Consider the following 121,896-nt stretch of genomic DNA (forward strand, 5'->3'; position numbering starts at 1 on the left):
GCCTCACCCATCCTCTCGCATTTAATCCTGGCTGGATGATAAGGATTTCGACTCATCTCTATCGTCAACATTTAGCCTTGTTCAGGGCACCTCGTTGGTGCCCAATAACTGTTCAGAGGTGAATGAATGAATTCAACAGGTGAAGAAACTGGCCTGAGGGTGATTTGCTTCCCAGACAAAGGCACTTAGCTTATTACTTTTTCGTCTTTTTGCACCAACCAGGAATAAAGACCAAAACCCAGATGAGTTTTGTTTTGTGGTTTGGTTTTATGTGACAGCAGGTCCTGGCCTTTCTATGGTGAATACTTACCTTGGCGTTCTTATCGTTAGTCATTCCTAATACTCTCTGGTGTGTACCAGGATGGAGCTCACCTTGTGCTCTGATTGGACAGGCCCATCCTCCCCCTACCCCACCCCTCCATTCCCTCACCTGACTCCACCTGGAGACTTGGCCAACGGGTCCCTCTGTCTGTCAACAAGCGAGCGTGGAGGACCCACTGTGGATTGTTCTCTACCGACCCATGTGAGGTGCGAACAGATGCTCCATGCACTGCCTGAGACCGGAATTCAGCCAAGGCTGACATACGATCAGAGGTCACAATACTCCTATCAAGCCCCATTTTCCCACGGCTCTAGAATTTCCGAGCTTCCGTACAAATCTCATCATGGCTACCATGAGGTCTGGGTGAATTTCTCATCTCCCAAAGTCACCTTCTGTTTTTCTTTAAGGAAGGTTAGATCTTTGTGAAAAGTGGGCTGTTTGGGGGGGGGGGGTCCAGGATTTCAACATATGCCCCCAAACCCTTTCCTTCCCTCTGAATTTTTGGAGGAGCTCCTCACCTTGTGAATTTGTAGCACTCTGAAGCCTGAACACATGCATTCAAACACATGTCGATATTAACAGCTATCCACCAGTGGGCCCCTCCCCTGTGCCAGTTACACAGACGGAAGAAGACGGAGAACTTTTGGTCTAAGCAGCTGGTGTGAGACGTCTGCCTTTGTCAGGCAAGCCCACGGTGGCAGACCCTGAGTCCCTGTGTTGACTGGCCCTGGGGCATCAGAGGAAGGGGAGTGAAAAGGCTGGACCTCGCTGCGTGTTTGGGTTGGGTGGGATTCAAGAGGGTAGAAGATGAGGAGGAGGGGATGGGAGAATGAGACAGTAGAATGTTCTGCAAGATGAAATCCCTCCTCTCAACCCAAAACCAGTGGTCAATTAGGCACAAGAAAAGACGTTTCACGTCACCTGTCCCAGGGAATTGTAAAGGCACACCACCAGGAGATACCACTTCATACCCGCTAGGTGACCAGGACGAAAAAGTCAGAGAGAAAAAGCATCAGTAAGAATGTGGAGAAATCGAAGCCCTCATACACTCCCGGTGGCCACATAAAGTGGTTCAGCTGCCTTGGGGAGCAGTCGGGCAGTTCCTCAAATGATTGAGCACAGAGTTATCAGGAGACCCAGCAATTCTGCTCCTGCATAGAGACCCAACAGAAACAAAAGCAGTAAGTCCGCACAGAAACTGTTATGCAAATAGTCGTAGCAGCTTTACTCATCATAGCCCAAAAGCAGAAGAGCCAAATGCCCATCAGCCAATCAATGGATAAACACACTGACCTAAAATACACGAGTATCCGCCGTAAAACGGAATGAAGTAGTGATACGTGGTACGAAGCGGATGAGCCGCGTAATTGTTACGATGCGTGAAAGTAATGAAGGATAGTCGGAGCGAAGGCAGGCAGGGACAAGAGGCCCCCCTCCCTAAGAGGACACCACCTGTTTTGTTTTTTTTTTTAAGACTTTTTTTTATGTATTTGAGAGAGAACACGAGCCGGGGGTAGGGGCAGAGGGAGAAGCAGGCTCCCCGCTGAGCAGGAAGCCCAACTCAGGACTCGATCCGGAGGCTCCAGGATCATGACTTGAGCCAAAGGCAGGCGCTTAACTGACTGAGCCACCCAGGCGCCCCAAGAGGAAACCATTCTTACGAGGATTTTACACCACCCTGGAAGGAACCCTCCACCCTTTCCCATGTGGTAGGTAGCTCACCTGATTGGGGGACAGGCACGTGGAGGGTTAATCAGGTTAAAACAGCCCACCCACAAGCCCTTGAAACCCCTAGATCTAAATGTCAAATTGGCAACCCTCCTGGGTCCCCTCCGTCTTCGGGAGCTTCAGACTATCACTCAATAAGCTTTGCTTTGCTGCCCACCGCTCTTCGTCGGGTCTACCTCTTCGTTCTTCAAAGGGGCGTGAGGAAGCACCGTGGGCGCTAAAAGGAAAAGAAATCCTATAACAAAAACAGCCAGTCACGCAAGATCCCATGGTAGAGGATTCCATTCCCAGGAGAGCCCAGGGTGCGGTAATGTAGAGAAACAAGGTAGATTCCTGGTTGCTGAAGGCTGGGCTGGGGGTGGGGGTGGGGGAAGGATGGGGAACCCGAGGCATAACTGCTAATGGGTTTGGTGTTTCTTGGTGAGGTGGTGACAGTGCTCTCGGATGGATGGCGGTGCTGGCGGCACACGTCCATGAATACACCCAACCGCTGAGCTGCGCACCAAGTGGGTGAATTACATGTGATTGTACGTCGGACATCAGGGACGGAGGCACACTCTGTGGCCCGGGCGATGTGGCCGCAAGAGTGGCCGAGGCTGGTGCGGAAAGTGTAATCAGGCATCTCGGGAGGGAGGCTTGGGCTTCCCCGAGCTGCGGAATTTCCCCAGCGCTGAGAGACCCGGGCAGAAGCCTTTAACATTCGGGTTGCACACAAGTTTCTCCCAGCCGTAGCACAGTCCCTGGGTGCTGGGAGTGTGCCTGTCTCCCTGTTCTTGCTCTGACCACGTGTCCCGAGTGTCACCGAGCTATCACCATGTGCATTGCTCCATCCCCCCCTTCATCTGCGAAAAGCGCAGCCGAGGGAGTGCCAACACTCTCACTGGCTACTCCAGCTCCAGGGAGCTCAGCCTAGGTCCCAGGAAAGGATCTGGCTTGGCGTGTCCGAGAATGTCACTGCCGCCTCTCGGGACACACAGTCACTACCTCCAAGTTGCCGGAAATTCCCCTGGATGGAGCTGCTTTGTGAGACAGGACAGAGGATTCTGAAAAGAAAAAAAGGGCGTCTGGGTGGCACATCGGTGAAGCATCTGCCTTCAGCTCAGGTCATGATCCTGGGGTCCTGGGATCGAGTCCCGTGCTGGGCTCCCTGCTCAGTGGGGAGTCTGCTTCTCCCTTGGCCCCTCATCCCACTCATGCTCTCTCTTGATCTCTCTCTCAAATAAATAAATAATCTTAAAAAAGAAAAAATTTCTTAACTACAGTATTTTTAGCAATGATTTCAACATACGCTCTTTGTTGGTTGAGTTGTGTAAGCACTCGGATATCAGATGCCTTACATGAGGGGATTGTTTTGTTCTCGGGCCCTCTAGGAAATTTCTCAGGAATGAATTGTTACTGCGCACTCAGAACCAAGCGGCTGTACTCTTCCATATTGTAGGTCAAGGTCAGTGCCTCAGGAATGTCCTCTCTGCCTCAGCTCTTCAGCCGGGCCCTACAGATCCCGAAGGGACAACTTTTCAGAAAACCGTGCGGTGTCCAGACTCAACTCATCGTGTCTTTGAAATGTTTTCCCATCACTCAGTGATGGTTTCTTGTTTCGGCTAACTCCACTGGCCGTGGAGACGGGGCAGATGTGGACACAGCCAGGGGGCGTGGAGATGAGAACCAGCTCCTCCTGGAAGCACCTGGGGGAAAGCCAGGCCTACGTTTCCACGTTGGATGCATTGTCCCCACTGAGAAAACACCGCCTGTGAAATATTTTTGTCACCTATTTTGCCCAAGTTTCCACCACCCACCCACACAGACTCCGCCCGCTCAGTAGTGTTGGGGGAGGCTCTGTACCTTTATGGAGCTGAAGAAAAAGGAATCAAGTAGGGTTGGAAGCAATTCATTTTTTAAATAAATAAATATTTATTGAATGACTACTTCATTCCAAGCATTCTGCAGGGTGCTGAGAAATCAGACACAGAAATTGAAATAATTGGCAAGCTGCTCAGGGATGGAAGGAAAGCCAACCCCACGGTCTAGTCCAGGGTGGTTGGACCTGTGCTGGGGACACAATGGCTTTGTGGGAGCCCAGGGCAGGGACACTCAGCTCTCCGGAGGGGGACTTGCGGGCTTCAGACAAGTCTTCCCAAAGAGCGTGATGCTTGAGAAGTGTCCTGGAGAATGGTGAGAAGCTGGAAAGTCAGAGAAAGGCATTGTGGGTGAAGACACGGGGCGGGGGGGCATGGCCTGAGCAGTGCAGATGCCCCATGGGGTCTTCGGTCTCTGCGGAGGCGAGAAAGAATTCCCAGGGTGGACGGATGTGCGTCAGGAGACTGAGTTTGGACTGAGTATGACGGTGAGGGGAAGTATGAGGATCAGATGTGCGTGTTAGAAAGCTTGCTCCGGCAGGAGTGTGAGCGTGGATGGGGAGGCTTAGCTGATCGTGAAGGGAGACATGAGGAAGGCCTGAGTGAGTGAAGGGGAGACAAGGAGACAGGACGCCTCCCACCGCCCTCCCTTCAGTCACCAGGAACAGGGTTCCCCGTCACTGAGACGTGGAAACATGGAGGACACCCAGTTGTGGAGCCCTTGGGAGTGGGCTGGGTGGCAGTCTTGTGGAGAACAAGGGTCTGGGCCCCCAGGAGTGTTTCAAGACTTCCTTCTGACAGCAGAGAAACTCGTCTCTAATGGCGACAAACACGCATCTGTGTGTCAGCCTTGAATATCTTTCTTGGAGATTAAAGGAAGGCCTAGGGGTGGTTTATCCCAGGACCTACCTTGCCCCAGAGAAGATCTAAGTCAGTGACGATGAGGAAGCTTTGAGCAGGCCATAATCCCCCTAACGCAACGCCCACCTCAAAACCCTACTGCATCATGAGCCCCGTGAGAGGCGGGAGGGCCACGGGTGACACAGCAGCCTAGGCATGCATTGAAAAATTGGAAAGACACCCACTCTGGCTTTTAGAGTATCGGTCACCACTACCTGGAGTTACACGCCATCTTTCTTTGGAGTCGGACGAACAGCCCAAGACATTACCTCATGTCAAAGTTAGCTCATCTATGTAACTCGTGCTTTCAGTGTTTCTGGAAGAATGTCTGTGAAGGAACTCTCTCGAAAGCCTTCAGAATGACCAAGCGTTGTGACAGAATATGTTTTTCAAAACACAGAAATTGACAAAGAGTGAGGAGGCAGCCATTAGACAACTTTATAAAAAAATCCATGGATGGGGGCGCCTGGGTGGTACAGTCGTTAAGCGTCTGCCTTCGGCTCAGGGCGTGATCCCGGCGTTCTCGGATCGAGCCCCACATCAGGCTCCTCCGCTGGGAGCCTGCTTCTTCCTCTCCCACTTCCCCTGCTTGTGTTCCCTCTCTCGCTGGCTGTCTCTCTCTCTGTCAAATAAATAAATAAAATCTTAAAAAAAAATCCATGCGTGGGACTAGAAATGATAAAAAATGCAATATAACTAGAGGTCTTTCTTCATCCCTTTTTATTAACCTGTAAGTATATTTATGCAAGTGTTCTCATACATAGAGAGAGTTGGGTCATTTTCTTTTTTCTTTTTTTTTAAAGATTTTATGCATTTATTTGAAAGAGTGAGAGAGAGCACAAGCAGGCGGAGCAGGAGAGGGAGAAGCAGGCTCCCCACTGACCAGGGAGCCCAATGTGGGGCTCAATCCCAGGACCCTGAGACCATGACCTGAGGTGAAGGCAGATGTTCAACTGACTGAGCCACCCAGGCGCCCCGGTAAGAAAAGATTTAAATCAGAGTTTTAGTCATCTGTTGGAGTGACAAATCACCCGGCAGCAGTGGCTTTCAACAACCACGATTGCATTCTCTCACCGTACGCCGTGGATCGACTGGTTTCAGCTGCCAGTTTCTCTGCTCCGTGAGCTGGGCTGGGGCTGCAGTGTCTGGGGGCTCTATTTTGCTAGAACATTCCATGGTGGCTTCTTTGCCTACATGGCCGATAACTTGGTGCTCCTTCCCGTGGCCTCTCCCTCCGTGGAAGGGTCTCATGCCCTGGTACCTCTTCCTCTTCCCTTCAACAGGAAGTAGCTGGACTCCTTCCGTGGTAGCTGGCTGCCAAGGCGACAGAAGCAGAAGCTTCCAGGCCTTCTTATGCCTCAGAACAAGTATGGTGTCCTTTTGACCATGTTCTATTGGTTAAATTGAATCTTAGGGCCAACCCAGACTCAATGTGGGAGGACATGTTGCCAGGGCACACGTGTGGGCCGATGTGGCTCCTTGGGGGCCATCTTCACACACTGGCTGTCACAACCCACGGCACGGCAGAGACTGTGCGGTGTGGCGGCTAGAGCAACAGCTCCAGATTCAGACAAATAGGGGCTGACATTGTGTCTCGCCCACTTCCATCTGTAGTAGGAAGTAGGACGATGTGGTGCAGGACATCACATAAGACTCCATATTATGTGTGCCTTGATATCTGGAGGAATCGGAGGGCTGTAAAGGGTCTTCCCCTCCCCCATGCCGCTCCTGTGGGGAAGTCCCCCAGCCAAGCACCCCTTCTTATCACACAGAAGCTCAGTGCCTGCTGACCCTGGAGTAGTGGGTTCCAGTTCCCTCCCAGCTCGTGGAATTATTCAGACAAGCCCATCACACCCTCTCGTGGGAACTGGGGCACCTCACCCTCTTGGTACTACGAAGCCTGCCTCTCACAGCCCTGCCTGTTCACTCTGTTCCCGAGTGTGACCCTGGGTGGCCCTGCGTGGCGGTTGGTGCCCCCCTCCCTCTGGCTGTGACTACGTGAGACTAAAAACCTGCCATTGGCCTCACTGGCCAGCATTGGGTGTGGCGTCTTCACGGTCCCAGTAACCCTGGGGCGGGAATCCCCCCCTTACCGCTGGGGTGAAGAGGAGGTGATGAAGAGAGATGATGAAGCCAGGGTTGGAGAGCTTCCAGGAAGGGGACCTAAAAATGCAAGGAAACGGGTTCTCCCCAGGCCTCCAGAAGGAATATGGCAGACACCTTGATTTTAGACCTTGGCGTCCAGAACTGTGAGAGAATCCATCTGCACTGTTTCAGGCACTAAGTTGGTGGTAACTGGTTAGCAGCGGCAATAGAAAACGAACACATCTTGATCTTTTTCCCAGCATTGCTCTCCTGAAATTATTTGTTTATATTTTACTATCTAGTTCCTCGGACTAAGCTCTGTGAGGCTGGGCTCCATGTTTGTCCTTCTCATCCCCTCTTCAGTGCCTGGCACACCTGGACTCTCAGTCGATACCTTCTGAATGAGCACTGAAGGCAATGTTGTGATATCGCAACGGCCTGTGGATGGTGTCATCGGCACAGTACTTCAAATAAGCACAGAAAGCCTGATTTCTTAAATCGTAGTAACTTTATTTTGCGTATCTTACAAAAATGCTTTATACCAAGAGTATCGTACCCTTTCAATAAAAATAAAAATGAAACCCACCCCAGTTCATAACTATATCTTTTTGCAAAATTGCGTAGGAAAGAGCTTACTAAAATATTGTCATAAATGTATTCATTAAAAAGGAGGCAAGAGATCAGTGCTTAAATGGACATGGTCCGTGGCATGCAGGACAGGGACACTTTGAGGACAGCTCGGGTCCATTTGGGGTTGATGGCTCCCGGGGCACACAGCCTGGCCCCGAGCTGCTGGCCTTGGGCTGACTTTATGGCCATGAGCGACGCCCTGATGAAGAGGTCACACGCCCCCTCTGAGGTGGCACGTTGCACCTTGATTGCTGCACTAATTACCAATAACATAGAAGTTTAACATACACACATTTATCACCTTGCAGTTTCTGTGGGTCATGAGTCCAGGTACGTGTTGGCTGGGTCCTCTGCTTAGGGTCTCTCCCCAGGCGAGACCACCTTGGCATCAAGGTGTTAGGCAGACCTGGGGTCTTACCTGAGCTCAGGGTCCTCTTCCAAACTCATTCAGTCATTAGCAGAATTCATTTCCCTGCAGTTTTTTCCTTTTTCTTCCTGGCTGTTGGCCGGGGACTGCTCTCAGCTTCTAGAAGTTGCTGCAGGTCCTTGTCACACGGCCCTCCTCTCATCACCTGGCAGCTCACGCCTTCCTGCCATCAGGAGAGCCTTGCTGCAGCTTCTTGTCCACTTTAAGGGCTCTGCTGATTAGGTCAGGCCCACCCAGGATAAATTTCCCTTTGATTAACTCAAAGTCCCGGAGTAGGGCACTGAGTTCTATCTGCAAAATCCCTTTTGCCACCTAAGGTAATATAATCATGGGGGGGGGGCTAATATCCCATCGTAGCCACAGATCCGGTTCACCTGGAGCAGGGCTGGGAATCTTGGGGCCGTCTTGACCATGCTGCCTACCACCACCCTCCAACCCAAACACAACTTCATTCCCACTAGCCCCATCCTCTCCAACCCTGGGACACAGCCTCGGGAACTCTCTAGTGACTGGGGATGTGGCAACTGCCTCTTCAGATCGGGGACACCCAGCTACAGAGCCCCCTTACGTTCTCCACCCAGCCCTGCGGGACCTGCCCAGGTGACCTCTCTCTGCCTCCCTTCCCAACACCCCCCTCCAACTTCCCCTTTTGTGCCCGCCTCCTGCTTATTTCTCCCACCAGTGCTGAGTGTGTGCAGCTCAGTTTGGGCAGCAGGGGGCGCTGCTGGCCTGACTGGTCGGCTGGCCCAGGAGGCAGCACTCAGCCACATATCCCAGACCATTCACTCCAGGCTTCCTAGATCCCCAGCGGTTCTCCCCATTGTCAGCACCCTGGCCCTGGGAGCGGACGGGCCGTGCTTATGCCTGACGCCTCCTCTCTCCCAGTCGGTCCCTCTGCCAGGAATCTGTCCGTACAGCCTTGTGTAGCTCCCCAACCCACCTACCCAAACCCTTGCTCCCAGCGACTTGGGTTCTTGGCTGCGATCACCCAAGATACAGCACTGGGAGTGGGACTGCCCCCCAAACCTGAGCCCTTATGGTGTTGGAAAGAACGTTGGGGTTCGAAGCCAATAGCCAAGAAAGAATTCTCGAGGCGTCTTTGGTACAAAAAGGTGGTTTTATTAAGGCACAGGGACAGGACCCGTGGGCAGAAAGAGCTGCACTGGGGTCATGAGAAGTGGTTCATTATATACTTTCGAGCTGGGAGGGGGTTAGGGAAAGCATAAATCTCTAAGGAATTTTGGAAGCAAGGTTTCCAGGACCTTGAGAGGGGCTAACTATTGTTGGGAAAAGGTCATTTATGACCGTCTGATAAAACCTGAGTCATGAGACCTTTCAGATGTGTATTGGTGGGCCATGTGCTTGGGGCGGGGGAGGGGGTGTGATTGCCAACACGTATCTTGGGGGTTTAGAGATAAAGGAAATTTCTAAAGGAATTTTTATATGGTAAAGTAGACTTACAGGACCCTGGGGTGGGGTTGCCTTTTGCCCTTAGCAAAGTATTAACACCCAGACAGTTGAGTCCCTGAGGAATGTCACTCTGCCTGTTTCAAGGACGTGTCAATGGGCTGTAGGTAGTAAGGAAATTTAATGATTTTTCTTCTGCCTTGTTTCCCACATCATTTAGGACCATCTGTCAGTCCCTTGCTTCTGCTTCCCTGAGAACCCCTGTCCTCGGAGCATCCCAGGAGTGTATCCCAGGCAAGATTCAAATTCCTTGCTCCCTGGGGAGGAAAGCTGCTTTCCAGAAAGTACTCTGAAATTTTTTGTGGTAATTCATGATTTCCAAAGCTGGCTTAGTGCCCGCCTGCTGCCTAGACCCTGTGGCATAACCAAGATGAGGCAATAGGGGTTCACTTCATGCCCTGGGTAGCTGGTACCATCTGTCTATGGTGTAATTTCCTCCCCACAAAGAAATTTAGTCATTTCCAGGATTTGGGGCCCCAGGCAAAGGCCTGGAATCACCACCCATGCCTCCGTCAGTATTTTCCTGGGAATGGCACAGAATTTGGCAAATTCTGTGCAAGGGAGTGTGTGCGGCACGTCGGTGTGACTGGACAGGGCCGAGCCAGAGACTGTACGTGCATGAAGAGGTTGGTGACGAAGGACAAAGGGCAGGACAGAGGGGGGCCTCAGGGCCCGCTAAGGATTTTAAATTCCATTCTAGATTGAAGGATGTATTAGCTTCCTGCTGCTGCTATAACCGTTCACCACACACTTGGGGGTTTAATATACATTTCTTTTCTTTCCGTTCCAGAGGCCAGAGGGAGAGGAGTTTCACGGGCTGAAGTCAAGGTGTCCGCAAAGCCCTCCTCCCTCTGGAGGCTCGAGGGGAGACTCATTTTCCTTGCCTGTTCCAGCTTCACGAGCCATGTTCCTTGCATCCCTGAGCTCAGGGCCCCTCCCGCCATCTTCAAAGCCAGGAGTGCAGTGTCTCAGTCTTTCCTGTGGTCAAATCTCTCTAGCTTCCTTCTTCTAAGGACCCTTGTGATTGGTAGGGCCGGCCCAGATAACCCAGGAGAATCTCACTGCAACATGGGGAGTGAGAAAGAGGACAGTCGGGGTGACCTCAGGGTTCCTAGGTTGAGCTGGGTGAATGCTCTCATGAGCCATGGGGGCAAGATATTAAAAAAAAAAAAAAGAATTTGTATTTGGGCCCATTTTGCCTGAATGAATGAAAAGGAACAAACTGAACCAGGATGAAATGAAGTCTGGCTCAGGAACCCATCATCTGAGATGGGCAGGCAGCTCAGTCCACCTTGACTCTCTCTTCCCAGGTGAGCTCCAGTTTTCCCAAAGGTAGATGGTCCCTTGAGCTTCCTAGGAAATCAGCTTCCTTAGTTCCCGGTGCCGGCAGAGGGGCCGTAAACCCAGGTGGGGGCGTTTCCCCGATCACATCTGCTTCCTTGGTAGCATTTCCCAGTGATGCATCGGAGGAAGTGCCATATGTTTATAAAAACAAGGTATATTGGGCCAAATGCAATTTAATCTATGTGATGTCCTCCATACTTGATTATTTGATATGAGTGTGGTTTCTTGTTTGTTTTTAAATTTATTTATTTATTTGAGAGAGAGAGCGCGTGTGCGAAAAGGGCAGGGTACAGGGGCAGAGACAAGCAGACTCCCCATTGAGCATGGAGCCCAATGCGAGGCTTCATCTCACGACCCTGAGATCAGGACCTGAGCCAAACTCGGGAGTTGGATACTTAACCTACTGAGCCACCCAGACGCCCTGCGATAGGAGTTTTAAGAAAATTCCCATGCTCGCCCATTAGCACCTCTACAAAGTGAATTTTTTGTTGTTTCACAAAAGACTTGCTACAAAGACCAAAAACTGGAACTATTTTTACTGTATAAAAGTTGTGAATTTAACTCAATTAAAAGAGGATATTTGGCAATTGAGTCTATGATACAACCACATGAAAAATACTAGAATTTGGAAGGCGCAAAGACGTGAATGTGGTCACAAGCCATTATTTATAATGGTTATTGATGATCCTATATGATTTCTCCAACATTCATGGTTCTTAAATTTCTTTTATTTCTAGGAGAAAAAGAATGATGCACATTTTGCATAACTTGCAAGAAAAGTGTGTTTTAGAAGCTTCAAAAATAAAACTGACCTTGCAGTAAAGTGGGGTTTTTATTGCTTTCTTTTTCCAATGCTTTTTTTAATGCTTTTTTTTTAATGCTTTCTTTTTCATTCATTCCAAATGCAGCACTGCAAATGCATTTTCTAGTCCAACACGTTGCTGCTGCCTGAGGTCTCATGAGAGTATGCGTTGACATTAAAGTACACAAAAGTCAATGCCATTTACCACTGATTAATGTGGGTCTATGTGATTCTCGAATTAGCAATGTGTTGATTCTGAACATATAAAAACATTAGTCCTATACATTAAACTTTAAGGAAGTAAATAGGACCTAAGTTGATTTCTCCAATTAACAAATTGCCACGGACACCCCGAGTTCTTCTGGAAAGTGTTCACACTCTAATTTGGGATGCTGCTTTGCCTTGCTGTATAATATTGTTTAAAGAATGTTATTAAATCATTATACACTCGGAAAATATTTTTATGAGGGCTATGGAGAATGGGGGCCTTCCCCAACTGTTGGCCATTGAACAAGATCTGAACATTTTTTCCCCTTTATCCTGATTTTTAAAAATTAAGCCGACTTTACTGAGGCACACTTTACACATAACAAAGTGCACCCAGCGTAAGTATGCGGTTGGATGAGTTTTGGGCAAAGGCACGCTTGCCGCTGCCACTGTGTTGCTCAGTTAAGGCACAGAGCATTTCCATCATCTGGAAAGTTCTTTCCTGCCCTTCCCAGTCACTCACGCTTTAGTTGATCGCTCTGTTTGAGAAGAGAAATGTAAAAGCAAATTTTTCTTCTTTTCTCGTCTATTGCCTTACCCCAACACGATTAGGTCTCCTCTTCTCCCTCTTTTGTTCTCGTTGTTCCAGAAGCCCGGCAATTTGTTGGATTAAAGCACCGAGCTGCTTATTGGCTCTATTGACTAGGAGAGGAGAACATGCCTCATTCTTTTCCTATTCTTTCTCAGGGACCTCTCACTCCTCTGCGTCTGAAATCCCCATCCATCCATCCATCCATCCATCCATCCATCCATCCATCCATCCAACTTGTGTTCAACGTCAGTTTTGAGGCACAGGGTCCCAGACATCCTGCCTCCACTAGACTTAGGTTCAAACAGGGAAGACAAACAATCTCACAATTATGCTAAAAAGTCAATGCATACGACAAAGGGAAAGTATGGCGCACAATGGGAGACTCAGCAGGAGCGCTGGGAATGATTCTCAGGAGGAAGAGACATCAGCGCTGCAGAACCGTAGGGTAAGTGTCAGTGAGTCAGTTAATTCTGTCAGCAATATTTATCACTCGCTGCGGGCTGGGCTGCTGGTAGCTGCCAGGGATTCAGACAGACATGGGCCTGCTCTCACAGGGTGCCTAGCATTATGGAGTTAGCCCGAGCAGGGCTGGGACACCGGGATCATGGTCTAGGCACAGGGTGACGGGTGTGATGGTGCACAGGAAAGAGACAATACGGTGAGTTAGAAACCCTGTAAATGCCACGTGATCAGAGCTTGAATGTTAGCCAAGACGGGGGCTCGCCTGACGGTACTCAGGGCCAGAGCTGTGGGCTTGGGTTAGAGCAATGGGTTGGCTCTCATTGGCCTTGTAGAATGGTCACTGAATCCCGAATCGGCATCTTGAAAAACAAAGAAATGTTGAATGTAGACACCACAGTTCAATCACTTTCAAAGGGTTTCCTCCTGCCTTTCAGAACCATAGCCATGATTACAATGACCTTTCAGGAGCAGCAGAGAGGCAGTGCTGAGGAAGGTAAGGCACGGGAGGATGCAATCCATCTACCGATTGCATGAACTCCGCGGAGTCACAGGGGTGGGAATTTCAGATGCGAATTAAAGACGGCCAAGCGCGGTGGCATCCTCGAAAAGAAAAATCCCTACGTGTCTTTAGAAGACCAGAGAATTGAGGAAGAAAGAATGCATTGCTTCTGTGTGTTCTAACTTCTTCCTAAATAATTTTTAGGTTAGAGTCTCCCTCTGACTTGTGGACCTTTAGATGACTGCCACGTGACAGGCCCTTCATATGTTGAGGGGAATATTCCACAGGGTTCTGCAACCCCATGACATACATTTAGAGTACGACATACCCCAGCTGCTGATTCCTTTTGGGCCATAGCATGTCCGTACGGTGTATTGAATCTGTTGCAATTTAATATTTGAGAAAATCTGTTTACTTTGTAGTGAGTTCTGTACATGTCACAGAAAACGAAGGCTCTCTGAAAACCCACATCTCCCATGGGCACTCATTCACGCTGCATTCTGGAAATACAAAATCCTAAATGCTTGCTGACTGCACATCAATCTTCCTAACCCAAATATTAATAGCTGCATGAAACGTTAGTACTCCCCATCGATCACCACCCTTCCCTTGGGTTTAGCGTCCTCTGTTGCGGGGGGGCGTGTTTATTTTCTTGGATGACTCCATGTTGGTTTCACCAGATCAGAAATGGATTCTATCAAAATCTATTTAAGGAACACATTCAATCAATGGCAAAAGGGTGTGTTCTGCCTCATGTCACCTGGTCTGTTGCTTCGCACTTCACAGAGCTCTTCGATGAGCAGGGCCGGACCAAGGGACGGGTGAGTCCTGAGCGCACATGGTTTGGGGCCCTTGGTATCCCCAGCCTGGTCAGCAGCGAGTGCATGCATCACTGGTGTCAGGATTCCAGCTGAGGCTGCCACAGGACTCATCAGCCATCATCCTCCCGAGTGAAGATGTTTAGTGACTTGTGATTTCTTCTCGAGGCTTTGTCGTCTTCATGGGCTGTGGGACCGTCGCTCCTATTTTCCCAGGTGTGCGAGGGAACCAACTGGAAATCTGAGTGAACGGACAGCACATTCTTTTTTTATTTTAAAGATTTTATTTATTTATTTGACAGAGAGAGAGAGCCAGCGAGAGAGAGAAGCAGGGGGAGTGGGAGAGGAAAAAGCAAGCTCCTAGCGGAGGAGCCTGATGTGGGGCTCCATTTCAGGACTCTGGGATCACGCCCTGAGCCGAAGGCAGACGCTTAACGACTGAGCCACCCAGGCGCCCCCGGACAGCACATTTTTATCCCAGGGTTATTGATGAGAAAGGATCCTGGGCCGGCACACCGTGTAATTCACCTGTGCTCCCCAGTGGGCTCCTCGCTTCTCAACGTGATGATCGAGGACAGCCCCCTCCCTCGCCAGGTGCTCAATTAGTGAATCTGCTCGATAATCAGACTTGGCCACCGGATCGAAAAGCGGAATCTCCCACGTTTAACCCTCAAACACGTACGGGTTTAAGATACGGAAATTCTCCTGGACGTGACAGGATGAGGCTCTTCGTAAGAGAAAAAAAAGAAGAGCATGTGAATTTTCACGGAAAAATGCCTCATGTTAATCTTGATCGAGATTAATGTCCTTTGCAAGAAGAAACCCTGGTTTGTTTCGGCTTTCGCGGGCTGGCCCAGGCAGGACGCTCGCCACCACGTGCCAGCAGGGCTCCAGGGAAAAGGCTGCTTGAGATTCAAACAGAAGCCTCAGAGACACACTTTCCAACGTAACCGGCCTTTGTAATTCAGTATCTTCATGGACATCTTTTCTAACAGGAAAGACAACTCTTCAAATTAACAGTCAAAACGTTGTTGTGTAGTGGAGCTGCTGGTTTTTTTGGTGAGTAGGCTTCTTGCCAGAGTATCACCTCCCTCCACAAAGCAAATACTCAGACCCCTCGATCTCAGTTTTGGCTATTTTCCCCTTTACTAAGTGGTGTCCAGTTCGTGTGGTCAATCCCTCTGTGAACCAGAGCAAAGAACAAGGAGTTTCTACACAGACACTGAGGAAGGAATGTGTCCTTTTGAGACTGCAGGGTTCAAAGACTGATCGTCAGAAAGAAAAGGGCACAAAGATGAACCTTTCCATATTGTGCTGATTTATTAGAGACTGCAGTTAAAAAAAAATATTTTGAGGTTAGCCTCTCCAGTTTAAAAGCACTTAACCAGGAACATTGGAACAGCTATGCAATGGTCTCTCCCTCACCTGCCCCCCACCTCACCACGTACTGTAAACAGGGGTCTGAGAACATTCAGTTTCTTGATGGGAACAATCAAATGTATTTGCTTCTTAAAGGAAACCACCTTCCAAATTTCCAAAGCATATGCACTGTTACTTGGCATTAGGTATTTCAAAACGACCAATTTTGCTATGGTATTGTAAGGCCAAAATAGAATACCTCTTTACCAGACACACACATTACAGCTAGGAGAAAAAAAAATTACAGACTAAGCGAGTGTAACGACTCCATCAGGAATTAATGGGGAAAGGCACTGTATCTCTTCCGTTCCGCCACACACGTACTAACCACGTCACATGCTAGGAGTTCAAGTCCCGTCCAACATTTACCAGCGTTTTCTACAACATACAAGTCACGGGTAGGGTAATATTCTGACACTAATCCTTCACTGCCGTATTTTTCACCCCAGTGTACAACAGGTATGAATATATGCTATCAGCTTTATTTACAGGTTTATATTGACGTTTCAGTGGGGTAAAAAAAAAAAATCAACTATCTCAACCAACCGCTCCCCCAAAAGGTTTTTTTGGGGGGGGGGCTATGATTCATGTGTATAAACCACGATGTAAAGAAAGAAATGGAACCAATGTCTGACCCAAAAGTCCTAAACTAAAATTTCTCACCCACTAAAAGTTGGCAGTGAAACTGCTGTTCTCTGAATTTTATAAAGTGAAACTTGACACAGGAATTTCAGATCGACTTCTTTTGCCAAAGCACAAGGTAGATGTGGCATTGGACAGGACGCGGGCTGGATGTGTTCCAGGTGGGATGCCCCGTGTGAGTGCTGTTGCAAAGACAGTCAGGAATCTGGAAAGGTGACATTTTTTCCAAACGCTTTCCCGTCTTCCCAAAAGATGCAAAACAACAATGGCGTAACTCTATACACGAACAAAGGTTAGTTCTGAAAATCAGTAATATACATGCACAAACGTTAGAACATGAGGGGGTAAAAAATGAAACACTACAAATCCCACATTGCGTTGTTCTCGTTCTCAGGACGTTTCTGCACCACTTGGTGGCTCCAGCAGAGAGAGCCGACCCCGCAGGCTGGTCAGAAACAGAAGGCTCTCCCCACACCCGGGGACGAAGCTGCCCTTGACAAACACAGAAACTACCAGAAAAGAACAAGTACTAAACACTATCGTTATCAGTTTTCATGGAGACGGGCCCAAATGTCCTTGTGCGATCACCTCGAGCTCAGTGCCTGGCCCAGGACATTCCCGGGAGCCCAGGACACTGGAGGAGGCGGAGCGTCAGAACCAGGGGGCGGAGCCTGGATTCTCTTCTGAGCAACGTGAACTGGCATTCCTGCCACGCCGGTCACGGCTGCCACCTCCCAGGTCGTGAGCGGCCACTTCCACAGTACAAGATTCTCCCCGCGAGTGTGATTCGGAATACTTCTGCCCCCCGGCCGCCTGTTCAGCTTAAGTGCAGAGGCGTGTACTCCGGCCTTCGGGTCTGGATGATTTTTGGTTTGGGTCTCTTCATTCGTTCCATCTCGTCGTCTTCTTCGTTCTCCTGATCGCTCTCACAGACGTGCACCACCACGCTCGGTGTGGTGTCGGTCGCCGCGTGCAATTCATACTTTTCCCCTAGGGAAGGAAGAGAGATGCAGGTCACTCAGGCAAGGGTGGGAGGGCCAAAAAGCAAGAGCGCATGGAAAAGCATGGAGGGGAAGGCGCAGCCAGGCTTCTCTGGACGTTCAGTGGGGATGGAGGGACACAGCCAGCTATGCTCTGGATTGGTACTCCTTTGGTGGCTCTAGCAGAAAAAAATTTATATCTAGAAATATAATATCGAAATTTAAATGTAAATGTAATAAGCTATATATACACACACACATATATATAAAATCACCATTATATATTATTCTGCTTTCAAACACTGAATCGAGGTATATAGAAGGAGTTTATTTAATTAATTTATTTATCTATGTATTTACTCATTTATTTATTTAAATGGGAGGTAGGGGCAGAGGGAGAGGGAGAGAGAGAATCCCAAGCAGGCTCCATGCCCAGCATGGAGCCCAACGCGGGGCTCAATCTCAGATCCTGAGACTTGGGCCAAAGTCAGGAGTCAGACACCTAACCGACTGAGCCACGCAGGTGCCCCAAGGAGTGTATTTTTAATCACACTTAGCATGTTCACCAGGCCTCCTAAAATTCCCAGACGACTCCTTGCACAGTGCGCATTCAGGAGAAGACAATGCATGAATAAAACACGTTAGGAAGGGACATGGCGAGCCTCCCTCTCGAGGCTCCCCAGGAGGCAGCACGCACCTGAGACAGGAGGCACCAGGGGGGCCCCGCGTGAGGATGTAACTATGGCTGGTTTGAACCGGGTGCTCCCAAAACACGTGTGACCACAGCAGCCCTTTCACAGGACAACCTGCAGCCCCGGGAGGCAGGAGTGTCGCCCTGCATGTCTAGGTCTGCCTGAGTATGACCAAGTTCAGCCCAGCTCAGGTCCCTCTGGCGAGGCAGGGGTGGGATGATGTGTCTTCCGTAACTGCAAAGCCATCTGTGGCGCTGCTCTGGCTGCCTCTTCAGCGCTGAGGGAGAGGTGGCCACATGTGGGCTGGGGGCCCCACCGCTCAGTACTCGGAGCCCGCGGGCGCACTCCTTCCCATCCCTGTGAACTGCCATTTCCTCCTCTGTAAAATGGGGTAACGAAGGCCCTGACCTCGCTGAGCCGATTACCTCGGTGCAAGCCTAGTTCTTAGGTCCTGGCGCCCGGGTCACAGGCCTGGTAAGTGTCAGCTAGTTTTACTCGTTTACACACAGAGCACGGATCATTACTGGTGGGAAGCTGGGTGCAGCAGAATGCTAGGATTTAAACAGGTGGGGGGATGGTTTGCTTCTTACTCCACCCCTCCCAGGGGTACAAGGGTGGGTTTTTCTCCAAGTTCTGGGTGCTCTTCTTCAGCCCGGAGTCCAGACCTTCCAGCCTCACGCTACTCTGGGGACTCTGAACCCAGAAGGCACTTTTTCTCATAAAAAAGATAGTTGTTGTTTCTCTACCAGGAATGTCAGTGCAATCGCTTTTGGAAAGGTGAGCGAGTCTCAGCTCTCTCTCCCGGAGGAAATGCAGGTGGAGGGTCACAAGATCACGTGGGTCAGGATCCTTATCTACCAATTGGCCACGATCCATCGTAGGACCATCTTTGCAAAATCTTTGCAATCTTGTTGGCTGCAACGCACGGCCAAATAGGAAATGCTGGTCCAGCTCCCTGTGCAGTAAACTGGGGGTGAATGGATTTTATTATGTCTAGTTTCTGCAAAGGCTTCTCAAATCAGCCTTCTCTGAAGGCGTGGTAGATTCTGGAGTGTGAAGACTTGCCTTTAGCTGCACTTCTTGCATCTGGAGCAGTTGGTCACCTCTTCCAGATGAAGGCCCCATTTCTTCTCTTCTCCAGCATCCCCGCGGACTCCACTCCTCAGCTCTGCTGACGCGCCCGCGCCAGGAGCTTCGGGGAGGAGGCCCGCTTCCTCAGACTGGCCATCTTGACCTTCACGCCACCATTCCCAGGAAGTAATGTGATTCTTGCTCGCTCCCTCAGGGAGAACTTCCACTGGGGCGGTGCGTTCAGAAATGTGATCTTTTCAACATGAAACTGCTGATGGTCCAAGAAATAAAACCCTCCGTCGAAAGGAACATCACCAGATTGCCGGTCAAGGAGAAATGAGGAGCTGGCGGTCTCAGCGTTTGCGATGTTTGTTCTATGGTTAGGGCAGGAGGGTGGCCTTGAACCACTTCATGTCCCTCACCCAAACCCTAGCAGGTAGGACAGGAACCACCCACATTTTATGGTTTCCAGAAATCATGTATTGGGCACTGCCTGTGGGCCAGGCACCTTCGAGGTGCTTTCTACACAGCCTCATCTAGGGCTCGTTAACTCTACCGGGTAATACCCATTGTAGGGAGAAGGAGGCTGAGACCAGAGTATCTGTTATCACTCTGAATACTCACACCTTCCAAGCCATCAGGACTGGAACCTCTTCTTTCTCTGCATTTGAAAAGATGTGAGCACCCCAATGGGGCCAAGAGGGGGCACGCACGATGGGGGCTCTTTCTTCACTATGCTCTGTGGTTCTCTTGAACATTCACAAGGGCAGGTCAGAAAGAGATCAATGGACGAAACCACCTTGACTAAAAATGAAATTTCTGGGGCGCCTGGGTGGCACAGCGGTTAAGCGTCTGCCTTCGGCTCAGGGCGTGATCCCGGCGTTATGGGATCGAGCCCCACATCAGGCTCTTCTGCTGTGAGCCTGCTTCTTCCTCTCCCACTCCCCCTGCTTGTGTTCCCTCTCTCGCTGGCTGTCTCTATCTCTGTCAAATAAATAAAATCTTTAAAAAAAAATATGAAATTTCTAAAGAGTGGCATGGTCCGTTTTCCCTTTCCAAGTCCAATCGCTCGTTCTGGGGTGACAGGCCTGGGGCCCGGGTCTGGATCTGCCCACACAGGCTGTGCTCAGTGGGTGACAGGAAGGGTTCATGTGATGCCGGCCGTGAGGGGTCACAGTGCTTGGTCCCCACGACTGGCTAAGGCCAGAGGCAGGCACGCAGGCTCCCAACAACCTGAGTTATGGACACAGACGAACGCAAATAGAAAAAGTTCCCAAACACGCTCGCATCCATCGAAGGACAGTTGAAAGGGGCCACCAGGCTCTGGCTGCTCCCTGAGGGCAGGTGCGCGTCTCAGTCTTGGCCCTCGAGCACCAGTTCTCCCCATCTCTTTCCCTGCCCCCACCCCAGAGCACAGCTTACCTGGCCCCAGCTTGGAGATAGCGTATAACAGATCGTAATTTATGACGGGAGTGGCATCTTCCACTTGTTTCCAGCCAACTGGCGGCGAGGCGGGAGGAGAGATCAGAAACTGCTTGTCTGGATTTGGGGGAGCCAGGTGGGAGCTTCCTATGTGTAAAGTCTGAGGAGAGAGAGAAACACGGTGGATGTTTCGGGAGGAAAGAAGCCACGTGATGCAACAGCACTTAGTGACAGCTTGCGGAGGACTGGGGACAAAGGAAGAGCCCACGTCCGGGCAGTGGAACGCCTGCCGTTCAAGGACGGCTCGTGACAAGGTCTCGGCGGAAAAGGTGACAGGTTATGGTGCCCACCTGACTGCAGCCCCCTCCCAGGACAGGGACCCACAGGCACACAAGTAATTCCCACTGACCCAGACCGATGGCAAATTAGTACCGTTTTACTAGAAATGGAAAAAAATAAAGTACTATTGCTGAGGCCAGAAGCATCTCAGAATCCATTTCTTCCAGCTCTCCTATCACAGGGCATAACGGGAGCTCCAGAAGGCTAAACAACAGCTCGAAGATGATAGAGTTTCTCAGGGGCCAATGCGGGGACGGGGACCCAGGACTCCCGCCCACCCAGTGGTACCCTGCAATTCCCTCCCTCTGGGCTTCCAAAGCAGATGCCAGAAGCAAGGAAGGGAAAAAAGGTCCACCTTCCAGGAAGTTTAAAAAAAAGTAATAATATGAAACAATAACCCATGACGCTAGTTTGGGCTTCGAAGTCCTAGCGTGGCTACCGGGCCGTCCAGAAAGGTGTCACATCAAAGTCTTACCAGTTTGGGTTTTCTTTGTATTTTAGTTTTCACAAGGAGCATCCATTTACTTTCGTAATCAGAAGAAAGTTGTGGAAGGCCTAAGTAATGGTCCGGAGCGTGATCAAATGCAGAAAGGAGTGTGTTCACAACTCTGGGTCCAAGGCCAAGACCTGTGCCTCCCACACGCCACCAGGGGGCAGGGCATCCCAGCTCTAATTTACACTGAGGGGCCAGCAAGCCGTCCTTCTTCCCATGAGGAGTCTGCTCCTTTGCCGGCCTGGGGAGCTCAGAGCCCCAGTGGGGCCCCCCTCTAACCAGGAAGCAGCATCGGAGAAGTTCCTTCCCCTTCCACTGCTAACCTGGCAGATCCCTGTTACATCATCATACAGAACTTGGTGAGCTGCCTTGATGGGTCACCTATCACTGAAGGCTGGAGGGAGGGGGAAGGGGGGAGAGCTGGAAGGATGGCGAGCCAGAGAAAAAGCAAACCCGATGCACAGCCCTTCGTGAGTGTCCGGGGCTGGGACTCCTGCTACCGGGAGGATTTCTTAGGGTTAGCTACCTGTCTGGTCAACTCATTTTCCCCTTTCAAGCCAGGCCTGGCAGCCCTGTGCCCAAGGGCATGTCCACACTTGCAGACTGCCGGAGCTCGGTGCAGCCGAGAACGTGAATGGAGTGGGGACCCTCTCAGGTCTGCTCTCCATCTGGAAGATGTCATTAGCCCTAAACCCCGGAGCAAATTCCTGGAAACCCGCTGCACAAACCTTAGAGTGCTAGAGTAGTCATGCCCACAACCTTGCACTTGACTGACCACCTTTCTGAAGGAGCCGGAAAGGTTCTCCCAGTGTTACTCAAACCAAGGTCAGGGGCCATTTCTGAGATCGCTTGCTTTCAAGTACACGCTGCCAGTTAAGATAGGCGAGGCACTGCAAATGCAGAGTATGAACTTTGCCTTTCTCAAAATGAATTCTTAGAGCTTTAAATCAACACATAAGGTTCATACTGACTGGGGAGATTGTCCATCACACCCTGCTAAGTAAAGGAGAAGGCGGTAGTAACTCCATTGTTCTGTGCAAGAAAATGACCTACACTGTGTTCGTGTCTTTGTACGTGTGAAGGAGACCGTGTGTAAGGATTCACACTAGATTTTCAAAGGTGGTTACATCAGGGGGAAGGCTTTGGAAGGAGAGTGGAGAAATTATCTATTTAACTTTAGGGACTTTTGTGTTGTACTTGGATTGCGTGAGTCAACTTGTATCGCTTTTATCGTTGAAATGACAAAATAAACACACTTTAAAAAGGGTGTAGACCCATGACTGTGGCAGCGTCACCTATGACAGTGAAAACTGGGGAACAATACACATGTCTGACAGTACAGACCGGCTAAGTATGTCTGAAATACCTGTATGGCACAATATTATGTGCCTATTATAATGATCTTTTTTAAAAATTTAAATTCAATTAGCCAACATACAGTACATCACTAGTTTCAGGGGTAGAGTTCAGTAATTTATCAGTTGCATGTAACACCCAGCGCTCATCACATCACGTGCCCTCCTTAATCCCTATCACCCAGTTACCCCATACCCCCACCCTCCTCCCCTCCAGAAACCCTCGGTTTGTTTCCTAGAGTTAAGAGTCTCTCATGGTTTGTCTCCCTCTCTGCTGACTTCCCATGCACTCTTCCCTCCCTTCCCCTGTGATCCTCTGTGCTGTTTCTTATATTCCACGTATGAGTGAAACTGTGTAACTGTCTTTCTCTGATTGACTGATTTCGCTCAGCATAATCCCCTCCAGTTCCATCCATGTTGATGTAAATGGTAAGTATACATCCTTTCTGATGAATGAGTAATATTTCATACAATGATCTTTTTAAACATTTTCATGTGGCAGTAAAATGATCACGAATAATGATGCATGAAGGGAGGGTATGGAACAGGATATACTTTGTAATTCCAATATTGCGGTCCACATATATATGCAGAAAATAAGTCAATGTACAGCATAATCAATGTATAAGCTACTTTTAAAAAGGGGGAGAGGGAGAAGCATGCGTGTCAGTGGATTCAACTCACCTGGGCAAAATATAATTTCATTTCCTTTCCGAGAAATTCAGTCTTATGCAGATGGAGCCTGGCATCTGCTGCAGATAAGGGGTTGCTGAAGTTTATTCGGACTCGTTTGAAGCTCTTAAAATACTGAAAGGTGATATCCTTGTCGTATGTCCTAAAGAGGGATTCAAATTTGGCCTGAAAAGTAACAACAAAAATAAAAGGAGTTAGAACATACCTGTGTAGGAGTCTCGACGACTCCGTTACATTCCCTCTTAAGGAAGTGAACTAGTCTCATTTCGAGAACACCCAACCTCTTTCTTAAAGGAGGCAGAGAGCCAGCCTTTCCTCTCTGAGGAAGATTTGCTCCTTCTGCCCTTTTAATTCTAAGACAGGTGATTTTAGAAGAAAGTAAGAATGTATGATTTATTACATTCATTTAATCAGCAGAACAAGTACCAATACTTAAGCACCTCTTACAGCCACAGAAAGTCTTCTTCAAGTAGAAAAGGACAGTTCCTAACACCCAACGACCTTCCCCAGCCTCGTGAACTCTGATCCCACTGCTCAGTTTGGGAAGTTGCTGTGGGCATGAGCTATTTCTTTAGGGCTTAAGAACACTGGAGCTCATTTGAAAAAAGTAATTTTTTTTTTTTACAGATTTTATCTATTTATTTGAAAGAGAGATATAGAGCATGAGTAGGCAGAGTGGCAGGCAGAGGGAGAGGGAGAAGCAGGCTCCCTGCTGAGCAGGGAGCCAAAGGATGTGGGGCTCAATTCCAGGACACTGGGATCATGACCTGAGCCGAAGGCAGACAATTAACCAACTGAGCCACCCAGGCGCCCCAGAAAAAAAAAATCTATTGCACTGGGAAACAACAAAGTTAATAAGAAACCTTGCATTTCTTAGGGTAAAGGAAGAGGTCTAAGAAGAAATCCTTCTATTGTTTTCCCACGTGGTCTGTTACTTTTTAACTGTCTAAAAGAATACTGGTTTAAAAATTAATGTACTGCAAATGGAGCCATTTCTGCATGCTGCCTTTAATACATGTACGTTTCTAGCTCTCGTGAAGAGCACTATAAAGGCTACTGACATTATGAAACAGCATGAGCTCTTAGAATGGAAATGCCCAAGTTCAAGGGTGTTAGGCTTCCATTCAGGAGGGAGCTCATCAGCCTTCTGGGAAAAGCTCTTTTGGAGAGCCCCCTCCTGGGCTGGGTCCAGGAGGGGGAGAGGGCATCAGCAGGAGGGCGTGAGGGGAGCTGGGAGGCCATGCAGGGCCCCAGGGCTCCAACCAGAGAGGAACTTGACAGCCAGTCGAAACTTCCAGAAAGATTATATGGATTTTGAGTGGTCATGCTTTCTGAGTCTTTTTTTCCAGACTGAACACGGAGGACAGGTTGTGGGAACTCTGTGAAAAGCAGAAAGGGCTGGCTGAGGGTCCAGTGGGGGCAGAAAGGGGATCCATGCAGAAGGGGAGGTGGGTACCTCAGAAACCTATGGAAAGCACAGTTTCTGTAGAGGGGTGACGAGAGAGTGGCGTGTTAAGAGAGGAGAGCATTTTCAAGAATATTCGGCGCTAGGGAGGTGAGGGAATGGGATGTCCGGGTACAAGCCACCCCACAGGCAGGACAGGACGTGTGTTCGAGCCTGTGGGGCCAGTGGTCAGCCTGACTCCCCTGAGCAGGTTGGTGGGGGTGGGGGTGGGTGGGTGGGAAGAGCTCACGCACTTGTGAGTGAATTCCATGGCTTTAGTTCTTGAACATTTCTGAGGGGTTTTGCAGAGGCAAAGAATGAGAACAATGCATGGCTGATGCTTGGCGGAGGAGTTCGTCTGGGCACGTGACTCTCTCCCCACCTCTCCGGAGCATGAGGACCGGCAAGTTTCTGGCACAGCGTACGGGCATAAATTTGGAATTCTGCATGACCTCATCAATAGGCATTGTGACCAACTGCTTAGTTTTGAAGTTATGATTCAGAATTTAGGGAGAGAGGACTTTCAGGAATATTTTTAGAATACAAGTCGAGGCTCAGGAGCAGAACGCAAGAGAAGACACGGTATCTGTTGAATCCATATTACTGCGACACCATTCTCCTATAAAATAATCTTATTTGTTTTCATAACCGGTATCTGGTTATTACAGTTGTTGGATAGCATCTCTCTGTAATTAATTACATAAATATTGATTTTGACTCACATAAGGCTAATACGAAATACATAGATTTTGTAGTGCTTTCATACATAGAATGTGCTCTGATATCTAGTTCAAAGAGCCCAGTCCTGGCTCACAAGCATCGTATGCAATTATGGAGTTAAATTTGATTAAACGACAATAACAACAACACGAAACCTTCACAGGCTCCAATGTAGCATTGAGTATAAAGCACATCACATGAAATACCATCCCCAAACAGAACACACAGAATTCATTCATATCCAGTACTGCTCCAGATCAATGAGACAGCTGGGTAGCTACTGATGGAAACCCTACATCTTAATCAAATGAAGAAGAAAAGCATACTAATTAAAATTACTAATTATACTAATTACCACCAATGAGAGCTGCTTCCCGGGAGGTACACTTACCCCCACTTAAGTTATTTATCCAGTTTTACCACTTGCTACAGCCTCATTTTCCCTAGCTGAAGAAATCCGAAAACTTGAAGACAGGCCTTCATAATTACTACAAACATACACACATCTTTATGATATTTACTTCCTAAGATAAAATGAAATTATTCTGATCTCTAGATGTCAAAGTGAAACGCTCCATTCACTGTCAGAAAAAGCTTCCCTCCAGAAGTTGACTTACAACCTATACAGAATGAAAAACACCCTGTTAAAACTAGTTGCATTACTAGTTGGTCAAGGGACCTGGATGTTTTCCAATATTGACAGCTTTAAAAATTCTTTCGCAGTTCATTCCTCAGGCAACAGCTTTCGACTGATAAAGCTCCAAGTATTCTGGATTTATTTCAAAACCCCCAAACCCACAAGACAGCCACATAACACCCCTGCAAATATCTCAAGTTAACAGCCCCAATGAACACAATGCTTTGAAAACTCTCAAAAATCACATTATATTAGAAGCCTTACCCTGGTTTCACTTTCGCTGAAGATATCACTGTTTGCCACACAGGCAATCAGGGAGCTAAAACTGTAGTTAAAGTTTCTAAAGTGCATCTCGCTTTCTTAACAGTGAGAGGACTAGCAGCTCAGGCAGTCAAGCCCCAAGTGAGGTTCCCTTCCGAGAGGCTGGAGGTCGTTTCTCTGGGCGGCCCTTATAAAGCACCGAAGTCCAGCCCCCTGGGAAAAAAAAAGGCCAGCTTCCAGAGCATCCTGTTTGGACAGCAAATTCCTGAGTCAAGTCCTGCATGCTTTCAGGCAGACAGAGACAGAGTGTAAGTTTCTACTGGAAAGAGGTGACGTCAACACCTTAGTCATTTTCCCTATGCTAATTAACTTTGCTTGGGGAGGATGGAAAAAACAGCCAAGGTTTGCCTTGCAGCTGCTTTATCAACCCCTCTTGCAGCATAGTTTCCACTGGTAGTAATTCCATTCAGCCACTCAGACACCATGCTCCTCAGCTGAATGGGACGACCCTTCTTAAGATGGAAAATGTTACAGAAGAAAAATGAGGAAGGTCTCAGCAGTAAACAGTAATTAGCCTCCAGGGGAGTTTCGAGCCCTTCGGAAACCTGGAAACCCAAGTCTCGACTAGTCGTTTGATCCCTGTAATTCCCTGAAAACCTCAAAGTTTCGTGTTGGGGTATTAGAGAAGACATTTTGAAATCTTTCTTGGTCAATGAACTCTGTTTTTAAAGAAAAAAGTGGAATTCATTTTGAAATATGGCTTTTTTCCCCCCTAATTGAACTTTACTGGATGAATGTCCCAATTCCCGCTTGTATTCCACAGTGGGAACGTGGGAGGAGATCCTCAAGCAATCCTGGGATTTTTCATTGGAAAACTTTATTATTTGTAATTTGGGAACTAGGAATATGCAACCCTTTGATCATTTTCTAACAGCTACTGGATTCAGAAAAAGATACAAAAACATTTTAGAGAATCTCTGCTCTGAAGTTGAGAAAAGAAACATTGCGTGCAGTTGTCTTGCCTTGAGACATGTAGACAAAGTTGTTGTTGTTGTTGTTGTTGTTTTAATAGGAAAGGAAAAGAAATGGAAAGAATGTACGCTACGTTGAAAAGCTAGTCCAGCTGGCCCCTTTTCCAGGTACAATGTTTTGGTGTAGAGAAGCTACTGGGATGACAGGGTGCTAGTTCTTTCCATAGGCTGCAACTCTGAAATTCTAAGCACTTTACCAGTGTAGATCCCTAGGGCAGCCTGGGTCCCAGGTCCTTCCCAATCTCCCCAATTTCATTATCACCTAAAAGCACCTCAGTTACTTATAAAAGCATTCTCTAGGCTAGAGGCACACAGAGACACCTCCTCTGGAAGTTTCCAAGAGTTAAACAGACCGTTGCCATTCACACATAAAAATTAACTTCAAAGAATCATTAAAGCCAGCCAATAATAAAACGAATATATGCAATGGAGAAAAAACAAACCAGAGCATTTATCCCTCCAAAAGGGGAAAAGCAAAGTCTTCTTGGATGAATGAGCGTTGCTTCATTTCAGCGCTCGCTGCCTTGCTGCCAACCGTAGGATTATGTAAGTCACCAGTTATGGTGTTTGCTTTGCCAAATTACCCATCACCCCCAGCCCGGAAAGATCTCAATGCATATATTCTAACAAGTTTGGAACACCGTGAATAGTACGGGTTTGCATCAAACATCAAGGGGAAATGGTCGCGTGAGCCGGTGCTTGGCATTGGGGAGTGTCTGCTTGAGTGAGCTGCATTTTCAGCGCGGTCTGCGGGGGTCCGTGACACACAGGCTCCGGTGGCAGTAGTGCGGCTATGGGAGGTGTTGGTGGAGGAACGAAAGGGAGGGAGGAGACACACAACTGCCTCCCCCTCCTCCAGAGAGGCTGGGGAGGGCTCTGAGGTGCCCCCCCACCTCCTGCCAGCTCCAACCCCTTTTCTTTCTCCTGGGGTCCACCTTAGCAAGTAGAGTTAAAAGGAGATCGGAGGAGGAAGAGGCTAATTTCACTGTCTTTTTCTTCTTTTTTTAAAATTTATTTATTATTTTTTTAAGATTTTATTTATTTGACAGACAGCACAAGCAGGGGGAGCTGTAGAGAGAGAGGGAGAAGCAGGCTTCCTCCTGAGCAAGGAGCCGGATACGGGACTCGATCCCAGAACTCCGAGATCATGACCTGAGCCGAAGGCAGACGCTTCACCGACTGAGCCACCCAGGAATCCCCCCCCCCTTTTTTTTTTAATCATGACATGAAGTTCCAGATCAGTTGTGTGGGCCGATCTGAAACATTTTTGTTCGTCCTCAGATGAACAAGAGTACTGCTGCTCACCCAAATTTATAGTTTTTGTTTCCTTGTACAGATGAAAACAACAAAAAAGGAATAGTGAGGTATCCGAAGATTGTTCATCTGTCTTTGCTCATAGAAATAGATGACAAATGACTGATCTTTCACCACGATGCCCAAAACGCCTAAAAAAAAAGTGTAATTCTGTACCTGCCTTTGAATTGATTTCGAGCTCATTCGAATCCACTTCTGAACTGAGTGCTCCCATTTTTACATCAGGAAGACGAGCTCAAAATGGTGGCCAACTGTAGGGAGGCTGAAAAGAATGCTCTCTGGCAAAACTCACTGGGTCACAGAGCGACCAGGGCCTTGGACCGGGAGAGGGGCACCTCGGGGCCACAGCACAGGCTTCCTTGGCTACTGTGTGAGTGTGGCTGGCCAAGGGGACAGACACCTGTCCTTGTACCCAGAGCAACACTGCTGCAAACTCATCTCGGTTCCCCTTCCTCTGCTAATCTGACAGCTCTCCTTAGGAATGTCTGTTTTTTGACTGCATGTCTATTATACGTGAACTGGGATTTCTAAACATCCTGTGCAAAAGAATTACACTGTAAATAGTGATTTTCCCCACGGAGGATAAAAATTGTTCCAGAACAAGTATTTAGCGAGTGGACTTTCCTACATTATATCGCTTGTCATTTGGGAGACAAGTACAAGTGTTTGCTAGTCGGATATAAGTGATTTGAAGACAGCAGTGCCTAATGTCTCATTAGAGCTCTTGAAAAGCATGCTAAGACTTGCACTTAAAATAGTAACACTGACACCAGAAGTTAAAGAAGAAATGAAATGCTTTAGCCACCTGAAAGCTTTAGCTGTTTTGCATTTCTTCCATTCATACCATAAAAATTCTAAATGAGTCTCTTTACCTTACACTTGCCTCCTCTGGCTCCATATGCAGTTAGAACATATTTCACCAAGAAATTTTCTATTTTCAGTGAGGAAAAATTGAGGTTTCTGTTGAATTTCCCCAATCCCATTACAGCATTCCTCAGGCAAAGTTAGGATGACCTCAGCAAGTCCTTAAAAACCCCAAGGAGTTTACGACTATGCCAAGAATGTGCCCCTGGGGAAACTTGCTACAAAACCACCAGAAAGGGAAACTGAGTTTGGGCTTGGATGCGCAAACCACAGCAGGGCAAAGAATGAGGCAATCTGCAAAAGCCGGAGGGGTGGGGAAGGGTGGTGTGGAGGGAATGACACACCTGCCTCGGATAAAAGGTGTCATTTTAAAGAGCACTTATCTTGAATGCTAATGGCACTTGTGGTTTAGGCGAGTTTTTAGCTTCTGAGATAATGGAACTGTCCCACTGTTACTTTATATTTGTAGCATTTCTAGCACGGGGAGCTTTGTTCTTCCAGCCCAAGTTACTCTACAATAGAAAAACCCAGGGGCTCACTCTGACACTCCATATCATTTCCCAGTCTAAAAGATGTTATTAACTAAGGACGTGTCCTTGTCCTCAGCTTGTAAACCGGGTTAATATCGAATTCAGAGCTGTGGTGGGATCAAACAATGTGATGTCGGCAGAGTGCCTGGCACAGAGCCTGAAACACAACTGGTGGCTGTGGCGTTTCTATTTCCTCTTTCACCTCTAAGGATGCTGAGGTCCAGAAGGGCACACTTTGTTAAGGAGAGTCAGGACTCACCCTGGTCTTTGGATCGCAGATTGCAGGCTTGCTCCATGGAACTACAGAACCACGCCCACCTAGCGCAGTGCCTTCTGGTGTCCTAGCTCATTTCCCCATCTCTGTTCTCTCAGCCCCTCTGGTTGGACCGTCTAGGGCATCTTGGATGTCTTCCTCTTCTAAGTGCCCCACCTGGAGGTCCATGGAGAGTTCTGTGGATTCTCTGTACCACCCTCCACTTTGCACTCTCAGCACACCATGTCAGGCAGCTTCTGCCATTGCAATACCTATTAACTGGCTTCGCTGTGGCCAATTTCTCATGTTTCCAATATCGTACAGAATTCCACAACATAAAACTTCCTGAAGCCGGCCTTGATCACATTCCTCTCCCACTGGAAAAAATTCCATGACTTCCCATTGTTCCTTAGGTTAAAGATGAAGACTTTCACTTAGCATTCATCCATGTACCCATCCATGCATCCATCTGTTCAACCATCCAACCATGCATGCATGCATCCATCCACCCGACCACGCATCCATGCATCCATCTGTCCATCCAAACATCCATCCAACCATGCATGCATCCATCCACCCGACCACGCATCCATCTGTCCATCCAAACATCCATCCAACCATGCATGCATCCATCCATCCACCCATCCATCCATCTGTCCATCCAAACATCCATCCAACCATGCATGCATCCATGCATCTATCCATCCATCTGCCCATCCATCCATCCATCCATCCATCCATCTGTTCTTTCACCCATCCATCCATCCATCTGTTCTTTAACCCAAACAGTGTTGGGTGTTCAAGAGTGAACAAAACAGACAAAACTCCCTGCCTTCATGGAGCTTACATTCTAGACAGGAAGAAAAGAAAAAGAAGAGAAACAAGATAAATGGGTAAAATACACAGTGTGTTTAGACAGTGCTATGTGCTGGGGAAAAGGCACAGAGGAGGGATAGGAAGACCTGCGAAAAGGAGTGTTGAGTGAGAGACTAGCCAGAGAAGGCATCTCTGAGAAGATGACATGTGAATGCATTATATCTGAAGTAAGTAGGGGAGTGAACTGTGGGATGTTGGGGAACTGCATTCCAGTTCTGGGAACAGAATACACAAAGGCACCAAAGCAGGAGAACTGGGCACATTAAAGGCCCAGCAGGAGGCTCCGGATGGCTGCAGGGGAGAGACATGGAGAAAGTGGTTGGGAACAACGCCATGTGAGCCTTTTAGCCCTGAAAGAACTCTGGCTTCTATTCTGACCAAGATGGCAGCCACTGGAGGGATTGGAGCATGACCTGACCTCCATACCACAGAACCAGAATAAACAGCGAGGTGGAAACAAGATGCCCAGTGAGGCCTGAGCCTTCCCCAGCCACGGAGCCCACAGCACTTTGCAGCACACCTGCAGCTGTGCCTGCTTTCCTCAGTTCCCTCAGCCAGCTACTTATCTCTTCTCTGCCCATCAGACTCCTATTCATCCTTTAAAGCCCACCACAAACACCGTGTTTCCAGGAGATGCCCCTCCCGACTAAATGTCCTCTCCCTCCTTTAGCCCCGTTGACCCCCCTGGGCTCTCACCATAGTCTGCCTCACACCCTAGTTCTGTTCTTATCTGGCACCTTCCCGAATGCAGTGAAAGCCACGTGGGGGCAACACCACTCACTCTGTGCTTCCTGGAGTTGCGGATAAGTGTTTGTGACATTCAGACTGCCCCAGGGAGGACCCCTCTGAGGCACGTAAAGAGCCTGAATTCACCGGGCATCCAAGGGCCATGGTCCTTGGTGGTCCTGACTGAAGGGTGTCCCGAGTCTTTGATTTGAGCAACGGCCATGCCCTTCCTTTCCATCCTAGAAGGTGCTGTAGCGTCAGCAAAGGCGTGCGTGTGTGTTTGGAGTGCGCCAGGCCCGTTCCCCGGGCGTACGTTCTCTGTCCTTGCTGTGCGGGAGCCCGAGGGTCGCTGGGGCATGGCGGACTGAGCCATCAGCTACAGACTCAGAGGCCCCAGCCACAGGATGCTATCAGAGGACTCTGATTCCTACGGCCACGGCAGCGGTCTCAGCAACCCTCTGCACGTGGGAAAACATATTCAACTGAACATAATATTTTCACCTCTTTCAATGTCTTTTTATGTCTTTTTTAAATGCCTATTTTTAGGGTATGTTTTATAAGGTGCCCAGTGTAGAGCTGAGATTGTGTAGAATTTATGAACACAAACGCTTCTACTGGCAGATGTACTGAAAATTCTCTTAAAAGTGAGGTTCACGATCAAAACCCACAGAGACCACTTGTCCAAGCAGGAATCTTCTTTGAGCTTTGTCCTAACGATCAAGAAAGAGAGGAGGAAAAAATGTGCTTTTTGATCTCCAAAGGAGGTTCCATTCTTGTTCTCTTTCAGGAGTAATCAGGGAGCTGGGCTCTGAGAGGCCAGATTTGGGCGCAGGAATTTACTGCTTTTAGCTTTGCTTTATCACTGGTAACATCGGCTCGGTCACAGGGAAGGGCCTCCGGTTTCAAAGACAATGTCACACAAAGCTGGTAACCTTTCTGCTGATGGGCTTCAAGGTTCTAAAGGAACCTTGAACAAACAGGCCAGTGGTACTTCTCCCAGGACGGGGGGATGATGCCTAAAATAAGAATTCCACATCTAAGAAAACCACCTTAAATGAAGATCATGTTTATGTTTCATAAGCAGTCGTCTTCTGCATCTGTAGGATAACCGAGAAGAAACGACATGAATACCAAGCTTCAGCCTGGCACATTTGTGATAATTTGAAAAGTAGAAGAGCCTGAGGGATCCGATACTTTGCACGGATTCATACAAGACAGTGCGCACATAATCTGTGTTTCTGGGATAATCCAGAACTTTCAAGGACTTAAATAAATAATATGGGTGGCTTACTGATGCCAGTGCCAAAAAGGACTGATGCAGTGGTGAAGCTGCTAGGGGCACCCGGGTGGCTCAGTTGGTTAAGTGTCTGCCTTCAGCTCAGGCCATGATCTCAGGGTCCTGGGATCTAGCCCTCTATCGGGCTCCCTGCTCAGCGGGGAGCCTGCTTCTCCCTCTCCCTCTGCCCCTCCCCCCTGCTTGTGTTCTCTCTGTCTCAAATAAATAAAATCTTTAAAAAAAACAACAATGGTGAAGCTGCGGGCCATGTATTTTAGCAAAAGGGCACGCATGCTCTGTCAAAGCTTACGGTGAAATTTAAAAAAATTGCAATCGTCAAAAAAAGAAAAAGAAAAAAGAAAGAAAAGAGAAGAAATAAAATGAAATAATCAGTGGATTAGGAAAAAGTAGGGAGGAAGAGCATGTTCAAATTTATCCCTTAAAGAGGTCAGAGTTCATACAAGATTTCATCTTGGTTGTTAAATTCCACAGGCGCTCAAAATCCCATTAACTTTTGTTTCCTTATTACCTCACTCTTTCCTTAGTACATAAAGGTTACCCACCCCTCTGTAACTTCTTGGAAACCGACTGCTTACAGGGCTTACGAAGGAGAAACAGCCATAGGCAAATCAGAACGACACTTAATGAATGACCTGCAGACCAGCAGACAGGGGATTAAGGGAGGTAACGTTTATTTAGAGATGACTGGGGCCCAAGCCACCCTAATTAATCATCCCTTATTTGCTCTCTTTCTCTCTTCCTTTCTAGACCCACCTTGGTTTAATTATTGATTTTAACTTCTGCCTTGGTGTCAGCAGGGGAGCGATCCCGTGGTGACAAAGCCCCAGGGGCGGGGGCAGGAAATGGAGGGGAGCAGGGTAGCCACAGTTGGCCCCTGCTCTCCTTACTCGCCAGGACCTGGTTCTCTCTCGGTCCAGCTTGCAGCCTGCCCTCATTCATTCCCATCAAGGAAATCCCTTTCCCTCCAGAGCACGGGCTCTCCTTTCTCGTGTGAATGCCAACGGAAGGACCCTGAGCCTTTCAGTGCCATATTCTACACTCATCTGGACAGAACTGATGCAGCTGAACCCTGGCCAGGATGTGTGCTGCCTGGAGGTGGAGGCCAGGGGTCTTTCTAGTAGGTTCTCCCAGGGAACCTGGCCCAGGGCTAGGGCCCTGCAATAGCCTATAGATTCCAGGGGAAGCATCTGGCTGCATAAGGAGAGAGCGTGGAGCAAAATCACAATCTCTAAGTCTATAAAACCACCAAGTAGAAAACACAGTTTTCGAGAACTTTGCTGGGCGGAGTTTGTATCCACACCCACTTTAAAAACTCAGGAGTCGGCTCAGAAATCATTTTCTGCCAAACCCGGGAGCAGAGAAAAGTGTGTCCTGTGTGTTTTTCCTGCTCTTTGCATCCCCACCCCGGGCCCTGTTTCCACATCTGTAGCTGAGAGCATATGCTGTCTTTTTGTACTCACGCTGCCTTCTTCGCTGATTATTTGCAAGTCTGATAATAAGCTGCATGAGAAAGTCTATCCTGTCTTCATGAGGATGGCACAATGACTTCAAATATATTTAGACAAGAAATAAACCATTCACACAGAACAGACAACTTTGGATACTAACACTCGCCATCAGAAAAGGGAACAACTGGGCCGACTTTGTTCGTTGGGGACATCTGGGTGTTGCTGTCAAGGGACGAGAACTTGGCCACAGGCCTCTGCACCATGGCGTCTGGGACGGAAGGCCCGTCCTCTTGGGTCTAGAACTGTTGTGAGCTGGCAGCACCCCAACATTTAAGAAGTTAGCTATCAATATTGAAACACTAGGAGGTTTCACATAGAAACAGAACATCTGGCTTCTTGGGAGGTAAAGAAGGGAAGATGAAGCCATTGGGGGCCCAGAGGGCCACATGGCTATGGCTGACCTGGAAGCTAAACCCTGTGCTCTCCAGATGGAATTGTCGCCATCGCTCCCGACCCCAGAGGCATTTGAGCTCTTGGCCTCTGGCTTAATTAAGTAGTCAGCAAAAAGAGATTAGTCCCTTGCTGTGAGCCAGACACGGAGGGGTAGGGGTACGCGTGAAGCTGCTCTCCCACCCACCCCGGCGCTCACAATGTTCTCTGTCACATGATGCACTTCGAATAATACACTCAGAGAGCATGTCTGTCACTCCTCCCATGGCAATTCTTTATTTTTTTCTGGCCCGTTCACTGACACAACACATTTTCATAAGTGACTCCCTGGACATTTGCCAAATGTTCTCTTCCACCCCTGAAATTATACGGTAACGCAAGCGAACAGTGGAGACATGAGGAGAGGGGTGACACAGATTCTGCTCAAACGTCTACAAACCACAGTTGGTTCTTTAGAAATCGTTAGTAAGACGTGATTGGGTCATACCAGGGAGGCAGACAGCACGACTAAGAATCAGAATCTTAACACACTTACTGACTTCCACAGAACGAGCCTGTGATCGGTGGAGACAGAAAGGTTTTGTCATGAGTGGCCTTAGAAGACGGGGTTAGAGCTGATCGGAAAGAAAGACAGAGAGGCAGGTGTTTTCAGGGTGAGGCTTTTAAGGTAGTTCTTTTCTTTGCTTTTTCTAAAGATTTGTTTATTTATTTGTCAGAGAGAGAGAGCGTGCACAAGCAGGGGAAGCGGCAGGCAGAGGGAGAAGCAGGCTCCCCGCTAAGTGTAAGGAGCCCAACGCGGGACTCGATCTCAGGAGCCTGGGATCATGACCTGAGCTGAAGGCAGATGCCCAAATGACTGAGCCACCTAGGCACCCCAAGATAGTTCTATAAAAGCCCATTTAAAGGGGGCCTGGGTGGCTCAGTCGGCTAAGCGTCTACATTCAGTTCAGGTCGTGACCTCAGGTTCCTGGGATGGAGGCCCACCTCTGGCTCCCTGCACAGTGAGGAGTCTGCTTCTCCCTCTCCCTCTGCCCCTTCCCCAGCTCATGCTCTCTCTCAAATAAATAAATTAAAAATCTTAAAAAAAAAAAAAGACCATTTAAGCTGCCTTTGCAAAAACCTAGGACACAGTTTGATCAATCTTCTTGTGATTGAAGTAACTCTTAGGAAGATTGTGCCCGACTTCATCCTTTAAAGGAACCCTCCCCAAGAGTCTAAGCTGGCCTGGCTCTTCCATCCTGAAGGAGGACACGGTGGTATTACAACCCTCTGTAGAGGTGAATTACGTGGCATGTACGGTAATCAACCACGGGGGTCTGCTGAGCCGCCACCCCCTGCAACCCCTCAACCAACCAATAAATTCAACAGGCACTGGCTGCTTCCAGCCCCAGAGACAGATGTTCTTGTGCAGGAGATTTATTTGGGGGGTGCTCCTGGGCTCAATACCCAAGGAAAGGAGGGTGGGGGGATAGTAAGGGGAGGAAGGGAGACTGGGCAGAGGAAAACTAAAACTACGATGTTCTAATGGAAGCTTTGCTGGTCCTGTGGGGAGTTCTGAAGATGGCCCGACCCCCGAAGGGCTGGGTGTTGATACCCCCACGTGGGTCAGCTCTGGGATAGCAGCTACCTGGAGAAGGGGGGGGAGTTAGGGAGGTGGCTCTCAGCTGAAGTAAAGGGGGCAATCGCCAAGGGCACCTGGGGGGCAACTCCTTTATTACTGAAGGGTGCTGGAGTGTTACTGTGTCCACCAACCAACCAAATAACCAACCAACCGACCACCAAATCACTCCCAAGATCAAGAAACCAATAAGTTCTGAGGTCAAAGAGTTGTACACTAAGTTAATCATTTGAAATCTCTCACAAACAGGACAGACTTTAAGCTGGGCACCATGAGAATACTGATTCCACTCCAGATCATTTGATCATCTACGCATGTTAAGGAACTTTCAAAAAAATATGGTTAAAAAAAAAAGGCAATAAACTCAACAGTTTTAGACTCTCAGCATTAACCATGTCAACTGAAAACCCAACAATTTTACTCCTAGGAACTTATTCTAAAGGAAATCCACACAGCTGTGGGCAAAGATTTAGACGCAAACATATTCCCCCACAATGCTGCTTATGCAAATCACATGCCTAAAGCAACCTCAACATCCAATCAGTGGCCAGCTAATTAATACGCTGAATCCATGCCATTGATTACAGAGCTTCTCACAGTAAGGTGAAAACTATCTCATGACACAATAAAGATGTTCACAACTTGCTGTTAAGAGAAAAAAGCAGGTTACAAAGCAATGTTTATTGCTGTGATCCATTTTGGTGAAAAGAAAAAATAAGCACATTAGTATGAGATTGCAATGTTTTCCTTTTTTGCCTATTTGGACTTCGCTAGTATTTCCGCAATTTATGACGTTCCTAATAACCAAAAGGCTTCTCTCTTTCCCCTCCCCCCACTATCTCTTGTACATCAGTGGTCACAGAAACCTTGGTTAACAGATAAGTTATTCAAGGTTAAACGTTAGGGAGAGGAAATCCACCTCCTCTTTTTTTGCATAATGCTGTGGTATGTGTCTCTAATTTCTTTGTACTGCAAGGATTTGATACACACAATTCCCAAACCTGGTGTTTTTTAACCCATGAATATTTTGGGGTGCCCACTGTTGAAAGAACCCCATCTCTTACCTAAATACTTTTAAAAATAGGGATTTCACCAGAAAATATTTTGTTTTTCTTTGATAACCTCTTTGGTCAACCATTTTTATCTGGTGAAGAGGCCAAATATCAGCTGTGTTGACTGGGCCATTCTCGCTAGAGTCAAGGCCACGGCCTGCCCGGAGACCGGCACAAGGCTGTCCTGCTCCGCAGTGCTGAGTTCCACAGAAACGTGAACAACTCTCACACGGCACATTCTACGGGCTCCATGGTGTGGCCGGCAGAACATATCTGATTCTGGAAAATCTCCTATCCAGGCCTTGCCGATGACCCCCGGCATGTTGCCTTCTCTGAGCAGAACTCTCAAATTCCGTCACTGCCATGTCCTCACCCCTCCTCCTTCCTCATCTGTGCTTTCTCTACTCTTCTTGCTGTCCCAGAGTCACATTCCAGATCTCTTCCTTTCTCCTTGGGATGGCCCTGCCCTCTGCATCCCCCTTCTAACAAGACTGGAATGTTACCTAATGAACTTGTTTTCCCATTACAGCGTTAATGATGACAGCTGTTCGAGTGCAAGAAGGCCTCCCGGAGAAGATGGATTTAATCAGCAAATTATGGAGATCAAAGTCTCACCCCCGAAGGAGTGAATGCATGGCTAAGAGGAAAATTCCAGGCAGCAAATGAGTTACAGGGGAAAACTCCCTCAGACAGGTGGGCTTTTCTGGGGCTGGGTTCTACCTACCTGGAGATGAAATGTGTATGTTTTGAGCACCTTTATTGAGCAGATTCTTATATGGGCCGTTTGGGATTAAGAACAGACTTTCAAGTGCAAAGAATAACCATTCCTTTGTGCATTTCATTCAACTATCATCTATGAATCCCCATCCTCCTAGGACCTTGAGCAGAGAACCCAGGAACGCCATGCCCAGGCTTCTGACAACAGACCTGTCAGCTAATAGCTGGGTGTTCTGTTAAGCCTCTAAATCTGTGGTAATTGATCATACAGTTACAGAACAGATTTCCTGAATCAGAAGCTCTGTTTTATTTTTTTTTTTAATTTTTATTTATTAGAGAAAGCACACAAGTAGGGGAGTGGCAGGCAGAAGGAGAGGGAGAAGCAGGCTCCCCTGCTGAGCAGGGAACCCGACTTGGGACTAATCCCAGAACCCTGAGATCATGACCTGAGCCAAAGGCAGACGTTAACCCACTGAGCCACCCAGGTGCCCAGCAGCTCTATGTTTTAGTAAGTCCTCTAAGTGATGGGATGCACACTCAAGTTTGAGCACCTCTGGTGTACAGAAAGGGCCCACATAGCACAGCTCAGCGCAAGCAAGTCTGGGGTGAACGGCAGCCGCTGTACTATCATTATACATTCTGAGGATCTTCTGGCTCCTTTGTCGCATTTGAAACCATTTCTAAAAGTACAAAAGAAAAAAAATCTTGTGACCTGCCCTTCAGGTGTGAGATCAGACTGACCACGGGACATTCTGCAAATGCCACACAAGGGGGCCATGCAAAATTCCCTTTTCCCCCTTCAACCTAAGGGTCAAGGGCAGCCAGAGCTAATTCTGATAAAGCAGCTGCAGAAGAAAAGTTCTAACAGAAGCGGGGCAGGAAAGGCGGACTGAGTCCCCTATTCCGAAAGGCTACACCAGGGGATGGTGGACCTGAGTCTCCAAAACTATAAAGGTAGGACCTACTTCTGCGGGCCGTGGTGCGCCGTGGAGAACCCCGCCTGGGGCTCGGCACGGGGCCTGGCTCGTAGTGGATACCCAGAGTGAACCGTGACCGCACTCCCCCCCCCCCCCCCCCCGCACCCTCCATTCCACCCTTCTGCATTCCACTCGCTTCTTCCAGCTTTTTCTGACCCTTTTCTGATTAGTGTTAGCACGGGTTATCTTTCTCCGCCCACTTACTTTTAATCTACACATGTCTTTGTGTTTACAGTGGGTTTCTCGTTGACGACATCCGGTGGGATCGCGTTTTTTGATCGCCTCTGACAATCTTGGTCTTTAATTGGTGCATCTTGACCACTGAACGTTCAAAGTGATCTCATGAAGTTGGATTCACAGCTACCGTACTGCTTACAGTTTCTGACTCTTTATCCCTGTTTCCTCACCCCATCCTTCTTCCCATCTCTCTGGTTCCTTCCTCCACCGCCCTTCTCTCCTCCTAGGAGGGCGCCTTCACCAGGGGCTGCCAAGGGGGTGACAGGAAGGATACCATCTTGCAGGTGGTCACGGGTGCCTTAGGTAGGCTTAGGGAGGCCTGTTTGTAGGAACAGATGGCTGGAAGCCTTCACCCAGTTCTCTGCATGCTACCTGACGGCACACAGGGAGGAAGAGCATTCTAGAAGGTGAGCTTTGGAAAACCCACCACCACGGCCTCTTCGTTGAGACATTAGGAAACACCCTGTCCCTCTCTTCCTGTCAGCCCTGCTTTGGCCTCCACTTGCTCTCAGGAGAATATCCAGCCTCTAGACCACGAGTGGCTCCTGTGACCTCTCCGTGCAGGTCCCGCCACACTGTCCTGGTTCATCAGGGCTCCCCAGGCTTTTAGCACTCAGAGGCTCTCATCCAAGCTGCTTCCTCTGCATAGAGCACCTCCTGCGTCTTCTCCTGGCCGAGTCCCACTTTTATAATAATTTAAATATCATCTCCGGGGGCACAGAAATTGCCCCAGGACCCACGGATGTGGTTACCTTTTCTGTTAAGCACTCCTATTCCTTCCTGACCCCGATAATGACTGCAAATGTTCTGGGTTGATCTCTTTAACATCCATTTTCCCTTCTGTGCCTCCTCAGAAGCTGGAGAACGACAGTCCAACCCTGCTTTCAATGACTTGAAAACCTGACATAGACCATCAAGTTAGCGATGTACATGTGACGTCTGGTGCGCCAGAATAGGACCCGCGGGGCTTAATTCTGCAGTAGATTTATTGTGATGATCTGCACCAAGTTGTTCCTCTTGCTGTAACAACTTATATGGATGGTGTGATCTAAGCATAGTGTGTCAAGGCCAAGGTTTAGAATTTGCTACGGGAGTAGAACATGTATTGAATTTTGTATGAAGAGCTATTTGTTTAAATTACACAGCTAGGCTATCTTGCCACTTTTAAAATGAATTCAGAAGAGGTCCTAAAACACTAAAATCAAGAATATAGGTGGAAATATGTTTAGATGTTTAAGGTACATTTGCATAGTGTGATGAGAACATAAGTAAAAGGCACAGTGGCTGTCAAAGGATTAAAGTACAGGGCTGACCCTGACTCACCGAAGCAATCTTGAGAAAGAAGAACAAAGCTGGAGGTCCCATGCTCTCTGATTACAAAACTCAGTATTCAAAACAGTGTGGCACTGGCACAAAAACAGGCACACAGAGTAATGGAACAGAACAGAGGAGCCCAGAAATAAAGCCATGCTGTATAGTCAAGTAATCTTTGACAAAGGAGGCAAGGATATCCAACGGGGAAAAGACAGTCTCGTCAATAAATGGTGCTGGGAAACGACAGCTACATGCAAAAGAATTAAACTGGGGGCACCTGGGTGGCTCAGTTGGTTAAGCATCTGCCTTTGTCTCAGGTCATGATTCCAGGGTCCTGGGATCAAGCCCTGCGTAAGGTTCCCAGCTCAGCATGGAACCTGCTTGAGATTCTTTCTCCCCCTCTATCCCTCCTCCCACTTGTGCTCCCTCTCTCTCAAATAAAGAAATACAATCTTTGGGGTGCCTGGGTGGCTCAGTTGTTAAGCGTCTGCCTTCGGCTCAGGGCGTGATCCCAGCGTTCTGGGATCGAGCCCCACATCAGGCTCCTCTGCTATGAGCCTGCTTCTTCCTCTCCCACTCCCCCTGCTTGTGTTCCCTCTCTCGCTGGCTGTCTCTATGGCTGTCAAATAAATAAATAAAATCTTTAAAACAAACAAAAAACAAAAAAAAGAAATACAATCTTTTTTAAAAAGAAGAATGAAATGGACCACTTTCTTATGTAAAAAAATAATTCAAAATGGATTAAACACTTCCATGTAAGACCTGAAACCATAAAACTTCTAGAAGGAAACATAGGCAGTAAGCTCCTGGATATCAACCTTAGCAATATTTTCTGAAGCCAGTCTCCTCAGGCAAGGGCAACCCAAACTAAAATAAACAAACGGAACTATATCAAATGAAAAAGCTCTGCACAGTGAAGGAAAGAAAGCATCAACAAAATGAAAAGACAACCTACTGAATGGGAGAAGGTACTTGTAAATCATATATTTGATAAGGGGTTAGTACCCAAAATATATCAAAACGTACACAATTTAATATAAAAGAACCTGATTAAAAAATGGGACAGAGGAGTTGAATCGATATTTTTCCAAAGGAGAAATACAGATGGCCAATAGGCACAGGAAAAGATGTTCTACGTCACTCATCACTGGGGAAAATGCAAATCAAACCACAAGGAGATACCACTTTACACCTGTGAGATTGCCTAGTATCCAAAACACAAAAAATAACAAGTGTTGGTAAGAATATGGAGAAAAGACAAGCTTCATCCGCTGTTGGTGGGACATAATTGATATAGCCACAGGGGAACCCCAGTAAGGAGGTTCCTCAAAAAAATTAAAAATAGAACTACCATAAAATCCAATAATTTCACTTCTGGGTATTTATCCAAAGAAAACGAAAACACCAATTCGAAGAGATGTGTGCACCCCTACGTTCATTGCAGCCTTATTTACAATAGCCAAGATGCAGAAGCAACCTAAGTGTCCATCGATGGATGAGTGGGTAAGGAGAAGACGTGTGTAAATGTATATGTACATATCTACAGTGGGATACTGCTCAGCTATAAGAAAAAGCATGAAATCTTCCCATTTGGGACAACATGGATGGGTCTAGAGGGTATTACGCTAAGTGAAATAAATCAGAGAGAAAGACAAATACTGTATGATCTCACTTATGTAGGGAATCTAAAAACCAAACCAAAACAAATAAAACCAAATAAAGCAAAATCAAATCCAGACTCATAGTTACAGGAAACAAACTGTTGGTTTGTTGCAGAGAGGGGTTGGGGACCGAACAAAATAGTGAAGGGGATAAAGAGGTACAGACTTCCAGTTATAAAATAAATGAGTTGTGGGGATGTAATGGCTAGTGGAGTGAATACGGTCCTTGGTGTGGTGACAGGTGGTAACTAGACTTACCATGGGGATCATTCCATAAATATCAAATCGCTATGATTTATACCTGAAACTAACAGGATATTATATGTCAATTATGGTTCAATAAAAAAAAGTAGGTCTAACATATGCCAGTTACACTTTATTTTTGTAGTTGAAGAATATATGCAGCATTCCCCTATGTATTCTCTGTGCACTGAAACCTTGACTTGGTGCAACTATGTTATAGGAAAGTAGCGACTGTACTCTTTATTGTCCAGCTTCCTTCTCTGTTATCCTTCAAAGCTGATGCTTGAGCATCGAGCTGATTTCACCGTCACGGGCGCTTGGGAAAAAGTGGATGTGGTCTGCAAGGAATGATTCTCTCCGTGAAGCATTTTCAGATGGCATTCAGTGCTCAGGTAAGCAGTAAGCACTGTAATCCCATGGGGACAAATGTGTGGACCTTTTTTTTTTTTTTTTGAGGTGGGGCGGGGCAGAGAGAGAATCTTAAGCAGGCTCCACGCTCAGTGCGGAGCCCGACACGGGGCTCTATCTCAAGACCCTGAGATCATGACCTGAGCCAAAATCAAGAGTTGGACACTTAACCGACTGAGCCCCCCAGGTGCCCCCATGTGTGGATATTTTGAAATGTTTTGCCATAATTGCACAGACTGGGGGCATTTTTACCTGACGGCATTGTTTCTTATAATAAAACCCACTGTATTTCCACAGCTAGCCCAGTTCTGGGGGCCTAGGAGCTGGCTCAGTCACTATCAGTTAGCCAAGTGACTGAATGAATTAATGATCATGCACCCTGTAAACTCCACAATATTGAGCTAGACAGAAGAATTTAGAAAAAAAAAAAGTAATCAGAACCTTTTAAAACCTGTAAATGAGGGGTGCCTGGGTGGCTCGGTCGGTTAAGCATCTGACTCTTGATTTTGGCTCAGGTCATGCTCTCAGGGTCATGAGATCGAGCCCCATTTTGGGCTCCGCACTCACTGTGGAGTCTGCTTGAGATTCTCTCTCTCCCTCTCCCTCTGGCCCTTGTCATGCCCCACCCCACCCCCTGCTCCTGCTCTTGTGCTCTCTCTCTCTCTTTTTAAATAATAAATAAAATCTTTAAAAAAAACCCACTTGTAAATGAGTGGGGGTTGATCTTTTGATCGTCTAGCACTCCTTTCCCTATTCACTCAACAAGCATTATCTGAGCATCCTCAGTGTCTGAGGGGCCACGCTGGCCCCTGTGAGATCCGGGGATTGAGACACAGCCCTGCTCTCAGGAAGCACCCACCCAGGTCGGAGGAAAAGGCCCAGACATGGACCTAGCCTTCATGTCTTAGCAAGCAGTGGCATGAGCCCTGAACAGAGGCAGTAAGTCCTCCAAGGTCAGGAAGCAGATAGATGGAGGTAATTTATATGTGACTTTATGTTGACAAAGCTGAACGGAATTCTCCAGCCCACTGTCACTGGTGTGACAGCAGCAGGGACAGCCCCTCCTGAGCCCCGTGCCTACAGCTGGGGGCAGGCTGGACTGGCCTTCTCGGTTCAGCAGCCCCGAATACTTCTCAGTGGGACGTGATGCCTCAGAGAAACCAAATCAGAAAACTAAAGCAAAGCAAAGTCACAAAAGCAGCAACCCCCACGCACCCCCCCAGCCTTGTTTCAAGGTCATGACCTCAAGTTTGCCCCTTGCTCACATGGGAGCTAAGAGCATGGCACCTGCTGGTCAGCACGTGTTACCCACGCTTCCAGAACCCAGCCAGAGGACAATCTCAACCCCGCCTGGCATTTCCTCACAGAAGCCTGTGTTGGTGGCATCCTTGGGCGCTGCTTGCCCACAGAAAACTGATGCGAGCCGTGACCAAGAAAGTCGTTTTAGAAATGAGGAAGTAGACCTCGGGCTCCTTGTGGTTTCTGATGCAAACTGCAGCAATGTGGGGCAGGGGTAAAAGGAAACCCTGAGAAAAGCAGATGTGTGCACTCCGTTTGCTCTTGTGGAGAATGAGGGAGAGGAGCCTGTGTCCCACTCTCTAGTGTTTATCACCACGCAGGTCCCCCACCTCCCCCCTCCCCCCCCAAGTGCCAGCAGCTCTCCCGCCATTGCTGTGACCCCCATGTCTCCCCTGGCTTTTCAAGCGCCCCTCAGGGGACAACTCTGGGATTTAAGATGAAGCAGGCTTGTTCTAACATGCCAAGAATAGTCCCAGCACGCAACACATGTGTACGTTCATCTACTTTATTGGTCAAAAGCGAAGGAGGGCCTCTTTTCATACAGGGCTCCTTTAAAACGTGTCATTTCAAAGGAGTCCAAAGAAGATAAACGTCTGATTCTCAACTGCTTGGTTGGAAACACATGCAGGAATGCTGAACGATTTCAGCCGATCCTGAATGAACTGAAATTCCTCAGAGATAGAGCATGCTCTCTGAACATCTGAAGGACGGCAAAGGAAAGTGATTTGCAGAAATATCATGGCTGAGAGCAAACGTCTCAGTGACTCAGAAAATGGTTAGCAATCACATGAGGCGAAAGTTCATCTTTTTCCACAAAAAAAAAACACAAAAATGAAAATTCCGCCTATTAGCAAGGTCCCGCTCCAGACATTCACCAGCAGACTTACTCAACTTGGCTCTAAGAACGTTTACAATTTACTTAATGTTGGTTCTAAGAAGTGACATAAAAATACAGACTCTATGTACTTGTTTGCTCTTTCTTCCTTATCATTAATGTTTTTTAATGTAGAAACCATTTTCTCTGTTTCAAACGAAAGAGCTTTTAACTTAAAGTCATACCAGTCATTGACTGGTATAACTGAGTATTAAGTTATTTGAAAAACCCCAATAATGCTGCTTATATGTTGTTGTCGGCAGGTGTGTTAACTACTAGCTATTCTCGAAGCTGATGCAAAGATTACATAACTGTAAGGCAAAACCATCGCAGCTGAAGAGCAAAACTGTCTTTACAGTTTGCAGATAAACACGGCATCTCAAATACTAATTAAGCAAATAAGTCACGATAGCTGTCCAGATCAGAAAGTAGAAGTCACAAGACCTGGCAACATTGACCGTACCAGGAACTGAAGAATAGGAGGAAGCAAGCTGAGAATAGCGACGGGTTTTCCCCGGAGATGTATATTTCACAAGAAATGTTCAATTCCATTCGAGATATGGAAAGACAGTATGTTTTTCCCATGAAAAGGGGAAACAGGAAAGGTATAAGTAGCTTGACCCGTTACTATGTCGTGTTTGGAAAATGGAAAAGGTTGAGAAAATGATTAGTCATCAGTGCATGACTTTTAAAAAATGACTTTCTGATAACAGGGACATAAAATGAATGAATGACCACTTCCCAAAAGCTCTATTTTGGCATCCACACTTTTGAAAGTTCTCACAGGTAACAAGACAGTGCATTTTAGGGGGCGCCTGGGTGGCACAGCGGTTAAGCGTCTGCCTTCGGCTCAGGGCGTGATCCCGGCATTATGGGTTCGAGCCCTGCATCAGGCTCTTCTGCTATGAGCCTGCTTCTTCCTCTCCCACTCCCCCTGCTTGTGTTCCCTCTCTCGCTGGCTGTCTCTATCTCTGTCAAATAAATAAATAAAATCTTTAAAAAAAAAAAAAAAGATAGTGCATTTTAGGGGGTGGTGTTTTCTTTGGAACCCAAAGGGTCACAGAAAGATTCTCACCATGCTGCAGCCATGTTGCCTCCAGAATCAAGAGGCATTGGTGTCAGGGAATGGCTTGGGCCTCCAGCACCCAGGAGAGTCAGGAGCCTGAGCCCAGGCACAGGGGACCCCCTCGCTCCCAGCACGCTCAAAAGAGAGGGGCATTTCCAGTGGAGCCAAGAGGAGAGCTTTCATGGGCAAGCAGGTCACCGGTCACTCAGGCCTACTGCTCTCAATCCGCCACACATCCCCTTCTCTGCTCCCCCTCACCTACTCCTGCCATGTAGGCAGAGAGCTCCTAGGAGATAGAGAATTCGGAAAATATAGTCCCAACAGAAAAAGGAAAAAGGCCAAGAAAATGGGATAAATTAAGTATCTTGGCCACTGCTATGGATTAAATTGTCTTCCCCAAATTCAAAAGTTGACGTTCACGTTCCCACTGTGGTGGCCTTAAGCGGTGGGACCTTTGGGAGGTAATTAGGTTTAGATGAGGTCATGAGGGTGGGACCCCCATGATGGGATTAGTGTCCTTACAGGGAGAGAAGGAGAGGCCGGGGCTCTCTCTCGCGCGCGCTCTCTCTCTCATGAGTACACAGCAGGAAAGCAGCCATCGTCAAGCTTCCCTAGAGAGGCTCAGAGGCCTCTCACCAGAACCAACCATGCCAGCGCCCTGATCTCCAACTTCCCGAAATCTAGACTTTGAGAAGCCATGGAGTCTATACGGTATTTTGTGAGAGCACCTGAGCTAATACACCCCCTGCCACTCGGCTTTACAGACAGCAGTTTGAACCAAAGCCTGTGGATCCTGAGCCCATGTTCTCAACAACTGTGCTTTACCACTTAAGGAGAAGCCCTACATCAACACATTCAGTGTACCTTCTGCTTTCAAAGTTACATACGGAGTTTGTTTTATAGGGTTAGGGGTGTACTGAATGAATAAGAACGTGGAAATCAGCATATCGGTGTTTAAGGGGTTAAGTTATAACATAAATAAGGCACAGGGATGAAAAGTACAGCGTAGAGGTACAGTCAGAAATGTGGTAATAACTTTGGACGGCGATACACGGTAACTACGGTAACTACACTTACTGTGAGCATCTGTGATGCGTATAAACATGGAATCACTATGTTGTGCACCTGAAACTAATGATGACTGTATGCCAACTATACTTCAATTAAACTAAATCCTAAATAATCACATTAGTTCACTTAATAAAACGACATACCTTTGATATCTGCGAAAGCTCCCTGATGACCTCTTAAGCCGGAAAAGCTGGGTTTTCAGATTTAAACAGGGAAAGCAGGGGTGCCTGGGTGGCTCAGGCAGTTTAAGTGTCTGACTCTTGATTTCGGCTCAGGTCATGATCTCAGGGTTGTGACATCAAGCCCTGCGTCGGGCTCTGTGCTGGGCATGGAGCCTGCTTTAGGTTCTCTCTCTCCCTCAGCCCCTGCTCCGCAACCCACCCTGCCCCCCCAGCCTCCTGCCTGTCTCTCTAAAAGAAAAAGAAAAAAAAAAGATTAAAATAAAAAAAAATAAACAGGGAAAGCAGAGTTTTCAAAAGGGTAAAAATGATAAAAAATATCAAGTCAGTACATGCTCAGGATTTAAATTCTCTGCAATATCAAAATTTTCCCGATATGAGTATGGTACTTTTTAAACAGCCTTATTTGAGAGATAATTTAAATATCATTATAATATCTTGAAAATCTGTCTTTAAATTGTGATAAACTGATAATTTCCTTAACATCATAAGAAATATTGTGATGACTGAAAAACATCGTTCATGATCATTTCAAAAGCTATTATTAACTTCTATATCCACCAGTAAATCTAAGGTCTGGTACAGATGTGCTGGCAGAAGACTGTTGAATTCTGTCTTCACGCCATTAAACAAAATGCTATTTCTTCTAGGTTATATTGTAAATCCGAGCGAAGGACGATACCAGAGCATAAAGCAATTACAAAGACACGCATGCTGTTCCTGTCTGCGTTTCTCTTGCGTGTGTGTTTCTTACTTTGTTTAGTTTGTATGATTTTGCTAAATTGCACTGTTAACACACTGGCCGTCAACCACCCAGGAGGAATGGTGAGGTTTGCTGGATGCTGAGATCTGACGAGTCATGTCTGAAGTCCTCCTTCATTTGCCTTCTGTTACTCCTGCCCTCTGCTGTCTCCATCCCGTGAGGATGGGCCGCTGCCTGTCCCTGGCATGACTGAGGCGCTGTGCCAAGCACGCGCTGTCTGGGTCCCAGCACGCCCTGACCCATGCTGGCAGCTGCCCTCAAAGGCACTGGGCTGAAGAAGAGAGTCAGACAGCCAGTAGCCACACTTGTGGCAGCCTGTGTGCAAAAAGGTGAAATCTGCCACAAAGGCACTTTCTAGGACTGCCTCTGACTTTCTAGAATTATTATTTTCAATTCTTTATAGCAGTGTTCATTTTCTAACCTGGTGCTGGTTTAGGTGATGTTCTCATCTGCTTCTGAGTTTGCATATCCAAATATCCATCTTCTAGATGATTCGCTGTGATGGATCGAAATCGGTATTAGTGGTTGGGTGCCCGAGACACCAGAATGACAATTTCTGGAGGTCAGCTTGGAGAACGAATGCAGTCTCACAGCCAGGGTTGTGCTGCTGTCCCTCGAGTCCAGGTTACACTGGGACTGCACCAACCTGCCTTTATTTCCCCCAACATAAAGCAAAACCGGGTTTAACTCCACCGGGGGCATCAACCCCAGCAGTCCCTCCCTAAAGGACCGCACAGGGAGAACGATGATGGGGGACTTGGCAGGAGGGCCATAGCCTCCACGGCTGAGCCGCGCGCAGCTGGGTGTGAACTGGTTTGCCATTGACATCAACTCATTCATTCGATCATTCATCCACTGATTAAGTATCTATGGCAGGCCCAGGTGCTAGGGCCCAGAAAAGACTCCACCAGAGTTCCCTGAGGAGCCAATGGGCCCACAGAACACACCTGGCCACCCAAACTGAACCCAGGAGCTCCCGAACCCAGAATCCAGGTGTAATCCTGAGGCTCCTCCCCCAGGGGCACTTGGAGGGTAAGGAGGAGCAAGTCAGAATTGAGGAAGCACAACAGAGACTCTTAAGTGGCCAAGGTCCACCCTGTTCTCTGCAGAATCCCCTGGCTGTACTTCTCCAGAAGTCTTCTCGCAGAGCAGAACCATCTCCAGTGGCCCAAACTATCATGTAGAGATTCATGTGGCTGTTGTTGTAATTCTTACCTTGTTTTTTTAAGTAGGTTCCACGCCCAGCATGGAGCCCAAATGTGGGGCTCGAACTCATGACCCTGAGATCAAGACCTGAGCTGAGATCAAGAGTAGGATGCTTAACCGACTGAGCCACCTGGGCTGCCCAGCCAGGCAATTTTTTCTTCTGTGCTCTAATTCCAGACCTGCACACACACAGGAAAGACCACACGAGGACGCAGCTAGAACGAAGAGAAAGCAGGGAGAGAAGGGCCTCAGGAGACACCACGCTGCACACACCTTGATCTGGGACATCCAGCTTCCAGAACTGTGAGAGCATAAATGTCCCGACGGGAAACTTATACAGGCTGTACTGTAAGAGTGTGTGACAATATAAAATGCATGCATCTCGAACTACCAGTCCTCCGTCAACGTCTTTACAGGGGATCTGCAGAGCCCAAGTTCCTGCTGTTCGCCTTCAGGTTTCCAAGGAAAACTCTCTGGAAGAAAAGGATTGGATAGGACTGTAAGGAGGGCTCCAGGCCACCACGGGAACCACGTGGGGCTGCCTCCAGACAGGTTTGGTGGTGTGCGCATCCCTTCATCACGCATCTGATGGGATTTGCACCCTGCACCAGACCCTCTGATGCCACGCGGCTGTCAGTCAGTCACACGTGCAAAACCACAACTCAAATGTTGATCAAGACAAGCCATTCTAGGACAATGATTAAACTCACCTTTTCAAATGCCACATTCTTGGCAATCATTTGGAATGGGACTTTTTTTTTTTTTTTCCCCTAAACAAAACAGTGGAAAGGCTTTCAGGGGTGCCCAGTACACTCCGGGAAGCCATCAAGGATGCCTGTGTGCCAGTGGGAACTATTTTTACTCCTACATTCTGAACACTGTTTCTTTTCAACTAAAGTTTACGAAAGGTCGGCCGGCTGGCTTCTAAGTGGAAAAGGCACAGAAATTTACCCTCGCAGAAAATATCTATACCAGTTTCTTCCTTGGAAAAACGAATGACGAATCCTGAATCATATTTCCTAGGATCTTAAAATAATGATGTCGATTTGCTGGTTTACTTGAAAATTCCATGGTAATAAAATAACCAGTTAAAGATTGAACCTACTTCCATTGGGCAGTTGGGGAAAAAAGGCGCCGGAAATCAGTTCTGTCACTTTGGCTTCCCGAATCTTCAGCGAGTCCAAACCCACGTTCTGACCATGGGTGGCTCTGAAATCCAGCATCGGCTCAAATTTCTGGACTGGGATACTCCCCTCGTAACTTTCTTTCTTGACTCTTTCTTTAAATCAGCCTTAAGGAATTTGTAAATCTCGGAGGCCTCCTTCACAGATGTCTAGCATTGCCTCCTTGGTCAGTGAAGGTGAAATCCCCGTCTTTCTGAACTTTCTGAGCCCTTTCTCTCAATGGCAGAGAACAAAGGCAAGAGGGGCGTGTAAAACATTTTTAGAATAAATGCCTAAGAGTAGGTGTTGTGGGGGCGCCTGGGTAGCGCAGTCGTTAAGCGTCTGCCTTCAGCTCAGGATGTGATCCCGGCGTTCGGGATCGAGTCCCACATCGGGCTCCTCTGCTGGGAGCCTGCTTCTTCCTCTCCCACTCCCCTGCTGTGTTCCCTCTCTCGCTGGCTGTCTCTCTGTCACATAAATAAATAAAATCTTAAAAAAAAAAAAAAAAAGAGTAGGTGTTGTGGGTCCCATGGGGAGACGTGAATAATAACCAAGAGTCGTAGAAATCATCCTCATACTAAGAAAGGGTCTGGCCAATGGAGAAACGGAGGGAATTTCCAGAACTTTCCAAGGCTTTGGGGCAGAGTTAGGGGCACACGGCCCTGTGCTCAGAGGATGAAATGATGTTTGAGATGCTGGGTGGGAAGGCTGGCAGGGGACTCATGCCCTGGGCCCATGAGGGCTGCTCCAGACCGGAGAGATGCCTGCTAGGGGTGGCGTGAATGTGATGTAGAGACTTGGGGTCGCCAACACACAAGGGCTCTGTACGTATTAGCCTCAGGCAGCAAGTGACACCCTTTAGGGTTTGGCTTCTTGCTGACTCTGCAGACATAGCTCATTTATACAACCCTGGCCGGGACAGCCTGGATTTTCACAGGGTGGCCCTGAGCCAGCAGCACTGTGAGCTTGCGAGAAAGGCAGAGCGTTGGCCCCACCCAAGATCTACTGAAGTACAGTCAGCATTTTAACAAGATTCCCAGGTCACCTATGCACAGTCTCTGGAAGCTTCTAAACAACATTTATTTTGCACGGCTCTGGAGGCTGGGAAGCCCAAGATCAAGGCTCTAGCAGATCTGGTGTCTGGTGGGGGGCGCACTTCCTGTCTTCTCACTGCGTCTTCACACTGGTGGAAAGGGAGCGGGAACTCTCTGGGGTCTCCTATATAGGTCACTTATTTCATTCATGAGGTCTCTGCCCTCATAACTTAATCACCTCCCAAAGGCCCCGCCTCCTAGTACCATCACACTGGGGGCTGGGATTTCAACATGTGAATTTCAGGGGGACATAAACATTCCATCCAGGGCACACTGTAAGGTTTGAGGAGGTTTCTACCCTAGACTAGGTAGGGGAGAGAATTGTGCTGACTACCATCTGATTGCCAAGTGATACCACGTGACAAGAACATCACCCCATCCTTGGGCAACTTGTAGACCAATAATAATCCATAGGAATCTTGCCAGAGTGCCACAAATGGCAAACAAGGCAAACCTGGTTTACAGGATTCTTCCAGAGAAAATGTTTACTGGGTTGCCAAGGACATCAGAGTCACCTAGAATGTCATCAATGCTGAACGGGGAGCGTGAATGGTCACGGAGAGGCTCCACTCTGAACTGAATTATCCCATTAGATATGCTGGTTAAAAATACATAAATAGGGGGCGCCTGGGTGGCGCAGTCATTAAGTGTCTGCCTTTGGCTCAGGGTGTGATCCCAGCATTATGGGATCAAGCCCCACATCAGGCTCCTCTGCTATGAGCCTGCTTCTTCCTCTCCCACTCCCCCTGCTTGTGTTCCCTCTCTTGCTGGCTGTCTCTCTCTGTCAAATAAATAAATAAAATCTTAAAAAAATAAAATAAAATAAAAAAATATATATATATTGTGTGTGTGTGTGTGTGTATAAAATATGATATCTCTCTCCCCAGCCATCATGATCGAATGGTCTGTGTACCTATCAAGCAATCAAGCATAACAGAGGAGGAAGAGATGACTTGCTTAGCTGACTTGTGCTGCCAATAAAACAACACACTTCCCTCCCTGTGCAGTTTTAATGGGTAACTATATATTTTCAGCATGTTCCTCTAGCGATGTAGTTTTACAGACCTCACGTGATTCAGACTTTTAATCCACCGCATTTCCACAGGTGTTTCTTTTCTCTTTAACAGGACGACGGGACACGGGAACACGCTGCGTTATTCTGAATTTCAGAGTGCCTTTTCTGAAGGCACGCGCAACACAGGGCCAGACAACTCTGCTGCAGGCCATAAATGGCATGGCTGGATAAGGCGCAAGACCTGGGGTTTGCGAGAAAGTATTACAAACGAAAGAGACAGATTCCTCGCTTTGTCATGGGACTCTGTCAAGGCCAATCGACTTTCGGACTTGACCCAGCAACCCCAAAGGGCCATGGGGTGAATGTCCTTGTCCCCATTGGAGTGGGAATGGGTGGAAATCCATTTGAGCAGACAGCAGGGATAGCCAACGACTGAAAGGAATGTAGCGCTCCCTAATACTTTCCTATTTTATCTCAAAAATTATGATTGGAAAAAAAAAAGACTCCAGGTGTCTGGAGCATTATGCCACATGATTTACAGTACATAAAATCATGGAAAGTCACGCCACTTCCTGATAGCACACAGCTCATGCTGGCCACCGAAACCCTTCTTCTGACTAATTCATTCCATGCTGTAGCTTTCCAGGTCTGACTCATGACCGTATCCTACTTTTCTCATTTCCTGAAATGATTCCGATGAAGGTTATTCCATATAAAAAGTGGAATGATATATAAAACCCAGAAACCTAGGTATAATTTTCAAGTCTTGACTGTGGGTCCCAAATAAACTGTTGGCCATAAATTCGTAAGATGGACCCATGTTTCTGGATCCTAAAGGACATCATATATTCCAGTAGATGAGCTTGGAGCACAGCGCTGGGAGGATCAAAACTTCGTAAATTCAGCTCCAGAATCAGATCTACTTGTAACACAACAAATAAGCTATAAGGCGAAAATCTTTGCAGACCCAACGGAAGTCTGAAATCAGGAAGTATGATTAGGATACAAAGGGGATTAGAAGCAGCAAAGTGTACCTGGCCTGTGAGATGGCGCACCAGTATGCTTTACTTAAAGGGGCATTTCAATATTTAATCACATTTTTTTTTTAACATTATTACCAAAAGGAATGTGGAGCACTTTAAGTTGCCTTGAGGTGCTCGTGTTTTATGGGAGAGAAATGCTTTAAAATCACTGTGTTCTCTTAAAAAAAATTCTTGGAAACAATGCACATTTCCAATCTTCCGTTGGGATTTATGAGAAGAGAGTAAACAAGCCAACCCTTGACTAATTTTTCCTCATACTTACCTTGTTTCTTTGGGAGTTAGAACTATCTTTATTTTTCTAGTTAGAATCCTGAAAAGTACATGTGTCTATATAAAAACATGAAAACGTTTTGAATCATGCTATCGCTTGAATGAATGAATCCCCTGAATATTCACCTGAAATTCATTATTTTATTAGAAATCACTGAGTATTTCTAAGACCCTCTTGGGAATTTTGGAAAAATCTTTCAAAATGAGTTATGCATTGGATGCTGAAACCATCAGATGAAAAGCTGCTGGGGAATTTTATGAACTGGATAATACACTGTAATCCCGGGAACAATCAACCTGACACACTAAAGGGGAGCCAGCCCATCACTATGCACCCCCAACGCACAGCAGTATCAAGAACAAGACATCTCAGATAAATACGAATGAAATAAACAAAACACTCTGATTCCGACCAAGTTCCCCAACCTATGAGTTTCCAGTAAACCCGGGGCTAAAGAGATATGCTAAACAATGTTAAGGGAAGGCAGTCGCTGCTCCTGGATTGTGGGACTTTCTACCAGACAAGTCACCCAGTATCTTCAAATACGAAAGACTGGGAAACCGGATACTAAGAGACGTAAGAAATAGATCAACCAAATGTGACAGATGCATTATACTGGATTCTGGTTCAAACAAGCTATTTATAAAAACAGATTCATGAGGCAATTGGGGAATCTGAACACAGAATGAATATTTGATATTAAGAAAGTACTTTTATCTTTTTTTTTTTTTTTTTAAAGATTTTATTTATTTATGTGACAGAGAGACAGCCAGCGAGAGAGGGAACACAGCAGGGGGAGTGGGAGAGGAAGAAGCAGGCTCCCAGCGGAGGAGCCTGATGTGGGACTCGATCCCGAATCGCCAGGACCACGCCCTGAGCCGAAGGCAGACGCTTTAACGACTGCGCTACCCAGGCGCCCCCTTATCTTTTTTTTTTTTAAGAAGAGTCCTTATCTCTTTGAGGTGGCATGCAATTGAAATGATACCATACGTGGGAGTATGTTTAAAATTACCCCATGCTGTGAGGATGGGAGGGGGGATTCCATGTGTCCATCATTGTTGAAACTGGGTGATGAGTTGAGTATGGGGTTTGTTCGGTCGTCTTCTCTGCTTTTATACCTCTCTGGAAAACTCCAGAAATAAAAAGTTTTTTTTTTTTTTTAAAGAGTTAGAAGGCATAAAAAAAAAAGTGGTAAAGAATTGGAAAGGAATTTAAAATAAAGTCACCACTCTCTGTATGAATTCTATTTTTTTTTTTAAGATTTTATTTATTTGTCAGAGAGTCGAGAGAGAGAGACATAGAGACAGAGAGAGTGCGCACACAAGCCAGGGGAATGGCAGGCAGAGGGAGAAGCAGGCTCCCCACTGACCAGGGAGCCTGATGTGGGACTCGATCCCAGGACCCTGGGATCATGACCTGAGCCAAAGGCAGACGCTTAACCAACTGAGCCACCTAGGCACCCCTCTCTGTATGAATTCTAAATAGACACGCGTAAGATGAGCTTCATAATAAAATGTATAATTCGCACAAGATGAAAACACATAATTTAATTTTTAACAATATTTCAAGCGAGTAAGGTCTCTGATAAAAAGTTTCATACTGACACTAAATGTATACAACAGAGGGATGCCTGGGTGGCTCAGCCAGTTAAGCATCTGCCTTCAGTTCAGGTCATGATCCCCGGGTCCTGGGATCAAGTCCCGCACTGAGCTCCTTGCTCAGATTGGAGCCTGCTTCTCCCTCTGCCTGCCACTCCTCCTGCTTAAGCTCACGCACTCTCTCTCTCTGATTAAAAAAAAAAATTGTACAACAGAATTCTCTTGGACTTGGTTTCTTTTCACCATTATTGGCAATAGTCAGTAGGGAAAATACAGAGACTGCTTTTCAAAGTGCTTTTCAAAATGCCGGAAAACAGGAGCAGGGACACCTCTCAGCGCACCTTGCAGGGGAGGACCAAGTAGTCTTGCCCTGTGACGGACCTGCCGCAGGTCAAGCGCGTGACCTGATGGGTCTCAGGGCCTGGCTCACAGGATGCTCTTACTGTGCTGTTGATAAAACGCCGGATATTTCATCTGATTTGAACGGAAACCTGCGCTGTTGAAAGCCAATGCCCGTTGGGCCAGACGCTCCGTGAGCAGGGGGCGGGGGGCGGGTGTCTTTCTCACCACCTGTTGCAGAAGCAGCGGGTCCTGACCCACAACAAATCCACCCGGGGGGAGGGGGCGACCTGGATGTTTTCATTTCAGCTATGAAAAGCCTGGCGCAGGTCGCATGAAGGTTGGAGGCAGGGACAGGTTCAAGAGGAAGGCCAGAAATAAAACCCAACCCAGCGAGATCCCACTGTGCCCTTTCAGCCGTCACGGCGTACTCCTCCCAGGCCTGGGGGGAGACGCGAGCCTCAATGCCATATTCAGGTGCATGCTAGCGAGGACACGCGGTGGGTTTTAAAATTTCCAGATCATTCGAAAAAATAACGAACACTGAAACAACTTTCACAGTTAGCTGTACTTAAAGGACGAGAAAGGTGGTACCCATTTTTCACAGAAGGGGACGTGCAAAGACTGAGCTGCAAATCCCGACTAGGACAGTGATGCGGATGAGGGCACGGGCAGCTATCACGTGACAGCTCCCTGTCTCCCAGGCTCTAAGGCCAGTGCTCTGCCTACACTCTCTTCATCCTCAACCTTGTCGGTGAGATAGATGGACACCGTTTCTCTTCTACGATGAGGAACTCAGGCTCCGCGTCATGCTGAGTTCTCTCGGATGTTTGACTCAGAATCAGAATCTGAAACAAGGTGGCAATGAAATTGTACCCAGCCTAACACAAATTCTTAAAATAGTGAAGAATGATCCATCATACCCAGCGGCAAACTATGTTGACAAGTTCAAGCTGTCAAGGAGGTGCCTGTGGTCCCGTGTACGACTGATGGAAAAAGCACAGTTCTCTTAATGCTGCTGACAATTTGTGAGACGTTTGGCCACTCCATCAAAGATGTGGCCAAACTAACAAAGTAATGCAGTGGAGAAAGGCAAAGAACGAAAGGTTTGCAAGGCCAGCTGCCCTTTCCAAGAAAGAAGGGCCTCAGGCCCAGGCCATTTTTCACCCTATACACCACACCACCACTGCCTCTAGCAAAACACAGACGAACTCTCAGGATGATTGAGGACCTGGAATGATCTAGAAAAGGCACTCTCAAAAATTACCAAGAAAGGAGGTTATCAAGAAAAAGCCTTTCACCCCTATCTGAGAAGGCAGGTTTGAACTGTCCATTTTAGACACTGATCTTGAAATGGTCAGACATTAAACTTCTAACAATCAAACTGTTATGAATACTTCTCTCCAGAAAACCTGGCTATCTAAGGATTTTTGAATAGCAGAGGTTCTCCTCTGGCTTTCCAAGGATCCAGGGCATCTTAGAAAGGACCCTGGTCCAGGACCAGGTCCGGTTTCTAGCCCCGGCTTTTTAGCAAAAATAAGCCAACTGTGCTGGGCGGAACATTCCACCTCCCTGGAGCGCTCCTGTCTGTTGCAAAGTCCATGGTGTAAAGGGTCCTTCAGCTCTAATGCTCTGAATCCAGAGCCTCCAAATGGACAACAGCAGAGATAGGAAAGGTTATAATCCCAAATAATATGATTTATGTAACAGAACGAAGTGCGGGAAAGCAGGCAGAGATAGTAACAGTCAAGTGTCTCACTATCTATGCTAATGGAGCACTGTAAAAGCATTTCACCTGAACACTAAAAACAGGCTTCCAAGTAATCATAATAATAAAATAAAAATCATAAATCACTGTCAACCCAGCTGCGTGAAAGTCCCCTACGAGTCACTGGAAACTGTGAGAAGCCTAAGATGGATACAACGTAGCCTACTTATTCCAGGAATCGTTGGAAAATTCAGAACAAGGCCAGGACTGGGAAAAAAATAAAAGAAACTTGTCTGACAAATTAAGTAGTGTCAGGAAGTTTAATACTGACTGTGTTTGATTCACAGCACAGGATTCTTTCTGTAAGAACTTTCATTAAACCCTGTTTGTTCTGGATAAAGACCGACATGCTTATAAATGAGTTCAGACAAGCACAAGCTCCATGATGAATCCTATTATGTAGGTGTTTCTTTAAGTTTCACAGGCAAGCAAGAAGATAAAGGGCTTGTTTGTAAGGTGCACAAATGTCCTGCTGGTAATGGTCTAATCAGCCTAATGCTTTAAATGCCATGCTCTCAAATATCCCCTTGTTCCAGTGGATTAAGTCCTTTGAAATATACGGAACTGGGTCCCATAGAAGGTCCTGATGTTCCTCTGAGACTGTGGCTCACGTTTTCCAGTTTATTATGCAGGCTCTGACTGATGATTCTAAGTTACATTCAACCTACGCCTTGAGATCTACAAGGTCTTTTCAAATGTATTAACTCACTGGAGTTTCCTGAAACCCTTGAGAGGACAAAGGGAAGGCATTCTTATCTTTACCTTAGCAGAAATGAGGCTCAGCGAGCTCAGATTACTTGTCCAAGGTCATGTAGCTCATAACTGGCAGCATCTCCAAGCACGTGGGTGCCTTCTCTCCATGATCCAGGACGGCTGCACCCAAATTTGCCTTCCTGTAAATGCCCTAGAGAGTACTGAAAAAGAGACAGTTTGGGTACATGGACATGCCCTCAAGATTATGGTGGTGAGTCAGTCAACACTACTTAAAGGGAACACTAGTGAGCTCTTTCAGGTCTCGGGCTCTGAACTGAGATGGGGTTAAGATCACTGAAAAAAACTTTTCCCCCAGATTTATCTTTTAATATAAGAAGTCAGATTCTAGGTATTTTTAAAAAATTTTTATTTAAATTCAATTTAGCTAACATAGAGTGTATTATTAGTTTCAAGGGTGGAATTTAGTAATTTATCAGTGGCATGTAACACCCAGTGCTCATTACATCAAGTGTTCTCCTTAATGCCCATTACCCACTTACCCCATTCCCCCCACTCACCTCCCCTCCAGCAACCCTCACTTTGTTCCCTATAGTTAAGAGTCTCTTATTGTTTGCCTCCTTCTCTGTTTTATTTTTCCTTCCTTTCCCCTATGTTCATCTGTTTTGTTTCTTAAATTCCACATATGAGTGAAATCATATGGTTTCTCTGACTTATTTCACTTAGCATAATAAGCTCTAGTTTCATCCATTTTGTTGCAAATGGCAAGATTTCATTCTTTTTGATGGCTGAGTAACATTCCAGTGTATATATATACCACCTCTTCTTTACCCATTCATCTGTCGATGGACATCTCAGCTCTTTCCACAGTTTGGATATTGTGGACATTGCTGCTATAAACATTGGGATTTAGGTGCCCCTTCGAATCACTGTGTTTGTATCCTTTGGATAAATACCCAGTAGTGCAATTGCTGGGTCACAGGATAGCGCTATTTTTAACTTTTTGAGGAATCTCCATATTGTTTTCCAGAGTGGCTGCAACAGTTTGCATTCCCACCAACAGTGTAGGAGGATTCCCCTTCTTCCACATCCTCGCCAACATCTGTTGTTTCCTGACTTGTTAATTTAGCCATTCTTTTTTTTTTTTAAGATTTTTTTTATTTATTTGACAGAGAGAGAGACAGCCAGCGAGAGAGGGAACACAAGCAGGGGGAGTGGGAGAGGAAGAAGCAGACTCCCAGCATAGGAGCCTGATGTGGGGCTCGATCCCAGGACTCCGGGATCACGCCCTGAGCCGAAGGCAGACGCTTAACGACTGAGCCACCCAGGCACCCCTAATTTAGCCATTCTGACCCGTGTGAGGTGGTAGCTCATTGTGGTTTTGATTTGTATTTCCCTGATGCCAGGTGATGTGGAGCATTTTTTCATGTGTCTGTTGGCCATTTGTACATCTTCTTGGGAGAAATGTCTGTTCATGTCTTCTGCCCATTTCTTGACCGGATTATTTGGTTTTTGGGTGTTGAGTTTGGTAAGTTCTTTATAGACCTTGGATACCACCCTTTATATGATATGTCATTTGTGAATATCTTCTCCCATTCCGTGGGTTGCCTTTTAGTTTTGTTGACTGTTTCCCTTGCTGTGCAAAAGCTTTTTATCCTGATGAAATGCCAACAGTTCATTTTTGCCTTTGAGTCCCTTGCCTTTGGAGACATGTCTAGCCAGAAGTTGCTGTGGCCGAGGTCACAGAGGTTGTTGCTTGTGTTCTCTAGAATTTTGATGGATTCCTGTCTCACATTTAGGTCTTTCATCCATTTTGAGTTTATCTTTGTGTATGGTGTAAGAAAGTGGTCCGGTTTCATTCTTCTGCATGTGGCTGTCCAATTTTCCCAATGCCATTTGTTGAAGAGACTGTCTTTTTTCCATTGGATAGTCTTTCCTGCTTTGCTGAACACTCTGATACAAATCTGGGATCTGTTTGAGTGAGTAACAGAGGTTGCATGATTTATGACTCTAACAAGCTTGCTCTAGTCTACGTTGGCACAGACGCAGGTGACCCATGAAGGTGCCAGTGAGGAAGAACCCACACTGGAAATGGCTGCAAGTTTTTGTGAGAAGGCAAATTTTAAAATTCCTCCTGTGAACTGCTCCATCTGAGGACACCGACCTTGACTTCCGTATAAATTTAAAAGCGGGATCTTCCTATATCATTTCTCTATATTCTACGCTTAGAACAAACAGGTAATAGAGAATAAGAATGAGAATTGAGGAAAAAGAACAGAAGCAAATGAAGAATATCTGGACTGATATTCATCTCAAGGCTGTTGATGTCTGTGGGACGTCTGGTTACTGGAAAACATTGTTACGAGAGGATTGTTGTAAAGTTTTAAGTGATGAAAATAGGGTTTTATAATGGAAACTATTTTGCAATTCTTTAATAATTTTAATACTTAATATAATAATTTGAAACGTACCAGAAGACCATTGGGTTGAAATGGCAACAAAAAGAAAATAATGTGTTAAAAATCAGAGTTTCACAAAGACATCAGAAGAATGATCCATCTGTTTGGGAATTGCAGTGAGCGCCTGGGGGAAGCTAAATGGAGAATTAGTGGTGAAATAAAGACATGAAGGACAGTAAAGTTGGGCAAAGCAGTTCTGATGATACAGGTATACCTCACTTTTTGAAAGTTCTCATTATGGCCCTTGGCTTTTACCAGAGGCCTGTATTAGTAGCCGGTTTCTCGCAACTGAAAGAAATCCATAGGGGACTTTTGCTTCTACGAAAAAAGGGCAAAAAGCGAAAGGAGCATTCAGTGCTGGTTTTGTAGTGAGCCATAGTGAGAGCGTGCACAGCCAGCAGCAAGCGTGGCGTCCCCAGCGCCTTCCCCAGGAACTACATCCAGCATCTCTGAAGTCAGCCCCGCTTTGAACTGCGTCTTCCAGCACTTGGGCTCCACCTTGATCCATTTTGTGCATTCTTTAGAAAGATGCATCTGAAGAAAAGCCAAAGGGGTGATTTTGGGGGGTCTGGAAACACTCAAAAAACTTTTCCATATAAATTAATGATAACTGCTTCTTTACACCATTTCGGCTGACACAAGTTTTCGTGGGAACACACTACTTTCAGACAGTGCGGGAAACCTGTCTTTACAAACTAATGCTGCGTCGAAATCATGATCCATGTAAATACGGGATAAAAGTTCCCAATCTATGCCCTTTTCTCCAGCACCAAGAAACTCTTTTTGGCAAGTGGCTATTTTAAAACTTTTATTTTTAGTACAAAGAAAAATAATCCCCAGAGTATATTTGTAAGCCTGGTTGGACTCTGCACTGTCAGAAATAGTGATCTGCCTGCCTACCCTGTTTATTTTAAATACTGTCCTAATGCTCTGTATGAGAACAAAAATACATTTGAACAGTTTTATCTTCCTCCAAGAGTTAAAAATATTGTTGTTAGTTTTACTTGGCTGGTTTGAATACTTGAAGGCAGAGTTGCAAGAGCTCGCACTTTCTGGAAAATATTTACCTCTTTCTGGATTACTTTACATAGAAGTTCGTTACCTGAGTAATCTGCTTATGAAAGGAAGAGAAGCTAATACACGGTGTCAAGGCCAATAAAATCTGAATCTTAACACGGAAATAGTGTCAATACTGGCCCCATGTCAGGGGACCACAATAGTCCTACTGTTCAAAAGAGCTGAAGCATAGAGTCCGCTCCTGCTTGACTGCATTTTCCACGGGGACATAGGATTCAGGGATTTGGCTCCTTAAAAGGCCCAAGATCCTATCTCTTCCAATTCAGGAATCCTCCCAGAAAATTCCAGGCTGTTTATCACTCCGGTGCATTAGTGCTGCGCTTAGTTACATTTTCTTTAATGCGAGTGCGTTAACTGAAGTGGGGCACTCCCAGCTCAGCCTCATATTTTCTGTGAGGTCATGCAGAACAAGTCCTTCAAGGAAATCTGACCGAACGCTTTGTGAATTCCATTATGAAAGCACATAACACAATCATCTTGCTCCATGTCGCTCAGGGGTAATCTCTCCAGGTCACATTTTGGCGAAAAATCAATCAAGACTCCACGGAGCACTAATTTCCTCTGTAGTGACAACAGCTGGGTACATTCTTATGGTCCCAGAAAATCAAATTCCTCTATAGTCCCTAATTTCCCCTAAGTATTCTGCTTCACGCGGTGATCACGGATGGCACACCTACTATGTGCCAGGCATTCCTACGGAAGTGTCTTTCTGGGAGGCGGGGGGCGGACCCACAGTGGCACATGAAGTCACGTGACAATGCCCTGGGGAGGCACCTGCAAAGGGCCCACGGGGTCCCACCAGGGGGAGGGCAGGAGGGAGGGAGGGAGGGGTGGCGATGCCAGCGGAGCCCCCCACGCTGTTCTCGCCTACCTGAAGTGTCTAGGACACTCACCCAAGCACACTCTCATGCAACAACTTACACTATTGACTTGTCCATTTAGAAATGGGTACGATGGTAAATTTTATGTCATATGTATTTTGCCACAATTAAAAAAAAAAAGATGCACAATCTCAGTCTAATCATGGGGAGACATCATGCAAAACCCAGACGGAAGGACATTCTACCAAATGACGGGCTTGTAGCTCTCACAGGTGTCCAGGTCAGGAGAATGCAGGAAAGACGGGTGTTGTTCTAGGCTCAAGGACACTCGAGAGGTAAGACACCTATTGCCACATGCAAACCTCGACTGCATCCCTTCCCTACACAGGACGCTCCTGAGACAAGTGGGGAACTGTAAATGGAACCTCAGGGTTACACGGCAGCAACGTATCCGTGTCAACGTCTGGATCCTCAGTTTCACTGAGATCATCTAGAAGCATGTCCTCGTTTGGGGAGATATTCTACTGTATTTGGGCATCACGTTGGTAATTACTTTCAAATGGCTCGGAAAAAAAGTGACTTGTACTGAACTTGCCACTTCTCTATCGTCATGACAACCATCACAGTCACAACTGCCAAAGAAGTAGCCCATCAAAAACCCGGCATTGTCACGGGGTGGTGTGAGGCTCTCGGCTTCCCGGGATCGCAACCCGGCCTCACTCTGTGCGCTGCGCCCTTACCGCCTTGGGCCAGGCATCCAATGCCTATGTGCTGTAGTTTTTCATGTGTAGAGAGGGTGACAGCACCCCGCTACTGGCTCACTTTGTGAGGATTCAAAGGGCTAAGTGTTCATAAGCACCCACGTTCACTAGGCTATTCTCACCGCACGTCGTTAAACACCCTGCTGATGCTGTAGCGATGTCCGCCCCTGCCCCCAACATGCCTGGATGGATCGTCTGCTATGAGCTGGCTCTCTGGGCTCCTCATCGCCCCCTTTGCTGGGCACAAAGGAGGGACAGCTGGCAAAGACAAACCTTTTACCTTCCTTTCCGCTCGCCTCAGCATCAAACTTGACATCACCACCATCGCTGTGATCACGTACCAATTATGTGTCCATTGTTTCCAGGGTAAAAGAATGTTGGAAGACAGGCCCCTTTGCTTTTGCAGAACTAACATACAGCAGGAAGCCAATCCGTCTGACATTAGCTATTACAAACCTAAGAACACACCACACACTCTATCTTAAACCTTATCTTGGCGCCAATGTTGGCACAATATTTCTGAATTAAAAGTCAGGATTTCCTAATGTTGACGCTGAAAAGTGGCTCAACCTTTCTATAAGACAAGTCGGCAGTGTGCAACAATGTTTATAAAGGGTCCATCATCTTGGACTCTCTAACTGCGCTTGGGGGAATGAATTCCTATGTCTAAAAAAGATTGTATGAAAGTGTTTTAAGCGGGCGCTGTTTGTGATAGAAAACTTTCTGGAGAAATACGGCAAAATGTAAGTTCTCTGTAGGAACAAACAGCTTCTGTTCACTAAGTGCGGGTGCAGAGGGTGGTTTATTGATACCCCAGGCAGGGAGGCATGGAAAGGCAAGAACCTTCCAGAACGTCGTGGAGCTCAGTGGCTGACGCACACGGATGGGGTGGGAAGGGTCACAGCAGAGGAAATAAATAAGAAATGAAGCCAGAGAGGCAAGTGGGGGCCAGATCAGGCCATGGAGGAACAGAGGCATTGTCCTGTAAGGTGTAGGATGCTGGAAAGGATTCTGGAAGACACTCGGGCACCTCGGAGGGCTGGCCTTGAAACGGGGAACAGAGGTGAGAGGAAAGAACAGTGTGCCAGACGGGACAGCCACCAGGTGACCAGGTGGCAGGTGAGGAGGCTCAGACCCAGGAAGGGGCTCTAGGGATGTAAGTGTGAGAAAAGCGCCAGTGAGTAAAAACAGAATAGAAACTTGGTTAAAGACTATAGCCATACAAAATGTGTGCTTGTTAACCAAAAAAGATATAAAAATAGATGAAAAGTAATGCAAATTGAATATGATGTGCATTGATTTTTTTTCCTGAAAATGTTATCAAAACCTCATCGTCATAAATATACATATTTATAATTTTAAATCCAGACTTTGACCTCTACTTATCATTTAGGTTAGTGCTGCCCAAGTATGGTCTGTGACGGGGGCCAGTCTGCAATGAGGTCAGCAGAGAAACAGGGAGGAAGGCATTTAGAAACTTTTAAAGCAATTTATCAGAAAAAAATGCATGTCTGTTCCATCTAATAATAAGAAGTTAAGGCTTGTGTATTGTAGGTCTTTCTGTTCTACTTCATTCTTCTCATAATTTATTTTTATTATGTTGTATTTATTCGTTGGCAAGAGGCTGGAAATTGAAACAAAGCAGGTCATCCTCACAGACGGTTTGGGAGGCAGTGATTGAAAACCCCGCATAGTTGCTGGGCTCCGGCTGGCGCGGTCCACGCAGAGCCACCTGCGCCTCGAGGCTGAGCAGCAGGCCCGCTCAGCCCACCCCCTGCCCCCAAATCTGGGCCGCGGATGCATGTGTGCTTAGCACCAAGCAGGGACACACCACGAGCGCTACCCCCTCAGGTTTGAATGGCACGTGACTGTTTAAGGCCGTTTCCCGCCTATTGTCTGGGGGAGCCGCACCCTGTCTCCTGCCCCCACCCCCGCTCCCCGAAAAGAAAGGCGGGTTGCTCGGCTCGCTCAGGAACACTTTCTAGGCTCCCTGCCTCAACTGCCGCCTTTCTGGATTGTACTAGTCGATGCCCAGTGGAATGGGCTGGAATGGATGGCTAGTGGAAATGGGGGTACTTCTGGCTGCAGAGAAGAAGGAAGTATGGAAGGATGGAATGGGCTGCCTGGGCCCAGAGGAGGGTGTCCCTTCCCGAGGCTGAGGCTGGGTGAGCCTGTGGCATGGACCTGGATGCGTATGCACAGACGGCTTCCAGATGTGAAAAGTCTTTTTTCCCAGCCCCGGCTCTCCAAGTCCCGTGTGGACACTCCTCTCCTGCTCAGTCTCCCAGCGCTGGGGTTTAGAGCAGGCTGCCTTTCCTGAACAAATGTAGGCCCGCATACCATGGCCCTCAACGGTGATAGGCTGCTGATGGGTAGTAAGGAGGGCACGTATTGCATGGTGCACTGGGTGTTACACACAACTAATGAATCATCGAACTTCACATCAAAAACCAGGGATGTACTGTATGGTGACTAACATAATATAATAAAAAAACATTAAAAAAAGTATACATCAATGATAAATTTTAAATAAAATATGTTCTATCTTCCTACCTTAAAAAAAAAAAGTTATTGTAATGGTACCTGGAGGTGGGGCCTTAAGGAGGTAACGAGGTCATGAGGATGGAACCTTCAGGAATGGGTTGGTGTTTTTAAAAGAAGAGGGCCTAGAGCTAGCTCGCTCTTTCTGCCATGTGGGGAGACAAGGAGAGATGGGCTGTGTGCAGGCCAGAGGAGGTCTCTCTCCAAACCCCAAGCACGCTGGCACCCCAGTCTCAGACTTCCAGCCTCTGGAACTGGGGGAAACACATTTCTGTTGTTTAGAAGCTACCCAGTCTGTGGTACTTTGTAAAAGCCGCTCACACTGACAGATGGTCCCAGTGACCTGCAAGGCCAGGCACAAATTTAGGGTTCTCAGACTCCCCGGGGCCCCTAATTGGAATGTGACAATAGAGAACTAACCCCTTTTCTTCCTACCAGTGCCTGCACCCCATCCCCTGGAGTCACACTCCGAGGGGCCTTGCCCACTCCAGGTGGGCACTCAAGTTGACATGTTAAAGCTCTGTCCACGGCGCACCTGGGTGGCTGGGTTGGTTAAGTGACAGACTCTTGGTTTTGGCTCAGGTCATGATCTCAGGGTCATAAGATCAAACCCCACATCGGGCTCCACACTCAGCGGGGAGTGCTTGGGACTCTCTTTCCCTTCCCCTCTGCCACCATCCTCCCCAGCTCTCTCTCTCTCAAATGAATACATAAATATTAAAAAAAAATAAATAAATAAAGCTCTGTCCATAACCCCACCCTGTGGCCTAGAAGAGCTTGGTCCACGGACCTGGGGAAGAGACCCACACAGACCTTGGAAGAGGATTTGGACCATCTGGGGAGGGAGTTGCAGTGTCCTGGGTACTAGAGTGTGGCATAAACAGAGAGGTGTAGGGTCTGGGTGGTGGGTCCCTTTGGGGACTGGGGGTGTGGCCAGAGGAGGGCTACAGCGGGGAAGCCCATTGCCCGGGTCTACAGGAGATCCTGATAACAAAACAAGCACCGCCATGCTCCCCACTCCACCCCTCAAAAAACATGGTTCCTTTGTCCTCTAGCTTCTCAGTGGCAACAACTAAACGCTCCTTACTTTTTGTTCCCCCTCCCTTTTTCCTTCTCCCTTCTCAGTGCACGCACACACGCACAGGCAAACACCTGCACAGGTGCACATCCGGGCACGCACGCACGGGAGCGTCCGCACGCAGGTGGGTACAGAACGTAGGTGCGGCCCAATCACTTGCTCCCCGGGTCAGAAAGAAGGTGGCTGACCCCGAAGACACACACGACCTGTAAGACTCAAACCTCACCTGCAGAGGGGCCAAGGGGAGGTCAGAATTGTGCTTAGCACCCTCCCTTCAGAGTTGTTTGACCTGACGGCTCTCAACTAAATATCTGATAAATGGTATTGCTTTGCCTTCCACCCACCCCCATGGCCCCAAACCCCATTAGGGTTCTGAGTGCTTCTGCAGTTTGAGGCCATGTGGGCACAGCCCAAATGCTTTCGAGTAAGATAGGTACAGATCATTTCCACTGAAAAGGAATTTGGAATACTTCAAAGATTGAGAACACAAGCTCTAAGAGGCATCGCTCTGTTAGCAAGAGGTAACCAGCCATTCAGAATCTCAAATCAACTTCGAAACGGAAAACGTCAGCCTCCTTACTGAGAGGAAAAATGCCTGGGTAAGCCTTTGTAAGGGCTAACCTACAACCAAAGAAGTCTCTAGCAAGTCGGGGCTTCATTAGAATTTCCTACTTGTGGCTGCTGGTGTTTCAGCAGCCTAAGAGGAAGAAGGCGGGAGGGACCATGTGCTTCTCTTTTTCCCTTTATACTCCGGAGTTCCCGTCTGCTCCGTGGACAGAAGATAATCAGAATGAAAGAGATACTGTCTTGTGTCTCTCATGCATTTGGTTGGTTGTTCTCACCATCAGGACCAAATGCCACTTGATGGATAACTGCATAGAAGGGCTGAGCTCTGAGAACAGGGGAGGCATTGGCAGATCCGTGTGGCAATGCACTTACAGCAGCTTCCAGGGGGGACGTGAGCCTTGCACTCATGACCTGAGCTCCAGCTTTGAAAGCCCACCACGGTCCCATTAAGAGGAAGTTCAACACACCCACAGAAAGCCGACCTCCTGCTTCGGGACGACAGCTGGCTACTGACTGGCTAATGCCTCCTCGGGTCCTTCAAGTCGGAATTCCACCTGCGAGTCTAGACACTTTTTTGCACTCACACTGGGCAGGAGAAAGGGCAAAGTGAAGACACTCTTTATTTGATGCAATTCTTCCCCCACCAAACCCATCAAAAGACCTTGCTAATATAATTAGATTGGCTAAGAGTTTGACCTCAAATGTGTGTGTTGTTTTTTTAAAAGATTTCATTTATTTGAGAGAGAGTGTGAGCGGATGAGCAGGGGGAGGGGCAGAGGGAGAAGCAGACTCCCCACTGAGCAGGGAGCCCAACGTGGGGCTCGTGGGGCTCGATCCCAGGACCCTGGGATCATGACCTGAGCCGAAGGCAGACACTTAGCTGACTGAGCCACCCAGGAGACCGTCAAATGTGTTTTAACCTTTTGGTTAACTTTGAGAATTCAGGTTTCCAGCTTCGCGATAATGTGAAGCTGTAACTGAGTCTAAAAAGTGTATGTGCTTGTGAGAGAGGGCAGAGATGTCAGGGAGCAAAGGTGTGTTGGGGCCACCCTGGTCCCCTGACATTTGCAGTAGACCGGCTCCTTAGAAGGGTCTCCTTACATCCTGGGGTCTCCCCTGTGGATCCTATGTTAAGAGCCAGGGGCTCTAAGTGGAAGAGAGCTTTGTTTCTCTAAGTCTCTGTGCTCAGGGAGGACTGGGGCAGAACCAGCTGAACAGGATTCATTCAGACCTGCCTTTTCACGGGCAGGTGGGAAAGTGCTCAATGGCAGACTCACAGGGAGATTTTACTTGGAATAAATCTTATTTTTGAAGTTGGGGAAACTGCTGTGTAAGAATGGCCATAAATCCTAAAAGATTGAGCCATTTTCCTTTTAGGTATTTAAAAGAATTTAATACAAATAATAATGAATGAATGTTACCTTTATTCTGTGGTGATTCTTGACACGTTAGCATGTCTTAGAATAGAGCCCCATTTTTGACTGTTATCCGAGGGGAAAGACTATCCAGGGCTGCAGACAGAAGGCCTCTCCCTCCCGGAAAGCAACATGCAACACGGGCGGCTGCAGGTGGAGAAGACACGGCGGAGATTCCAGAACGGGGCGTGTGAGGGGTGGGGATGGAGGGATTACTGGACAGAAAAGGAAAAGAAAGGAGAAAGCAAGGAATAATTTCAGCACATCGTATGTGCCAGCAACTGCGTGTAGGTGCTCATGTATACTAGCCTTTAAAATCTGTCCTCTTTGAGAAATGTATAAAATTGTTGAAGTATTATAATGAATTATTATAATAATTGAAATATCATAATGTTGAATTATTATAATGTATAATATGATGTTGAATAATTATAATGTACATAATGAAACAACAGAACACCGTATGTTAGTGATACTTGAATTAAGAATAGTATAAAAAAAGCTCTCCTCTTGGTGAGGAGGTATAACATTATCTCTCTTTACAGAGGAGGAAACAGTCTCAAAGAGGTTAGAGACCTTGTCTGAGGTCACCTGTTAATTCCCTTCTGGAGCCAAAGATTTAAGGAGTCTTGGGTGGAGGCCTGCAGGGCTGGACCAGGCAGGAAGCGGTGGGGGTGAACACGGGGATATTCCCAGTGCTTCTCCTGGAAGCCTGCAGCTTCGTCCAAACGCAGACTGAAGTTGAGGGACAGGAGACAGGGAAGGGAAGGACCAAAGCCCATGGCCGCCAGGACCCTGTATGAGGACCCTGTCTGAGTTGAGTTTTCAATAGTGTGGTGCCTGTAGAGATTTTAAAGAAAACCAGTCAATGCAGAAGATCCCAAACAATGAAAAAGGCCCCTTTTCAAACTTCAGAGTAAAAAAAAAAAAAAAAAAGTTTCAGTTGAAATATGCTCTGAAGAAAATAAAAAGAGAACAAATCAAGTAAGGAAATAATTTTAAAAAGAAAAAAAAGACGAGGGGCACCTGAATGGCTCAGTCGGTTAAGCATCCAACTCTTGATTTCAGTTCAGGTCATGATCTCAGGGTCATGAGATCGAGTCCCTGAGTAGGGCTCCATGCTAAGCGTGGAGCCTGCTTGAGATTCTCTCTCTCCCTCTCCCCCTCCCCCTGCACATGCACAGGCTCTCTCTAAAAATAAATAAATACATAAGTAGTAAAATCTTTACTTCTCAAAAAGATGTATTATGTCAAAACATGAACATACTTTAAAGTAATTAAATTTCCCTAATAATTCCAATCAATTCATTTAAAATTAAAATGACACTGACAATACAGATAAAAAATTTAAATGACTTAATCATTAATCATTAAGACTAATTTGGAAAATTACAACAGACCACTTTTAGTTGCTTGCCTATCAAAGACCAAATTTAATTATCACTAACATAATAGGTGGCCAAGAAAAGGCAGGGAATGGTCATCCCGGGGTAGGAAGAAGAGCCCTGTTTATTGCTAGGGAAACACAGCGCCCAGCGATTCCAAGGATGCAGGCTGGGGAATTTGCAGAATTCACCTGCAGACCGTGTAGTCCCACAGACGCTCACTGTATCCATGGGGCTAAAACATGAGCCATTAGCTCCCTTATGAGATCCTGAGGGATTTCATAAGAGCTAAGGTAAAAAAAAAAAAAAAAAAAAAAAAAAAAAAAAAAGCAGCAGCCTTGGATTAAAAATCTCCTGAGACAGCTCCTTTCATCCCCGTGAGGAGCTAGAATCAAAATCTGGCTTCATAAAAAGCCCTTTCCTGTCCAGGATCCACTGCCTTGTGGTGGAAGCAAGAAGAGCACAGTGAACAGAACGCAAGAGTACGGTTCTGACCCTGCCTGCCCTTGTCTGGACTCCGTGTCAGTGATTATGAAGCAAGGGGAAGTCCTAGGAGTCCATGGATGTGAAGGGGAACTCGGTGTGCGGCCCCACAGCAGACCGCTACTCCACGCGGGGGAGTTCCTCTTTGCTCCGCTTACGTTTTGGGTTCAGTGGAAGAGTTCATTTTAGAACAATATTTATTTCATTAAAAACTACAACAAAACCCAAAAATGAGACCATTTCAAAACCACTTGGCTTGATCTCCGAGGTTCCTTCCAGTTGCAACATTCTAAAGTCAATGAAAGTGAGTGAATCTGGCTTATCGGGTCTCTGCTCCTAGATCCAAGCCAATGTCAGTTGGAAATTCTGGTACATTGGAAATTCTGGTACAAGATGAAATTACTCGCCTGGGTGAGATTTTGCTTTTATGATGGCGATCCAAGGATAATGTCTGAAACCAGACTTAATGTATACGGAAAGACTTCAGCAGAGACCCTCGAATTTGGGGGACCAAAAGCTTCCAACTTCCTTTTTGTCTCAGTTCTTCCTGGGACAGACACTGGCATGGTGATGGTGACTGAGGGAGCAGGGAGGGACACAGAGAGAACATCAAGTCATGGACTTGGATAAAGTCAAGATTACATAGCTAATCTCTCATACGAACATCACTGATGAAAATATTTTGCCTTGGGGCGCCTGGGTGGCACAGCGGTTAAGCATCTGCCTTCAGCTCAGGGTGTGATCCCGGCGTTGTGGGATCGAGCCCCACATCAGGTTCCTCCGCTATGAGCCTGCTTCTTCCTCTCCCACTCCCCCTGCTTGTGTTCCCTCTCTTGCTGGCTGTCTCTATCCTGTCAAATAAATAAATAAAATCTTTAAAAAAAAAAAAGAAAAAGAAAATATTTTGCCTTGGTTGAGTTCCCTCATCAATGTCCTGTTACCACACTTGCCTTGCTCAATTTCTAACCCACTCCAGCTCACAGGTCCCAATGATTGGACATAAAGCCACACCAGCTGGTCCCCCTAAAAATACATCCTACAAAACTTCAGCATATCTTTGTGGCTTCTGGGTCAAACTTCCATTCACCCCACTTGCTGCTTCCGCAGGGATTTCGTACCTTCTTATACCCGTGAGTCTTTGGCCTGAGTCAATGACCTCAACTGCTACTTTTTTAAGACTACCAAAGCCAAGAAACTTGAATTAACATTTCCCATTGTACTATAACATTTTTCTGTATTTTGACTATTCTTGGCTCCTTCTCTATCTTGTTAATAAGAACCCCTCTCACCTCCTCCAAGACCCTCTCATTTTTCATAATCACTCCTACTTGTAATGTCTGTTATTTCTGTTACAACAGACACTATTGCTTCTCGAGTTGGTAGAACATTGCCAAAATGACCTGCGTCAAAAAAACACATAAAGATAGAAAATATAAGAGAGTACCAGTTTAGGAGACCCAACATTCAATCAAGCACTAGGGTTCCAGAAAGAAAAGAAATAAATGAAAGGGAAGAGATTAGGAATGCAAATATATATATATAGCAAACATATATATATATTTTTCAGGTTTAAAGGAGATGAGTCTTAAGATGGAAATAACCACCAAATGAAGACTATATTGAATAAAGACTCACACATTAACATATCTGCAAGGCATATCAGAATACAAAAGATGAAGAAAAATGTTTTAAGAGAAAAAATCCCCACAAGTTACCTACAAAAGTGTGTGAGTGAGACTGCCGTCAGCCTTCACATCAGCCAAACTGGACCCTAGAGGACAATGAGGCTTCCCTAAAAAGTTCTGGGAGAGAACAGTATTCACTAGAGAGTTCTACATGCAGAGAAAAACCAGCAATCAAGTGGGACGGTGAATACATATGTTTTAAGATATTTCAAGAAATCAGAAAATTTACTTTTCATTCTCTCTTGGCGATGAGGAGGGAGTTAAAGTGAATGTAGTCAGCAAGAAGAAGGCATGAACCACAAGAGATGAAGACAAGGGATCTTGGAAACGCTGGATCTGGCCCGGGGGGAGGAGTGAAGAGAAGTGTCCAGGGGGCCGGGAAACCACAGATCTTGAGAAAAGCCAGTCCAGAATGCAAAAATGTGAATAACAGAAAGTTTCCCATCATTGAGAAGATGCAAAAACTTCAGACCATGATAAAGCACATCACACACACACACACACACACACACACACACACACACACAGAGAAACTCAAAGCAAAATAAGAACGCTATTCAGTTAAGTCAGGTCCAAATACGAAGTAACGCATAACGTGACATGATTTTAAACTGGCAGATCTTTGAGGGTATAAAAGGAGTAACCATTTGCCTTTGATTTTGATACATCCTCTTCAACTGCCTCCTGGGTCTTGAAGTTGGACCTACTTTGAAGGAAACGTAATCCTAACCAGTTGGCTGGCCCAGTGCTCAAGAATGGTTTCACAGCTCTAAGAGCATAAACTCTCCTTACTGATGCTCAGGTTTTAGAATCAACTTATGAATAAAACATGGATAAAGGTCACAGCATAGAATATAAATATTAACCACCTGAATGCAAAAGTGTGGCCACTGGAAGGTGAAACTGGACAGATGGAAGGGAATCGAGAGGAAATGAGTGGCAAAGAAAGGTGGGCACGCTCAACTGAAAAATTTGAGGGCATCTGCCGAAACCAGTCCCTTTCCATCAAGTGAGTGTTTGAGCAGCATCACAGGTCCCTCTTTACCAAAACCGGTCCTGGGGCTTTGCAGAGATATGGTCAGGATGAGCCTCTCCCTGCAACGGCTACCTGGCCGCTCACTGCCATCCGCACTGGGAGGTCCCACGTGGCCCAGGCCCACCCTCAGCAGGGGCAGCAACACGCCATAGGAAAACACGCAGTTCTTCCCCCTGTCCCTGCCTGGAACTACCACACTCAACTTACTGATGGTATCGTTTCCTTCTTCCAGCTTTTCCTCCCCCTCCTGCTCCCCCTCTCTCCCCTCTGCTGATCATGGAGCTTCCTGTGTATGCCCAGCATGATGGCTGAGGGGGTTCTGCTCTTGAGGGGAGCCTATCTTAAAGGAAATGAAGCCTAGGGCCTGGGGACTCTGTGCCTGGAGGTGACATGGCAGAAGGTGTAGAGTAAAAGTGTTTACTCAAAGGCATTTCACACAGAAAGGTCAGTGGTTAGGACTTCCTGAGCGGGATTCCACAAACTGGGAGGACACACGCAAAAAATCTGCCCGCGGAAGCGAAGGAGAGCAGATGAGGCAGCAGTCTGCTGGGGGACCCATGTGTGACCCTCAAACACATCATTTCATTTCGTCCCCAGGACAGCTCTTTGAGGTAGATGTCATTTGACTGATGAGGAAACAAACTAAAAAAAACTGAGTAGGTCCAACCCAGGCCTATGCAGAGCCAGAGCTTGGGGTTCCTTCCATCACACTGTCCAGGACGGTTCATTCTCGGCCACTCTGAGTGAGTGAGTGAGCCAGGGTCCAACGAAGTCTCCAGGATGCTGCACCCCAGATGTGATGGCTGGAGAAGAAGTACAGCATAGAGGGAGCTTGGGGAGGATTCTGGTTTGAGTCCAAGAGCTCAACAATGTCGCTTACTGGAGATGGTCCCTAGCTCCCACCCAACGGTAAAATTCCACGATTCCATAATTAGCCTCCTAGTTCTTCCTTGTTTCCCAACACAAGGACAGGGGTTTGCACTTTGTCAGATCAGCACAAATAACCCAGGCCATGAGCTCGACAGGCTCACACCCCTGCACCATCCCAGCCCAGGGGCCATGCCCTCTCCCTGACCTGTTCTTTCCAGCAGGGAGAACTGAGGCCTCTCCCAGGACAGGGCTCTGGACAGCTTCCAGAGGAGCCTATGACAAGGAGAAGAGAGCCCCTGGGATACCATCCAACTCAGACACAGCGAGCTGCGGGGTGGGCGGCTGTTAGGAGCTCCAGGCTTGGTGGAGTTCTCCTCTTAACTTGAATAAAGCAACCTATGAGAGCCTTGCATGCTTTCAAACCCAACTTTTCTTTTTCAGGAAGGATGATGAATTTGATTAAAAATAAAACCAAAACCAGCCAGGAAGTATAGTCTTTAGGAGAAAGAAGTTATAGCAGGTTGAGAAAAAGGTACCGCAGAAGTCCACATATTTTGGTCAACAGATATAATATTTTAAACTTGAAACTGGGCAGATTTTCCAAGGGGTCTAATTGCTGCTTGGCAGGAAATCTATTGTAGTCAAATGAACTTTATAATACAAATAAACAGCTGGGAGAAGACCCAAAGATATCTAATGAATCATGCTTTCCCCTTTGGTTCAATCATAACTTTTTTTTTTCTCCATTCATTCATTCATTCATTCATTCATGCACTCACTCCTTCATCGCACTTATTAACAACATATTACATGGCAAGCATGTAGCCTGTGCTAGGAACCGGCAGAACAGTACTAAGACAGTTTCTTCATCGGAGAGGAGCAGAGGTTAGCTGGGAAGAGATAGCCTCTACTGCGAAAAGACGATCTGGGATCAACAGGGAGTACTCAGAGGATTTTGAAGGCAGTGAAAATACTCCATCTGATACTGTAATGGTGGACACATGTCATAATACATTTGTCCAGACCCCCAGGCTGCACGACACTGCACCAGGAGTGAGCCCTCATGTACACTGTGGACTCTCGGTGACAATGACGCATCCATGCAGGATCATCAATGGTAGCAAATGTGCCCTCTGGTGCAGGATGTGGATAATGATGGGGGGACCGGGCATGTGTGGGGGGGCAGGCCCATATGGGAAATCTCTGCATCGTCCCACAGTTTTGCTCTGAACATAAAACTACTCTAAAACATGAAGTCTCTTTAAAAAACAATTTTAAGAGTAGGTAAAAAACAATTTTAAGAGTAGGGTGCCTGGGTGGCTCAGTCGGTTAAGTGTCTGCCTTCGGCTCAGGGCATGATCTCAGGGTCCTGGGATCGAGTCCCATGTCAGGCTCCCTGCTCAGCGGGAAGTCTGCTTCTCGCTCTCTCTCTGCCCCTCCCCTACTCGTTCTCTCTCTCTTTCTCAAATAAATAATATTTTTAAAATAAAACCAAAAAACCCCCAAAAAACAAGTTTAACAGGCTACCAGAAGGACCAGTGGGGGCCAACTGGATGCAGGAGTGGGGTGAGGCATCCCAGGCAGAGCCACCACCAGCTTTACCACCCAGCAGCCTGTATCCTGGGGACCCCAGTGGGTCCCCACCCTTGCATTAATGAGCCATACTAGAGAAAGGCAGGGGAGGAGCAGAGACATAAGCGGGAGCCAAACAAAAGCCCTTATTTGCCAAGTAAGTTTTGAACTTTATCTTACAGACAGTGGATAAGCGTGAAAGAGTTGTTTAAAGCAGGACGGGGAGATGACGGACTAGATCTTCGGAAAGACCCCTGAGGGAGCAGGCCAGAGGTGGATCAGAGGTTGCTGGGGTGGACAGCAAGGCTAAGCAGGAGGTCGCTGCAGTCACCAAGGCAAGGGATAGTCTCAGAGACTGCACTGAGGCAGGTCTAATGAGGACAGGAAAGTGGAAACAGAGAGAAAGCATGGTTAGATGGGAAATCTACGAAACTTCTGGCTGAATCAATGAGGACGAGGGAGAAGGTGTCAGCAACACCTCCCCTGTTTCTGGCCCCAAACAACTTGGTGGATGAGAGGGGTGGCAAGTTCAGGGGCAGAGCCGATAGCCCAGGTTTGGACACACACAGCTGGGTGGGCCCGAGAGCGTACAAGTGGAAGTCCCGCTGGGAAAGTGGCTAGCCAGGTCTGGAGCCTGCACAGAGGTCTGGATGTCAGTGTGCAGACTACTGAAGGGGTTGAAGGAAGTACTGAAGGGGTACAAGGAGGCCGAGCCCGCCAAGGTCAGAGCCCAAGGGGGCCACCAGTCTGGAGGTGATAATTCAAAAACGTGAAAGGGTCAGCTGTGTGCTGTGGAAACAAGATTCTGTATTGTCCTTGTATTTCTCTGACGGCTTCCCTCATGATTTTTACCCCCAGAATATAAAATTTGGGTAAGCAAGTGAGGCCATCCTGTTGGGACTCCATGCTAAATGAGTGCCAAGGACAGGCACAGTCCGGAAAATAAATTTCTACTTACTTGATCTGGAAAGAACTTAGGCTATGACACTGAAAAACACCAGGAAGGGGTGGTGTGGAAAAAAGACATCAGAATCTTCTTGCAGGAGGAAATTAAGAAGTCTTATATCCAAGGTTGGTAGGTCTCTTGCTGTGAGTACCAATTAGCCGGAACTCCTAGAAATCGGAGACAGACCAAACTACATGTTCTTATCATCTTTCTGCTGAACCAAGTAAGTGTTAAGATAACCAGTACGTATCCAAAGCCTATTGGACAATCATTTTTAGATGGGCCAGTTGGTTGAAGCCACAGACCGGTGGACATTGGTTGTCTCAGATGAGTGGTTGTCTAAATTAGGCAGGATTCCTGTGCAAGTTGCTGTCACGGGTCAGCAGGTGGATTGGACAGACCAGCTCTTTTCTATGGCCAAGCCTGGCACCTGCTCTGGTCTTGCTGGGCCCTAATCTGGGCCCTAAGGAGACGGGTCTGCCCAGGGAGAGAGAGAAGACTTTGTAGACAGATCTACAAACAACCCTTCCTAAGGGCTGGAGAAGAATCTCCTGAACTTAGGGGCTCCTCTGAGAGGTTCATCTTGGCCAAAGCAACTTCACGGGGGCCTCGGGCACACTACAAAATGTTACCACGAGGGGTCTGCGTGGCTCTCTCTGCATGTGGTGTCTTGGCCCCCGGCCTCTACTGGCCATCTTGTGGGGCTCCATTCATACTGATGCCCTGGGAAGAGCAGGGCTGTGTTACCAGTCCCAACTCAACATCCGTGAGTCGTATGACCCCTGGCAAGGTCACCCAGCATTTGGGCCACTCACTTGAACAAGCAGACGAACAAACAAAACAAGGAAATGAAGAAAGGATTTGTTCTTAGTGATTTCCAAATGTGGGTCCATTAGAGATGTTTAGGCTGGCTCTTTAGGAACCACCTGGGGAGCTTGCTAAAATTGCAGTGCTGAAGACAGACTCCAGATCGTTGACCCTGGGCCTGGCATAAGGACCGGGGCATCTGAATTTTTAATAAGCCCTCTAGGTGATTCTGATAAACAGCGGATTTGGAAGCCACTGGAGAAAATGATTACCAAAGCCCCTCCTGGCTTTAATAATATATGAGTCAATGCATGTACTTGACAAATGTTCAGGACCGACTCAATAATCATGACCCCAAGCCAAACACAGCGGAGTTGCATTACTTAGACCTTACTTATACTTGCTGATGAATAACGCTCTTTGCTTTACAGAAAACAGAATAAAATGAATTAGTCAAGGGTCCTAAAATAGACCCATCTCTCATTTCCCTGGAATGAGTTTTCTAAAAGTGAAACAGAGTGTCAGCAACATCCCTGGGCTCAGGGGACGGAGGCGGTGGGCGGACAGGTTCAGGGTCAAGAGCTCCAACTCCATCAGGGCCATCAGTGTTCAGTAATGACCCCCGAGCAGAAGAATTTGGTTTTGTTTTCTATTCTATCAAACAGAAATAACAACCACCAACCTCTCTCCCAGGGAGGAATTCATTTGGGATTTGCTATCAATCTGACTCTTAGAGCGAACAGCAGGCATCAGGGACCGGGGGAGGGGGAATGCCACATCGCCTGACTCTCAGACCCAAAGGGTAGACACTATATTTACTTCAACATCTCAAAATAAAAGCGAACCTGGCCACAGACTCCCAAGGAGAGAGGAGGAGGCCCTGCTTATCTTGCTTTCGCAGGTAAAGTGAGTCGGGCTTGTGAACGCCAAGAACCATGTCATCTGCCCTCACGTGCGCTGGGAACGGAAGCCGCTGTGCACAGCCCGCTCGGCACTCGCAGCTTCCTTGAGCTCAGCGTGCTGGCACTCGGGCCTGATAGCAAGCAGGGTCAGTGCGAATGGAAAGAATGACAGTGTGTCCTTCCATCTTCCTGAGGCTCTGGCTGATATAGAAACCGGCTGGCACAGGCAGCAGTGGAAAGTATGAATCCATTCTTGCCTGGGGTTGAATGACTGAAGAATAATCAGATCGGGGCTCATGTTCAAATATCACTGTGGCTCACTGCACGGGCCATTATGCAGTCACGTCCTTTGGGCTGCAGGGATTGTGTGCTGCTACCCTGAGCAGCTGAAAGAGTTTGGGATGGACTCCAGGGACTGGAGGTGGGGGGGATGGGGGGACGGGAGGATGAGATGGGTGTGGTGATTGCCCTGGGGGCCCTGGATGCTTTTCTTAGGCCCCTCACCTCCAGGTGACCTTGTGGTCCTCAGAGGCTCTAGCAGTATTCATCCCACTTTATTCTGGATGAGGCAATCCAACCCCAGAGAGTTTGACCGACTTGCCTGAGGTTGCACAGCGCGGCGATCCGAATCCCAGGTGCTGTGAGTCTAAGACCCGAGACCCGCATGCTTTCCTGGGTTTTTGTCCCTCGAGAGACGCATAAAAAGCTGGCCCCAAGTCAGGAAAAGGCACAGGAAGGCAAGTCCCGTGGAGGATGTTTGTGAACTGAACTGGTGTGGAGGAGGGAGAGGAGAGTTTTGGACTTCAAAAATATCTTTTGACAAGCACAGACCCCCCCCCCACACCCCCCCAAGAAATAGAAACACTGAGCAGTGCATCAGAGTTCTAGGTCTAGAGATGGGCCCAGTTGCCTCAGAGAAGTCTTAGGCTCTGGTGGGAAAGATCCACTGGAAATGCCTCCAAGCTGGAAAGTTTAAATAACCAGCAGCGTTCCTCACAATTTTTTTTCAAAGACTATCTTACAGTTCAAAAATGCCCATTCTGACATCACAACCAAATGAAGATCTGGTCTAGGATCCAGACTGCTCTGCTCGGAAAGCTCCGGAGCTGGGCACAGGAAGGAAGGCTAGGAGTCAAGTCCTTAGTAAAACACAGAACAAAACAGGAACACCTGACTGTTTCAGTCAGAAGAACATGCGACTCGATCTTGGGGTCATGAGTTTGAGCCCCATATGGGGTGCAGAGTTTGCTAATATAAGTAAATAAATAAATAGGTAAATAAACTAAAGGCAAACAAACAAACAAACAAACAAAAAAACCCAGAACAAAACAAAGATGAACATCCCCGAGAGTCAGAAAAAGAGTTGAGGGGCGCCTGGGTGGCGCAGTCGTTAAGCGTCTCCCTTCGGCTCAGGGCGTGATCCCGGCGTTCTGGGATTGAGCCCCACATCAGGCTCCTCCGCTAGGAGCCTGCTTCTTCCTCTCCCACTCCCCCTGCTTGTGTTCCCTCTCTCGCTGGCTGTCTCTGTTAAATAAATAAATAAAATCTTAAAAAAAAAAAAAAAAAGAAAAAAAGAAAGAGTTGACAGTGCCCTTTAACGATCTTTTCAATCTGAGAAAGTATTACTCACACCCTCTCTTTCCTCTTATTTGAAAAGTTTCCTCAAATGGAAGAAGAGGAGGAGGAAGAGGAAGAGGAAGTTCCCACCCTTCCCAAGCCGGCATGTCCACTCTCCGTTTGCTCAATTCTGATCACGGAGGCGAAGAAGCCTATAGAGAAAGAACAGTCATTCCCAGGCGTCGGTGCCATGAACTAACGAGAGAGCAATCACGAAGAACGAAAAACCTCTACTGTTAACAGCCCTAAAAAGTATTAAACAGCATCAGGATACCTAGCATGACAGTTTCAACAGACTATTAATGAGAAGAAAAAAATCTAAAAATAAAAAGTTAGGAAGATCAGGAAGTGGCCTGACGCCCAGGGAGAGTGCACCGCAAGGGCGCCTCCCAGGGGATCTGCCGCATTCCTGCAAAGCAGGTGCCCTTCTATTTAGGGCGCAGAATTAGCCTGGCCTCCTCAGTGACCTCCGGGCTCTGAATCTGTACCAAAAGGCCAACAGGGTGGCTGTCTTTCAAGCCAGATGAGGCATTTACTCTAGCACCTGGGCTGGATGTGGCTGCGAGATGGAGGTCGGTGCCATTTCAAAGAGTATCTGCGAGACTGTGATTTATAAGAAATAGATACATTTCGTCCTTGGCCCCATTTCTGGCACAGAACTCCTAAAACCCCAGGAATTTCTGAAGTGATGAGGGCATAAAGGTGTCTTTGTTATGTTAATAAGGTGAATTTTGGAACACCCTAGGCAAGGAGGCTGGTTGCTGGGGAGCCAATGTTGTGATTAGAGGGTTGGAACTTTCAGTCCCATCCCTGACCTCCAGGGGGCCTGGAGGCCAATGATCTAATCAACAATGCCTGTGTAATGAAGCCTCCATAAAAACCCAAAAGGACAGCCTTCGGGGAGCTGCTGGGTTGGTGGACACATAGAGATTTGGAAAGGGGATATGGAAGCTCTGTGCCCTTTCCCCATACTTTGCCCTATGCCTCCCTTTCATCTGGCTGTTTCTGAGTGATAGCCTCTTCTAATAAACCAGTAGTCTACTCAGTAAAATGTTCCTCTGAGTTCTGAGGGCCGCTCCAGTGAATTGGTCAAACCCAAGGAGGGGGCTATGGGAACCTCCGATTTATTGCCGATTGGTCAGAAGCACAGGGGACAACTTGGACTTGTGACTGGCATCTGAAGTGTGTGAGTGTGGGGATGGGGGTGGTCTGGTAGGACTGAGCCCCTAACCTGTGCGATTTGATGCGACCTCCGGATAGATAGTGTCTGAATTGAGCTGGACTGCCCGCCAGCCAGTTGGGGTCTGTGAACTGGTGCTGGGGGGAAATCCTCCACACACGATGTTGGAACTGGGTCCAGAGTCGTTTGCTTCAAACAGAGAACAACCTGATACTTGTTTTAGGAACAAGAGTGCTAATAAGTTCCTACAGATACTCCCTCCCCAAGTTTTATTGATTGATAAAAATCTTACATATTTAGGGTGTACAACATGACGAATATATAATATATACGGTGAAATGATTTTTACAATCAAGATTATTAACTGTCATTACCCTCTTTTTTGTGTGTGTGGTGAGAACACTTAAGATCTACTCTCCTAGCAAATTTCAAGTCTACAATACAGTTTAATTACCTACAGTCACCATGCTGTATATTAGGTCCCCAGAACTTACTCCACTTATAACCAAAAGCACGCACTCTTGACCAACAACACCTCCCCATTTCGCCCACATCCCGTAGCCCCCGGTAACCAACAGATTACTCTAACAGCGTTGTGGGTTAAATTGCGCCCCACCTGCCTAAATTCACAGTTCTAACCCTCAGTACCTCATAATGTGACTGTATTTAGAGACGGGGCCTTTATAAAGGTAATTAAGTTAAAATAAGGCTTCTAGGGTGAGTCCTAATCCAGTCTGACTGGTATCCTCTTAGGAAGAGGTTAGGAGGGATGTGTGGCTGGCTCACATCCTAGAGTGTGCGACTCTTGATGTCAGGGTCCTGAGCTCAGGCCCCATGCTGGGTGCAGAGCTTACTTTAAAAAAAAAAAAAATTCACAAAAAGATGAGGCTACACAAAGGGACATCGGACACGTGGACACAGAGGATAGCCCACACAGAGACACAGCAAGAAGGCGGCCATCGGCAAGCCAAGGAGAGAGACCTCAGGAGAAGCCAACGTGGCCTTGGCCTCGGCCTTGGACTTGACCTTGGACTTCAGCCCCCACCACTGTTGGAAAATAAATGAATGTCGTTGAAGACACCGAGTCTGCGGTACGCCGGTATGGCAGCTCTAGCAGACTAACACAAAGAGCCTCTATTTCACTTGGAATCTCTATTGATAAACATAACCACAATTTACAGAGATCCCGTGACCAGAGCAGGCACTGCAGGGACCTGAAGGCTGACCATGAAAAAAACAAACCACACACACACACACACACACACACACATAGCACAGTTCGTACGGGTTACGAAGTCTAACCAACAGCTACCCGTTTACTCCCCAACACCTTAGGACTTTTCTTTGAACACCCTGCTGAATAGCATGCATCCTCCTGCTGGCGGCTGAGGACGGGGCAGCCAAGGGCAGCTTGCAAGTCACCTGGAGTGCCCCGGCCTACTGGCTGTCGTCATGCAACAGTTTGTTGACTTTACCTTTTACCTGTATTCTAGAGGCAGAAAAACCTCACCCCTTATTGCAAGTAATCGCTATTAATATCCCTCCCTCACCTTCAGAAGAGATTAAGAATCCAAAGGGAAATCGGAAACTCAGTGAGCTAGAAATATCCAAAATGTCTCATTCAGAGTGACTTCACCAAACAACTTCAAAGCAAAAATAATAATGAAACATAGGCCTTCCAACACCAGAGCATCTCTCTTTCCAAATGCTTCCACCAAATCTAAGAAAATAGACATTACCAAGGTTAAGAAAAATGTCCTTTGTAAAAATAAAGCTTCATAATTATAGCTCGTTCTTGTGAATAACTCCTCAAATATATCCTTCTCGCGAAAGGGTTTCTTTTACCAGTCTACTCATCTCCCATCGCTGACTGCAGTGGAAAATTACATTCCCCTATGAAATGTAATCTTGTTGATATTAACAGCTATTGAGGTTTGCATCAAATTGCTAGGTGAGATGGTGTAATTAGGGACAGATCAGGGGAAAATTACAAAGGATGCAGAGGACACCAGTCCCAAGGAGGTAAATAATGAAAAGATCCTAAGTTGCTTTTAACTCTGGGTCAGGTGCTTACAAATTAGAAAGGGCTCACAGGCTAGGCTTTTTCAAACCTTGCAGAGAAGCATGTACCTGCTTGCCTGGTGCCTGAGTCTTTTTGAAAATAAGCCTGTACATCTTCTGTCTGACTTTCGCCAGAGGATTCATAAGAGCATCTTGAATCCAAATGACAAAAGTAAATGCACACTAACCGCTGGTCCCCACAGCTTCATGCAAATGTGTGGCATTAGGAACTAAAAACAGGGATGACCCGAGGGTCATGCTTTGATATGCACTTAACAGACACCAGCTCTGTATGCTCAAAGGGCAATGCTCTAAAATTTTACATAAAGTATATACTGGGATCACTATAAAAATAATTTCTGAGTCATTCCTGTTTAACTAGAAAAATGAGCAGAATTTCAAGAGTTGAATAATTTCTAAAGACGACGTAAGATTTCAACTTCACTCTTTTAAGTCACTTTGGTGAATATTACAACATTAACAACTGTAAGAGGTCATTAAGAACCTTACTGATACGCACAAAAAAAGAAGCAAATTTACACACATCTCCAGAATAATACATCAGCTACAGAAGTAGCACGTTATTATTTCCACTTTCTAATTCATATCAGATCCTAATAAGTCAAGGATGCATATTGTAATCTCTAGAACAAGAGAACACTAGAAGAATAGTAAAGGAACGTATAATAGGCAAATCAGGGGAGGGAAGGAAATAATGAAACAATGAAATAATTTAAAAAATAACTCCAAAGTTATTCTGAGGAGCGAGTGAACATGCAAAAGTGGAAAGATAGGAGAAAAATATCCCAATCATAGTTGGAAATTTTAATACACTTCTCTCAGCATCATGAATCTAAAACTCAGTAAGGCAACAGATGATATGAACAATGCAAATGACAAATTTAACCCAATTGACTATAAGTTGTTATTTCGTGCACCTAACAGGCTACAAAGTATAAATTCTTTTCCGGGCACCCAGCTAGCTCAGTTGGTAAGACTGTGTGACTCTTGATCTCAGGGTTATGAGTTGAAGCCCTACATTGGGTGTTGAGGCTACTTAAAAATAAAATTGTAAACAAAAAAAACCACCCAAACATTCTTTTCCAGTATACATGAAACTGGCCCTTTGTGGAGCCATGAAGCAAGTCTGAAAAAAATGTCAAGGGACTGAGACAGAGTGTTTTCTGATCACATAGTGGAACTATGCTGGGAATCAATGATGTAAAAGATAACTAGAATATCCCCGAATATTTGTAAACAAAGCAATGAACTTATAAATAATCCATAGGTCAAATAAGAAATTACAATGGACATCAGAATATATCTGGAAGTGAAAGGTAATAAAGATAGGACATACCAAAACTTGTAAGATGCAACAAAAGCCAAAAGCCATAGGTAGAGGGAAATTTATAGCCTTATAGGCATATATTGGAAAAGACTAAAAATCAATGATTTCATATTAATCTCAAAAAGCAAGAAAACAGAACACAAATACAAGCCAAAGAAAGAAGAAGGTCGGGGTGGAGAGTAGAAAATACTGAAATAGAAAACAAATATACAATTAGAAAAAAATTAACAGTCAAGTGTTGGCTCTTTAAAAACATTAATAAATTCAATAAACCTCTGATGGGACAGATGAAGAAAAGGGAAAGAAAGCACAAGTTGTCATTGTCAGAGTTGAAAAAGGAGACATCACCATAGGTCCTACAGATATTTAAAAGCCTATAAAACTGCAATAAAAATTTTTATGACAATATAGTTGACATTTCAAATAAAATGGAAACATTCCTAGAAAATTGCAACTTAAAACTGACAACAGGAAATCAATTCTACCTATATCTATTAAAGAAATTGAATCTCTAACTTAAAAACCTTCTCAGAATAAGACTCCAAGCCCTTACAGATCACTGAAATCTAAGAAATACCATCAATTTTATGTAAACTCTTCAATAGACACAAAAAAGGGAATTCTTCCCATGTGTTTTATGATTTTAGGATAACTTTGATCCTAAAGCCTGACGAGGATATTATAAGAAAGAAAAATTATTGACCTATCTGTCTCACAAATGTAGATATAAAATTCCAAGACACAAATAATGTATAGCAAAGCTGGAGTTACAACCCAAGAACGCTGCACCGCAATCAAGGAGATGCGAATGTGCATATGTTGAAAGACAAGCAGGAGAATGTTACAGAGGCATTATCACAACCTCCCCAACAGGAAAATATCCAAATGGCATCAGCAATAGAATAATAAATAAATTGTGATATATTCATATCAGAGGATAGAAACAACAATGGAGATGAACTATTTTTATGGGTGTGATGGTTAATTTTATGTGTCTGCTTGGCTGGGTCATGGTGCCCAGATATGTGGTCGAACATTATTCTGAATGCTTCTGTGAGGGTGTTTTTGGATGTGATGAACATTTAAACTGGTGAACTGTGAATAAGCAGATTGCTTTCCCTAATGTGGTGAGTTTCATGCAATTAGCTGACGGCCTGAGTAGAATAAAAAGACTGACCTCCTTCAAGCAAGAGTAAACTCTGCAACACAAGGCTTTCAGACTTGAACTGCAACACCGGGTCTCCCTTGAGTCTTCCCCCGATCGTCTTTGGACTTGAACTAAGGCATCAGCTCCTCCTTGGGTCTGCAGCCCGCCAGCCCTCCCTAGAGTGTGGACTTGCCAGCCTCCATAATTGTGTGAGCCAATTCCTTAAAGTAAATCTCTCTCTATAAATATACACATCCTGTCGGTTCTGTTTCTCTAGAGGATTCCAATACCACATGCAGCATGGATGAATTCCACAAGTAGAACATTGAACAGAAGAAACCAGATACAAATAATGAAAAACATGTTTCCATGTGTTTAAGTTACAAGCAAGCAAAATCAATCTCTAAGATAGCCTATGTATTTATATGTATCATAAGTATATTATATACTTACATATTCATATGTAATATAATATTACATGTATAATATATATAGGAAAGGGGATTCGTTTTGTCTATCTATAGATCTATGTACCTATGTATCTATCCATCTATATCTCTTACTTAGCTCTGTTTCTCTGGAAACCCCTGACTCATACAGATGTCCAGTAAACACTTTTCAATACTTATCTATTTCCCCTTTGCTCACTATTGTCTGTTCACGCTGGCTTCCTGGGTGAACACTCTTTCTACCAGAGGCCTTTGCACCAGCCCCCACGTCTGCCTGGACCTCACCTGGCTCTTTGAGGCCCATAGACCTCAGTTTAAAGGTCACCTCCTCAGAGAGACCTTCCGGGGCCCCACTGGGTGCCCCCTGTCATTGTTTATCAGGCTCCCATTTGGTTTATTCGTGGCAGGAATCACAGTCTATAACTAATACCTGTCTCTCCCAGGAAGAGGCACATTCCAGGAGGACAGAGACATTGCTGTGTTTTCTCCTGGGTCTATGTATATTGCCAGGAGAGTTCAATAAATATTTGAATGGTAAACAAGTGAATGAATAAAGAAAAGAATGTCTAATGAGCACACCTCACAGGGTATGGACTTCCGCACTCTGATCGGGAAGGGAAGAAGAACTAGAAACCTAAGAAAAAATTCTCTCGATCCCCTTTCTAAATCACATCTCTTCCACTGATACTTTTTTCACATTCTCCTGACCCATCGCCCCACGTTCACGAGGCCCCTCTGTCCCAGCACTGGCCAGCACCCAGGAACCCACGGGGTTCCACTGGTCCAGGATGCTGAATTTTAGCCAACATCCCCTTCTAAGGTGGAGCCAGGACTAAGGCTGATCCCTCACAAGTGTGACCGCCCCTGAGTGCAAGGCCACAGAAGGAAGGCCACAAAAAGAGCAGAAGACAAGTTTCCTACACTTTAGAAGCCAGGAACCTCATGGAGAAGTGAAACTAGCCCTTGTTGAAAGATAAAGTGTGTCCAGCCAATCAAAGCATCAGAACGACTGGATACGGATGGCCTAGAAACTTCTGGGCACAATAACATTCCCTGTCTTGACCTGGGGGGCAATGATAAGGATTTTTTCTTTAGTCACAACCCAGCAGTTGTACCTTTATAATCCGGGTCCAGGCGATGCCTGTACAGTGTCCAGAAAAGAAACCTGTCAGAACCCATAAAAGCTATTTCCTTGTGAAAACTGTGGAATCAAGTGAGAACCCGGGTCCAGTCTTCACTTCCAAATGCTCCCCAGCCACTGCCAGCGTGAATCTTTGTCAGAAAGGATTCGTTCCCTAATTTGATAAATGTTTACTTGGGCACCTCCTGTGTACCCGGCATAGCTCTGGGAACAACTAAAACCAACCCCCACCCGCATGCAGTTCACACTGTGGAAGGCAGGGATGGAGGACGATTAATGAATAAAAACACACAGTGTGTCCTGTGGTGAGAAGCACCTGGGGTGGGGGTGGGGGAACGACAGCATAGCAGGGGGGACAGAAAGTGCAGAGGAGGGGGTACAACCGAACTAAGATGGCCAGGGACCATCTCCCTGGGAAGGTACCATCTGAGCCATGACCCAAAGGACACGAGGAAGCCGGCTGTGGTCTTGGGGGCAAGAGCTATGCCAGGACAAGGGAAGAGCAAGCAGAAAGGCCTGGGGTGGGATGTCATGGAACCTGCAGGCAGGGGAGGGGTGCTGGCCAGCTACTGCAGGGACACCGCAAACTCCAGGGCTGCGTGAAACCCTGGAGGGTGTGAACACAGGGGATGAAAATCAAAGCTGAGCTTCAAACACGACTATTGCAAGACTAAACAGAGCTTGGGTTAGTTAGTTAGTTAGTTAGATTTTATTTATTTATTTGACAGAGAGAGACAGCCAGCGAGAAAGGAACACAAGCAGGGGAAGTGGGAGAGGAAGAAGCAGGGAGCCCGATGCGGGGCTCAGTCCCAGAACCCTGGGATCACGCCCTGAGCGGAAGGCAGATGCTTAAGGACTGAGCCACCCAGGTGCTCCAGAGCTTGGGTCTTTTAAATCACCACTGAATTCCAACAGGATTAACTGATGTATCTAAAGGATTCAAGACCCCACAAGCCAGATCCTATGACTGTCAGGCTGATACCAAAACGGCCATTATTTTACACGTGTGCACAGAACGAGCCGCCGTGGAACCTCCCCATGGTCCCCCCATTACAGTATACGCAGTCACACAGCAAACTGCAGCAGGACCCGGATTCCAGCCGCCAAGTGCCATCAGGGGTAACGAACAAGTGCCCCCACCCCCTGCCAGAGTTTCAGATCCCACCAGCTTTACCAAATCCTCCTGTTTGGATTTAGATAGACAAAAGAAAAATGTGGGGAGCCAGAAAACCTGAGAAACTACCCCAATTCACCACGCATTTCCGAATTTGCGTTCTGGGGAGAAGTTCTGCTTAGGGGAGCCCAGCCTCCCCGCGCTCCTGGGTGTCAGGACCCCCCACTGTGGCCCCACTGGCATTGGGCTCTCCTGCTGAGCCCACTACCGCAGGCAGTCAGCCCTGCTTCCTGATTTCAGGATGATGGGCCCCAACCCACACCCACACCCTGTCGACACTGTCCTCGGATTGGCTAAGAAAAGATTGGCTAAAGCCCAAGGATCAGTGTGTAGGCTGCAGTTCCACCAAATCAAACACTGGTCAGGAGGTAACTAAGTTCCAGTCGAGGGGGGATGTCCTGTTTCCCCAGCATGAGGATTAGCCAGCAAGTCAGTAAAATGGGACGATTTGTCCCCTCACACACCCACACAAATCCCTGACCCCCTTTCCTACCCAAGCCACCTTTCTGGGGCCATCCGGGTGCCTGTCATTGTTTGACACCAGGATTCAAAGTCCCTAAGAATAGAACCATTTATCAATGGCCCACATTGATTCATACAGCCTTAAAAAGTGAACAGAAGCCAATCATCTGTTACTTGTGTTTTCTGCTTCCATGAAACAAAACAAAACAAAACAAAACAAAACAAAACAAAACAAAACAAAACAAAACAGGTCTTGGCTGAGGCCATCTGTCCCTGACCAGATTTTCCTATATAACTTGTATATACTCTAATGATTAATACGGAGACGTCAATCTACAATTACAGGAAAGCCTCAATGGCTTGACTTGACTGGAGCTCCAGGAGAACATGGGAATGGACCGTAGGGTGTCTGGGAACATGAAGACACAGAGGATGGGGTCCTGGGCACCGAGGAGTCATGAGGGCTTCAGGACACATGGCTGTGCGCCAACACGGGGCGGTGTCACAGAGAAACGGTGGCCTTCACTCCGAAATGAGCCAAATCTTCTCACCTAGATTACACTAAAACTGGACCCCTGCTTGTACACACTAGGACCTCAGAGGATGCTCTCAATCTTGCTTTTGTTATGGAGATGGTCTCAAATGCGAAATCCGGTAACGGACAGATGCGTAACAGTGAGGCATCAACATCTTTAGGTGAAAAATGCTCAGATCTTGGCAATTTCATGTGTTTTGACATGATACTAATTAGCTCTCAACCCATCAACCACGGGCTTGCAAAGTGCCCATAAATGCCAGCCAAACTTGTGCTAGCTTTAGCATATGTGAAGCTCACCGTCCCTCAGCTGACTCTCTAAGTGCCTCGTCACAAAGTATCCAATCATTGAATAGTTATGAATAAGATTTGGCTTATGACATGGGCTGAGGCGCCACCCTGAATCTCAAGCTTTCCCTTAGACATGTTTCAAAGGGACACTAACCAAGATAGTATGTCCGCTACCTTTCGCATGTACTAAGAATGCCAAGTGCTCCTGTAGGGCGGGCCCACTCAGTCAACCATGCCAGCTTTCTGGTGAAGACACCGAGCCTCCAAGAGATGGAGGAACTGGGCCCGCATGGGTTATGCGGTGGGGTGGAGGAGCCCTCTGGCTGCTGAGCCAAGCATAGACAAAGGATACACACAGCTTCCACAATAGCAAACAGGTTTAGTAAAATGTCTAGAAAACAGTTATGGGCATTGCCTTCATGAAAGTTCTGGGCTAGGTTCTGGCTGCCTGGGTCTCCCTTCTCACCAAATATATGTGAGCTGCCCACTGTCTTTCCCTGGACAGACACTGATAGAAGGCTCCTGCACACCCGGTCTCAGGTCGGGGTACAGGGAGAACCAGGTATAGCCCTGCCTTCAAGGAGCAGGCGCACAGATTACAAGAGTGGCTCATGCCCTGGGTGACCACTGCCCCAGGCAGACTTAGAGTGTTAGAACGTGTAGGAAAGAACCACTCATTTACACTTGTTTCTTGTTCTGAGGCTGGAGAGCTGGGTGATGGGTGACATCTGCATTCTTATGCTCTTACTCGACACGATGGGTAAGTGATTATTTTCAGAACCGCTGTAAGACCGAAAAGGTACAAGATGTTAGGTATCGACTGATAAGATTAGAGGAATTTCTGCCCTGACCCTTGGGTGGGAAACTAGACCTACCTAAAATAAACAGTCCGATCACTGAATCAGGCAAAAGACATGAACCATCCAGAGGAAGCAGGACCAGTAAACAAGCACGTGGGAAGACAGAACGATGTTGCAGTCAGAGACATAGCTATAAAACAAGAGAAAGTTTCCTGAAGAAGAGCCAAGAAGGGCCCCTTTGGGGGAACCTCAAGCCCCCTAGAGTCTGTCAGTTGCATCTGATGTGATGGGCATCATCAGGGGCCGAGGCAGAGTCCACGGACTCCGATGGAATGAGGGATCGGTAGCCGGGTACATGGGGAACAGCAGTGTTTAGAGCCAAGCGCCTGGGGGCTGCTTCTGAATCCCAGGCCAGCTACCGGCCCGCACAGGACCTCTCCAGGCCTCATGGAATGACAGTGCGACAGTGTGTACTTCACAGGGAGCTGGCATCAAACTAAATGAGGGACCAGAGTGCAGAGGCAGCAGCAGGCAGTGGTTAAGGACTCCCCGGCTCTGGGACAGAACAGCCGGGGCTCAAATCCCGCCCCTCCCCCAACTTAGCTGTGCAACAGGGAGCCAGTGACCTCCCCTCTGACTGCCTCGGTTACTCCATCCGTAAAATGGAAACGACAGCAGCTTTTCTCTCACGGGGCCTGCGTGAGGATTAAACGCAGCCACATGTCTAAGCATGTACAACAGTGCGTGGCACAGACCAAACGCTCTAAGAGCATTCACGTAACACACAGATGAGCCACGTGCTGTGGGGACTGGCACATAGTAGGTGCTGAGCGAAAGGCTGGGGAAGGTCACCACAGCCATGTCCCTTCTCTGGATGCGCTGGAAGGCAGGAAAAGAGCGTCATCGGAGGGGGAGGAGAATTACCTAGTTTCTAAGCTCTAAGAAAGTACTCCAAGGCTCTTGCCTGACCATGAAAAAAAAAAAAAGGAGCAAGTGGGGCAGAAAGAATAGAATCCTAGTAATTCTGTGTTCTGATCAAGCTGAGTTTGACCTTTTAGCAAATTACTGACTCTGCTAAGAGTGAACACAACCTGTCTATTCGTCACAAACGCTGGTGTCTGGGGAATGGGTCCCCAAGGCCAGACTCTGCAGGTGGGCCCCGTCATTTCAGCCACTGTGGAAACCCATGTGGAGAAACAGAAATGCTGGGGTTTGCTAGCTGCCGGGAGGCCAGTCCTCTTCCTACCAGAGAGCAGACTTCCCGACTGGCAAACAGGCTCGGACAGGCGTTCCTTCCCTGGCCGCTAGGATGGCATCCCTCCCAAAACCAACACATTGCCTGGACCAGATGGGCCTGTGGGCCGGCATCCTGACAGCTCCCGTGGGGTCACGGGCGCTGGACAAGCTGCCCCAAGGGCGCTGGGACCCAGCTGGCAGAAAGCAGCTGCCACTCTGCCGAGCTGAGACACGCATGTGATCCAGCCAGGAAAGGGGACTCCCTGGGGCCACTGGTGCAGCCATCTGCACATACCCAGGCCCCGCGCCCAAATACGGCTGCATGGACAGCTCTCGGTGAGGGGCAGAGGTGGACCGAGCCTGAGGTCACCTGCCCTCGGAGCACTTTCCAGCTACGGACTCATATCATCTTCACTGCAGCCCTACCCACAAGGTGGCCATGTCAATCTGCAGGCCAGCACGCCGAGGCCCAGAGAGGGCGAGCACGAGAGGGTGAGCAAGTTGCCCAAAGTCCCGCTGCATGTGAGCGGCAGAGCAGACAGTTGGCACTGTCACCGCTTAGCTTTGACCAATGACCTCCAGACGTGAAGCAGGGTCTCCCACTTGGCCAGAAAAAGCACAGCGTTCTTTGTGGGGTAGGTCACTCCTGCTTCATGCGGATGACTGGCTGGCAGTAAGGGAAAGTCAAGGAGAATGCCAGCTGTGGCCCCAAGGGACTGCCCAGGAAAGCCCCAGGGTGGGAGGGACAGGGTTGGCTGAAGTCGGAAAGTTCCAAGTGACTTGTGAGCGCTGCTGTGGTTTCTTCATTACCGGGAGCCCTAACCCCATGCTGGAGACCCAGGCCCAGGGACTTCCTGGAGGCGATGCTTTTTTTTTTTGAGAGAGAGAGAGTGAGAGAGAGAACGCGCGAGAGAGCACACCCGTGAGTGAGTGGAGGGAGGGGCAGAGGGAGAAAAACTTCAAACAGCCTCCCCACTGAGCACAGAGCCCAACATGGGGCTCGCTCCCACAACCCTGAGATCATGACCTGGGCCAAAATCAAGAGTCAGATTTTTAAGCGACTGAGCCCCCCAGGCGCTCTGGCTGTCTTTTCTTTATACTCTTCTCCAATTCTCCTACTCACCCGACACACGTTCCCTTGGGGTTTAGATTAGTCGGGGGGGGGGGGGGGGGTAGGAGCAACACTGTGCTATCTTGCTTGAGGCGCGGATGTTTACCATCTTGCAGGAAAGAGACTAGAAAATACGTTTGGACCCAAAGGGCACAATACCAGCATTTCCCGAGGAGGCTGGAACATAGCGCCTCATGGTGCCTTCTAGCTCACCTGCAGAGAGACCACGGTCATATCCACCACATTTCAAGTGCTCGGTGGCTCAGAGGCTGCTGTACTGAGCAGCACAGATGAAGAAGCTTTCCATCGACACACAGTTCCACTGGGCAGTGTTGAGACGGGGCAGGAGGGGACACGTGGCTCACAGAACATCCTTGGGATCACTTCTTGAAAAGGAGAATCGAGTGCGAGGTTAGAGGCTACTCAAAAGCAGTGAGAGCGCTGGATGTGTTGTGTGCAACCAGGTGTAGAACAGGAAAGTATCTGTGAGAGACACCTGCAGGAAAGTTAAACTACCATACGCCACACCAAGATGATGTTCAAGGGTGAAAACAGGAGCCGCTCCCCTTAGAAGACAGACACGAGATAAGGACGCCATCTGGCACCTGATAATTGTCGTTCAAGTGCCATGTGGCTAAGGGAAGAAAACACAAGGAAGGAAGGAAGGTGTAAGGAAGATGGCAAATCATCACCGTTTGCAGACCATATGATTTTATACCTGGCGAATGCCTTAGAATCAACTGAACCCTCTCAGAAACTAGAAGAGGCTTTAGTACGGGGGTTGGTTGCAAATTTAACACATAGAAACAACAGTTTTCTTTGTACAAAAGTAAAATAGGAAAAGCAAGCTCATATTTTAACACATTTCTTTTTTTTTAATTTTAATGTTTTTTTATTACATTATGTTAGTCACCATACAGTACATCCCCGGTTTCCGATGTAAAGTTCGATGATTCATTAGTTGCGTATAACACCCAGTGCACCATGCAATACGTGCCCTCCTTGCTACCCATCACCGGTCTATCCCAGTCCCCCCTCTCCCCTCTGAAGCCCTCAGTTTGTTTCTCATAGTCCATAGTCTCTCATGCTTCATTCCCCCTTCTGATTATCCCCCTTTCTTTATCCCTTTCTTCCCCTACTGATCTTCCTAGTTCTTATGTTCCATAGATGAGAGAAATCATATGATAATTGTCTTTCTCTGCTTGACTTATTTCACTTAGCATTATCTCCTCCAGTGCCGTCCATGTTGCAGCAAATGTTGAGAATTCGTTCTTTCTGATAGCTGAGTAATATCCCATTGTATATATGGACCACAACTTCTTAATCCAGTCATCTGTTGAAGGGCATCTCGGTTCCTTCCACGCTTTGGCTATTGTGGACAATGCTGCTATGAACATTGGGGTGCATATGGCCCTTCTCTTCACTACGTCTGTATCTTTGGGGTAAATACCCAGTAGTGCAATGGCTGGGTCATAGGGGAGCTCAATTTTTAACTATTTAAGGGACCTCCACACTGTTTTCCAGAGTGGCTGTACCAACTTGCATTCCCACCAACAATGTAGGAGGGATCCCCTTTCTCCACATCCTCTCCAACAATTGTTGCTTCTTGCCTTGTCTATTTTTGCCATTCTAACTGGCGTAAGGTGGTATCTTAGTGTGGTTTTCATTTTAATTTCCCTGATGGCTAATGATTTTGAACATTTTTTCATGTGTCTGTTAGCCATTTGTATGTCTTCATTGGAAAAGTGTCTGTTCATATCTTCTGCCCATTTTTTGATTTGTTTATTTGTTTCTTGTGTATTGAGTTTGAGAAGTTCTTTGTAGATCTTGGATACCAGTCTTTTATCTGTAGTGTCATTTGCAAATATCTTCTCCCATTCCGTGGGCTGCCTCTTAGTTTTTTTGACTGTTTCCTTGGCTGTGCAGAAGCTTTTTATCTTGATGAAGTCCCACAAGTTCATTTTATCTTTTGTTTCTCTTGCCTTTGGAGATGTGTCATGAAAAAGGTTGCTTTGGCCGATGTCGTATAGGTTGCTGCCTATGCTCTCCTCTAGAATTTTGATGGATTCCTGTCTCACATCGAGGTCTTTCATCCATTTGGAGTTTATTTTTGTGTATGGTGTGAGAGAGTAGTCAAGTTTCATTCTTTTGCATGTAGCTGTCCAATTTTCCCAGCACCATTTATTGAAGAGACTGTCTTTTTTCCACCGGATGTTTTTTCCTGCTTTATCAAAGATTAGTTGCCCAAGGAGCCGAAGGTCCATTTCTGGGCTCTCTATTCTGTTCCATTGGTCTATGTGTCTGTTTTTGTGCCAGTACCATGCTGTCTTTGTGATCACAGCTTTGTAGTACAGCTCGAAATCCGGCATTGTGATGCCCCCAGCTTTGTTTTTCCTTTTCAACAGTTCCTTGGAGATTCGGGGCCTTTTCTGGTTCCATACAAATTTAAGGACTATTTGTTCCAGTTCTTTGAAAAATGTCATCGGTATTTTGATCAGGATAGCACTGAAAGTGTAGATTGCTCTGGGTAGCATGGACATTTTAACTATGTTAATTCTTCTGATCCATGAGCATGGAATATCTTTCCATCTTTTTATGTCTTCCTCAATGTCTTTCAAGAGTGATTTATAGTTTCTAGAATATAAGATCCTTTACGTCTCTGGTTAAGTTAATTCCAAGGTAACGTATGGTTTTTGGTGCTATTGTAAACAGGATGGGTTCCCTAATTTCTCTTTCTTCAGTCTCATTATTCATCTATAGAAATGCAACTGATTTCTGAGCATTGATTTTGTATCCCACCACATTACTGAATTGCTCTATAACTTCTAATAGTTTGGGAGTGGATTCTTTTGGGTTTTCCATATAGAGTATCATGTCATCTGCGAAGAGAGACATTTTGACTTCTTCTTTGCCGATTTGGATACCTTTGATCCCTTTTTGTTGTCTGATTGCTGTTGCAAGGACTTCTAGTACTATGTTGAATAATAGTGGCGAGAGTGGGCATCCTTGTCGTGTTCCTGATCTTAAGGGAAAGGCTTCCAGCTTTTCCCCATTGAGAATAATATTTGCTGTAGGCTTTTCATAGATGGCTTTTATGAGATTGAGAAATGTACCCTCTATTCCTACACTCTGAAGGGTTTTAATCGGGAAAGGATGCTGTAATTTGTCAAATGCTTTTTCTGCATCAATTGAGAGGATCATATGGTTCCTGAGTCTTTTCTTGTTGATATGATGTATCACGCTGATCAATTTGCAAATGTTGAACCACGCTTGCATTCATCCCAGGTATGAATCCCACTTGGTCATGATGGATAATCCTTTTAATGTACTGTTGGATTCTATTAGCCAGGATCTTGTTGAGGATTTTGGCGTCCATATTCATTAGGGAAATCGGTCTGTAATTCTCCTTTTTGAGGGGGTCTTTGCCTGGTTTGGGGATCAAGGTAATATTAGCCTCATAGAATGAGTTTGTTAGCTTTCCTTCTGTTTCTATTTTTTGAAATAGATTTAGGAGAATAGGTATTATTTCTTCTTTGAATGTTTGGTAGAATTCCCCAGGAAAACCGGGCCTGGAGTTTTGTTATTTGGAAGGTTGTTTATCACTGACTCAATCTCTTCATAATTAATTGGCCTGTTTAAAAAATCAATTTCTTCCTGTTTCAGTCTTGGTAGTTTATAGGTTTCCAGGAAGGCCTCCCTCCCTTCCAGACTGCTTAATTTATTGGCATATAGCTGTTGATAAAAGTTTCTAGTAATCTTTCCAATTTCATTGGTGTTGGTCGTGACCTCTCCTTTTTCATTCATAATTTTATTAATTTGGGTCCTTTCTCTATTCTTTTGGATAAGTCTTGCCAGCAGTTTGTCAATTTTATTGATTCTCTCAAAGAACCAGCTTCTAGTCCTGTTGATCTGCTCTGCTGTACTTCTGGTTTCTAATTCATTGATTTCTGCTCTAATCTTGGTCAACTGCTTCCTCGTGAGCGGATTAGGTCTGTCCCTCTGTTGCTGTTCCAGCTTCTTGAGGTTAGAATATAAAAACTGCATTTTAGATTTTTCTATTCTTTTGAGTGAGGCTTGGATGGCTATGTATTTCCCCCTTAGGACTGCCTTTGCAGTATCCCATAGGTTTTGGACCGTTGTGTTTTCATTCTCGTTGGCCTCCATAAATTGTTTAAATTGATTTTTGATTTCCTGGTTTATTGAGTCATTTCTGAGCAGGATGGTTCTTAGTCTCCAAGTGTTTGAGTTTCTTCCAAATTTTTCCTTGTGATTGCGTTCCAATTTCAGAGCGTTGTGGTCTGAGAATATGCAGGGGATAATTTCAGTCTTTTGGTATCGGTTGAGACCTGTTTTGTGTCTATTCTTGAGAATGTTCCATGGGCATTAGAATATAATGAGTATTCTTTGGTTCTGGGGTGTAGTGTTCTATATATATCTATGAGGTTCAACTCGTCGAGTATGGCATTCAAAGCTCTTGTATCTATGTTGGTTTTCTGCTCCGGTGCTCTGTCTATTGCTGATAGTGGAGTGTTGAGGTCCCCTACTATTACCGTATTTTTATCTATATGTCTCTTTATTCTGGTTAAGAGTTGGCTTGTGTATCTTGCTGCTCCCCTGTTGGGGGCATATATATTTATAATTGTCATATCCACTTGTTGGATACATCCTTTAAGAATAATATAGTGCCTTTCTGTGTCTCTAACTGTAGTCTTTAGTTTAAAATCCAATCTGTCTGATATGAGAATTGCTACCCCAGCTTTCTTATGAGGTCCATTGGCGTGAAAGATGGTATTCCATCCCTTTACTTTCAGTCTGAATGTATCTTTAGGTTCAAAATGAGTCTCTTGTAGACAGCAAATGGATGGGTCATGTCTTTTTATCCAATCTGCAACCCTCTAGCGTTTTATGGGAGCATTTAGGCCATTTACATTGAGACTGATTATTGAGAGAGATGATTTTAATGATGCCATGTTGCCAGTAAAGTCTTTGTTTCTATAGATTGTGACTTTCTGTTCTGTATCACTCTTGGGGCCTTTTTAGTTTTATAGAACCCCCCTTAATATCTCCTGTAGGGCTGGTTTCGTGGTTACGAAATTGGTCAATGACTGGCGATTCTGGAAGGTCTTTATTTCTCCATCCATTCTGAATGACAGCCTTGCTGGATAGAGGATGCTTGGCTGCATGTTTTTCTCTGAAAGAGCTTTAAAAATGCCACCCTTTCTCTCATTCCAGGTCTGTGTAGACAGGTCTGACGTAATTCTGATACCTTTGCCTTGGTACGTGAGAAATTTCTTTGCCCTGGTCGCTTTCAATACTGTATCCTTGGATCTAATATTTGCGAATTGCACTATGACGTGACGTGGCGTAGGTTTGTCGTGGTTGAGCTTGGGAGGGGTCCTCTCTGCCTCTTGGACAGAATGTTTGTTTCCCTTGCTAGATTAGGGAAGTTTTCAGCTACAATTTGTTCAAATATCTCTTCTAGACCTCTGTTTTTCTCCACCCCCTCGGGGATGCCGATGATTCTGATATTGGAACGTTTCATTGCGTCAGTAATCTCCCATAACCTACATTCCTGTGCATGGATTTATTTGAGTCCAGATTCTATTTTAGTTTTTTCTTCTACTAACCCATCCTCCAATTCGCCGATTCGTTCTTCTGCCTCATTCACCCTAGCCGTCAGAGCCTCTACTGTTGACTGCATTTGGCTCATAGAATTTTTAATTTCTGCCAAATTCGCTCTCATTTCTGCCCTTAGGGATTCTGTATTGTCATTAACATTTTCATTAATACTTTTTTCAAGTCTACATATCATCTTGACCATTGTTACTCTGAATTCCATTTCTGATAATTTGGTTATATCCATATCCATTAGTGCTGTGGCAGAGGCCACAGACTCATTGTCTTTTCTTTGCTGGGAGGGATTTCTCCTTCTCGTCATTCTGATGAGGAGAGGTTGCGGGATTGTCCAGAGCCCAAATTATTGACCGGGACCCAGGCCGTGTGCCCTTGTTTTATAGGGATCTTAGGGATGTGGGCTTCTTGATTTTTCAGCCTGCCTTCTGGGGGAGGGGCCTGCTGCGCCGATACTCAGGCAACCCTGTTTGGGTAGAGTCTCCCTGTCCCCTGTGAGGGGGGATGGGGATGGGCACGCTGTGAGCCGGTGTTTCCAGGCTTTTGTTCTCTGGCGGCTTTCCCTGGCTGTTTGCTGTGCCTCTTCTGAGAGTCAGAGCAGCAGTGGCTGAATCTCAGCCTCTGTCTCAGAACGGAGGGATCGCGGACCATTCTCCACTGATGTTCTGGCCACTTTAACTCTGTTTCTGTTGGTGCTGCTCAACCCTGCAGCATCCTGGGATGTGCGTCCCACACCCGGCGTCCCAGCCCTCACTTCCAGGGCCGGCGTGTCTCTGTCCTTTGTGTTTCTAACACCGCCAGCCGCCCCCGCGCACTCTCGGAGCTCCATTTCAGTCTGGTGGCACGCGGCTCCCCGCTCATGGTCTCAGTCTGTTCTCTCACGGGTGCCGGTCTGCGAGTCCACCCGCTCCCCGGTGCAGGTGGCTACCGCTTCCTGGCGCCCGAACGCGGAGGCTCCCTCCCCCTTCTGTTTATCTTCTGATATTTGTGCGTGGTTTCACGGCTCCCCGCTTCGTACCTCAATACTCAGCACTGGAGATGTTCATTTGTAGAGATCCAGATGTATCTTCCTGCGTCTCAGGCTGATTCCGTGGATGTTCAGGCTGGTCTGGTACCTATCCAGCTCGACTCAGGGGACCGCCTGAAAAAGGGGTCCCCTACTCCTCCGCCATCTTAACTCCCATCCATATTTTAACACATTTCTTAAATTTACGTAAAAAATATTTATACCCAAGAATCTAAAACATGAATACAAACTAAAGACAACAGACAGGATCTATATGGAGACAATGGCATATATTGGTAGCATATAGATGGCCCAAATAAGTGGAACATTATCGAAACATAATATTAAAAGATGCCAATATTCCCTAAGTAACTATAAACCCAAAGCGATCTCACAAAATACCAACAGGTTTCGTTGTTGCATTTCTTATGTCGTTATTCATAGGGGGTAGAGGATAGTTTGAATGTGACAGACTGAATGCTTCTAAAGTTCATGGACAAGAATAAGCAAATGAAACTGGCCAGGAAAATAAATACTGAGAGAGAAGAATGGGGGAGAACAGACGCACTGATTGTTAAATAAGGCTGCCACGTAAGGCCACAGTCAGTACACTAGCATTAAACTGGTTCCAAAACGGACAAAAAGATTCCCAGCAGAGCCCTGATTCCAGTATATTTGGCCACCCGGGTGTATTTCAAATCTGTAGGACTTGGAACTCACAGGTAACATGCAAAAAAGAAAACCAGAAACCTACCTTACTCCTTATACCAAAATGTCTAATGAATTAAAGGCAAACATCAAAAACAAAACATAGAAGTACTAGAAAAAAACATAGTCTTATACATCGTGGCCCAGGAAAGGACTCTGCAGGCATGAGACAAACCCAGAAGACCAAAAGGCAAAATTTCTACATCGCTACTACAGATGAAAAGAGTAAATATTACTGGGGGATAAAAAGTACATAAAGTCAGGGGCCCCTGGGTGGCACAGCGGTTAAGCGTCTGCCTTCAGCTCAGGGCGTGATCCCGGCGTTCTGGGATCGAGCCCCACATCGGGCTCTTCCGCTATGAGCCTGCTTCTTCCTCTCCCACTCCCCCTGCTTGTGTTCCCTCTCTCGCTGGCTGTCTCTATCTCTGTCGAATAAATAAATAAAAAATCTTTTAAAAAAAAAAAAAGTACATAAAGTCAAATGGCAAACTGGGGGAAATGTCTGCAATATATGTGATAAAATGCCAATTCCTTTAATATACAGGAAATTCTTACAAATTCATAAGTACAGTCCAAAAATTTACCAGAAAAGTAACAAAAGATATAAACAATCAATTTACAGGAACAACAACAGCAACAGAAACAAATGATCAATAAGCATGAAAGAGGGTCAACCTTGTTCCAAATTAAGGAAAAACAAATTCAAACAAAGAGAAACTATTTTTCACCTCTGAATGATCTTGGCATTGATCGAAAAGGATTTATGACCCCCTTTGTGGGCCAGAATGTGGGGAGAGAGGAAGTTTTATGCAGGGGGAAATATATATTTGTATAAACATTTTGGAGAGCAAACTGGCAGTATCTATCAATATGCAAAATCATTATACCCTCTGATTGAGAAATTCTACTTCTAGAAATGTAACCCACATACATATTTACAGAAGTAAACAAAGATACATGTATAAGGAGCTGCTTGCAATAATGTTTATAATAGGGGGAAAAAATCCTGGAAAACAACCTAAATGTTTATCAAAAGGAATTGCTGGTTAAATGTTACATCCTTATAATGAAATGCTATGTGGTCATCCAAAGAAATGCATGGAGTTATTGGAAAGATGTCCAAAATATTTTAAAAAGTGGCAAAAGAGTGTGTATAGTATGATACTATATAAATATATATACATGGTATATATTTAGTTGCATTTATCTCTTTATATACCACATACATGTTTATCCATGCATAGAACATGCATGAAACAGTACACATAAAACTCAACAGAGGCTATTTCTTTTCTTTTTTTTTTGTTTTTAAGATTTTTATTTGTTTATTTGACAGAGAAAGAGACACAGCGAGAGAGGGAACACAAGCAGGAGAGCCAGAGAGGGAGAAGCAGGCTTCCTGCTGAGTAGGAGCCCGATGCCGGGCTGGATCCCAGGACCCTGGGATCAGGCTCTGAGCCGAAGGCAGACGCTTAAGGACTGAGCCACCCAGGCGCCCCATCAGCAGAGGCTATTTCTAAGAAACAGGTTGAGAGAAGAGGCTGGGGAATTTTTAGTAAATGCTTTTGTTCATTTTTAAAACCAAATATTACATTTATTTATTTTAAAAGATTTTATTTATTTATGACAGAGAGAGAGCATGAGCGGGGGCGGGGGGTGGGGGGAGAGGCGGAGGGAGAGGGAGACGCAAACTCCCGGCTGAGCAGGGAGCCTGACACAGGGCTTGATCCCAGGACCCAAATATCATGACCTGAGCCAAAGGCAAAACACCCAACCGATTGAGCCACCCAGTGCCCCCCAAATATTACATTTAGAATGAATTACTCTTCAAATCAAGCAGCAGTCTAGACAAATGCAATAACCCATGGTTGGCGCTCAGCAAATGTACTTATTCTGAGCTTTGCCCTTCAGAAAGTTCTCCCTGATGCCATTAAATACCACTCCCCCAGCACACGGTGGACCTAACACAACGGTATGTAAACTCTTCGCTAAAGCCAGCTTATGATGGCAGGGCTCTCCGGCTAGAAGGATAAGGGGTGAGTTATCCTAGACCAGAAGCCCAGAGAGCTGGCTCTAAGTAGTATGAGCCCAGTCCTACAGTGCTGAAGCCCAACCCTGGGTCCCCACTGTGCCGCCCTATGATGTAATCATCTGGAATTACTGGAACTGGGGACAGACTGGTGGGTGACATGCTGCTGTGGGGATAACAATAAAGTTTTTAAAGATTGGTTCATTTAATTAAAAGCACAGCAGGCCACTGAGTACTGAGCAGACAGCATGCATTTCATTACAGAAGGTCATCTTTCCTGGCACGATCTAATGGAAACCAGGGCAGCTTTCAGAGATAAGATCACAAGCTGATTTTGCCCTCTTAGGGACAAGATTTGGCAAGGAATGACCAGCCACCTTCTATCAAGGGTGCTAGAAGCTGGCTGGTGCAGTAAATGGAGAGTTAGCAGAGGACAGTGAATTTCTGAAAAGATGTGTCTGTCTCCTCAAAGGCATTCTAAGAATGATGAAAGAGAAGGGAGAGAGGGAAGGAGAAGAGGGGAAAAAGGAAGAAGAGATAGAGGGCAAGAGAGAGGGAAAGCCTCCCCAGCAAACATGCTATTTATTTTTCCAAATTACAGATTTTTTTAAAATTCTGCCAGGAAGCCTAGGATTTCTTATCATCAGCATTAATGATTTTATGCTTTAGAGTTAATGGTTTTTACATCCATTGTCTTATTTGAGATTTATTTTTACAAAGTGTTTAGTTTCTTAGGTTGTTTTCAACTTTGTAGCAGAGCTCATTTCATGTGAAAACATGCTTTATCTAAGCATTTACAAGTGCTGACAAGCCATTTTAATATTCTGGTGTGACATATCTGGCTACGTTCAGCAACACCTCAGCCTGTTAATTTCATACGTGTGCTCACATGTGTCGGAAACTCCCGGGAAAATAGGCTTAATATTTAATGGACTGAAAAGAGCAATACTTTCATTTGTACGTGTTTTACTTCTACTGCTGCGCTTAACATTTTTGAAGTGCCCGCTACGTGGCAGGCACCATCCCAGGTACAGGATAAATGGTAGTGAGCAACAGACACTTTAATATTTGCATTTTAATAATGATTTTAATGAGATTGCTAACAAGTACTAAACACTTACTTGGAGTCTGGTATTATTGTTAGCCCTTTATTTTGTGAAAATTAGTAACGGAAAACCTCACTAGGATGGGAAGCCAGAAGTAGGGGGAGCTAACACCCTACCTTTTGTCAATTGCAGGGAGAGAGGCACGTTGCACAAGGATACTACTTTTTCACAGCACAGGAAGAAGGAGGGTTTTCTCCTCTCCCAGCAACAACAGCTCAGCCAATGAGAGACAGTCGGAGCCCAGGCACTGAGAGACAGTCACAGCTCAGCCAATGAGAAGCCACTACACTTGAACTCCCAGGTCAGGCCAATGGATTTTTTTTGTTTACTGGGCCCTCCCAACTCCCCCTTCCTTCCATGAAAGAATATCCCTCTGCTTTGTTCACCAGACTTGCCTGTAGTGTTGCCATAGCTTGACTGTCTGGGATTGCAATTCTGCTTTCCTGAATAAACCCATTTTTGCTGGTAAAAGCGCTAATAGCTTTATTTTCCTTTTTTAAATTTTTAGTTACCTAGAGACGACTGTTTATTTTTTAAATTGACGTACAGGGACATATAATACTGACAGTTTTGTTTTTAAGGTTAACAATTTGTATGCTTTCCTCTCATCCTTATTTAGGGAAGGAACAATTCTTCCTCTACCTTTTAAGGTCTTCCAGCTGGACTAAAAATTAAGCTGACGTGAGATAGATTAACAGGAGAAAAAATTAAAACATGAAGTTTTACTATGTGTGCACAGAAGCCCAATAATGAAATTGAGACCCAAAGAAATGACCAAGGCAGGCAGTTGTTATGCTTTTTAGACAAAGAGACAATAAATGTGTAAGGAAGTGACAGGACAAAGAAGACAACTTTGAGGGCTTCAACTAGTAAGGAATTTTAATCCAAATCTGGGCTGGGGTTGTAAGCTAGTAAAAAGTAACAGGGTTATTTATATAGCTTTCTTGGCCCTGAATTAATTCTGGTGATAAGGCTGTGTCTTCACCTCCTGGTACAGGGAGGGTACCTTCCGCAGGGGAGGCTTATTTCCTGCTTTCAGGGGGACAGAGGAGGGTAGGAGTGTCCTTCCTGCACAGGCTGGCTCTTACATAACTGCTATTTAAAATAACCCAACAGGCCAACCTGGCACATTTTGGGGTGGCCTGCCCATGTTCCCTATGTTCACAACCCCGTGAGGTAGGTACTTGGATTACCCCAGTTTAAAAACGGAGAGACCAAAGCACAGAAAAGTTACTCGTCCAAGGTCACACAGCCGTTGCTGATAGAGCTGGGATTGGAATTCAGGCTCACTTGGCTTTGGGGCTCACCCTCCTATAACCTCAACATCGTAACACCTTTTGCCATGCATGCTGCCAAAGCAAGGTCGGTGTTTGTCTGTAGAAGAGGGTGGGCACTTATGGGTATGATGTGCACATTTCCACCCTCGGCCGAGCCACGGAAGAAAGATGAATGATAAGCAGCAGGGGAACCTGCAAGGAGGTGGTCCTGCCAAGGTGGCCCTCATGCTATCCAGCAGAGGAAAGGAAGGAGGAAAAGGAAATACATGAAAAGGAAATAAACGAACAAACAAAAATTAAAGGGCAATCCAATATACAACATGGTCTAAAGATATCTTCATTGCCGTTAAAACGGGCTCCTCGGTAAAGACTACACACATATTCTGGAGTATCTTCTGCCATCAGAAGCCATCCCAGACACTTATTTAATCCTCACAGTATCCAGGCAAAGGGAACGCACCACCTCGCCCTCCTTTCACAGACGGAAGAGGAAGCTCAGAATCTCAGCCACAGCCCTGGGCTGCTAAGGGAGCACGTAACCTCCATTCTATCCCCGGCACAATAACCCTCTCCAGCCAGCAGATAACCTCCCTACCTGCCAGCCCACCTCGCTCACGCCACAGTCTAGGGCAGACTCACCATGCTGAGGACCAGGTCATTTTCCCCAGCTTGCTCTAGGGAACTGAAATACCCAAAATGTGGAGGTACAATGGATCTTGTCCATTAATAGTGTTTCCCAGTATTCATCAAGAATAAATATTTGACAGGACAGAGCAAATTAGGGTCAAAGTGTTAGTCCCCTGCAAATTCACTGACTACTTCAAAGAAATACACAAATTCAGAATTGATTTGAAAAATAAAAACGTTCTGGAAACATTCTGTCGGATGAACAGGTGGTTGGGCTGGAAGGCTACATCTTAGGTTCAGCTCTGCTAGAAACAGAGATACAGATAGAAACCAACCCTGATGTTGCCAAACATCTGCAAGTGTCTTCCAGACCACTCACCCACTGTAGGCAACCTAGCGGATTTTTCTGATGGGTGATCTGTTTTTAGGGGCTGCAAAGCAGTTTAGGAATACTGACCTAGACCTGAAGTGGTCTCCATCACCGTCCAAGACCTGCAGCTTAGGACACGAAGACGGGTGTGTGGGCACAGCCAGGATCTGCCTGAGTTCCCAAGAATCCCCACGCTAGCCCAGAACATGGTCACCACATGGCCTGAGCAGTCGGTAATTCTGGAATCATCCCAGGACAGGGTCTCCCATGAGAAAGAACACTTCCTACCATGCAGGTCTGGGACCTATCTGTTTTACCTTTTACAAGTAGTCTATGTAGGGTAGCCTGGCTGGCTCAGTTGGTTAAGCGTCGGACTCTTGATTTCAGCTCAGGTCATGATCTCAGGGTTATGAGATCGAGCCCAGCATCAGGCTCTGAGCTGGGGGTGGGGCCTGCTTAAGATTCTCATTCTCTCTCTCTCTCAAAAAAAAAAAAAAAAAAAAAAAAAAAATTTAAAAATAGTCTATGTAGCAACCAGCTCAGAAAACTCCCACTATCTCTGAAATGGTGCTTATTTCGTCTGAGTGAGTGCCCTTTGTATTTCTTTACGCTGATAATTTGAGTCATAGTCCCAACAAATTGCAAATCAAAGCATGGAGCAGAGGAAGTCACAAACTGGGCCCAGGCGTGGTTGGAGTAAGAAGACCATCGCTGTAGGTGAACACACACGGTGTGCTTCCTGTTCCAAAGGCCATAGTGTCGCCAGGCAGTAAGGAAGGGACTACTCAGGAGGTGATTCTCCCACAACCTTGGTCTTCTACGGGAAGGGGAGGAGGTGTCTTTCCACTTGAAAGTTTCAACTACAAACTTATCTTTAAATAGCTTCTTTGGCAGCACAGGCGTGACTTCTTCCTGCTGAAAATGCACTTTCTGTGTGGATGCCTGAATTAAAGTCTAAGTCAACAGTCAGGCTCCGCCACAGAACATACGCGAAGTTACTGTCCCCTGGTGGCCAGTGCTGGTATTTTTTGAACAGCGTGGGATCAGCTCTGGGGCAAAGATCTCTCTTTGGCAGCCCCCTGTCCTGGCTGACTTGACTCTAGCTGTCCTCCTCATTATTTGCATGCTCTGGGTTCTTTAAGGTGGGGCGGTAGTGGGAGAGGGGATGACATTATTTTGCAGAGAATTAAATGAGCAGTATAAAAACCAGCGGGCAGAGGGCAGGAAGACCTGTTCTAGTGCTAGCCGATATCCAGGGAGCACCCCTGAGGACACTTCATCCCCTCTCTGAGCCTTGATTCCTCCCTGGAGAAATGCAAGGTGTGCGCCTCAGGGCCCTTCCTGCCCTGGTTCTGTGCCCACAGTCTGATGTCCCGTTGCCATGGATTCTATGTGCTGATAGTTTTGCGAAGGGGGAAGAAGCTTTCTTCTTCTATAAAACAGGCAAATACGGTATTTATTTTAGAAGGCTGTAAGAAGGATTAAATGATGTACATAATATATTTCGAACAAATGGTGCTAAATAAATAGGGGGCTAATCATTAATTTATTATAATTATATATATATATACATACATATATATATATATACACAAAATTACTTATTATATAATTTATCATCCAAACTTAAGGGTCAAAGGGGGTACTACTAATAACTTTCCTGGGGTAATAGGCACAAATCAGACATGCAAATGGTACATACTATTACCTTATCAATAAGTAATAGCCATCAGGGGATTTGGAAAAGTCCCCAGTAAACGAGACTTTTTAAACACACATGTCCTCTGAGTGTTCTGGCTTTGGGAGGCTATCTTCAGCAAACCCTCCAATGCTAACTAGACAGAACTGATGCTGGAGTCAGTGAAACGCTCTCTGACACAGGTGTCTTTTCAGGTCGGCTCTACAGAAATTTCCAAGGGACTGAAATGTTCCTCCTCTCTGGCTACAAACTAGCAGACAGGCCTCCCACTGACCAGTACAGGAACAGGAGGCAGGAGTATGGGTATGAAGGAACCAGAATATGTCACCTCAAAATACCCCTTTTTAACATAAAAGTTATTTTGAGCTGAAGGCAATTAAGAGTACAGGCAGAAAAAAACCTATCTTCTCCCCATTTTTCTGCCTTAAGGCAGGATATAAATTCTTCTTTTACTGGAGAGGACTCCAGACTCTATCAGCCCAGAGAAGGCACCGGGGGAATCTGCAGACAATCTTACTCCATTAGCTTCCTCCCACGTATTTACCTTCCTGCACTCAGCTGCCCTTGGAAGCCTGAGATGGCTTTTCTCCGCCCCGTCGTTTCTCTACAAACGTGCTGTTCTTTGTTCAAGAGGATTTATAAGCTGAGTTACATCTCGCTGAGGTTTCTCCCTTGTGATGTGCACCGCACACTTTAGTAACTGTTTTTCTCTTGTTAATCTTTTTGTTAGAGAGCCGCAGCTGAAAACTGAGGATGGGCGGAGGTCAAGTTCTGTCCCCCCCACAGGTGGAAGACTAGAAAATTAGGTGGAAGAGAGCTGGATTCACGCTAGAGACATTCTCTTCTTGAGCAACTTCCTACTTGGAAAAGTCTGATTTAACATGTGGGGGATGCCGGGAGCAAGGGGCAAACGGGCCATGTTCCACCGATGGACCACTGCAGAGCCCTGTGGATGTGAGGGCCGATGATCCAACTCGACCTGCTCACTTTAGAGATGAAGCAGTGGAGATCTGGCTGGATAACTGGTTCAAGGACTCATAGTTTTTATGGCTCTCCCAAGCTCCTTGGTTATATTTACCATAACACACACAACTTAAAAATGCAATTTCATGTCTTTGCTGCTAGCTTGTGAGCCCCATGAAGGGAGGGATGGTGTCTGTCACTCACCATGTGCCCCCTCATGCTGACGTCACCGTGACTGCGGGGTAGGGGTCACTGTCTTCCTTCTGTAGCTGGGGAGGCCGGGCCTGCAGAGTCTCGCGTGGGACCCTGTGGCTAGTTCTGCAACCAGCAGTGCTCAGAACAGGTGCCCAGTAAATACTCATTGAATGAATGAATGAATGAATGAATGAATGAATGAATGAATGAGTGAAGGGATGGAGCCAGGATTCCAATCCCAGTCTAGCTGGCTCCAGGGCCCCGGCCCGGCCTTCTGCTGGAGCACAAGAACACGGCCAGGGCTGTCCCTGATGTACTCGGCTACATCCATGAAGTATAAATAAATGGCTGTAAGAAGAACAGAGCTGTAACTCATCTGAACCTCAGTTTCCTGTGGATAAAAATACTTTCTTCACAGAGCTGCCCTGGGGTTTCAATAAGATGTGAAAGATATGAAAAATTCATGTGCATTACTGCCCGCTGTAAGATGATTACCGCACAGGCTCTGGAGTTGGCTAAAACAAGGTCTGAACCCCAGGACCGGCACTTCCTGGCTCTGGGCCTCTGCTGGCCTCCGTTTCCACATCTGTGGAATGGGGATGGTAAGAGTACCTACTGCATAGAGTTCTAATAAGAGGATGAAAAGAGAAAGGTTACCCATAAGGCATTTCACATTAATGAGTGGGAACTATTTTATTATCTTTAAAATAAAGCAGAAAGTGGAACAAGAAATATCAAGGTGGGAAGGAAAACAAGCTACTGTTACATGGAGTGAAAGAAAAATCCAGACTCGGCTCTCTGAATTAAGTAACATTTTCATCTCTTAAATCTGAATTCAGGCCAACCTCAAATACTTGTACTGTGGCGTTGATTAGGACCTCACCTGGGAGTTTCATACTGCACCTGCTGAAATTAGTACCGAAAGGAAAAATACCGAGTCTTCCCAAAGTAAATGGATCTAGTTTCCCAAGCTCTTCCTTCAGAAATGTACTGGCTAACGGCTTTTGCTACTTTAGGAACTTAATAACCTAGCTCTAATCCTATCCATGAGGAATTTTATGTTCAGTGGTGCGGTCTAAAACTGTGCGGAATAAAACTTTTCTAGGGTTGAATCTAAAAAAATCAGATTAGAAAATACCTTAATGAACACTTGTGAATGTCTGCTGCCCCAGGAAGTCAAAAGAGTTTATACAGAAAAAAATGTACTAATAAACAGCTCCTGCGGCCGGCAGCCCGAGATGGCCCTGGCGACCACCTCCCTGGGTCCTGTCGAGGTGTCTGCCCCCTGCCCCTTGAGTGTGATCAGCCTCGCCACCTCACTTCTCGTGAACGGAACGCAAGTGGTGGGACTTCCCTCTGAGATCCCCTACCTCTCCCACGTCCTTCCTCACTGGCTCCGAGGGAAGCCAGCGGCCAGGTCGGGGGCTGCCCTACGGAGAGGTCCCCGTGGCAGGGCAGCCACCACGGGAGTGACGTCCTCGGCCCCCCAGCCCACCAGCAATGCCGGCCTGCTGCCACCAGTGAGTGAGCCTGGGAGCACTCCAGGGCGGCCTTCAGCCGGGAGCTCAGCTGATCCTCTCCTGCAGACTGCGAGAGAGAGGGAGAGAGAGAGAGAGAGAGAGAGAGAGAGAGAGAGAGAGAGACTGGCACCAGGCTGAGGCATCCCTGGGTTCAGGATCCTCAACCGCTGGGAGGTGGTCACATGTCCTGTTCTGGACTACTGAGTGCTGAGTTAGCGTGGGCCACAGCAGCAGGTAACAAACACACTAATGTACCTTGTACACTGACTTTGTCCTAGCCGGCGAGAAGCACTTTATATACGTCATAATACGTACGCGCTATTGTCACGCCCCCCCAACTTGACAGGCAGGGAAACTAAGGTACAGGGGGGCAAACAGCTTCCTCAGCCTCACAATGCATGCGTGTACAGGACAGGAATGCTTAAGATCCATACCTTAGCTGTCACGCTGCATTGCCTCTCCACGGACGCACTTGAACAGGGAATACGAGCATATTAACCCCAATTAAATCTTCTGAGGTTAAAAATAAATAAAACACTCTCTGCCAACTAAATCAAATACAGCAAAGGATTTCCACAATGACTGACATCCACACGCAAAGCCAACCCTTTCCCCAACATCCGACTTCAAGTTAAGGTAATTAATATTTGCTTAATGTTATGTTTTAAAAGCATATCTGCTTTGCCCAATGAGGGCAGAAGAGCTATTTTTACTTCCTCTTGCCGTGGTATAGCCTGTCAATGCTCAGAGAACACAGCATTGTCATTTACTGTCCGTGTCACCATGTTTAGGGTGGTGATTAGTATTTAAAAAAGAAAGAAATTCTCCCTCCTCACTGAATTGTATTGCAAATGACTGGCACCCCCCCCCCCCCATAGCCCTTGACGTGTGTCCTGACAATGGTGCATAGACCATGCGAGCTGAGGGGGTCTCTCTCTGCCACCCCCTCTGATGTGTGCTCAGCACAGCTGGGTACCAGCCAGCTGATACTTACCAGGAGTCATGCAGTCACAGGGCAGGGCCAACGGGCCCCCTCAAATGACACAGCTGCAAAGAGTGCACTCCACCGTCTGATTACATTTTTTACAAGGAAAGAGAGGAAGAATACAGCCTGAAATATAAACACAGGAATCGGAATCTAACAGCCTCTGCTTTAGCTATTCTGCTCTATCACAAAGCCGATTTGTTTTTTCTTCCCTTATGTAATGTCTTGGGGCTCGGAAAGCCTGTAGTTACGGGCAATGACATTTGCAGCTACTGCTGCTGAGGAAAAATGCTTTGAGCGATGTGTGGCGGCGGCCACGGTGGTGGTGGATGGAGCTGGAAGGGAACCACACACTTGCTCGCGTGGGGAGTGATGGGGAGGGATCAAAGGAACCTCTTATGTAAGAGTAAGAAATTCTAAAATTAGGGAAATAGAGGATCAATTCTCAAATAAACTTTGCAGGTATATAACACAAAGGTTTTTTGTTTTGTTTTGTTTTTTTAACATACGGCACTCTGGACACTTCCAAATAAAATTAAACCATACCATTTCAGTTTACTGTCTCTCTACTCTTCAGGGGGTTTCAGGGGCAACTTTAGGCATTGTTTATTTATTTATTTATTTTTTAAAAGATTTTATTTATTTATTTGACAGAGAGAGAGAGACAGCCAGCGAGAGAGGGAACACAAGCGGGGGGAGTGGGAGAGGAAGAAGCAGGCTCCCAGCGGAGGAGCCTGATGCGGGGCTCGATCCCAGGACCCTGGGATCATGCCCTGAGCTGAAGGCAGATGCTTAACGACTGAGCCACCCAGGCACCCCTAGGCATAGTTTAGGTTGGAGAAACCACAGGCCTATGACACTAGGGCGAAAGGTGAAACGGCCTGAAAGCACCCAGATTTTATACCACCGTAGAACTCGACTGCTACCGATCTGCTGGAATGTCACATTTTCCAACACGCGGCCACGGACAGACTTGGAACAGTTAGAGGCAGAAACACCGCCAAGTACCTACTATCTTGTAAGCAGAAACTATGCATACCAGCCCTGCTACCCTGGACCTCTAAAACATCTCAGCCACCAGTTACTACTGGATGGTGTCTTGTCTACCAAAAGGCGAGTTTGGGGAGGACCAGTCCGGGATCTGCCATTTGGCTGGAGACTGAGCGGCAGAGGAAGGCGATGCATGCGAAGGCCACAGGAGGCAACCCCATGTTCAAGGACCTGCTCTTGTCTCATGTGTCACCTCCCAAAGGCTCGGGCTCCAGGGCTGACAGCCAATCATCCAGCTTTCCGGCTACAAGGTCAAACACCACGCAGAGGAGGGAGGCGCCAGACCAGGAGCCTGACTCTATTTTAGACTCGAGGAAATCAAGGCACAGATCTGGCTCCAAATGGAACCCACTGACCAATTATTCAATATTTCCAGGGCACAACAAGGCCTCTGGTCAGGCAAAACCCCTTCCAGGTAGGACAACGGTCGGTCCTCACCTCAACTTGCAATTAGAATCACCTCGGGGAGCTTTTTACGTGACTCTTCCCAGGCGGTTCCAGCCCCTGAGACTACAGTTGGTCAGGGTGGCCCGGGGCCTGGACAATTTTAAATCTCCCCGGGGACTCTTCCGTGCAGCTAAGGTGTGATTGGCCTGGGGTCATCCCTGATACAAAGCATTCAACAGCACCACTCAAACTCCTTTTATGACTCTCAGAATATTTCCTGTTACTAAAAGAAAAGCATGTCAGTATCACAAATCTTAAGCAGGCATTCGTCTTTGAGTTTATTCACTAAGGAAGAGTAAATTTTCTGATGATTAATATTTTCTGACTTAGCCTTTGGGCAAAGCTCTACCAATCAAATATGCATTCGTGTTTCAGACAATGGGAAAAGTGGCATTCGTTTCTATTACCCTATGGTACTATACTCGCCGCCTGGAAACTCACGGAGTATTATTTGAGAACTCCTAAGTTTCTGGCTAGCTTGATGAGCACTGAATAAACACTTTTATTCTAGGGAACCAATGGTTGACCGCCAATAAGCCAAAGCACATGCAATTAATGGTTTAATGGTTCAAAGCACTGTTTTGCTTTCTCAGTGTATTAAAAAAAAATAGGTTCGCAAAAACAGAACAGTAATGGGATATGCTAAGTTATCATCTTACTATATATATATATATATATATATATATATTTTTTTTTTTTTTTCCCCAGAGAGGGAGAAAGTGGGGTGGGCGAGGAAGAGAATCTTAAGGAGGCTCCACATCAGAGCAGAGCCCCACATGGGGCTTGATCTCAGGACCCTGAGATCACGACCCGAGCCTAAATCAAGAGTCTGACACTTAACTGACCGAGCCACCCAGGCGCCATGAAAATAATCTTCTTTCAATAAGTTTTCACTTATTTGTAACAGCGTGAATCTCTCTAGTCATATTACTTGAAATTAATGATGATACAGTTTCAGTTGTTTTTTGGATAAGCATCTAATGGGCACATTTATTATAAATTGACAGCACTGATGACGACCCAGCTAGCAAAGACAAACTTTACCTATCAGACCTGCTATGGTTAGAAAACAGCTTCTGACCTGAATTCCCAAATGCATTGGTGGTTCAGATCGATGTCTTTCTCTCGAGACCGTGGTTAGAAAATAAACATGGGGAAAGAAGTTGGCACCATCTTTTTCCTTCACACCGTCTGCCATGGTCTGGATGTTTGTGTTGCCCCCAAATTCTCATGTTGACATCCTAACCCCTGAAGGTAATGGTATGAGGAGGTGAGGCCTTTAGGGGGTGTTCGGGTCATGAGCGTGGAGCCCTCTGGCCATAAGGGACCAGTGCCCTTATGAAAAAGCCCCCCACCCCCAGCCCCCTCATCCCTTCTACCACAGCACGACAGAGTGGGAAGACTGCAGCCCGGAAGAGGACCACCCCCCGACCAAGCTGGCTTCCAGAACAGTGAGAAATAAACATCTGTTGTTCATAAGCCACCCAGTCCGCAGTATGCATGTCGTTCTAGTGACCCTAACGGGCTAACCATCACTCACCCAGCTGACCCTCCAAGGGAGTGGTTCAGGAGAGGGGATGGCCAGACCCCCAGCACAGGGACCATTGTCAACGCAGTGAGTGGTCTGCCTACTCAGGGGTCAGACACACCGACCCGAAGCAGAAGGACATTTTCCTTATATTACCCAAAGGTGGGATCAGGCAGGCCTTGAGGGAGAATAGCCTTGAAAATAAGAAGGCTGCCAGAAGCCACACCTTCCCACCTAGAGGGATGGTTTTAGCTGAAGGAGAAATTCTCTTTACTGGAAGGCTCATCAAAGGACCCCGAAGTGATTTCTGCCCCCTCCCCATGGCAGTGCTCTTTGCCTTCAGGGCCTGTGACTCCCTTAGCTCAGTGAATGTGGTGTCTTCATCAATTGTTTGACATCTTATGGGAGCTTAGAGATGGGCAAGCAATACCACCCAAAGCTCCCCCGCCCCCATTCTGAAGCTCTTGACCCTCCGAGAGGAGAAGACAGGTGCCAACTCCAACGCCCTCACCCAATTCGGAATACCCTCATAGCTCCCCTAGATACCAAAAGACAAGAGCTGCCTATGGGGTCTCCTTGCTTTCTCTCTTGACCATCCACCCTCTTTCGCCAAGAGACATTCTCCACTCCGCTCTGCTGTTAGAATAACATCCAACCCCTCCCAGGGCCGCCAAGGCCCCCATGTAACCACTCCCCGGCTGTGTCCGACTGCAGCCACCCTCTACCAACTCTCACTCGGCCATGGCCATGAGGGCCCTTCACACCCTCTAAATAGTCAGTTCACCACTGCCCTGGAACTTTTGTCTTTGCTGCTCTCTCCTGTTCCCTCTGCCTGGTCGCTGGCCACACAAAACCTATGCAAGGAGCTTCCTCCTGCCAGCCAAGTCCAAGCTGTGCAGAGAGACCTTCCGGGGCCACTCACTCTACAGTGGCCCCATGCTGACCCCTCTCTGGATGTCCTCTTTGCCTGCACTGACCCCAGGGCCATGTGCTGCCTTCTCTACCCTTCTCTGGGCTCTGGAAGGCTGACCCCACCTATGGCCTGCACTGCTTGGGCTCCCCTGGCCTCCTGGCTGCCAGCTGGGTTCCGCCAATGAGACCAGAAAGCCAGGGCAAGTGGGGGTATTTGGTCCCTGCCACTTCCTGCTTTAGCATCCTAATCCCACCCCTTCACTTCTACAGCTCCTGCCGGCCTGCCAGCTGCTCTCCTAGGACTCTAGCAGTACCGCCTCCTCCCCTTGATCCAACACCCCCGGCTGCCTCCCTCAGTCCTGCCCCAATTCATCTGTTCTTCACTAACTCGAACCACTGCCATGTCCCTGTTAGGACTGGTAGGACTCAGCCCCTGTCCCCTCCTTGGTCACTCTCTAGCATGTTATCCTGTGTTACTTTCTCCACTGTACTTGTCTCCACTAATCCGAAGTACCTTGTTCACTTACTTTTCTCAGTTATCTGACCCCTCCTCAACCACTAGAGCATAAGCAGGAAGCTTAGCGTGTTCACCGGTCTACCCCATGGGCCTAAACTAGGGCCTGGGACATAAGCATTCAATACACAACAAAATAATAAAAAAGGACTGAACGCTAGCCCATGGTTTCTGCTAAAAAATATCACCTTGTCGTTAAGCTCTTCCCTGATCATGTAAGGTAAAACATCAATCTCCCTCCCCTCCCGGACCTCCACCCCCTCCTCCCCTATCTTCTCTGCCTTACTTGTTTCTATAGCACGATAGCCTCCTAACATATTTAATATTTGTTGACAGTCTGTTGCCCCCAACAGAAGAAAGGTCAGCCCCGAAGGCAGGGTTGTGATTCCATTCACTGCTGTCCCCTCAGAGCCTAGAATAGTGCCTGGCCCAAGCAGAGTCTCAAACATTTGTTAAAATGAACAGCTAGCAAAGTGGACAAGATTTCATACAAAGCAATTTCAGGAATGTCCCCAGCACTTACTGGGAAGACCGTAAAACTGTGAACTGCTAGACACCCAAGCAAATAAGCACAGCCTTACACGACCCGACCCTGCTCCATTAGAAAGAAGACCTCGAACCCCTAGGAAAGAGACTTGATACAGTGGCTAGACCTTGGCCTCAGGAAGAGAAAAGATTTTAGAATAAGATGAGTGAGACCCTGCATTTACGACAATCGTTGCTGTAGGAAACAATGCAGCAGGAGCTTACCTAAGCACACAGCCGTTGTAAATCCTTCCTGAAAGCGACTGGGCACATAAATTACAAATAAATGGGACACAGTCGCACCATGCTCTGTTCCACAGTGGTGTTCCTCTTGGCAGCAGCCTTCAACTACAAGTTCATTGACAGTATGCGCAGACCCAGAGCCAAGCATGGAAAGCATCACTTTTTTTTGACAGCTGCTCTCCTCATGAGGCATATCTCTCAAAGACAGGCTTTATTCTGCAATGCCTTCGTTGTCCAAATTTTATTCTGCACACTAATGGCAGATTTGAAATAAATTCCTCCTCCCTGCCACCACTATTGATTACTCATACCTGCCCCCTCAGCTTCCTAAGTTTCTAAACTGGGTAGATTTTTTAAAAAATTAAAAATCGGCTCCCCACCTACTGGGTGTCCCGATGGTGGCATGTCACCCCTTCAGGGAGCAAGATTCCTGATTATTCTAAAGGCCCTTCCCCCCAACACCATTCAACCAAAACTGGCCAGCCACAGGATAATGAGCAACCGCAGATCCTCACCCAAACATTGGCTTTTCTTCCAATAGTGCAGATTGAGAATGCAGAGACGTTGTCCTATTTATGAACAGTGAGTCACGTCGCCGCTCCACGTCTGTTTCCTGCTCCCTATGAATGAGCGGAGCCCCTTCCCCAAATGAGTAAGTGCAGAGCGACGGTACATGCCCCAGGGGTGGCAGTGTAAGCTCCCGTCCACTCCGGGTGCTAATGCATCCCTCGACCGTTCCTTACTCCACTCCCCCCACCCCTACTCTCCCCACCCGAGTAGACACCCGGGGGCAGGGGCGTCTCCGGGAGGAGGTGTCCCGCCACCATCAAAGGTGAGGCGCCCAAAGCCCCTGCGCGGGGTGCGCGCGCGGCCCGGCAGGTGCTCGGGGACCCGGGACCCTCGGGGAGCGCGCCCCCGCCGCCGCCGGGCCAGGAGTGGACCGCAGCAGGGCAGCCGGGGGCGTCGCCGCATCCCTGAGGGTCGCCTCTCGGCCCCCCGCCAGCAGCCCGGGCTGGAGAGGCTGCCCCGGGCCGGCCGGGACCTGGGCGCCGGGACCCGCGCCGCCTCCTCGGGGCAACAAGTGTCCACCCTCCGCCCGACGGCCCGCCCGGCCCGGTGCTCACCCGGCACAGGCCGTCCACGAACACGCGCGGGTCCAGGTGGCAGGCGATGGTGGCGCTGGGCAGGTCCTGCAGGTCCACCTCCTCCATCTCGCAGTCGATGAAGCTCCAGTCGCCGCCGCCCTCGTCGGCCTCAGCCGCCCCCGAGAACGGCACGAAGGGCCGCAGCGTCACCCCGGGCTGCGCTCGCGACTCGGCCGCCTCGGCCGCCGCCCGGAGCCGGGGCCCGGCCACGGCGTCCTCCATCCCTGAGCCGGAGCCCGCGCGCCCCCGTGCGCCCCAGTCGGCTGAGCCGGGCTCGAACGCGCGCTCTTCGCGCTCTCCCGCCCGCCGCCTTGGCGGTTAACCCCCTCCGGCTCCCGTCGCAGCCGGCGGCGGTCACCACGGCTCCCCCGGACGCGGCCTCCGCGCGCCGGCCCCGCCCAGCCCCGGGGGCGGAGCTCAGGCGGACTTAGCGGCGGTTCCTTTAAGGCCGGCCCCCGCTGGGTCATTGTATCCCGCCCTTCCAGGAGAGAAAGCCAATAAAAGAACGGAATTCTTCTCACGTGATCCTCATTCCACCGCCCTCAGTCCGAAGCCTCAGGGTGGCCATGCTGGTTAGGGGCAAAGGCCTCTTCAGCCAGTTCCGCTTTTCCGACAGCTGGTGTCAGCTGAATGGCACCAGGGAGTGTGTTGGGCGCCCGGATGGTAACTGCAGAGGCAGAGCTTCTCTGGTTCCCAGGAGGTGACGCTTTGAGGCACATAGGCCAACTTTGGGGAATTTAAGCGAGATCCAGTTTTGGCTGTGGCTCCGTGGCCTTTGGCAAGCGGTTAAAGGCTTACCGTATATTATGACATATAGTCGCAGTAAGGATTGAACTAGACCGTGACAATACCGTACTTTTATATTTCAGCGTATTAGTCGTTATATCATTGTTCAAAATTTATATAATCAGAAGTAAATTTTTGAGTTACCACTACGTGCTGTGTACAAGAGGAGTTAACAAAGGGAGCAAAACATCGGTCCCTACCTTTGGGGAATTAATAGAGGGAAAGCACAAGTTCTCAAATAAGCCTCTCTCTCCCTGCAGAATAGATAGAATTCCTTCACCAGGGAAGATAACGTGATGCAGTGAAAACATGGGTCTGAATTTCAGCTTTGGTCTTAATTATTTGGATGAGTAACCTGAATCTTAGTTTCCTTAAATGAAAAATGAGGTCATATACGGTAAGAGTCCAGTAAGGGCTGGTAACTCTGTTTATGTGTAGGTTTGTTTGGAAGATGTGAAATCAGACCTGTGTTTTCTCCTAAAGTGGGCTGACCCAACTTAGTTAAGAACTGTAACTGAATATAATAAAAAGTATATCCAACTAATAGCTGAGATTTATTCAGAATATGCCGTGGGCTGTTGTTGCCATTGTGACAATCCCACCAGTGGTTTGTGGCCAGTAGGCGCTTAAATCCAAGTGGACTAGTAATATTCATGCAGAGATAACTCATGAAATAGAATGTGATATAAGGATCAAGAAATGTAGGAACCATCATTGCTGGTGGGAATGCAAAATGTGCAGCCACTTTGGAAAAACAGTATGGCAGGTCCTCAAAAAGTTAAACATAGGGTTACGGTGGGACTCAGCAATTCCTCTCTAGGTATGAACCCAAGAGAAATGAAAACATGTCCACACAAAACCAATATTCAAAGGTTCATAACATTGTTATTAAAAATAGCCCCACTGTCCTGAGTGTGGAGCCTGCTTAGGACTCTTTCTCTCTCTCCCTCTGCCCCTGTCCCCCTGCTGGTGTTCTCTCTCTCTCTCTCTCTCTCTCTCTCTCTCTCAAAATAAATAAATAAAACAAAACAAAATAAAAAATAAATTAAAATAGCCCCAAAGCGGAAATAACCCAAATGTTCATCAATAGCCAAATGGGTAAATGACGTGTACATCCGTAGAAATGGAATATTATTCAGCCATTAAAAGGGAGGAGGTTCTGATAAACACTACCACATGACGAACCCTGGAAACATTAAGCAATGTGAAGGAAGCCAGTTACAAAACACCACATACTATATTACCCCATTTAAATGAAATGTCCAAGATGGGCAAATCCACAGAGAAAGAAAATAGATTAGTGGCTGTCGGGGGCTGGGAGAGGAGAGAAGACGCAGTACGTGCTAAAAGGTTTTGTTTTTTGGAGGGGGGTGAAGAAAATGTTCTAAAATTGAAATGTGGTGATGTTTGCACAACTGCATGAATATACTAAAAGTCACTGAATTGTACACTCAAGAGCGAGTTTTACAATATGTGAATTATATCTCAATAAAGCTAGTGTTTACAAAACAGGAACTGTGTTAAAGGCCACAAGGGGTTAGATGAGTTGTGGCAGAGTGGGTGACTTTGCAGAGTCGAGAACTCTCTGTAAACTTGGCCAGACATTCTGAAAAGGGTAACAAAGGGGATGAGGCACCAGTTTTGGAAAAACAACACCCAGGCAACCCGTTGCTGGGTGGGTCCATGTTGTCATCACCCTTAGGACAGGACGCTCTTTCAATCCAGGCTTACCCTAAGCTGCTTAGAGCAAGCAGAGAGGGCCAGGGGACAATGCATGTGAGCAGGAAACACACCAGGAAAAAGAAACCTAAAATGTACACAGAGCAGGCCATCACAGCTGGCCAGCTGCTGAGCTAAGAGAAAAAGGCACAAGGTCAATCTCAGGCAAGTGGTAAAGACAGAGTTACCTGTCCTTGACTTTGGAATGCAGCTAGTCCTTACTAAGACACAGATACAGTCACACATTACTTCAGTGACTTTGGATTCCCACCACCGGCTCTCTCCTCTCCCTCTCCAGGCAGCGAAGTTAAGATGGGGACATGTTTTTCCTAGTTGTCTGTGTGATCCCAATAATAATACCGATTTCATTTGGCTAGCTGTTAATTAATGGGTGCACACATAAACTAGCTCACATGATCCCCACAAACGGTGTTATTACTCGTGGTTCTTAGAACCAAGGCTCAGAGATTGAATGACCTTCCCACAAGCCAACAGGCAGCAGATGGCAAAGCAGAGTACCAACTCTGCTCTCATCCTGCGCTGCCTCTGCCCCTTGGGACTCTAGGACCCAGAACAATGGTAAGGAACCAAAGAAAAACAGTGGGGAAAGGGAGAGGAGAGGGAAAAGAAAGGAAAGGAAAAGAAACGAAGGGATGGGAGAGGTAGGAATTTGAGAGCAAAGGTAGGGGGTGCTTGAGGTTCAAAATGGGGGGCAGGGTGATGATTCTAAGGAAGGGCTCACTCTCAGGTACTCAGGACCAGCGCTGGGCGTGATGCTGGAAAGATCGAGAGCTCTCAAAATATCAGAGCAAAATGACGGAATCTCTCAATAATTAGGATTAACGTCACCCCTTCCTCATCTAGGGGCATGCCCTGAGTTCTTGCCCTATTGCAGGTGGTAGACTTGGTCATAAGATGTCTGATTCTTTCTTCCACTTAGAAAATAAACTTTTATAGTAACTGCCATCTTTGTCACACCTTATACATTTAAGAAAGGCAGACCCCCGTGTCTTATGCTTTCACTAACGCTAACGCTAACCATCAGTGGCCTTTCCCAAGGAGGGAAAAAAACAGAGAAAACGTGCTGTCAACGGCACAGGTGGTCAACAGCACAGGTGGTCAACAGCACAGGTGGAAACTAAGCGCAAGGTGCTGCTTAACTCCGATTGCA

General features: G+C 46.9%; 1 protein-coding gene across 2 annotated transcripts; it reads right to left on the reverse strand.

Moving 5' to 3' along the window:
• Positions 1–15,436: 15,436 nt before the first annotated feature.
• On the reverse strand, positions 15,437–118,579 carry RCAN1 (regulator of calcineurin 1). 2 transcript variants are annotated; one of them, XM_026508961.4, is made up of 4 exons: positions 118,200–118,579; positions 23,237–23,410; positions 20,366–20,525; positions 15,437–17,190 (listed from the first exon to the last, which is right to left on the reverse strand). In XM_026508961.4, the coding sequence occupies exons 1-4, from the start codon at positions 118,440–118,442 to the stop codon at positions 17,018–17,020; spliced, it is 750 nt and encodes a 249-aa protein (XP_026364746.1). In that variant the 5' UTR covers positions 118,443–118,579; the 3' UTR covers positions 15,437–17,017. The 2 variants fall into 2 exon arrangements, with proteins under 2 accessions (XP_026364746.1, XP_026364806.1); XM_026509021.4 differs by lacking the exon at positions 118,200–118,579 and adding an exon at positions 26,311–26,482.
• Positions 118,580–121,896: the final 3,317 nt, after the last annotated feature.

The sequence above is a fragment of the Ursus arctos genome, unplaced genomic scaffold (assembly GCF_023065955.2).
Source record: "Ursus arctos isolate Adak ecotype North America unplaced genomic scaffold, UrsArc2.0 scaffold_4, whole genome shotgun sequence".
Taxonomy (NCBI): domain Eukaryota; kingdom Metazoa; phylum Chordata; class Mammalia; order Carnivora; family Ursidae; genus Ursus; species Ursus arctos.

What these genes read in the sequence shown, in the direction of transcription:
- RCAN1 (XM_026508961.4), bottom strand. Translation starts at nt 118,442, where the DNA reads ATGGAGGACGCCGTGGCCGGGCCCCGGCTCCGGGCGGCGGCCGAGGCG. An exon ending in TCGTGGACGGCCTGTGCCGG is followed by an intron (nt 23,411 to 118,199) that starts GTGAGCACCGGG and finishes GTTACTTTTCAG; the next exon opens with GCCAAATTTGAATCCCTCTT. An exon ending in TATCTCCAAGCTGGGGCCAG is followed by an intron (nt 17,191 to 20,365) that starts GTAAGCTGTGCT and finishes TTCCTTCCCTAG; the next exon opens with GGGAAAAGTATGAATTGCAC.